Below are 142,231 nucleotides of genomic sequence, written 5' to 3' on the forward strand. Positions count from 1 at the left end.
CACCACAACATTCACAGTGAAATCAGCTCAAAGAAAAGATGACAAATATGTAGTAACTGTGTCAAGTAGTCTGTGGCATTGCAATTTAGTGTGTCCGTCATCTCAGGTGACAAATAGCAACTAAACCTTTTATTTTCAAGCACAATTGTGGCACTGAAGCCCTTTCTTTGCTGCATTCCAGTAAATGTGCAGCTCTGGAGCTTTTCTGTTGTTAACAGAGGAAATATTCAGAATTTACATTTTGTTTTCATTGCAGAAACCAGAAATGTACATGAAATGCTGCTGGCAAGAAAGAAATACTGAGCACAAGTTTAAAAGTCACTGCACTGTTTAACAGTCAAACTGACTGTGTAAACAACTAAAAGACCGCTGCTGCAGTATTAGTCCGTATAAATGGTTTCGATTAGCCAGAAGGTTTTCTGTATAATTGGTGTTAAAGTGGATTTAACATGTTATGAGGTCGGCTTTCTGGCCGGAGTCCTTCAATGCCACTACAAAATGGCACATTTTCAGCCTCCTGAACAAAGAGAGGCGGCTCAGATTCCCATCTCCTGCACACACCTATCTACTATAATCTTCTGTTCTTATTTTGTTATGACATATATAACATTTTGAGCGGCACAGAGACAGGCTTGATGGAATACACAGATCTGGGACTAGGAGCTCTCCTTCATCTCCTGGATATTGCAAGCTTTCATTTGATGAGAATCTGGTGATAAGATTTACTGATTATACAGAGCTTAATGAATCTGCTTCCCTCACTGTCTTAGTCAGATAAGCTATTTCCACATAGTTAAAGTAAACTTCACAAACACAAGTCCAAAAGAGAAAAGAAATGAGAGTATTTCTGGAGATATTATTACACATCGCCCTCCCCTCCATACTGCAGTTTGATATTTCCATGTTGGAGGGAGCAGACGTAGCTGTAACCAGCTGAGACAAATTACTTATACTTCTTCCATTATGGATGTACATTATTTACATAAAAAGATCAACGTCCTTGCAAAAATACAAGTATTTCAGTCAAAAAGTGTTCCTTTTCAAGAAGCAAGTATAAATCTGTACAGACTCCTCAGAGGGATTAGGCAGCACAGTGTGAACTGGTCCATCCATGCATGGGTAGCAAAACACTCGAGACCATTCATTGTGACCGTGGTTTCATAGCTTGCTGGAAGTAACTGCCAAAGAAGATGTATTGCTTTCGAGTCGGTCATAGACTCTCAACATTAAAACACATGGGGCGCTTCATCAGAGAGCTTGATGTCTGTGTGCGATGGCAGGTAGCCTGGCAAGGGAGAAGAAAGAAAAGAGACAGAGGAGGAATTTTATGTTGCTATTTGCATAAGGGTGTATTTTTTTTATTTATTTACATTTTTTTTTTTGCAAACAAACACATTTATCTTGGACGGGTCGATTGTTTAGCTACGGGTGGAGGTAAATCAGCTGGAACTTCATAGATATTCCTTGATGAAAATGCTTTCACCACTCTGCGACTTTCCTGGTGCACTAATTATTTTATTGGGTCAAATAATTCACCTCGACAATCTCATCACTTTAGCTCTCACTTGATTGTGCCTCACTTACTTGTGCATACTAATACCTCGCTGTGGAAAACCCTGGCTGGCAAACACATAAAAAAAAATACAGCGTATGATAATCATGCTGCTAATATACGGTGAAGAGCAGCTCAAGTCATGTTTCAGCTCTCTGTCAGTGAGCGTCAAGCTTGTGAACACTGTTTCTAATATGTAGGAACATTTGTCACGGTAAATGCTTGTTTTGGGAATAAAAACAATGCTGCTGATAGTTTCTGCTCTCAGATTCCTTCTGCACAATTTAAACTGAGAAAATATTTTATGAATTGTATGAAAAAATGTCAGTTATGACACTATGACAGTGACTCTCTTCTCACTGCCACGTTACTGTTTATAATTCAGTGTCAAACTAAACATTTAACTCATCTAATGTGGCAAAGAAAGATAGAAAATGATATCTAACATCATCTCAACTTGCAAATTAAACAAAATGTCTATGAAAAGACAAAACAGCTACCGCTATGAGCAATAATTTACTGAATGTGAAAGGTTATTTTTCTCCTCTCAGAGTGTATTTTTCCTGCCAACTTTGAGTACAAGTTCTGCTTCTCAAATGAGGCTATCATTACCTCTAGGGGTGTTTAAAAGTACTGCAGGGTGAATGGGGGAGGGAATTTAAAAAAAATACCAGTCTTGTCTAACTCCTCTAAATAATTAAACTATGATACAATCAATAAAAATGTAAATATGTTTCATGAGCAGCATTTATATCATACATTGCTTGTTTTAATGCAAATGTCAACTACAATAAACTGGAACTCCTGGAAAACCTCCCAGGAAATGAGCGCAATCAACACAAATGTCCAGTGAAAGTTGTTTAAAAGATTCAACACAAACCCGAGAGCAGCAGATACCGCAATCTGATGGAAATGTTTAAATGAACAAAAGTGTGTTTCAGTACAAGGGTTGATAGCGCAAAACTGCGTAGAACAGCTCTGTGGTGTGACCAAAAGGCTGTAGTATCCTGCTGAATTCTTTTTTTTGGAGTGGATCACTTGGATTATCAGACAAGACTTACAAATTGAACTTTTTTTGTCATTTCAGTTTGCGTCATGAATTAAAATCTATTTACTGTCATTAGGTCAAATAAGGAAAATACACTGATCAGCCAAAACATTACGACCACCTGCCTAACATTGTGTAAGTCCCCTCTTTAAACATTCCTGACATATCGAGGCATGGACTCCACTTCATCTCTGTCGTCGTGCTTTTGTAATGGTGAATGATAGTTAGTAAGATGTGCTGGAATAAAGATGTTAGCAGTAGATCCTTTAAGTCCTGTAAGTGGCAAAGTGACGGGGCCCAAGAGACTCTTTGCATCAATGAGTATTGGCTGTTCATAATGGTTCATTGCCTATTCTTCCTTCTCTTTTGTTACAAGCTGATGACTGCAGGCCAGAAAGACCACACACATTTTGGAGAGACTGACTGAGTCGTTTGGTCAAATTGCTGCCTGTCAAATACTCATGGGGATCAATGTTTCCGTCTCTGAAACACAATCTTGACTTGCTGATATATATATGGTTCTCCTACTAACAGGTGGCACACTGAAAAGATGAACATTATTCATTTCACCTGTCATGATGTTTTGGCTGATCGATCTGTCAAACAACGTATCTTCCAGAAACAATTTACAAAATGCACACGTTGTTTGTGTTTTGTGTGTGACTGCTTCTGAATTACTATTACAAAGTGCGACATTTTGATCAAACTTAAATTACCATTTATCTGCTTTAAAAGTGACCCCTTCATTGTGTGTAGTAATTACAATCTTACTATGAACGAATACCACAGAGGTGTGTTATAGGAGGTCATGTCAAACAATGTAGGAACAGAAAACACAAACCTGAATAAACCCTGAAGCTCTAAACAAAGCATATAGACACATCCGTACCTCTGCTGTTTGAGTCCAACTGTACATCCACATGATCCAGCGAGGTCAGCTTGTCTCCCTCAGGGTTTGGGACGGCAATGGAGGTCACCGTGGGGATGACCTCTTGTTCCTTGTCGGGTTGCTCCGCGGTGTATGTGTTCATTCCCGGGATCTTCCTGCAGGTCATGCAAAGCGGGGAGAAAAGTAAAAAAAAAAAAAAAAAAAAAAGGAGCAAGTTAATGGAAAACCTGCCATCAGGTCTGTTACACTAATGCTTTCACTAAGCATAAATGTGTCCCACACTATTTTTAACTGTTAAGGATGGGAGAGGATTGCTTGAAAGCTGGAAACTGGGGCATTTTTTGCATTCCACCGGGCATTGCTCTCTCACTTTCATATTGTTCACCTCAGTTTTCAATCAATTTTTCATCCCCTCAGATGCATCCCCAATTCTGCTCAAAACTAACATCTTGCATTTCTAATTTCAGATCCCCCCCTTGTGACTTCCTACTGCAGCTGGTGCTGTGACATTTGAGGGAGTTTTCAGAACTCAAAGCTGATTTCTTAATGCAGTAATTACAATCCAGAAAGTTAAGTAATGTTTTACTTTAGAATGATTAAAATTCCATACTTGAGGACAGGGAAACTGGTCCCCCGGTTGTGATTGGCACGGGATTACCTGCAGCAGAGGATGCTATTTACTGTATGTCCCTCACTGTATAATATATGTTGTCTCAGGACTTATCTCTTCAACCTTTGCTGCCATTCTGCAGAGTATGCCTCACCTTGGATGGCTGTGTTTAGCATTTCCGAAAGGTCAACCCTCACATTGTCAGATAGATGAATATTGATAACTGCAGGACTCTGACACCCATTCAGCACTCTAAGAGAATTGATTAGACTGTCATTCCCTGTAATATTCTCCAGATTGAGACAGAGGGGAAATTGTCGTATTCCTCAAGCTATTATTGTGTCGCTGCTGTCCATAACTCTGAATATGAGGAGACTGGATGGTGGAAAGTTCCTGAGCGGAAGATATCTTTTTTTTCCAGAAATTTTCATAGATATTTCAAAGATTATTTTTCCTTTGACTGTGCCATGTGGTGCTCAGAGTGCTGTACCTTTTAAATTTATATATTACAAAGACAGCCAGGCCCATCAGCACGACTGACACCAGCATGATGACTGCAGTGCCACTGTGGGTGCTGTCACTGCTGTCCACAAGGGGAGCTGTGAAGGAGAGACATCACAACAATGTGTCCATGTGTACGGTACTTCAAAACAGACTTGTAACAAATATATTGAAAAAATATTTAAACTTGTGAATCGGGAACCTAAAATCCCAAAAATACTTAGATTACAATGATTGATGCAGCGTTGTTTTACATCTCTACATCAGAAAAAAAACAAAAACAAAACTCCCATAGTCCTGAAATGCACCATTTCCCCCACCACAAAAAAATGTCTCAACCTCTTCAGGTAGGTGGGTGGTAGAGATGCACAAGTCTCACCTGGAGACAGCCGCGTGGCGTAGACGTTCACCTGCACCCCGGGTTTGAGTGTGAACTGGATGAGGTCCTGGTTCAGAGCACTTAGTAGAACCTGAGAAAGCTTTAAAGAGGAGTGACAGAGGAGGGGAGCCTGTTAGCAGCAGCATCTGTACAGCAATATTCCACCGTCATCAATATTTCAGCCACAGTCATTTCATCCAACAGACTAAATTATGAATCAGAATTTTTGCTTCCTTCTAAAGAGGAGCAAATGTTGATATGACACAGAGAGGGAAGCGAAACCTGCTGCAACGAATCCTAAAAGACTTTTTAATGGTGAGGGGAAAACCTGGCAGGTAAAAGGGCGTTCTGCTCATGAGGTGGCAGTGACATTTAAATAAAAATGTTATCCTATTGTGTTTTAATCAGAAAAGAAAATTTCAACACACATATTTTTTGTTTATTGATTTCTACATTTAAAAGTTCAGTGGGGCAACATTATTGGAAATCTAAGTATGTTCTAATATCTTAAAATTGCTGTTTTAATTTTTCCCTTCCCCGAAGAGCCTGAAGTCCCCCTGCTTTTCACACCTTGATGAAGAAGTCATTTAACAAGAGACCAAAAAGCCTTCCCAGTGCCCATTTGAGTCCTTAGCCATGCCTCACTAATTCCATCTCGCTCTTTCTAAAATCTTTCCACTGGTTAAAATTAGACTGCTCTACACAGTATGAATAATTACTTTTTGTTCTAGTGGCATATCAGGGTCAGTAAATCTATTACACATTTTAATAAGCTGCTCCACACATACACTCAACACATGCACATGTGTATGTGTGGGCGCACGCTCACATAATGCCTCCACGCTGCAAGTCATTCACTGGAGATGAGAACAGTGAACTGAAGATTTATTACCCTATTGTCTCCGAGGTTCTGCCAGGTAATCAGACAGGCTTTAGATAAATACATCTCTTTAATTCCCAATCCAGGCCGCCTGCCCCAGTTTGTCTCCTTTCTCGATGGTGCCAATTATATGATGCATCAATGTAATTAAATACCTATTAACTCCATTCAAGACTGACTGTGAGCCAGCAAAATTATGTTTACTTGTGATACATTGTGGTCCCCTCCACGATGATAAATAATTGAGCTGCTCCGGCCTGTGCTTCAAAAACTGCTCTGCTTTATGCTTTTGTTTACCTATTTGACGGCTCTGTGATAAAAGATGCATTTCCACAAATCTTATTTTGCAGAAAGACAATAATAACTTAAAATGATGGTGTTATCATTGTCCAAAGCTTTATGCAGGGGACTTATTTAGGATTTCAGTGAGTCTAATAACACGTTGCTGTGATGCATGGTGTTGTTGCAGAGCTCTGATGGGCGCACAGCTTTCAGAGCTTTTACATGGGGAGACATTGCCATCTAGTGCTGACTTGTTATATTACTCTTTTGGCGGTATTCAAAAAAGTGCACTTGTGGGATAGGATGAAATATTCATCACTCTTGTCATAAAGGCACAAACGTCTCATCTGTGAAACAATGAAAGCAATCAGAGACAAAAATGTTTTTTCCTAATGAAAAACACAAATCATGGGTTTAATTTTGTGTGATTAAAAGACAATAAACGCACAAATACAGCTCTTTCAATAAGAGCGCTGGTATATTCAGCAATTTAGTGACGACATTAACAAAGTGTAGAGTTGGTATTAAAAATATTGAGCAACATAAAAGGCGATAGGGTTGATGCGACTGTCAAACTAATAGCAAAGAAACATTTTCTTTTGTTCTCTCTGTTTTCACTTAATGGACCACACCAGACTCTGAGCGTGTTTTAGCCCAATTACCACCCCAAAATGTACAGCGCTCATTACTGCTGACCTTTTCCAAAGCACATCACCGTGTTTTGTTTTTCCTCCTCACCATGCAGCCAGTGGCATCCACTCATTCCACTGTGATATGAAAACACAATTACACAGACTTTAAACTTGTCTGACTTTGGTAATCCATCACCATGAGCATCATGTCCGCATTTATTTTTCTCAAAGTTAACCTTATTATTGCGCGGCCATTGAACGCTGACACTCTGAATCAAGATGCATTGAAAGCGGCATCATTATGCAACGTTAATGTAACTCTGACAGAAAGAACTGCGGACGTTACGGCTCATTGTGATGTATCGAGCCACCAGAACAAGTTTCAAAGCCTCTTATGTTGTTTTTACTTTCTGACTGAAATGAATGGAAATAGCTCAATAAAATTTTTTTTTTTTTTTTTTTAATTGATTGAAATGTTAAAAGATGCAGCCTGTGCAGTTGTGTTGTGAATTTCGCCCACAGTCCAAAAACATTCATTTGACTCTAAATGGTGACTTTAAATTGCAAATGTGTGTGGCTGTCTCTCTCTGTATTTGTTCTGTTGTGGTCGGCCTTCACCCACAGCTGGGACCAGTGGCCTTTGACCCCGAGTTGGATAAATCAGGACAGAAGATGGATGGATGTTTGAAATAGCAGAAGAGGAGTGAAGAAATGGAAAGTAAACAGTGAAACCACTTGAGAGAATGAAACATTGGGCCATTCGGTCTTTTGAGTACAGCGAAATAGCTTTTGTATGAAAACTAAATTACTGAAATTATTTTCTCAATAATAATAAACACAAATTAGTTTCAGTCAATTTAAAATGACAGCGAAGAAGCTACGTTATTGTAGACTTATCTTGGAGAATGTGCATGGGTTTGGAAAGCAATTGCCAGACATTGAGATGACCTCAGTAAACCCAGAGTGACATTTTAGTTTATTGTTGTGCATTTTAGTGGGTGTTATTTTGTTGTAATGGGTGTTATGAATGCTGAATCAAAGATTTGTCCATCTATTTACACTGATTTATCCAACACATGCCGTTACACACGCTCACAGTCACACTCAGGTGATTTAAGAGTCTTTAATGCATTTTTTTAAGCTGTGGGAGGAAACCGGAGTAAAAGTGGAAAACTTCTCTCAAGCACAGGGAGGCCGTGCAAATCCTCCCGGCAAGTCCCAGCCAGGCTCTAACCAGGGACATCTCACTGTGAGGCGACAATAATAACCATTGCACCACTGTGTAGCCCTTTGTTTTACTCACAAAAGCATATTGAAGCAAAGTTGCAGAAACACAATTAAAAGTTTTCAAAGAAAAGATCAGAAGACATCACACACGGTAATGTTTTGGGTTTTCTTCTCTTCCTCTCGCTCTCTCTCTCAGAACAAAAAACTATCAAACTAACAATACATCTATTGAAGTACAGGCTAAAGAGGCTCCGAGTTAAGTGTGCAGACTATGGTTGATATTTATCCAAATACATCTCCTAAATAAATAAAGGGGGGGAAAAAACTGGGTCAAGTTACAGTATTCAGATCTAAGAGTGGAAGAATGGAAATCTAGTAGTGTTTCATAAACTTGTGAATTCTGCTCTAAATTAAGAGTGCACATACAAAAGGGTCCTTTTGTTGAGTGAAACATCATGAAATGGGTTTTCTTTTCAATACAACAATAGACCTGAAACCTGGCTGAGTGGTATTCTTCGGGGAGGCTCTCTCCAGGGACACTCTCTTAACTTGTGCAGCAAACCACATTGCACTGAACATCTGCCAGAGGCCATTAGAGTGATTTGACGAGACCGTACCTGATCGAGGTGCGCCCACTTCTCATCCATGGCTCTGTCTCTGGACCTCCTCTCGGGCACAATGAAAACCTCTGCTGTGGTTGGTAAGCCTGGGAGCACCGTGACCAGGAGCTGATCCTCGCTGATTCCTGTGACCTTTAATAATGACAACAAAGCCTCATTAAAAAGCATCTTTCTTTATTTTATTAAACTGACAATTCTTCAGGTGATTTTTGTCACTTCAGGCCTTATGATCCACAGAAGAGGATCACCCGTATTAAAAGGTAAGTACTCAACACTTCCTACTTCATATATCATTTGCCTAAGTACCAGTCACTGTCAGGATATAATATGGGTGAAGTGAAACATGCAAGTTCAATTTGACAGTCTTTGGTAAAGGCCAGGGCTTTTAGTGCATTTATGCCATAACCAGAGGTCTGCTGTCAGTTTCCGGGTGTAAAGTGGGGTAATATCTGACAAGACAGAAGGTCAAAGTGGATGTTTGATACTGAGGGCTACTGTAGGATATATATAGAGCTCAGTATCCAGGTCTTTTACATAACCTGCTGGGGTTTTTTTTTTTTCTTTCTTTTTTTTTTACATTCCCACAGTGTCTGAAAGGGAAAGCCAGACATATTTAATTACCATTACATCAATTTTACTTGAGAATTTGATGTTTTCTCACTAGTATTTTGCACTTTAAAAGAGCAAATGGCAACAGCCATAGCTTTGCCCTCACTGTCCTTTTAACTGTTTTGACGTGTTCAGTGGGAAGCCTGTACCATTAATAATGATTTCAAGAGATGTCGGTGTCAGCATGAAGAGGTTAACAGCTAATTACATGGCAAATGTTGGTTAAAGATGCCACAAGAAGCAGAGTGAAACCCTCGATGAGGCCACATGCGTACATTACAGATGCGGGAAAAGCAAGACGAGAAATGTCATTTCCTCCAGCCTGACTAGAATATTTACATCTGCTGCTAAATGCAATATCTAAAGAACACTTTGTAAGGTGCGGATGCACACAGCTGCAGACTCTACCTGAACCATGCAGCGCTTCACAACTCTGCCGATGTCCTCCCTCCACTCAGACACCCCCGGGTTCAGATCGTCCAAATTAGAAGAAAAGGACAAAACATGTGACCGGAAATAATCTGAAAGCCAAGCAGAGATGTCCTGTTTATCTTCAAGAGACAGAATGTCACTGTACAACAATGCACATCATGTACTTTACACGACCTTTACCCTGACTGTGAGGCCATCTGCACTGAGTCAATACTGGATTTTCATCAGAAAACTCTGGCAAGCTGAAGTTCTCGTAGAGAAGCTGAGATGTATTCCTGTGTGAAAGTTCACTTCCTTCGGCACTTTCTGCCTCTGACCTTCAAACTTCATCCTTAAAATTTGTTTTATGATTTATTTGCTTACATCATTGCCTACTACTAAATCCTCAACTTTGTTTATCAGGGACAACAAGACGAGACAGTTAGCGTTCCCATGATAAAACCTATTGATCATGCACCACTGACAGAAAGAAAATGAACTGCTGCTCACTGGAGACCTGCTATGCTTCCTCATCAGCCACAGAGAGCAGCCACAGGATTTCACAAAGTGACATTTTTATTCCAATGTGGTTTTTTGGAACATTCGTAAAGTATTTTTTTTTCAAAAGTAGCAACCGAAATATGAATGTTGATCTCCCGCCCTGGCGTCTCTGTGTATGAGAACAGTTTCCAGTTTTATGATCCCCACCTGGATTGATTTTGTCAGGTTGTGTAGTCTTGTTATTAGAGACGAGAGATTTGTTTTTTTTTTTTTGTGGAAAGCCTTTTGGTTGAAGATTGAATTCCTTAGTCATCTCAGCGATATGAAGGACTCGGGTATGTACTAGTTGTACTCGCAGCAGGAGGTGTCTGTGTGCAGCTTCAATTCAAGGTTGGAACAATTTATTGAATATAAATGGTAAAAATCTTATTCTTCTTTAGAAGAGAACACAGGCAACATATCAATTGTTTACAATAGGACAATTTATCAAAGAAAAGACGCAACAAAACGGAATATTGGTGAAGGTAGAGGATACAGAATTTTTATTTACAAGTTTTGATAAGTTCCTTAAAGGACTCAAATGCCATGGCGTCTTTTTACTGACGTGTATGTGTTGTACAAAGTGCTGAAATATGATAGAAATGTAAGAGTTTAGCTGAAGACAATAGTACTGTTGCCTAAAGCACAGACGTGGCATTATTTAGACAAAAAATATTTAGATTTTATTGGCAGTGTTGGGTAAAGATGCCGTCACATGACTGGATATAAAAAAAAAAAGAAAATCAAAGTTGCAGAAACACAATCGAAAGTTTCCAAAGAAAAGATGAGACCTGACCCAACTTTATCAACATGCAATGCCATGTGTATGGGAAAACGTGTTACTTTAAACGTCTGTAGGTTGTGTTTATATTTGCATAGAATATTATTTGCATCTTATTTGGGAAAGTTAACCAACTTAATAAAGAAAAAAGGTTGAATAACTCTCGGTGGCAATGTAAGTTCATATCTACCTGCCGTTTTCCAAACTTTTGACAACATGACTTCAGTTGCAGTTCATATTAAAAAACCTTCCGTGTTTTGTTTTGGGTTTTTTTTTAATCTAATGTCATTTTTGATCAGTATTAAAGAAGTCCCATATTAAAAGCCTGTAAAAATTAGTGTGGAGGTCACTGGAAAAAAAAGTAATTAGGATGTTTATTGATTTACACGAATTGAATAACTTTTATTTTTAGCAGATTGTTGGGTGTGTAAATAAACATTAACATGTACCATAAACTGCCATCTTTATCTGGTCCTGATGGACAGTGTTTCCAACTGAAGCCTGAACTGTGACGGAGTGGCTTCCTTCTTTTGAGAAGGTGAAGGACATCGTTCCATCGAGAGTCACAACGGGCTGAAATCCAGAGAGGAACACGAGGGTTTCAAACCGTCCACTGTTTGCACAGTCCACGATGTGAGAGTCAAAGTTACCTCTGTTTTGTTATCAAACCACCAGTAATATGTAACCGTTCCCACATTACTGGGACGCAGGATTGTTGTGAGGTTCACCGCTTTGTTCTTGACAACCACAGACGGAGCTGAAAGCTGCACCTGCTCAAGTTGACCTTTGAGAGAAAACATAAAATACAAAAAAAAAAATCACACCTTTTGTGAAAATGTGGGGGGGGGGGAATCACTTCGAAATTCAGCAAAACCCACGTAGTTAATGATATTTGGCCTCAAGATTGACTGCTTGGAGACCAATGATAGACGGTGTGAAAGCTGATTGCACTTGTCTGCGGATGTTTTGATGCTTTTTGCACCCTGGGAAATGTCACCATTACAATCTATTATAATGAGTTGAATTCGAGCTGACCACTGATGCTCTTTTCTGTCAATGAGCAGACAACAAACAGCTGTCTTTTCCACCCGCGCAGACTGAATGGCCTCTCAAAGTTTTGGATGGAGATTCTGAATGGAGACTTGTATTAATGAGCCAATTTGAAGCTGCGGAAAGTCATGAGCCTGTTTGCTCAAGTGTTTGGTATCTGATTCTTTCCTCCTAAAGGCTCGGAAGTTGAATGGTGTTGACCTTTTTGAAGGCTGTTGGAGTTTGTGGTCGGCAGTGAAGCTCATATAAAATATCAACCAGCATAAACAACTGCTACAACATGGTAAACATCAACGAAATCAGACAAATGTCGCAATATTTCCAGTAGTTTTTTTGTTTGTTTTTCTACTCACAGGAGACGTGTAGGTAGAGCGTGACCTTATCGAAGCCCAGACTGTTGCTCGCTGTGGCAGAAACTTGGTAGATGCCGACTTTATCGTACGTGTGCTTGACCCCGCCGTCGATGGAGCTGATGTTACCATAAGATATGGCCGTCCCGTCACCAAAGTCTACTGTTATGCTTGTCGTGGAGCCAAGACCCTTCACACAGAAAACGAAACGCTGTCACTCACGGCGTAACCTCGGCTGTTTGTCAGCGCCCTGGCTGACGTACATCCATTGCATTTTTCTGAACATCTACACGACCGAGGTCATGTTGTAAATCATGTCACTGCACATTTATTTGATACGCCGGTGCTTTAGCCTCTGTGCCACAATCCTGACTGCACGTCCCGACACTGCATGCTAAATAAAAAAGAGCAAGGCCCGAAAGCATCACATGAGGTGCAGTTCAGTGTCTCTGTTTAAGTGAAGTCAGCACCTCTTCCAGAAAGACCAAGAAGGTGACATTCCTCCCGAGAGTTGCGACTAGTGTTCCCTCGTTGGTGAAGAGCTGGAGGCCCCTGGGGGCCTGAGTGGGGCATTTCTGCCGCCTGGGGCTGTACTTCAACAGAGTCCCCTCCGTGCAATTGTTTGACGAAGCCTTACGATATCTGGAATTCATTACAGAAAAGGCACAAATGAGCACTGCATGAGTGGAAAAGCACATACATACATTACGACACACTGCACACAAGGGATTCCGGCGATAAGAGATATGCAACAGCGGTTCTCAAATATTGTTGTCTGTGGTTTCTTCAGCTCTGTCAGATTAGCTCATTAATGACATCGACCTGCAGTCAAATAAAATCATTTGAAGTTGCTATTATCGCACTTTGTCAAGCTGTGTCAGTCACGGTTTTCATTATTATGCCGGCTAAATGATCGGTAGTAATAAATACACATAAGATTAGCATAACGCCAATAACCATGCTTGACTTCTGATTTAATTTTAGAAACTTGATTCAAATGGAATAATACGACTTTAACCTATTGTTGGATTGTGTTTCCAATGTGTTTATGTCAGTTGATTTTTAAAATGGGAACCAGAGTCAGATAGAGGACCAAAATGAAAAATTATATTAATAAATAAGAATGACATTTAAAATATGATTGGAGGCCCAAATCACAATTAGAATGAGAATCAAACTTACAATAACAATCTGAATAAGCACTTTGAATTAATTTGGCATAATCCTGGTTGATTGTAACTGTGAGGCGAGAGTTAAACAGCACATCACATGTACATCTGCAGTTCTCGCTAGCAGTGTTTCAAAGCAAAAACAGTTTGCTGAGGTTGTTGGTTTAAGTAAAAAAAAATTGTATACATTTTTTTTATTTTGCTTTTTGTGATTATGATTAACCAGGAAATAGATCATATAGAAATACAATCAAAGGCAGTACGGCTCCATTCGATCAGCCAAATATGTTGACTTACAGAAAATGAATGTACAGTGGATGAAAACAAAATCTACTGCAGTCCACTTTTACAATATGTATAGTATGAATATTGATAATGCAATGATGAAAGTTTTGTGATATGTTGTGGTATGATAACATGAGAAACAACTGATCCACACCCTTGCAGAAATGATCATACTGGCAAAAAAAAGCAAACTTGTTTTTTTTTTGTTTTTTTGTCATGCTTCACAAAACATAAGAGCTGATTAGTCGGTTCTGAAATGAATCATTTTTAATCCGACAATTTCTTTGGAGTAAATGTGCTTCACTCACAGTAATACTGACAGCAATAATGAACACGACAGTATTTCTGTCTTGACTTTGTCTTTAAAAATGCATGTGTTTAATGCATTTTCTCTCCCTCCCTGGAATAGAAAAGGAATCAGGCGTACCCAGTGGTGTTCAGGAAGCTGTCCCCGGTGATGCAGTCTCGGGATGTAGCTGACGGAACAAACCAGAAAGCTGGAGTGCAGCTCCCATCAAGCTGCCTCTCAAACCCATAGTCACTGTTTCAGTCAGAAATTTAAAAAAAAAGACACAGTGGGGAGTGATCAGGATTAGTTTTCATTCATTCAAAATCACAAATGGAGATACTCATCTCCAATCAAACGCACGTCTACTACTGAGTGAAGTGTTCTCACAACAGAGTATTGAGGTCTTAAGTGTTGAATTTCAGAAGCACAAAAAACATTGCGTGTTTACACAAGCTATTATTATACCTCGGCAAAGTCAGTTGTAGCTGTCAGATTTCTTTTTATCGCGATCAGAGAGAGAAAATGTCAAGAGCCAAGAAGTCTTCAAGTACCAAAGTAGTGTTAAGCTTGCATTTCAGTAGTCAGGGCTATTCAATCAGCGGCGGCGAGATAAGACAGGATAAAAGCACGTCTGAGACAGAGGGATGTGAAGGTATTAAAGTGACACTTGTTAAACACATTAGAGAAGCCTGTACAAGAGTAAGAGAAGACAATTAGTGTTCATATTCTAAATCTGGAGGCAAGTAAATAAAGTGGGATGTTGTTTGCTTTCACAGATTTAATTGTCAGGATCCAGCTCAAACATTTTCTGCGGTAATCAGTCAGAGACGATGTGAAGTGACCATAAGATCATGACACTTTTCTGAGTTGTTGATGTCACTGATTTCAGTTTTGGCTCATTAAAAAAATCAAATTCACACACATAACCACAAAGAAGGGAAAACATTCAAATTCTTGAAATATCTATAACAACCTTGAAATTATTTTTAAACCAAGTTGCATCTTAACTCCACAAATACAACCCAGAAATAAGAAGAATAATAACAAGTTGTGAATCATGAAATATACCATCATGAAATAGTTGTTCTGCCTTAGGTTTGCTTCAAAGACTTTGCCTCTAGAGATTGATAAAGTGTTGTGCGTTGGATGTAATCAAGTGAAAGTGAGTGCAGCTGCAGAGAAGGGAACTCACCACTCAAAATCTGCCTCTGTGCACGGGCAGGAATCTGACATGTGGGAAATATACTGATCTCTGGCCTTGACACATCGAGCGTTTGCTTTCAGTTTTTGAAAGATTCTTCTCATTCCCATGATGCACACTTCTCCCTGTGATGAATAATGCATCATAAACATTTCTGCAACTCTGTTTCCCTTCTTATTTTTTTTTTTTTAACTTTTTATTGTACCGTATTGCTAAATCAAAGGAATTCTCTTGAGCCTAATGAGCAACACATTTTTTTGTAAGTCATCAACAGTCAAGTAGTGCAAAATCCGCTTAACCTCATTATGTAACTGCCACGTCAGATAATCTTCAGATGTGCACCGGTGTTGAAAGATGGATCGAAAGTCGATCTTGACGAGCTGCCACTCGGATCGATGGCTGAAGTGACCAAATACTCTGCATAGGCCAGAAAGAAAAGAAAAAAAAAAGAAAAAGTGAAACTCTCATAACCATGAGAAAGAAATTAATTTCCTACATCTTGGGCTCATGGAAACCACTTTATTTTTATATACACTCAAGTTAGTTTTTATCAAGATATTGAACCGTACAATTATCCAGCACAGCAATTAACAGCTGGAAAACATGGAATGTATTCATGGTTTCCTCATATCTTACGTCACGATGAGGGTGTCCTCTCCAGGCTCCCCAAGCACCCCATCAACAAAGAGCGGAGAGGAGGTGAAGCTATATTTGTCCCAGTTTCTGCCCTCATCAAAACTCAGCCTGAGGGAGAGAACAATGGTTGGATCACAGACAGACCAGCCACAAATAGAGCCGAACTCGGTAAGAAAAAGCCTCGGCAGGAAAGCAATCTCGCTCCCTGTTTTGAAGATTGAACGTGGCCTCTACGTATAAAGATGTGGTGCATCCTTGGAGAGCCTTACCAAATGTGTCTAATTGGCAGAGGTGTGTGTCGGATGGCCACCAGAGATCCTCCTTGATTCAGGAAAAACACACTGTACTCTTCCTGAAAAACCTGCAGAAAGAATCAGCTTCACTTTATCAAACCACTGGGAAAAAAATAAATAAAATATAGTCTCACAAGGCAAAATGCCAATGCCAACATATGGATTATACATGCTCAGTCCGACACAATAAACAAGCCCAAAGCCACAATTCCTCTTTATAGATTCTCAGAGGTGTGAATAAAGTAAAACATCAATCCAGTTTTACTCTTTTAGTTATTTTTTAGGAGTCTTAAGCCAATAGCAAAAATCTACATATTATTTTTGTATTATTAGTTTTTTGTTCATTTGTTTGATTTTTAAGATCAGGGATGCACAAGGTTGGCTGTACCTTCTACATTTCATTGTAAATGTGACTACACCAATAACAACTGAAATGCGAGATATGAAAAGTTGGATCTGAAACCTCAGACTCTCTCTCCCTCTCTCTCTCTCTCTCCCTCTCTCTCTCTCTCTCTCTCTGTAGTCAGATGAATCTTGGCTAAAGTATTATTTTCTTTTCTTACTTCAGTCCTGTATTGTATTGACTGGAGGTTCAAGGCAAACTCATTCACTATTTGGTTGAAAGGATTTGAAGAATGAATGATTATTGTGGCCGCAGTAACGCTTCTGCTGCAGTGATGTGAGCAGTGTACCGGCACCACTGTCAAAAAGTGAGCACCATTTGCGTACTGTACCTCTCTCCAGGTGTTTCCAGCATCCGACGTGATGAAGACACTGATATTGGTCGAGGTGAGCTCAGGTCCAACCACACCTGACAACAAAAATGACGGGGTGTAAATTCAGTGCAGCGGTTTTGATGTGAAATGTAGAGAAAAGACAGAACTCATTCCACGCTGTTAATTGTTGTTAGATGAGAAAGAGACCAGATCAGACCACGAGTGCAGAGGGGATATGATCAAAGAACCGCGACGGGTCCAGGAGTAAACAACACCATGGCTGTTCAAAATTGAAGTGCAAATCAAATAATCTCCTCACCTGATGCTATTATAATTCCTGGAGCCGAATCTTTGCTGATGATGTTACCGGAGGTGTAAGGACTCTCTGACACATGCAGGTGGAGATGCAGCGAACAGTATGGCTGCGAAAACACAAAGGGGATTAATCTGCCGAAGTCAAAACATGAGAATAAAACCTGTGATATCGATCAGACTCAAGTGAAAGTGTACACCAACATGATACCTGCACTCATTAACTGGTGCAGAAAGTTTTCTATCATTCCTCATGAAACAGTTCTGGCAGGCTGAGCTTCACTCATTAGTCAATGGAAATAAAATTGGCAACTATTCAGATGTGCAATAAACTCATCATTTGTTTATCACATCCGACAGTAAACTGAATATAACTAAGCGCTGTGCTGTAGAAATCAAAATAATAACAAAAAGAGAAAATAGAAACTGCAATTAGCCTTAGTGCAGCTGTATCAAATTAATTAACTCTAACATGTTCCCTTTTTTTCACACATTCAACACAACACAATGTGTATTTTTTTTTTTTTTTTTTTTTATTAATAAAATTATTACAGCTTTTTGAATTAATGTGTAGGAGTGTTAAAGACCACCAGCTCCACATTTAAAACAGCAGGAAGGACCTGCTGTGGAGATTGCATCTTCTCAGTGTATCTGCAGGAGATTAAAAGGCAGTTCGGATGATGGGATACGTATGTGGGACCCCTTTTCTGACTCATAAAATAGATGAAGTGTCCATATATATTTCATTTACGGCTACTTATCTCCTCCATATAGGATTGTTGTCTGGGTCTGCCACTTTTGTTTGTGCTCATAATTACTTCTACAAGGTCTTTCAGGATGTGGGTTTTTTTTTTTTGTTCTAAAGGGCGATGCGAAGCTCTCTGCTGTTGATTACCAGTTATATAACTGTATTTATCAGAATAGCACAAATGTACAATAAATATGATACAGGTTGTAATCTATCCACGGTGTGCAGTCATGATAGTTGGATCTTGTGTTCAACCTCACAGTTATTAAAGCGACATCACAAGGAGACCAGGTGAAGCAGATTAAGTGAATAAAATTCGAAATGAGTATGTCTGACAAGCTTCACTATTAGAGCTGAATCAACATTTTTGTCTTAAGCTAAGTTCAAGAGTCGTTTGCTGTCAGACTCTCTGATGAACTTCACTGCATCACTGGACGCTTGCGACTTAGACATTTTTGATATAAAAGTGGATGGAATTACGATATATAAACACACCATTAACTATCAGTACCAATCATTCATTGAATGAGTGAGGTGTTGCCAAACTGGAGAGAAAGTAATCTCATGCATTATGAAGGTCAGTGCAGCTGCAGATATTTTCAAATCTATTGTGCTACTTCACAGATTTAGTCGCAGTGTCTGACCACAGTGTGTTTCAGCGCCGTCTTTTTGAGCTCATATGATGGAAATCCAAATACACAGATCCATCTCTCGTCAGTGGCCCACTTACTTGTTCACAATAGACCTTGTTTCCCTGGAGATCGGTTGATGGAGCCTGAAGGAGACGCCAGTCTCTCCCCTTGTTGTATGTGATATAAGTTTTCACTTGGTTCTCCACAACTTTATTTGACAGGAACACCCCTTTAATCCCAGCAACCTGCGAACATGAGAGAGGGAGAGCGGCGGGGGGAGAAATAACAAAAAAGAGAGGAGAGAGAGAGAGAGAGAGAGAGAGAGAGAGAGAGAGAGAGAGAGAGAGAGAGAGAGAGAGAGAGAGAGAGAGAGAGAGAGAGAGAGAGAGAGAGAGAGAGAGAGAGAGAGAGAGAGAGAGAGAGAGAGAGGGAAAAAATAACCGTAAATTATTCAAACTTAAGTAAAGCTGAAGGCCTAGTTCGGAAAAGGAAGAGATGTCTGAAAGAGATACTCTTTTTGACATGGAGCACTATTTTGGACCATCTGTAGGACTGCAGAATGAAAACAACATATGGCACAGCCCTGAGTCATTCCTTCTTTGTATTTTATGTGCATGGAGATACAGAATCTCGCATGCAACTTATCTTTTGTTTTGTTTTTTTGTTCCATTTCAACGAATCTTTGTCAAAGGAGGAGGAGGCGACAGTTTCTTTCACCGGTCACTGCAGATGAAGGATTTTGGGGTTAAATCGTGTGTGGAGGTTGGTGTAACCACTGTAGACAGTCTGTAACACTGTGATGCTTTTACTGCTGGCTGGAGATGACAATAATTGAGAGTGATGCGTGCATGTGCAATCACTGCAACCTCAAAGATAAGCCTGCACATATGAGGACACATGTTCAGGGCACAAGTTAAAGTTGCTATTTTGCCTGCCCGGGGACTATGAGCTTTTCCTTTTCTTTTTTTGTTTCTTTTTTTTTCTTAATGTGTGCTTGGATGGAGCATTATCCAAACACTGAACCAGCCAAATGCTTTTCTGCGCACCAATAATGTCACATGAAACAGAAGATAATAAAAGCAGCCATAAAGTGGATGTGAAAGAGACACTCAGATGCGGCGGAATAAATGCAATGTACCAACATCTGTTCCATTATGGTGAGGACATCCAAGACATCTGAGTACAGGGTGAGCTTAAAAAAAAAAAAAAAAAAAACAAGAGAGAGAGAAGAAAATCAAGAGTAACTCCAAGGAAAGTTTTGAGCTGTCTGTTGGTACTTTACTTGTCAGAGTCTCTTTTATTGTTAAAGAAAGCTCACAAACCAGGAATTTAAATTTGCATGGTGCTCTGAGATAAACTTTGTGAATGGGGGCTCTTTGTTTGCACGCACTCCCTCCATGTTACCTTCAGTGTCCTCAAACAGAGGGAGGACATGCAGACAAAAGAAGGTGAAAGTGCTATTTAACAAGTGAAATAGGCAAATTAATTGCTAAAGCTGTGAGTTGTTTTAATTCTGCATCACAACTGAACGTAAGCCTTGTTTTATTTACTGGTAAAGTGATCATTTTAGTTATTTAACTAATAAAGAAAAATGCCCAAACCACAAATGGACCTCGACGAAATTAGTTGTCTGGAGCTGTTTTCTAATTAAATGTTGGAATAAACAATTAACTCGTGAGGAGAGAATAGTAGAATATTTACTGGTGAAGTGATCATTTTAGTTATTTAACTAATAAAGAAAAATGCCCAAACCACAAACGGACCTCGACGAAATGTGTTGTCTGGAGCCGTTTTCTAATTAAATGTTGGAATAAACAATTAACAAGTGAGGAGAGAATAGTAGAATAAATCTATCTTGATAATAACAAAGCAAAAACCCCAGAAAAAAATTATACCTTCTCTTCACTTCAGTGAAGCAGTAAAGGCAATTCAAGACTTTGGATTACTGGTCTGATAAAGTCAGGCATCACCTTGGCCTACAGGATATTATTATTTCTTCGTAGTTGTAATCATAATCCTCCAAAAATTCGCAGTCACTATAATAAAAATGAAAATCATGTTTAAAACAAATTACTCCCTCGAGTATGAATAAACATCCTTATGTACCATTCCCACATTATATAATATGTTGAAAAGTATCATAGAGACTAATACCATAAATATTTCAGCTTCTAAATTGGTTACACATATTATTAGATTTCTGTGAAAACCAAATTCCATCCTATTGAGTATTATTGTCCTACTATATAATGTATTATTTACACACTGACTCTAAACATAACTTATTAAAAGCACTGGGCATATGTTTGAAATCTTGCACCATGTGTACATGTACAATGCTTTTCTTTAGCAGAGTCTATAGTTTATTTATAATATCTTCAAGTTAAAGTCATCAAAACCGACAAAAAGGAAAGCTCCTTTGCAAGAGAAAGTGAGCAAACACACTAGCAGCAACCCCTATTTTACATAACTTGACAATTAAAACATGCGGTATAAGGATTTCAGCAATGCACACTTCTAAGTGTTATTACATGTATGACATCTTATGTCAAATATAATCAGTATATGAGGATATCACTCCAGAAAAACACATGATGTGCAGTAAGATATTAATAGAGATCATTATACAGACGAGAAGCTGTGTGTGAACATCCGTTGGTCTGATTGCAAATAATCTTGAACATTTGACTTTAAGGTGCATCATCTATTGAGTTGAACTTGTATTACGTAAAATGTTTCAGCGCTCTCTCCCCATAGCAAGAAGATCCCTGGTTCCAGTTTGGATTGGGCTTCGGAGTTCTTTTTTTTCTGCATTTATAGATTTACTTACACAGTCCAGAATCATGTATTTACTGGTAACAATAAATTTCCTCCTGCCCATTTTACCAAGATCGCATCAACATTCCATATCTGGCAGGCCGCGTTTCAGTATTACTGCATGTGTTTTTGACATTTTTGATGTTACAAATATTTGACACGCTGCTGAATTGTGTCTGCAGGTCATTGTGATGGCCGGTAAATGCATGTGAAGCTCCTTTTTCAATTTCCCAGATATAAATGGTCTCTGAGTTATGGTAATGAGGAGTACGCGTGTCAAATCCTGTCAGCAGGGATATCACAGGAGTTGAAGGGTTAAGTAGGAAGAAGACATGCAAGCGGATGAAAGCGGTGTTCAGACCCACCTCGTAGAGGTCTATCATGATGTTGCCCTCTGGACCTCCGCTGCTCATGACATCGGCTTGTATCAGCGTGAAGAAGAGCCCTCTGGACTCGGACATGTACAGGTTGTAGGAGTCGTTCTGGTTCCAGTCCTGAATCGCTGCCACCACCTGGTTATCGTCTGTGCTGATAATCTGCAAGTCCTTTATACATACAATTCATGAGTGGATACGTCCATTTGCATTCCACCATTTCCCGGACAACATAATTTTGAGAGCTCGTGTGAAAGACCACAACAAAGAAGTGTGAATCCTCTGAGTGGTGTGCACATGGAATCGACACAGAAAAGCGCTATTTGTCAGTGCATTCAGGAACTGCGGCAATTAGACCTCAGGCATTTTGGGCTATGCTCTAAAAATGAACACAGGCTCTATTTTATTGTGCTAAAATCTATGACCAGATTGAAGTGTAGTGGGCGATATGTGTCCTTCTCCGGGAACTTTTCACTGTGTGCACGGCTGGATGGATGGAGAGACAGATTTATAAGAGCAGCGCTGTGGGCACTCACTTCCTCCTGTTGTTCCGAAGCGCCCTCTCAAAGCACGAAGCTGCCCCGCTGTGCTTACAGTGAATGAAAATCATTGCAGATTTGCACCAATGCAAATTGACTTTTCTGCCTGAAAAAGTTTGTTTGGTGTTGAGGGGGAACACTGACTGTGCAACTCCAGAATCTCATTTTTTTTGTTTTTTTGGGGGGGGAAATAAATGTCTGCTGATGCTGATGAGAGGGCAACTGAAGAAAACTATGAGTGGGTCTTAAATAAACAAACATCTCAGGATAAGATTATGCAGGACTGAGTCAGTTGTAAGGCGAATAAAAATTGTGGGGAAAACCACTAAATGGATTATTCAAAAAAACACTATGACTTGTACTCAGAGTGAAAAATCAACTCGCATAATGTCTTGGTGAGACCATAAAAACAGTTAACTGGGAAAAAAAAAAAGATAATTTCACTGCTAATCAGCTCTCTAACTGCATGGTTGAGCTTTGTTTGTGGTAATTGATCCTCATCAAAACACTACTCTTCAACTGTCGCTCCACCTTGACAAGAGTTTGTAATACCAATAACAAAATGGCAACGTTATAAAAAGAATTACATGTCTGAAACAAGAAGTTCATCGGTGATGATGGTTCGCAATGACTGGGTGTCAGAGAAAACTGAGGCAAGATAAACATATTTTAATACTTTATGTTCATGACACCACAATGATAATGTTTGAGTTGAATGGCAGAAACAAGACAGTAAAGTGAATCTCTGTGGAACTCTGGAAAAAGAGTGTGACTGTGTGGTTTAGTTGTCTGTTCAAATTAAAACAAAACTTTCGGTAACGTAGCACATAAACATAGTGCACAAGATATAACTGTAATCACTGGCAGCATTGTGCGTGTCTCACCTCCAGATCAGCATTTCTATCAAGTTATTCACTCTTTGTATAATAGGATCATGATGAGGTTTTCATAACATGAGATGAAACATGTGGCACTGCTCATTATTCTTGCCTCAGCTCGATGTAACTGAGTCTTTTTAATGATTTATGATACACATTTTATTTGTGTATTGGTTTTATATCTTGACCCTGTATTGAATCCAGGTTGAGGTAAGAAAAAATACATATAGAGTAATATAAGCATACGGCACATAAACTAGACGAATCTTTTGCAAGTTGCATCAAATTGTTGTGGTGACACTCACGATTATTATCAATATTTTCATTATTGTCATTAGAAGTAGTAGTAGTAATAATGATGAGAAAGCCTAAAATTACCCTTAATGGGCAAAGTGGCCATCGGGTTGACTGATGTATTGGCCATATGATTGTGTAGTTTGAGAAGAAATAAACAGTTTTGGTACAGTACAGTTCACTGATCAATACTTTTTGGAGGAAAATATCTTCTTAATAAGAGTGTTATGGGGTTCATTCGACCTGTTTCTCTGCATGCATTTTATCCCACCACGCCCTACTGGTGCTCTTACCTTTGGCAAAGTGTACTTGGGCAGCTTCATTGGGTAGAAAGCGTTTCTTTTATAGGACACATAATGGACGGACTGGCCACCGACTGGCACCTACAAAAGCCACACAGGGAGATTTACTGAGCATGTCACTTCAGGAAAAACATTTATAAACATTACTGCACACAGTATAATCGCTGTAAGCTTGTATGAGAATATTTAGATTGCCATCAAAACTCAAGAGTTTACTACTCATTAGGATGTTTTGCATTATGGCAAAGTGGAGTTGTCGTAATGCACAACACAGTGATTTCGACTTTACCCCATCCTTCCCTGGGATAATGGCCCCTTTTAGTTAATGAAAAACATGACTGTACATTAGGATGCGACTGGATGCATCGGTTTTACAGCTTTTAATTGTATTTTAATGAAGCTGGGCTTCGCAATAAAAACCCACCTGGATGAAAACGTATTCATCCTGAACCACGAGGGAATTAGGGATGATAAATCCGGGGAAAGGCTTGCCCTTGTTTCCATCAGAGCAGTTCTGAAGTTTACAAGTTATGTACTGTGACCCTGTGGGTAAGCAAGAAAAGACAGCTAAAAATACAACAAAGACAGAAACAAACAACCTTCTGGAGTCCACGATCAAGGTTCAGCAAAACGCTCATGGTATTAAGTGAGCAAAATTTTGGAGGCCAAATCCTTATTCCCACTAATAGATAAAGTAGAGAGAGCTGTCCCACTATGTTAGCATCAGCCAAAGGAGGCGGTCTCCCCAGGGATAGGGCATTAACACACAAGGCCTTACGGAAGTGCCCCCCTCTCTCTGCGTCGCGGCCAAAGAAGAGAGCCAAGTCACAGCCCGGCCCTTGAAAAATGAATTAGCTTAATCGTATGAGGAGTCTCCATGCAGCCTCCTCAGATGGGAGCGCAGACAGTCATCTCTCAGCAGTTTTAAGTTCAGTCTTAAACATTGCAGCTCATTTTACTAATCGGATGTCAAAATGTGTCCTCATTTGTAATTTTCACCACGGTGCGTCTCGGCAATGCCAAGGTAACACGATGTCACGACTCACGTCCGTCGGAGACGTTGATCTCCAGGTGAATCATCCCTTGCTCTTTGTCCAAACCCAGTCTGGACCTGCAACATCATGATCAAGCTTCAGAACCAAGGCCATTTAATATGACACTCATCCATCACACAAATCAATGCATGTGACTTAACAACTCATTTCTAGATGCTTTACAAACCAAAAGATCACTGTGTCTCTTTGTTATGGATTTATATTTACATTTTTGACAACAATTTGTTCAGAAAGAAAAGGTTTAACCAGCAGTATTAACTCATAACCACATACGTCTCCTAACTTACACTATTAAACCTAACAGAAATGGCAAAATATTGACAGGATGCAGTTTGACCTGCTTGTTCAATGAAAATGAGAACCGTTTTCTTGCCTAGATGAAGCAGGTTGATGAAATAAAGTAATACAGAGTCATAAGATCTTAAATGTAAAATATAAAAAAAGATAAATATGTCAGAATGCTGAGCAATTAAAAAGTTCAGTCATTCGACATATTGGATATATTTCTTATAAGATAATAAAACCAATTCACATACATTTGCAAACATATAGAGTAGATTTGCACTTCGAAATGTTTCTGAAAAGTATATGACTGTAGGATTACATTTACAGCCTTATTAATATTGTGTGCATGGGGAAAAAAGTTAAAAATTAAATAAATAAAATATTAATTTGCTATGTGACAAAGCAGCATATTTGTTTTTCTGTTATCTCTTTAATTACCGAAAGTGAAGCCTCGGTTTTTATTTAGACAACAAGTCTGACGAGCCAGCTGGGAAGCGCTGATTTAAATTATGACTTTGCATATATCTAAACTAACCCTTCAAATTATTCATTTGGAACATCAGGAGGAGGGATACTTTATCATCGATACCACTGCTGTCTGAGGACGCACTTTGATAAAAAGAAGCTGTGCAAATATGTGAAATAAAAACCCTGTCAAAGTGAAAGTACGAGACTTTAGGAGCATGTTGGTCATTTTCCCGTTCTCAACCATTTTAAATCAGTCTGTTTTGAATTAGTTTCATTAGTATGTTAGATAATCAGATGGCCATATGAAATAACACGTTTTTACTGTTCTCATAGGGGTAATAATACAGCACCCTTTGCTTTAAATCCTTGGCCTAAAAGACGTCTGGCCTGCAAAAGCCGTTACATGCAAGGTGCACTTTGCCATTTCATTCACTTTCACTGGATATTCTTCATGGTAGCTGTTAAGTGCAGAGCGACAAGAGTGACCACTTGTTGTATTAATAGCAGCTGTTGTGACATAAGATGGGTTTCTTCTCATTTTCCATACTGTGTCTGAACTATAATATAAAAAGCTCCCATCCTGCTTCCCTCAGCACTCTGTAATTGCCTCACAGCTCCATCTCTTTTAATGGACTTTCTGTCAAATACTTCATCCAATTCTATCAGTGAACAGCAGCCCTCGCTCTTAAATAAACCCCTGCAGTGTTACACTATGTTCCCCCATAAGTAACACATGCAGCTCCCTCTGCATATAGAGGGTAGCTTAGTTTTGTAAATCAACTTTGTCAATTTCTCTCTTTCTATTTTTTTTTTCTATTTTCCGAAAGTGGAGCAGTGAAGGATGTTATGAAAGTTCATCCTTCAAGGTGAATCTCGACAAAAATAGGTTGTGTTTTATTATTTAACATCAAAATGCAGATATTTATGTCTTTAATTTGTCTTTTTATTGAACCTGTAAACATCAGCTGAACATGTAAGTATGCATTTCTGACTGAAAGGCTGTAAAACACTGAACAGACACCCTGTGATAGAGATGGGGAATCAGTATATTTGGGTGTTTATTTCTTAAGATACGCTACAGTGCATCGCTCAGGGTGCTCAGAGCAAACTGTTTGAGATGTGTTGAGGGGACCATCTGTTGAGGTTTGGTACAAACCTAAATTATAAACACATTTTTCTCTCAGACTACAGTCTTATATGTGAGGCTTCTCTTGAAAGAAGTGATATGGGTGACATAGGTGTGTTTTACAGCTTGCTATAGAGAAGAATATAAGCTCCAGGTCTTTGTGAGCACTTATTTCTGAGGAGACCTTCTGGGAAAGTCGAATCAAGAAGCTGTTTTCAAAGTGAAACCTACAAATTGTAACCCCTCTTAGTGTGGGCAGGGCTGGTGTGAATGTGTTTAGCAGCGTCGGGAGACGGATGAGTCGACCCGTCGACCTCTACAGTGAGATTCTGTCCGGTAGCTGTATTAAGAGCAAAACAGATAAAAAACTGACTGACTCAATCAAGTTGACCAAGCATCATCATAATGTGCTCAGAATAGAAACGTGGACATGCCAAGGAGCGAGACTGAGGTGAAAATTCTGCAAACTTGCATTCTTACAGCAGGGGTGTGAAGGAAGGGGAGAAAGGGCTTCACTTGTTAACATAAAAGCGCAAAATAAATGATAGGAGAAATTATAATGTCTATACTGCCATGTGCTATATATTTAAATTCTATAAGAATTCATTGAGGAAAGTATCTTTTGTATTCTCAAAATTTGTCACCAGGCTAGAAGACACTTAGTAAAATCCTCACTTTTCTTACAATAAAACCAATACATTCTATGTGTGTCTATAGCATATTTGGTCTTTCTGATCTGATATAAAACTGCTATGATAAAAACTGTTAGTCAGTCAGTACCTCTGCCTCCCTCAAGGTGGCCGTGCTGAGCAAACATGGTTCATACTTGTTCTGCGGTTTCTTTTCTTCTGCATTTAAAGCAAATGCATTCCTTCATTGCTTTTCAGTTTGTCCAAAATCACTCCATCAAAGATGATTGAATGGGTTATTATTCAATGTATTAATAACCCTATGATATATCCTATAATTATTAAATTATGTGTTTTTGAAGCTATAGGACACTATGGATTACCACAGCAGGACTGTGATGGCACATTAAATACATTAAGGCGCAGGAGAAATTTTCTTTGCTCAAATATGTTCATCACTTATGTGCAAAAATGTAATTCTGATATGAGATATGAACCACAATCGGTAACCAACGTGCTTACAACTGAATCATAAATTTGGGCTCTTATGTTAATAACGAAAAACATGTCACTGTCAGCATGTTGCAAAGTGTAAACGCTGTTAAAAAGTGTCAGACATTTGAAGCATTTTGGTCAGTTTCACTTTGAAAATGCTAAATTCAATTCAACTTTCAATTTAAATATGTGGCAGAGGACCACCAGCCTTCCAAATGGTCTCTGATTTGCCTAAAACTTATTTATTAAGAAAATGAGGCCGGATTACTTTATTTGTAGAGTTATGTTGCCCACTGTGTTAATATTTTGAGTGTTTCGTAACTAACTACAAACACACCCACACAGCGAATCCATAAAATCTCTGTGTAGGCTTGAGGATATGCAAATGTTTGTAGATAACTGCAAAAGAAAGAACCATTAGTCCAAAGTTTACCTCCCAACAAAAAAAGCACATCAGCAAGTTCGATATTGCTTCTCAACTTCCATGGGAAGAACGTGTCATACATCCTTTTTCCCTTTGAGGATAAAAGTATCAGCCTCATTAAACAAGATAGTAAACTGCATTTTTCATCGCTTTCTCTAAAACCCACTGAGTCATTTCCTGAATGTTTTTAACTTACCGTCGCAGTGTTACGACGTTGTACACCTAAAGCTAATCCTCGAAAACACGCGTTTTCACTCAAGCCCTTGAATATTCTGTAGTTGTGTGTTTTCATGAGACTTCACAGCCAAGAAATATAAAACTATTATATATTTAACATTCATCACTGCCACAACCGCAGAAGCAGCTCCCATAAGATAATAGCACTAAAACAGTCTGCAACATCTCTGTCCCTTCCTCACTTCTCACTCAGAGACGTACACATCAGGTATCAACCAAAACGAATGCAAAGCTGAAGGGTTATGATTAGATGTGATTTGATTAGATGTGATTTGACTGCGGTATCCCAACACCACGCCAACTATTTTTTTTTTTTTTGTGAGGAGGCATTCAACGAATCAAATATTAATCAGTGTGTGTGAGCCAGACACTTAGTACATTATGTAAATAAAAAGAGAAAAGAAAACATGCATTATTTATCCAAACTCAAGCTGCATTCCTGAAAACAATGTTTTAAATGGGATGGGTGAGATTCACTCCTTCATTTGCCTTTGCTGGGATCAAAATGAAACCTTTTTTTTTTATATTGTCTTTGTGTTCTAAAAGTTGGTGCAGTGATCAGCAGTGAACTTGTCAAAACGAGTCAAACAGACATTAAAAGACTAAGAAAAGAATATATGTCTCAACAAAACCCTGAGCACTTATATACTATTTACAATATAACACCAGAATTATTCAGAATTATTCACCAAAGCACGTATAGCTCCTAAAAAGGTCTTAATTACATCCAGTGTTCTTTTTGACGTGTCCCAGACTCATAATTTAATTAATTGCATCACATGTGGCTGTTCAAGTATGAATATTCAGCAATTCAATCCTTTTTTTTCTCCTTCTTACATTATAGGCTATAAAACAGCCATTTACTAAAATGTAGGATTTTTGAATGGAACTCTAATGATGATCAAGTTAGTAAGCCCAGTTAGGTTCTTTATTCATGTGATCTGCATATAAAACAAGTCTGCACCTCAAATTAATGCATGGCTCAACATGATCAGCTGGGACGACTCATATTTGTTACCTACCGGTAAATAGAAATGCAGACAGTTGTGCAAAAAAAAAATACATACATATAATAAAATACATATTCTGAAATGTACACTTCGAATTTTTATTTCATTATCATAGATTGCCTTTTTAAAAGAATTGTTAACCCTTTGCTGGCTGTGGTGGTGATGTTATTCTAATTATATACACATGCAAGTGTACTATAAGTATTTTGGGGAAAATCCTGGCTTTTCTATTTCCATATTTAATTGATAAAATAAGTCAAATTGATATTTTAGTTTAACAATCTGTACATCCAACAGACTGCAACTGGTCGGCTGTATGTCAGTAAATAAGTTTGTATAAGAGTGTGTTGTATGTATATTGTCTCTATCGCTCATGTTCTGCTACTTGTTGAATCACAATTTGGCCCTCAGGCATAATAAAGTTCACATGGTGCAGTTGTGTATTTGTCAGTGTGGAAAGCGCAGCTTAAACATTAATAATCCTGAAGCGTCGTGATTCAACTTGCATCAGAACAAAAATAGTTACAGGATATCTTGGTATTGAATGAATATTGATGTAGCTCAACAAATGTTCTACCTCTGCATCTTCAGAATTGATAACTGTTACCATCAATGATTTGATTCTTTCACTTTAACTCTGATTGATCTGAAACGACGATGAACCAGTTTTAAGAAACTAAGCAGTGGAAAGTACAGACATTTGAGTTCATATGTAGGAAGCAAAAGTAAAAAGTCAAGTGAAATAAAAATATATGAAAATTCTAAGTAAATACAGTGAATAAAGTACAATGTGGTCTCATTGCATGTTCTCAAAGTTCTCCTGAGACTCTTAATGTTGGAATACTAAACGGGTTCAAATCAGATTAAATTTTTTTTCTAACTTTGCTGTGAGTTTCCGCCTGATCCTTTCCTATATGTGGAACAGTTCTTAGAGGAAAATGTACAGTTTAATCAACATATTTAGTCTGCGTGTCACAACATATGAACCAATTTCCACACAGAAACTTAAACAGTTTGCAAACGACTGATGGTTGGTCTCACCAGTAGAATCTGTTGGGGACAACGTTGTCATGTACAAGCTGCCATTTCCTCCCGAACTCAACAGAGACGTAGAGCTGGAAAAGGGGAACATATTAATCAACAGATATGAGTTGCGGAACAGTATAAATTAAAAATTTTCAAAACATGTTTTTTTTTTTCAAAATTTATGTCAACTTGTATTAACAAGAAGCTGTCAAATGTGTGTACTTTGTGGCATCCACACTACTGAGCGCGTGCTTTTTGTGAGAATCTTTCTGCGATGGGAATAATCCATCAGTTCCCGTACAAACACAGAGATACTGTGAAGCCAAATAAAGAGAACCCCATTCACATTATTTGTCCTGACACCTTGAATAACAAGCAAAAGAAAAAGAAAGAAAAAAAAAAGAAAAAGAAAAAGAAGGAAAAACTGGCCTTTATGTAAAAATCAAAGAGCCTTCTTCGTGCACTAACTCATTTAGCTGTCATTGTAATTTTTCTCTATAAAGCCATTTTACTCGTGTTCGAGCACAGCGCCTGTCATCTCGCCTTAATGATCGCGAGCAAAGCATCTAAAGCCCTCGGCTTGACGGGGATAAGCAACATCATTTTGACTCATCTAAGAACTTGCAACTTTTAACAGACATGACAGCCAATCAATAAATGCAAAATGGAACCGGGCACAGATTCATTTAACTCGGGCGGCAGTAAGAGGAAAAATGAAATTTGGCTTTACAAAGATGTACAGAAAGACCTGAAGGCAGGCTTCTTCGGAGCATCTTTATTTTGACCCATTGATGGGTCAAAATAAAGCCCCCCGCTCCATTTATCTCACTTCTCAGACCTTGACTGTTTTTCTCAATGAAAATCAAGTCTTCCAATAGCGGGTTGCGGAGGCCAGGTTTGATGCCTGCGATGTTGAGGAAAACAGACAGCAGGGTTCTCACACGGTGTAATAAAGGCTCTGTGTTTGTTTGTTTGTATGTGTGTGTGTGTGTGTGCATGCGTGTGAAATGTGCATTGTCTGTGCGTGTCTTCCGTGTTAACTCTCCCATGTGCCCCCCCCCCCACGACACATCCATTCAAAGCCATCTATAGCTTGACTCTATGACTTTTTACCCAGGGCTCAGGTCATCAGCTTATATTTTTGCATCACTGGACGAAGAGGTTGTGAAGACCGTGTCCTGAAACCATTCAAATGCACACCCTGGATGATGACAGCAAACTATATATTGCAATTCTTCAGTTTTTCTGTGACCCAACACCGTCCAGTGCTGCTTCTATCCTACATTTTCTGTTTTTATTCCACCTAATTCATGCCGGCTGACAGTTACATGTTACCTTTTGGTCATGGCTATAAGCCAGGATCCAGTCCTCCTGCTCGGGGTGAAAAAGCAGGCTGAGGATATCAAAGGCTAAGCTGTGTTTCTGATAGGACGCTCCCTCGTCAAGGCTAATGAGCAGGCTGCTCTCCACCTCCGGGTCGGTCAGTAACATGATCTGAGACGAGACGGGAAAAGCAGACAGAGGAATCAGCAGCCCACCTTGACAGCATCCATGCTGCAGGGCTTAAGCGTGCACCGCTCGGAACAGACACACAGCGCAGGCCCGTGCAGGGCTGCAATGTGGGGGGAAACTATAATAACTCTGCCAAACTGAGATGATAAATATCAGATTTATGCAACAAATTCAAGATTTCCCGTGAACCATATGTTGAAACTCACCTTCATTTTATTGTTGGGGCTCACGTACAGGTAGCTCAGGATGGTTTTTGTCCCAACTTCCTCATTAAGTTTTTCATACGTGGTCCCATAATCAGTTGACCTAAAATTCAATTATAGGATAAATGAAACAGGTTTTTAGTGGAGAGTAAAGGAGAGCAAAGCTACACCTACTAGTTAAAATGCTGATGGTATCATTAAGCATATCAGGCAAGCAGAAAATTGCAACAGCAGAAGTCATGAAGTAATTTGCTAGATGAATGGAGATTTTTTTAATTATCGAAATAAACAAGAATATCCTGTGTGATATGCATGGCCACAACATTAGATATTATCATACAGACACTCACCAGACTAATGTTTTCATATTATAGAAATCAAATAGAGGCCTAGAGGAGATTTTCCCCGACACGCTGGATGACGACAAGTCTTCAAAACTTTTTTTTAAAAACATGCACACACCAAAATATGGATTTTATTTCATTCTTTGTTCTTTGCTTGGATGTCTTTCTTTCTTCCCAGAATAGTGGTCTCAGTTACTTGGCGACATAAAAAAATTAATAAAAGCACCATAAAACACGGATTTTGCACACACTTTTCAGAGTGTGTGTAAAAAGCATGCTGCCAGTTATTTTATTTTCTTTATCTTATTCTTGTGCGTGGATGACATTGGCTCCACTATGTCATCACTTTGTGAATTTTTAGAGATGCTAGAATACCAAAAATGATAATGAATTGCAAAAATTTAACAAATCTAACACCATTATCCCTGCAAACATCCTTTTCTTTTGTAGTAACTGTGCAAAAACCAATATATAAACAATATATAATAATGGGGGCTTTCTTTTCTCTACAAATCAGTGTTACACTTGTGATGACGGTCACAATATACAAAAATAAAAGAATTTAATATAAAGCATGGCCTTTGTGCCAATATCATGTTTTTATTCTGCTGCATACAGTAGTGCCAAAAAAAGAAAGGAAATGGGAAATGTCAACTTGGTGATTCAATGTGGATTGTTTTTACAGATTCTTCAAAAACAGCATTGCAGAGTGTCATTAATTAATTATAATGCTTTGAAAAGCAACAACAGCTTGTTCTGTTGTATCTTTTATAGGGCTCGGGCTTACCTCCATAAGGAACTCTCCGTAACTCTTCCTGAGTTGAAGTCGTAGTATTTTGTCAACATGAGAATCACCTGCAACACAGATCAAACAGATTACTGGCTTTCAGGCGGTGCAACATCAAAAGCGAACAGCGGCAATAAAGTGTCACGTAGCAAAGTCGCTCATGTACACGTCCATTAAGCTCCCTGACAGACAGTGCTTTATTAAACCCCCTGAAAGTGTGAAGACACATCACCTCGCTGGCCTATTTGTAGAGAGAAGCCACGTGCATATTCTCTGGGGATAATCCGATATGTGGCGTGATGGCTTCTGAGACCCGGTGGACTACCAGCAAACGCTGTGACTAAATGAATAAATAAGTCAACGCCATAATTTATTCGAGGCATACAAAGGCAGGCCTCATAAATATCTCGGACATCTTTTTGGTAGAAGACCATAAAATGTGACAAAGTCATACGTGGTTTACAGTCCACAGGCCTTCACTTGCATGAAAAGCTGTAGATTTCAAGATGTCAGGTAAATTACTATCAATATATAGCTCGCAGCGGACATTTCAATCTGCCTCTTTTCCACAGAAATACGTGACTCTAAATCAAAAGCAGCTTGTTTGTATTTGCATGTCATTTCTCATGCATGAAGTGCTGTTTACCAGCTTTTAGCCAGTAATTTCTTTAAACCTTTAATTGCTAAATAGCATAAGGAAATGTGAGTATATATACTTTAGATTAAATGAATGCGAATACACAAAAAGTCATTCACACGAAGGTGTTTATCGCATATTTGTTCATCACCATTTTCAGGAATTAATTGCTCCAGAAATGTCCTGTCTGCACCATGCAATCATAAAATCTGCAGATCATATCGCTCTCTGGAGACAACTCTCTGTGCATCTTTCTCTGCCTTTCATAGCGGCCTTCTAAATATAAAGTGTTATGAGTGTTTGGGGTAGCACTCCTGATAATGAGTAAAAACTGCATCATGTAAACAAGAAATTTTAACTCCACCATAAAATCCGATCTCACAGAAGTCTCTTTCTAGGCATGAATCAACAAACAAAAAGTCCATCTTTCTCACCTTTGATGAAAATGGGCCCCCTGTTAAAGATAATTGCTCGAGTGAAACAGAACTGACAAAATTAAAGACTGAAATAAAGAAAAGAAAAGCTGTTATTTGTGAGACACTGCCACCCAACTGCACCTGACTGTGGATGAAAGAAGACTAAAATCATACATCACACTGCTGGTCAGTTTATCAGTTTATGTTCACTAAATAACCAGAAAAGCATGTTTATGGACTGACCAAAACTAAAAGCTCCAACCTGGACCAGAACTGTGTCCATGTCCAAACTAACCAGCAAAGACATTAGACTGCTTTTACAGGAGACATGGCTCACATGTGTTAACTGTGTGCAAAAGCCTTATTCAGACGGGCTGTTGCCTCCCAAGAAGGGCCTTACAAATGGCTGAAAACAAGGAAACTAAACACATCTTAGAATCAGACCGGGAATCTTCTCGCTGTGACTCGACACCGAATATACAGCAGTCAACCGCATCAAATAATTATTTATTTGCAGGAAAACAGCATCACATATTAATTCTAATGTCCTGTTGTGCTTGTGGGTGCATTCAGAAATGTCTGTAGCCGTGCAAGCTGCAAACATTTTTCTTTGTTGTAGTATGGTTGGAAATACATGTACTGTTTAATTCTGTTGTTAAGCCCGTAAATCATGGTCGGAAAAAAAAATTGCTTTTCCAGAGATAAAGGCAGCATCCACCCACAGGTAGACAAAAAGAACTACTTTAACTAAGTTTTGCATTATAAACCAGCAAATATTTGTATAGAGATCATTATCTTCTATATAATTCTACGAATCAATGCAGTGACTAATAGAACTGCTTGGCTTCATACCCTGTCCATGCCTCTCTTATACTTTGTGAATATTAAATAATGCCACACATCCTCTTGCTGTTAATAACGTGCTCATATCCTCTGTGTAGAGAGGCTGACTAAGAAAAATCTGACTCTGCTTCTTCCCTGTGCTGAAAGTATGAAATGCTTTTTATGAGAGCTACTCCAGACGTTATTCACAGAGCTTGTTATAACTTTGGTACCAAGTGTCCAGAAAGGGCTGCAAAGATTTATGGTCTCCTAGTAATATGGCCTTTACACCTTCCAAAAGTCATACCCTCATGGACACTGTCATACACAATAAAACAACCAGCAGCAGTCTGGAAATTAGGAAGAATTACACCCACTCACATCCGCACACCCCCGCCGCTTCTGTATTGCAATTAACTTTATGCGTTTACTTGGAAAGACGCCAGGCTTACAGTGAGATGTACTGTAATGCGTGTCCACCTTATTGCAAGCCAGGAACGTTTCCTGTGTTCTTAGCGATATTGAAAGCGGAAGGTGAAGCTTTATGGTGGCAGTTAACACACCAATATAGCGATTCAATATTCCCTTTGTAGATATTCCTATGTCAAACAGGTGTTTGAAGATCAGCAAGTCACGAGTACCATTAAATTGCTATTTGAAATCACTGCATGAAGGCTCCTCTATTAAGAATTACACCACAGACTGGATGACGGAAATTCTATATTTTAATAATCATTGTATATGTTTTTATGTTTTAGCGCTTCTCTCTCTTTGAGTTATCCAAAAAATAAATAAATAAATAAACTGGTCACATTTGGTGTGAGCTACCAAGCAGTGCGTCACACATGAGACTGCACCAAGGCATTTTAAAATGGGATAACTTGACATCCAAGCGCAAGCAAATTGATTTTTTTCAACTCTAATCCTTTGTAAATCTTAAACCTTGGAAGTAAATGGACTGGGATGAATTTGATCATTATGTAAGAATGAATAGGGGCTTATTGCTGACTTAAAAGGCTTAGGGTGAAGAGATTACTGGTGAGAAAGGAAGGTGTTGTATGAAAAGGCATAGAGGTGGGATAAAACTATGGAGAAAGGTGGAACGGGGGGGTTCTATTATTGAAGGATGAACACCTGAGACAAATGAAATGAGCAACAGAGCACGCATTGCAATTCATTCCCACTCGCAGCTACCCGTTGATCCGGCCTTATCAGCTGTTGGAATTAAGTTGCCTCATCAATAAAACTGTCATCACATTTAGCCACAGCAATTAAACAGATGGATGATTCCATAAAAGCAATTGTTACAAGCGTCACTGACTGGAATATTAACAATAAGGACAAATGTTACACGTCAAAACTTGGACATGTTTGTAAGATTTTTGCTCTTTTCATATAATCTCCCGATCCTCTTTGAACCTGTACAAAATAAACACATTGACAACTGTGTTATACAGGGCACAGCACATTATGGTACTCTTGTAAATTCAGTAATCACATTGCAAGTACTGATCCACTATAACTGTTGTGTATCGTACAGCATTTGGCTGCATGATGATCAGAAAACCATCCTTTTCTGCACACTTGAACAATAATCGCCCAAGTCTATGTGGAAAAACTTGAAAAAACAAGTGTCCACCTGTTAAGCTAGAAAAAAGAACAGATTTGCAGAGATGGGACAAACATGTGATGGTGAATTTCAAACTCTGAAGCCAACTGTGTCTCATACTTATCACAACATGTTTCCATTTGCTGCTTCTCGAGCTGCTTTTTTTTTTTTTTTTATCAGCTTGTGTTGTTGCTGTGAATTTTTATTTTTTTTAATACAGATTATCCTTGACCAAACGTGCAATTAGAATTCCCTATTGTGTGCAACCCACAAGCCAAATAAAAAAAATATTTTTGGTTTCTTTTGGGATGGAAGGAGATGCTGATATCAGCTACAGTATATTTGACAACAATTGTAAATATGCTGCAGATACCTGAAATCTTCAAAATGCATGCTAATTTGCATACATGCAATTATTAGCCATAATTCTCATATATACAAAACTTGGCCCCGTGTTGTAAGAGCGAGTTTCTGTTACTTTATTAGTCATAAAATGTGCCATTCCTTTCCTGCCGGTGTGCTCAATTATTCTAAAAACAAAAGCAGAGACAATTGTATTGCAGATTACATAACATATTGAGGTATTTTAGAAGTCTGACAAAAACAGAGTTCATAAAGTCATGCGGCACATTAAGCACGGCTGCAGCTGGAGTGCAGCTCCCAGGTTGTTATCAAGGTTTGGCAGAGTCTCGCAGAACCTTGGGGAGAGCCTCAAAACAACTCGCTCAACAAAAGTTGGCAAATGAGACAAACTCGCCGTTTAAGGGAAGAATGGAGGTGTATCAGAGGTTAACCCCAACTTCAGTATTGGGTTCCATAGATAGATAGATAGATAGATAGATAGATAGATAGATAGATAGATAGATAGATAGATAGATAGATGGCGCCTCGTGATGCTAAAGTAACATAGATATTAATTTACACAAGCAGTAATTAAGTGAAGAAGTAATGTCAGACTGTTTGAAGTCATAATTAATGTGTGACATATAATATATTTTTTTATTTTGGACAATGACCTCCTGCTGTGCACCAATGGTGTCTCTGGTTCAAATCGAGGATGGCCTCTGAGGCCCTTCTGTGAGGAGTTTGCATGATCTTTCCGTGCGTACGTGGGTTTTCTCCCAACACCCTGGCTTCCTCCCACAGTCATATACAGTATGTGGGCCTAATTGGTGTGTGTGGTTGTTTCTTCGTGGACCGGCGACCTTTGTCCGGGGATGTGGCGTGTTATTATATTATACACTAAAACTATATTGGGAATGGGGAGATAGTAAGATGAGACATCGTGAGGCATTAGAACTTTATGTAGTAGTCGGTGACATTAAATGTCATTACAGAGGCAAACTAATTGGAAGATGGAAAGTGTGAACACCAGCTTACAAGTTATCAACACCACCGAAGTGTTAACAACGTAGCAATGAGTGCCTCTCTACACAACAAACAGACTATAGCCAGCAGATTTAGCGTCCTCCAGGGACATGGATAGCATAAACTTCACTTGATAAAATCGCTACATTAAACAGCATCAGTTAACATCTTTAATAAAGCAAGAATCGTCCTCCTCCATTACTGTGTTTATTATTGCCCTGCGACTCTCTATGCGGCGACAAAAGCCTGCAGCAGGGCCCACAGTCGTACACTTCAATACCACCTGAGTGAGACACACAATGTACAGAGGCTTTTGTGTGTCACATCAATTTATATCACTTCATTAACAAAGGCAAGATTTCCTCGTGGGCCAGATGCTGCGCTGGCGCTGGGTTGTTTGAAGTCAGAACTGTTGGCTCTCCCACAGATAGCAGGTCACTGCAGTCATAAATTATAAAACAACTTCACAATATCACTTCGCACATCATAAACTATTGGTGTCCTGATAAAGCTGGATTATAAACACAAGCAGGAGTTAAACTGCCGTAAATGTGCCGAAGATTTGGGTAAATAAAACATTTTCAGTCCCTGACTCCAAGCCCTTATGTGAGGCATTGTTATGGGTGTGTGCGATTTACTGTCATTCTTGAAGCAATAAAGTTAAGCTCTAATGTGACTGATGACAGCACTTTGTTGCCTTGGCAGACGGTAATTCAACTGATCTGTGAACATCAAATAAACAACGCTTCCATTGGTGCAGGTGCTTCACGGTGAAACTGTCTTCCCAGCAAAACAGCATGCGTCTGACTTTATTGGACCGCTTGTGTTGAGACAACAGCAGTGTGTCGGAGGACACACTTGGTTGATAAGTCATCTGAGACTACTCCCTCCTTCCTCCAGCTTACATTCTCGCATCATTTGCTTTTTCGCCATAAATGAAAGCCCCGGCGAGTTCAGCAGCGATGGCTAAGGCGGCCTGCTGAGCTTGGAAGCTCCAGCATGCATGAGGAGGGGGTCGGATCAATGCCGGCAAGATTAGACAGCAAGTGGGTAGGTTTTCCAGTCCAACCGAAAACTTGTGCCCACTGTGCAAGTTCTTTTCTCCTCAGCAAAAAAAAAAAAAAAAAAAAAAGTCCTTTTAAATGCTTAAATTTTGAAGTGCTGAGCGAGATTCTAAAAGATTAGTCACATGTCTAGGAACTAAAAGCTTCCCAGGCTCTTTAATATAGTACATTTCCTTTGACATAAATAAAATACAAACAGCTGATCAGATAAATATGCCAGGGAAGGATTTCTCTAACCCATATGCCTTATTAGTCTCACCAACTGTGTTTGACACCTGCTCTTTGCCAGAATGCATCACTATAAATTACAAACGCACAACTTGAGTGAGTGAATCAAAGTTATGGTTTTGAATGTAAGGCTTTTCCTGCAGCAGCCAGATGGTATAATTCATGTGAACGAGTGATGCAGGTGGCCTCTGTAAAATGAAAGTGTTGTGAGGCACAAAATGAGGCACAACCTGAGCAATGAGCAACAACAAAAAAAAACAACACACACACACACACACACACACACACACACACACACACACACACACACACACACACACACACACACACACACACACACACACACACACACAGCAACAACAAACCAGGCTAGCGTTTTTGATTCATCATTGGAAGGAAGAGGATCGCCAAGCTGCTGAGAACTGAAAACACATTTCAAAAGAGATATTTAACTTTTTTTTTATGCAAGAGTGAGAAAAATGTTTTTAAAAAATGGGCAAACAGTGCAGAAAACTTGAACAGCACCTGTATGCACTAGTAGGGTGATCAAACGTCCACTTTTACCTGGACATGTACACATTTCTGTCCGGCCTGGGTTATCTGGGATGGGGCGTATACAGCCATGAAAGTGTCCATGTTTTAATGTTTTTCAAGGGACTAATAAGTATGTATTTAAATTGAATGGAGCGTCATGTGGAATTGTATGGTTCTTTGTTGTACATGATACAATCAATCTCCGAAATGTAACCTTGAGGCCAGCTTGGCTACACTCACAAACAAAGGGAGAAGACATTTGAGTGCTGCTTTCCTCAGTGACTGGAGCAAAACTTCCCATTTACAATGCCAGGTGCAACGAACGGGTCCAGAACTGGCACATATGTGTCATTGTCTCACCGGAATTTGAAAAGAGAGATATTATTCTATTGTAGTATTTTGATTTTCTCACTAGAAGAGACATTTCCCCTATCATTATTCAATTACTTAACTATTTAAGCAATTTTGTGTACTATTGATTGTGGGAGAATAATTTAGACATAATAATGTTGAGCAACACCAATTTGAAACTGTGTCTCGGTTATAGAGATATATGACTTGATCATATAATTGAACTTTCTATCCATACTGAAGGCATTCTTTCTATGTTATTCAACTATATGGCACCTCTGAGTGACCTTCAAATATCAATTAAGTGTCTCGAGGCCAGGTCAAGTGTCCTCACAATATGGTCACAATTTATACAAGGCAAGACACGACAAATGTGACATAATGGTATAATGGTGCAAACGGAGCCCTGCAGTTACTGATTCACTGTCAATAAATCAAAGGGAGCAAGAGATGATGCAAGAAAATTAGAAGGTTATGGAACAACAGGCAGCGTAGATTGTAGTGAAAGTATTTGTGTTCTATGTAAAACAGAAAACTGTGCTTCAAACCTTATGAATGTCGTTGCTTTTGTACCTCTATGCGCCCATTGCATTGGAATGGGTTCATCGATGATGCCTAACATGGCAGCAGTGTCGGTTGCAAGTTGTCTTTGAGGCTGTTAAATACCTCGAGGTAACACACAATAATGCTTGTAAGCTTCAACCATTCATGTTGCTTCTAACTTCAACACTGATCCCAAAGACTCCTGGTGGTTTTACAATACTTCTCTGTATCTGAGAGCTTCCAGGAGACGGACAGATATACGTAAGGCTCTGAGAGGGTCTGTATGCATGTTTAACAAAGAGCAATAATTGGCCTTAACACCACTTTCACCATAGTCGATTGGTCACCAGAAATGTGGGAATACCAGTGATAGAAAGCCCAAAAATGTGGGCATCAACGCTGCGTGGGCTTAGAAGAAGGGCACAGCTCCTTCTTGTAGGAATCATCAGTTCTTCATAGTGTCCTGATAGAAGCTGTTAAGTCAGGTGGATTCATGACTGCATTCATCAGACGTGCACGAAAAAAAAAAAAAAAGCTATGGTCATATTTTTTTGACATTAATTGTCAGGACGTGATTTTATTTAAACAATACAAGTGCAAATTAACAAAGAGAGCGTTTGGTTAACAGCTGCAACTCCAATTACTCTGAAGCTTTAGCAGCTGTTCATGAAACGACAGTGAGTCACAGTGAAAAAAGGCGGAGCACACAGTGCAAACATAAGCTGGATTCAGAGAAAAACAAAGAAACTCAAAGCGCCTGTGTGATCAAACAAACAAGGAAAAAAAATTGGAAAGGGGTGCGATCTTATTATACACTGATCCTGGCAAATTAACTTTATTCTGGTCTGGAATAAAAAATCTTTACCTGATTTGGAGTTTCTGTTCTGTTATGCACTCAGTGGAGAAGAAAGGAAACCCAGGAGGCGAACACAGCTTGCTGATAAAAAACACACTCAGCAGGATTTCAAGGCGTCAGAGAACCTCGCCACAGGAAGGCTTGGTGGCTTGGCAGAGCTGAACCCCGCCTGCCAGTAGTTGCTGTGCAGTGATAAGCTTAAAAAACCCTGTCCCTCTGTTTATTCGTGCAGCACAGGAAACGCCACAGTCACAAATCTAACTCTTTGTCTTATGTTGTGTTCGATTGAGTGTTGCAATCCTGACGATTATGTATTTCATGAATTTATTTATGTGCGTGATTTCCATTCCCTGAAACAGTGCTGCAGCATCCTCCTCCGGCCCTCCGCAGCCTGTCCATCACAGCCGCCCCGGAGAGAAGGGGAGCCGGTGGAGGTCCGTTCCGAAAGCATCAACTTGTCTGAGCAAATCAACCTGTTTTATGAGGCAAACTACTGTTGTCCAGAACAGGGCTGTTCGTGGTGCAAGGCTGAAGAAGTATGGTCAAGGTGCCGGAGCCTGGTGTGATAAAATGGTCGAAAGATGCTGAGGACTGAATTGAATTCCGCTATCGACCATATTAAGTCTCCTTTGCGCTCCCCTATGGAGAAGCAGGAACAAAAGGTTGTTTTAAATGCCAAGACAACCCCATCATCAGCCAAACTAGGCAATGCTGTTATCGGGGTAAAGAAAACGCAATTTCTGTGGTAATAATGTCCAACTGTGTTCTCCTCACAGCGGGGCGAGGTATATTGACAAGTTGATGTACTGAGACAGTCAATATTTTAAACCATTAAAAAAAAATTATCAATTCATCTTGATATGTATCAGGATTAATTATATAATCTGTCAAAGAAATAATAGCTAATACTAATATTGTTGCTGCCAACGTTATTTATAAAATTTTATTTAATTTATAAACCCTGCACATTGTTGGTTAGCTTTCTGCAACAACAACAAACAAAAGGCCAAACACAGCCGAGGTGGAATCTGATTGTTTCAAGCTCATCCAGAGTGGCGATGCACAGAGGGTACCAAGAGATTAAATTATAGAAACCTCCAAAAAAAGACAAAAAGACCGCAATTGATGTCTCTTTTTATTTTTGGCCAACTACAGGAAGATCTACAGGACAGTATATTGAGATCAGCTCTGTTGTGCAGTTTATAAAGGGCCAAAAGACAAGAACCTGAACTAAAGATAGCAGATTCCAGGATGTTTAGGCTTTTACTGGCAGTAGATTAAGAAGGAGTATAATCACTATTCAAAAAAATAAATAAAGAAATCTGCTATCATATACTGCATTCATTTACCATTTTTACAGAAAACTGCTTAAACTTAATTCGGAAGCAGAAGTCATATCCTTGCTGTTCAAATAACGTTTAGAAAGGAGTTTTATTTACTTTTTATAGATGAAGTAATGAATGATATCGCTGAGGAAAAATTATAATTGTGGCAGCACACACTCAGATTACAGAGAAGCCAGTGGCCTTTTACAGAAAACTGTTACATTAACTTCACAAGCATTTCTACCAGCATGATTTCAACAGGAACATAATTTTAAGCAAAATTACTCTTTTCCTTTTATATTTCACTGTGCACTGGAGTGAAGGCATTACAAGTGAAAATAACAAAAATTAAATGAAAACGAATCAATAAAATGCTTCAATTTATCATTACTAATAAAGCAATAAAGGATCAAATATTTCACATTGCAATCATCAATCCATATTTTGAGGATTATATTTTGTCCCCTTCTTGTGTTAAGAGTCAAAGAAGACGATAAATGCCACCCCTGTGTTTCTCTTTTATGTGTGACTTATTTAGTTTTCCCCCAACGCACACCTGTGTCCCTCTTCTTTTTCCAGCAGTTTTTTTTTTCATTTCAGGCTCCTTTAACCTGCATATTTAATCATGTTCTGCATTTAGTATTTTTTTCATTTTCATGCGCCATGCATTGCATTTTAACAGTTTGTGTTGAGTTGGGTAAGATGTATGCTTATATATAACAGTATTCCCTCTATGACCGCTGATTGATTATCTATCTATCTATCTATCTATCTATCTATCTATCTATCTATCTATCTATCTATCTATCTATCTATCTATCTATCTATCTATCTATCAAGATAGACACTTTCCGACTGCAAGCCACAGCGCATCCTCCATACAGTACTTTCAGTTATATTTTCGGCTATATGAGTAGACGTCAGGGGAGTCAACACAAATGACAAAACTCATAATGAGAAAGATTTATATATTTTTTTCTTCATCCTGAAATACTCCTGGGCTCCATCTGCTCATTAATAGATCATTTACTTGTTTGCCTTGGACTAATGACACTGGTGCACACAGACTGAAACATCCCTGGTTAATTACAGCATTAACAACTTCACATTTATCTCTGCAGCACTAAATCCAGTCTTTTATGGATGTTTTGTCAATCTGGAATGGTTTAAGTACAGAAGCCTCCTGCATGGTATCGCTGTTAAAAACGGCTGGGCTATAAATTTGACAGCTCGGTTGTGTAGTGGTCTGCAATGTTGCCAGACAACAACAAAAAAAGTCTGCTTTTGGGTAGACGGCCTGTGTGTGGAGTTTTATTGTTTCGCTTGTTTCGCTATAGTTTTACCTCTGGTACTCTGGCTTCCCTTCCAGAGACATACGAGTGAGGCTCATGTCTCGATTGAAATTCATGTTGGGCCAAGGCTGCTTAAAGTTTGCGTGGGTGATCTTGTTTCTGTTACTATTACTGCAACCGTGCGTTGAACTGGCTACCTATTCTACCAATAGACGGATGGAAAGTAAATGCACTGACAGCTCACTCGTCTCATAGCGCAGCTAAACTGAAATATAAATAATGCAAGCTCAGATGCATTGAAGTGGAACTGGAAGCTGTAACACATTATTTCATCCACTAATGGTTCAGTAGAAGCAAATAGGCATCGAGTAACTGGTGGCTGCATACCTGGCCTGTCCTGAGTTTGCAGATGGATGAAACCAGGCTCTCAGAGCTCAATGAGGCAGACGTGGGGAAGCAATGCACTAAGCTATTACGTGCTAGGTTTATGAAGATGATGAGGCCTTCTACAGAAAGTGAGAAGCTAAAAATACTACAAAACATGGATTGCGAAAGGAGGAGAGGCAGCTCCTCGAGGTTGCTCAAGGCAGAGAAAGGGGTGTTTCCCCATGAGCAGCAAGCCGATGGTAAATCTCAACAAATATTCCAGGCATAGTAGACTTTGAGTACCCACAAGCAGATGATTCAGCTAAAGGCAAAGAGAGATTATGAGAGCCCGTTTGCCAACAAATGCAAAAGCAGAGAGATAAAGTAATTCAGTCTAAATACACTAACGACTGAGAACAAACTGTAGCTCAAGGCCTCTGTAGACAGAGGCTCCCAATAGAGGGTAGATCCTCAAAGTACAAAACAAGCTTTATTCATGGGTTTAGGTACAAATAAGCACAAGGGACTGGTGTGATCCAAAAACCAGGCAAGGAAGCAAAGGCCAAAAAAAACCAAAGAAGTCAACACTGGGAACAGAGCTGGAATACAAATGTCCACAAGGATGAAATGGAGAAAATCTGACAGAGAAAACACTGGGAAGTATATACTGTTGTTTGCCATGTTAACCAATTAGAGAACGGAGGGCAGGTGAGCAGCAGACAGCAGGTGTGGACAGTCAGGGGGGGTTTGGGGGGTAAAAGAAAGTTGTAGTCACAAACAAAACCAGAAATGTAACAGAACATTTTATTTATTTATTTATTTACTTGTTTATTTGTTTATTTATTTATTTATTTATTTATTTATTTATTTATTTATCCTGGGGGGGCGTAGGCCTTCAGTGAGATAGATCTAAATGTCGTCTGGTGCCAAAACAAATTTGCTCTTTGCAAGTGAAGGCTCTGAGATACTTTGCCCGTTGTGAATTTTATTGATTTATTATTGATTTATTGCTGGGGCCACCGGACCGGAGTGGAAAGAAAGAGACCGTAAGTGGATTACACTGACAAGAACAACAAACATTACAGCGACAGCGACAATATCACTTCAAAATAAAAACTAAAAAAGGTCCACAAAAGTCCGTGCGTGTGTGTGTGTTCGAGTGTGTTTGGCACCATTAACCAACATTATCATGAGTACTAATACAACACACTGCATTTAAAACACCTGCTTTGGTGGAAAACTGAGTAGAACAGATGTGCTGAGGATCATACGGGGGCAAAACAACCACAATAGACACTGAACACAATCGAGGACGAGCTGACAGCTCAACCGGGCAAACAGGATGTCAAAATGCTTTCACACCCACGGGGCAGTTCAGACTTTGTAATTCACCTTGCTAGTCTTTGTACCGTGTGACGAAACTAGAACATGCGAAAAAATAACCCAAAATAAAAAATACAAGGGCAACATGCAAACTAGGCCTCCTGCTTTCTCCAAAAATAAAGTTCAACATTTTTTAAAGTAAGCCATTGGTCATTTGAACTGATGCAAATGTGATCGATATCTTGTAATCTCAAAATAGGTAGTGTACTGCACTGAGAAGATTCAAACTGACTTAAACCTGTAAAAACACAGAGGTACGATGTCGTTTTTTGGCTATAAAATGCTTAAAAGTTCAGGTTTGGAAGTGGATAGATGGAGTGATGGGTCATACTTAAAACTCTCTTCTAAAGGAATGCTGTTTATCCAGACAGTGGAAACAAAAACCTTTTTTTTATCCCCAAATATGGAACATGAGCCCAGAAATATTTTTTTTTTAATACAAATCAAGCATTCGAGAAAATACCTAACATGCTTATAATTACTGATTGTGCTATTTGTTTTACGAGCTCAAGGATCCAGTGGACAAGTACCCAGAGTTTCTATATTATTAAAGAGTCCATGTTTATGAAATAACTGAGGTAATAGAGGTGACCTTGGTGAAGCATACAGCATCATTGGAAGCCTGGCGAAGGGTGAACAGGAAGCCAGGACAGCAATGGGATAAAGAGGAATTCAGAGTTGAAGACTGACTTGCATTCAACAAGAGACCGCATTCAGAATCAAAAAGCTCAGGTTCGTCCAAATCCAGAAGCAGAGATTTCCACATCATCTCCATCATCTGCAGATGAGAGGTAGTGCAAGCAGTGTAGAAGAGACCAGTGCTTTTACTCAACTTATCTTCAATCAGTTCATTATAGTATAATAAAACACCCTGAATCGTGTTCAAAAACAGCTGACGCAGAGGTGGCCATACTGGAGTTAAAGCTTAAATCGTATTGATCCATGAGCAGTTTATGTCCAGAAATGTTTGTGACCATGAAAGACTCATCATGGTATGTTTGTGGCTGTCTCCTGGATTTCGCAGTAGCTTCCTGTTACCCACCATAAGAACCATGAGCTTCCTCGGGATCACAACTGTTCCACAAAGACTAAGCAAACCATATGCGCACACAGAGCACGGTTCTTATTGAAGTTATGGCTCCACTATGAAAGGTTCCACATATTCTAACTCTGATGGCTGCAATGATTTTTGTTTTGTCTTCTTCTGTCATGCAATATTTCCTTTCAACTGACACCAACATGTTTGGAAAAAAAACGAATTCTGAGAACTGTGAATGTTACGTGCCATCAGCAGTTGGGTAGTATTAGTGTAATGACTCTCTGATACTACAGAGGCAAATACTCTAACTATTCTCTCATTTCATCATGAATATGTGTAGTTTCTAACTGATAAAAGCCCATAAATACACCAACTGCACATTTAAAGTCCGAAGTTGTATAAGCATTGGCATTTCCTGATTTAAAACATGTTCAATGCTGGCAGCTCTTTAAGGCCAATGTGTCTTTGGATGAAATTTGATTGAAATGCTCCATTAGACATGCAGGTTTCTTACAACAGGTAAATCATTCAAGGCCGTGATGGCATGAATGCTACGCCAGAAGTACTTTCAAAGTTTGGATGGAGCAAACACTGATTAAATAGAGGGAAAAAAATGTGTATACTCAAATGAAGTCCTTGAAGTGCACCAATTAAGTGCTGTGGCTGAGTCGTGGGGAATCCAGTGAGGAGACAGCTGGAACTGAAATGTTGAATTTAACAGACAACAGCCATGTGAATCACTGTGGCAGCTGCTTGTGGACTGAGTAGCCTTTCAAAATCTTCCTTGTATTCGAGCTGATTGAAAAGCTGAAACATCTCAGCAGCTTAGTTTTCAGACTGTTATAATGGGAAGAGTGATAAAAGGAAAAAGGCAGATCCGACAACCAGGTTTTTAGCTGCAAAATAAATCCTGTAATTAGACAGGAAACATAAATATCAAGGCAAGGCGATAACAAGCTCAGACAGGGTGTCTCACAAGCCGTACAAATTGGCTGATGTCCTGTAGACCTGATGCTAAATCAGTTATCACGTTTCATAAGTTGCTAACAGAAACAACAAACATCTAAACTTTTGAAGCTTGCCTAAAAATGTTGTTGTGCATGTGACAAACTCCACACGTGAGGGCAACGGTGAGAAGTGTCAGAACAGTCTCCCACACAAACGAGCCTCAAGCCAGAGGAGACATTTCACGTGCAACAACGTATGAACACTGCAGGAATTTTTCAGCCGCGATGCTCTTTTACTTTCTTTGTATTTGTAGGCCAATGTGTCTGCAGTCTGTCTCTTTCTTATCATCCAGTGTTTAAGATAAGGGCGTGTATTGATGTGGAACCGACTGCAAAATGTCTTCTTTTTTTCATGAAAGCTGGATAAAAACCTTACAAGTAGGGGAGATTTGGACTAAAAAAGAAAAGTTCGGGATTCGATTCAATTTGGAATATCTTTTTTCCCAATGCACTTAAAAATTACTGTAGATGTCAGACATATTGTCAAAAGTGATTGTCCTCAGAGTTAAAATGCATATACACAATCCCAAAATAAAAAGTAAATGAGGCGCTGTCGTTCAACAAATTCAAGCTTTAACCAGGTTAAAGCAAAAGTCTAACAGCAACTACGGAAACCCACAAGGAATGGTAGAACGGAATGCGAAAAATCCCTCCAAAAAATGGGAAGGAAAAAAACTAGAATTTGCAAAATAAATATATTTTTTAGCTCGAAATTCGATTAATAGATTAAATAAATTTTTTGCCCAGCCCTACTTACAAATGAACTGTAATCGTTATAAAGTTAAACAGTGATGTTTAATTGGACTAAGGAACATTAGTTAATTCTAAAATTGCACTGCTACTTTAAACAGATTTATTAAAAGTACACCAGATGGACAATCTGTGAGTTTTCTGGTTGACCACCTGGCCTGCTCTTGTATGGAGAAAGAGAGGGTGTGGTGAGTTTAAAAAGTGGGTACACACACATTACGACAGAATTAAACACAAAATACATTGGTCCACTTCACTTCAATCTTTAAAATTAAACTTTTAACACTCAGCAATACCTTGTATTTTTCACATACTTCTCGAATCGAAACATTTACTTGGTTTTTATCCACACAAGGACAACACGTCCCCATAACATGAGTGTGAGAATAGATTTTGACTCCTGCAATAGGAATGAACTCACCCCAGCAAACACACACATATAGCCACATTGTGAGACGGTGGGGTGACAGTCTGTGCAGCATGGAAGATTTCCCAAAGCACATAGTATTTCATGTACCTGTGAAAACTGTTCTGCTATGAGCGATGCTATGCTCATGATAATGATTTGAATCAAAGTCTTTGTATTGAATTTATTCTTCCATGTTTGCCAATACATGTCATGATAAAGAAAAATGTAAGACTTATTTAGAGTTAGATGACTATTAAAAGGCTAGTTGGTCATAAGTACATGGAGCTATAAAAGAAGAGCCAGGGGCAGTTGATTTCTCTTTTGCTCCCAAATATAATGCTTAACCTAAACTGAAATCCTGCTTGTTATAGCTTCGTAAACTCTCAGCAAGAATCCAAATAAGTCTCATTGACCAAAAGCTGAACTGTTACTTTATAGACGTGAATAGTTTTAAAAGTATGGCTTGCCCAAAATCCTCGTTTTATTTTCTTTTGGAGCCTTTATTGCTCTTCACTTATGTGTCAAAGAAATATACAATTTCTTGAGATAAAAGGAGCTCGCCTTGGCTCTGTGCTCTATCAGTGTGCATGCAGCCCTTAGATAATGTATTCAAAATGTGGATTTCCACAGTTATGCTGATGACACAGAATTATACATATCCGTGCTGCCAAATGATACAAACTCTCTCCAATCCGAAATGTACTTTCCCTATATATAACTTTCTAATATTCAATGAAAGACAAATAAGCTAGAAATACATTTGTTTCGCCCAGGGCCAAAAGAGATATTCAAAAATCTTGAATCTGTGCGTCTCCAGATCAAACTGAGGTATTATAAGACAGTGTGTAGGGCTTTGATCATCGTATTAAATTTCACCTAGTAATCATTATTCTTTCATCTCTGAAGTGTAGCCATGTCAAAAACTAAATTCTTGCAACATCTTCAGCAGAGGACGCAGGGATACATTTCACTGGCCTGACTAAAAAGTCTGTCAGAGGATTACAGATGAATTGAATTCTGCTGCAGACTCTTGACCAAAGCCAGACAAAGAGCACACTGAGTGACTATGGTCTTAGTTGGACTTGACATGACTCCACATAGCTTTTACAATTGATTGCAATGTCTCGCTGCTGGAATATAAAGACCTAAATGGCTTGGGACTGGCTTACATTGAGACTCTCTGTTGTTTTAACTGCTTTCACGCTCACTCATACTCTCCACTGTGGGTTGTTTGAAGTTCAAAACCATATAAGACATTAGAAAATTGGATCCTCCCAAACTGCAGAGTGGCGCTCCCCTTGGATATGAGGGAGACAACCACAGTGGGCATTATTAAGGTGCATATCTATTTCTCTTGGCTTCTCTGTTCCAGCTTCACTTGTGAGCATTATCTGCCGCATGGGCTTATTATATATGTAGCACTTTACTATATAACATTGTTGCACATTGTCATTGTATAAAATTGCTTTTTGCAATTTTACTACTAATTGAATGTTTTATGAAACACTTCAATTGAATTAAGTCTATAGTGAGCCTATACATTCATTTAGATTTTGTGATTAATGCCACTCTTATTATTATTTTTTTATTATTATCATCATTATTATTATGAATAATAATTATTAATGATGCTGCGTTATATAATCAGGCTTTGAGCAAGGTGGATAGGCTAAAAGCTCTGGTTGCAAAATTCCATGTGATTATTGAGCAAATTTACGAACAGGATTTACCCACAGCCAAAAAAACACAAACCAGCAAAGAGAAGAAAAGAAGAAAAAAAAGACACCTGCAGAATGCTAATCCGTGCGTGTCAATTAGTACATTAATGAGGGGGGGGGGGGGGGGGGGGGGGCACAAAAGAACAAGAAGATGGTCTCATTCTGGTCAAGCAAATACAAAATTTACATTATCTGCTGTTTCCCCTCAGAATGCATCCATACCTGCCAAGTCAGCTTATCAATAAACAATAGCATGTGAAGAGAGAGAGAGGGAGAGAGAGAGAGAGAGAGAGAGAGAGAGAGAGAGAGAGAGAGAGAGAGAGAGAGAGAGAGAGAGAGAGAGAGAGAGCGAGAGAGAGAGAAGGGGGGGTTGGGGGGGGGGGGGGTCTGACGCATGGCATGAGAAACAAACGAGATTGAATCCCTCAAACTCTGCAAGCCCCCAGCAGTGTCAGATTCAATCTCTATCACGCTCTCCGCGGTCAAAACTGCATCTTCAAATGTCTGAAAGTGTCACGCAACATCTGTGAGTGAGCGCTGACCACACTGCGTCAAAGGAGGTCCGTGCGTAAATGTGGAGCACTCAAAGTATAGCCTACTTACGCTGCTGTTTTGTCCGGACCAGTGCACCATCGCCTGGTTGTGAGCAGTGTCACTGGCGAGCGCAAATGTGGAACTTGTGAGCAGGAACTCCTCCGGGTCCGGAGCCGAGGCGTCCTCCGCGCCCTCGACTCGGAATTCGGACCAAGTCTCTGCGCTCCTCGCGCCGCGTGACCGTCCCCACGAAGTGCGCACATCCTCGTCCTCCGACACGTTCAAATCGCTGTTTTCAACCTGAAAGCTTTCACTGTTGTCCTCCCTTGTGCTATTCTCGGTCAAGTTAGAGGAAGAAGGTTCAGCAGTGTGAGGGATCACTTTGCAAAGTTTGCGGAGATCGTTCGACGCGTCCTTCTGCAGACAACTTGTGTTATTTTCTCCCGACTGCGGCTGCACTTTGGACGAACTTTCTTTGTGCTTTTCGTCCCCCTGGTCTGCGGGCGAACCTTCGGTAAATCCAACAAATTCTGGCTCGCCAAAACTGGTCTCGTCCAGCGCGGAGAGTTCCCGTGGAAAAGCTCCGATGAGCGGCAGATGGCAGGACGGAATGCACCTCACCTCCGCTTGCGTTCCGCCCAGGATGGAAGTTATGGTGAGGAACCAAATCCACTCGGAGAAAATGATCAAAATGCAGTGGCCGAGGCGCGTCTCCATTCTACGTTGATTCCGGTCTTCAGGCGCGTTAGAAACATATCATTTTGAGTCTGTCATCACCTGGTGAAGTGGAGCCCGTGAATGCGCTGTGGGGAGGTGCAGCAGCAGTGCGCGGACAAGTCTTCCCAAGTACTGATGCAAACGATGCATCAGAGGAGGAGCTGGAGGCTGAATCCTGCTGGAGAGGGGAGCGGGCCCGTATCACCGCATCCTCATCTCAACCTGAATAGAAAAAAAACAAAAAAAAAACATGGCATGGGCGGATACTCTTAATTAAGTTATCTCCCCGCAAAGTGCACCTCTTTTTCTATTGCTCTCTGTTTTGTTTTGTTTTGTTTTTCAAAAGTGTGCCCGGTACTGTGTAACTATCAAATGTGTGATATCACATAAGCAATTACGCACAAAATTAAAACAACCCTGAGTGGTCTTCTGGCGGTGGTGGTCCCAGGTGGGAAAATCTAGAAACATGAATGAGTCTAGTCCTTGAGTCTGGGAGCTGAAACGTTACTGACAGTGGCTTTTATGGAAGATACAATGAGGCTTTGCATTTTCCATTAGCACAGGTCTGAGTAATCAATTAACAAGATTGCCTGTGTTCATTGTCAATTATACCATGCAGGTAATGACTGTGTTGGGGCCTGCCTGCAAAATGGGCTGGAAATCGTTTCATTTAGGCTGCACTCCTGTATTTTTCCATTAAAGGCAGCTGAATCGAGCAAATGCATATTACCCCAAATCTTATTCTCTGTTTTCTATGGCCTCGTTTCAGGTTAACAGAGGCTTGTTATATGACAGGAAATAATGAGGGGGATTCAAAGCAGTAGTGGGTAAGCAATCATTCTCACTACAGACCTTCTCTGATCTGTGCTGCTGTGTGTAAGTAAAGAGGAGCATGCAGGTGCCATGGCAATAATCTGGAACCTGCTACGTCTGTGCAATGCAGACCTCCCATACATATGTTGTTACATTTCTCTATATAATTCAGTTTTTGTTTCACTATAGGTTAATGGTAGACCATTAGAAGGACTAAAATATGTCCAAACTCTGTGATTAGATTCTATTTCTGGGCAACATTTAGTCAATAGGATGAGGATGCTGTTGACTGGTGACTGATGCCGAAGAGACTCCTTATATTGAGCTGTGTTCTCCCCATCGCTCTGAGCTGCGACGTGATCCTGTTCCACATACGGGTCAACTGCACAGAGACGTCTTTCATTGCCAGCCATTAGTGATGCAGTGAGCAGGAGCTGTCTCAATCTGTTTCAGTTAGCCCCCACCAGACAAGGGGAAACCAGTCTATAATGCAGATTGATGGCTGACTGAGAATTTCAATCATGGAGAACACTGGCTAAAAAGCTCAGGTCTGCACTGTAACGCAAATCCGACCGTGGCCAAGTACAATGCAGAGTATCCCTTCAACAAAGTAACGCCTGTGTGTGTGTGTGTGTGTGTGTGTGTGTGTGTGTGTGTGTGTGTGTGTGTGTGTGTGTGTGTGTGTGTGTGTGTGTGTGTGTGTGTGTGTGTGTGTGTGAGTGAGAGAGAGAGAGAGAGAGAGAGAGTGAGAGAGAGAGAGAGAGAGAGAGAGAGAGAGAGAGAGAGAGAGAGAGAGAGAGCGAGAGAATAAATCCGAACATCATATTAACTCTTCACAATAATATTTTGTTTGCTTTCCTCTGAATTCAAACATTGTTCAATCTTGATGAGACACGTCAGGACGGATCACGTACAACACTCGCACCAACAATCATGAGCAACAGTAAATGGTAAATGGATTTCACTTATATAGTGCTTTTCCAGCACATGAGCAGTGCGCAAAGCACATTACATTGTTAATCACATTCACTCATTCACAGACATACACACGCACACATCCACGCAGTAATAGATGTGGCTGCCATGCAAAGTGTCTAGTATAATGTCTGATCGTTGTAACCTTGAAATGCACAATTCTAGCCACTTCAAAAAGGCGGTTAATTTGCATTGTTGACCACAACAACACCACCAGTGATTAGAAATCCCAGGATGTTCCCTTGCTGTACAAAGCCTAGTCAGTTGTTTGACTTGGACAACTCAGATTCACACAGGACAAAAATGAAATGCCAGGTCCCAGAAGGGTATTACGTTTTTTTACACAGCTGTGCATCCTTTTAACTTACTGCAATTTATTTTTTTCAGGATCAATTTGCAATGACAGCTGAGTCATATTAAGTTTCTTCATTTCCGATGCTTTCCGTGTTTAATTGTGAACCATTTTTGCAGATCCCACCTGGTTTGGTTTTACTCATATTTCTCTGATGGATCATTTCAGAAGAAGAAAAAAGCCACTAATTACCAACATTATTAATTTATCTGCTTATCATCTTCTCAGATCACCAACTACTTGGTTAAATTAGAAAACAGTATAAAGTCGAATTGGCAACACCACAGGGACTTAGGTGACATTTTGATATTACTATAAATATTGTAAAATAGTCCCACATCCCACAGATAATATTTTCAAGGCGATATAAATGGAAAGCACACACTTCTGGAAAGATGAAATCAAAGTTCCTGAAAAAAGACTGAAAGTTAAACAAATGTCAACATTTTCTGTTGGCTGACAAGTCAGCGAATAATTGAAGCTAAAAGGAGGCTTTGCTTGCTTTTTTTTATTTCATAAAGTAGATTATTCTTTGAAACCACTGTGGAAAAACAAACGTGTAATCATCACTCTGCGTGTAATAAGTTAATATCTTTCAATAACCTGAAGCGAGGCTTTTGAAATCACACTTTAAATTCACAAGAGATAAAGCATAAAAGGGATTCGAGAAAGTGTGTATTGAATTTGAACTTGGATGCGATGTTGATGTTTGACCTCTCACAAAATGTGAAATTGGCTTTTCAAGGTGGCAGATTTCAGAATTGATGCGATAAAGCACATTTACCAGCATGGCAGCTTAAATGTTTATGTTTCACATTGATCGTAGTGGAAATCTCAATAATTGATCTCCCCTCTTTACTAATTGTTAGATAATGGAAGGTATAGACTTGGCAGCAACACAGGGACTAAGACCTTCTCAAGCTACTGTTTTTTTTACTAAAATCCTACATGTGTAACATTTACATTAATTTAAAAACAGGCAGACGATTGTCCTCTTGAAAATCTGGGACCGAAGACAACTTGAAATATGACGGCGAAGATTTCTGTTTGGCTGATAAACTACAAACAGATCACTGAAGCAGAAGATGAAGATTTACTTCTGTTTTTATTGATAATCCTCAGTGGGAGGATGATCTTGTGTGAATGTCACTGTGTGAAAATAAGTAATTATTTTCCAACAAACTAAACAAAGGGTTTGGAAATCAATCCATGCGGGGAAAGGCACATAAAAGTGGTTAAGGTGCACATTTAATAATAGACATTACTGGATGATTCCGATTCAACAAGTGACAGACACCAGGATGGGTGACAAACAGCCCATTTACATGTATATGTGCATCATTTTGTCTCACCTTTGATTACAGAACACCGATAATTGTACAAATCTTGCTTGTTTTTTCTTTTCCTCATTAGAGTTATTAAAAATGAAAGCATGAAGCTAATAATTACTGACATAATTGATCTGCCTGCCATCCTCTCTGATTACTAACAAATTGGTGCAATAAGAAAACAGTGGAAAACAGTCAAGGTCTGCCTGGAGGGAGTAAGGTGACGTTTTCAAATTACCGGCCTTTCTAAAAGAAATCAAAATCCCACAGATGGAACAAAGACAATAATATAAATGGGGGGGGGAGCCTGATAATTGTCAATTTTGAAAAGACGAAATCAAAGACTGCTTGAAAAATGACAAACAATCTAAAAAAAACATTATATGCTGACTGACAAGTGGTCGGCACATCATCCGAGCTGAAGATGAAAGTTGACTCCTGTTTTTATTGATAATGTAGATTCTTCTCTGAATGCACAGGGGGAGGCTGAACTCCTGTGAATGTCATTCACAGCGGAATAAGTAATTATTTTTCACTAAACTGAATGGAGGCTTTTGAAAACACACTTCAAAATAGATCTATGCATAGAAAAAGAACAGAGAAGCCGACTTGATGTGGAATAGCACAAAACCTGAGAAAGTCCAACCTCCTAAAAGGAGCTTTTTGACTTCTCGCAGTCTTCAAATTTGAATTTACAAGGTGACAGACAGACAGACTTATTACAGCAAATTCATGTGTTCAACATCACATCTCATCTCTGCAATGGATCATTTGTGTAAACTCTGCTCAGTTTTTGCTTTGCTCTTTATATTTATATGATGGATATCAAAAGAAGAAAGGATAGACGTAATAATAATTACTATCAGTGAAAAGCAGGCTTGGTTTTGCCGGCAGGGACGAAGGTGACTTTTTCAAATTTCTGTCTTTATCTAAAAAAAAAAAGTAGTGCCAAATCTTAGAGGTGTAACATTTGTAGCAATAAAAGTGGAATACAAGGGTGGGAAATGTCACTTTTTTGACAAGACTCAAATGACAAACAATGAATTGAATATCAACACTTTCTGTTGACTGACAGGTAGTCAACATAGCATTTAAGTAAAAGGTGAATGTTTACTTCTGATTTTATTGATGTTAAAGATTTCCTCTTTTATTCCAATGCGTGGGGACAAACGTTTGTAAATGTCACTCAGACTGAAAATAATTTGAAGCTATAGAAATCACCTAACGCATGGGGAGAAAAAAAAAGGGGGGGGGGCATAAATGCAGAGTTTTCGTGTAAAGGTCTCAAAGCTGAGAAGAATCAGGATCCTTTTGACTTCTCACAGACTTTAAATTTCACTTTGCAAGGTGATAGATTGCAGGACTGATGTGGTATAGCACATTTATGTGTGCAACATGGCATCTGAGTGGAATCATTGTCTTTCGACAGACAAGATTGCTGCTTTGCCGCCTGTCACACTGACTGAATACAAACGGCGTTATGCTCCCCGAGCTCCTACTTCTATGATGGGAACTTGTGAGCAGGCAGTGTGAAAACACAAAGGAGCCAGGCGACAGCTATCTATGTTGTTGGATTATTCTGTGCTTTTAATTAAAGAGAATTCATGGGAAGAAGAAAAGAGCACTGTTAAGACCATCTCTGAAATTAGTCTTTTCCATTTGAATGTCTGGTTCACTTTCACAACTGTTCTTATTAGTCTGGTCTTCATAACAGCAAAAAAAAAAAAAAAAAGAAGAAGAAGAAGAAAGAAAAGGAAGTTAGGACATTGGTTATGCACTGTTTTGTCTCACCCTTCTGCTCCAACTAAAGTGCCAACATCTGCCTTCCCTGCTGAAGATAGGCGGCAATATGCATCTAGGACAAAAGCTGCAACAGAAAAGGGATTTCTAGGATACGAAAACTGCAATCCCTCATTTTCTTCCTCATATCAGGAAGTGGGTAACTCCAGTGCAGATGCGTTACACAACCACTCGTGTTAAAGGTAACAACAGAACAGCTCAATTTAATGATGTACACCTGAGACATCCACTTCAATTAATGCTGAACACACCTCTGGGGCACCAGAAGCACAAAATAAAAATAAAAAAAATCACTTTTTCAAATAAAGATTTCAATTAAATTATTGAGGGATACGGTGAAATGCAATATAGGCACCGGGTTAAATGTTCTGACCTTGGTGAAATGTTGCGAGCTCTTTCCATTCGATACCACAAAGCTTCTTTCAAATACGTGATGTGCTGTGAGACGTCTGCTGTGAGTGAAGTGGTGCTGCCACACTTCTTCCAGTGTGAGATGTTACAAACAGACATGTACAGAGGGGTTAATAAATAAGTAATAGAAATAAACCATCTGTCGGCTGCAATAACAGCGGATTTCAGCTCATTTTCTGTTTATCCGAGTTTATGATTGGCAGCTTTAATTCTCCAGCCTCAGAAATAAATGCACAAGAGGTCTCGTTGAGAAAACATTGTTTATCAAGCACAGATTTAGTAATCATGAATGAAAGTACCTCCTCGCCATTAGGTCCATCTTCATTCTTCTCAATATTGTGTTTAACCTTCAGTGAGCACAGTTTGCCTCGGTGTATTTTGGGACAACAACAGCCTAATATTATCACAAAACTCCATTAATCCACATCTAAAAGAGCTCATTCTTCACACAGTTGAAAGAAATGCCCAGAAAGTAATATTTTGAGCTATAGGGCATGCGTTTATCCTCATTTGTCTCCTGCCAGAAAGTCAACCGCGTTGCTATTAGATGACCTTAGTTCAACTCTAATTTAGTGGGCTTGATCTTTGCATATTAATTGCCAGAACTGAACGCAGATTTAAAGAAATTAGAGCATAGCTTTGGGTGCCAGGGATCAACATTTTCAGTGCGAGCAATTATGAAAAATCATGTGTTTCAGAGAGATTTCTCATAAGTGGTTTCATTTAATTCCACATTATCCTAAAATACACCTTCAACATAAGCACTAAAACCTTCATGCATTGTTTAGCATTTTGTTACGGGGATATATTTTGAAAACATTTCACATTGTGTAACAAAAATAAAACACCTTAGACCTCATTTATCAGCAAATATCAAGTTTAATAATCACTTATTCTCGAGGAAGTGAAACAGGTGGACAGTCGCTTCTGCATCGAAGGTTTTCACTTTTGCTGCATCCGTTTGATATTTAGATTGAAAATATGTTTACATCCATGTCTGCTTACATAAACAATCAACTCACTCGCTGCCACTTCGAACTATTTTCAGCTAAACTGTGCAAGTGAAAGACATTTACTTAACCATATTGCATGTTTGATATATGTTCAAAATGTGCAAAGTAGGAAACAGTCGAAACACTCAATTAAAGTAGCTGAACCTCTGATCTGTACTTCAGAAATGTGCTTCAGTGAACACTTTGAACCATGATGGCTTCATAACCTGAAGTGTCTGTATGAGTGATGATATTTGATGATGTCTGCATGGCGCTCTCTCTTCATCTGAATCTAACAATGGTGAATAGAGAACAGTCAAATCACACATGATTGAATAGTCGTATATAACACTGAGACACCCTGTATACAATTTTTGCCAATTGAAAAATCATGATAATGCGTACTCTGCCTTATTATTCTCCTGTTTTGTTCTCAACTGTTGCTTTTCTTTAATGTCGTTCACTTGTTCACAGTCGATTTATGAATTTAACTTAAAGTCGTGAAGAAAAAGATCCACGAAGCTATGCTTGAACATGCTGTATGTGCTGAGTGATTGATACAAGTGCTTGAAACAATGTGTCCATTCATATATCTAGGACAAGAAAAAAATCAACAATCTCAAAGGAGACATAAGATCAGACAGAGACACCATGAGAGATCTGATAATGGATACAGAAAAGAAGGAAGAGATGAGAGCGCACAGACTGAAGGAATGAAACACAGAAAGTTGGTGATGTGACATTTTGACATAATGTGTTGGAAGTGAAGACAGGAAAGAAGCTCATGCATTAAAGCAGGTCTCTCGGAAGTCCAAACCTACAGCAGCTTAACTATGAAAGGGTGACATGATCCAACTGTGAGCTTTATTAAATAGGAAAGTTTGAAGCCTGATCTTAAAAGTAAAGACCATTTTAATCTTCTTAAATGAAACTGGGAGCCGGTTACAAATGTTATTTAAGAATAAAGTCCACAAACAAATGTTGTGGTGATCCAGCTGTAGAATTGCCGCTCAACACTTTAACAGCAGCATTTATGCTAAAGTCCTTTTTGAAAAGCAGAACAACAGATCCAATCATACGCGACACTATTGTTTTCAGACTTAATCAATCACATGCATTAATGAATTAACATAAACTCCTCCCAGTGTTTTGGACTATCTGGAATACCAACTCAATATTTGTCTTGTGTGGTCCTTTGTGTGTCCAGCTATTAGATCAGCTTTCATGCAATGTTAAGTTTGTGCCTGTTTTTACATGTGCAAACATTTAGTAAATCAAGCACATTGTTAATATGACACATCCTGTCTAATTTAATCTGAAGTGGGCCATATTTATATAATTATAGCAGAAATCACAAAAACTACTGCAAATGTCTCCCTTTGTTTGGTGTGAAGAAATATAAGTGTATCATTAATAAACAAACTCCACATTATACCATGATCTTGTTATAAAACTTGAAAAAATGTTGAACCAATCAATTATACCACATTTGTTAGTAATGACTTGAGGCTTTTCTTTTCTTTCTTTTTTTTTTTTTTTTTGGCAACCCAAAATTGATGGAAGTCTTGAACTCCTCTGTTTCTCTTCAGGGTAACGTTATGGCTAAAGAAAAAGCCACATGACTTCTGCAGGCTTCAGTATGTTTTCACAAATTCCTTGTCACAGCATGGATTTGATGCTGATGCTACAACCAATAAGGCAGCTTGTTCTCACTGAAGCACGGCAGTTGATTTCTGAGCACAAGTCTCAGTGGTGTGTTGTGTTATGTCGGCTACTCACACTAAAAAGTGTGATCCCACCAAATAATTTAGAAAGTGTAGTTACTTGTACCACTGCAAAAATGCAGATTATAAGACAAGTTTCCATAAGCTTCTATAAGTTCTTTCTATTGAAATGCATAGATAATATTTGCATGTTCTCTTTACTACCTAACACATTTTCTTACATCTAAATAGAAAATAACTATATTAAAACATTAAGTAAAAAACTATTTTGTGAGCACTTAATAAAAAATTAGCTGCTTTTATTTTTAAATATTTCACTTCTGAAGTTGTCAATTTCACTGCGTTACGTCCCAAACTTAGTACAAGAGGACATGCATGTTTTCTCTAAAAATCTAAGTATTTCTTCACATGCGCCACCACCGTTTTAAGAAGTGTTTGTACTGATAGCTTCTGCCGCATCAGTGTGCAGCTTTTTACAAATATGATTTATAAGTGGTGCTCTGGATAAAAGCGAGGTGGAATTGATTTGCAGGGAAGAAGCCTTGAGACTTGAGGAAAAGTTAATTCTAAGATAACAAACTCACAGATGAGGGCTTTGTGTTTTGTTCTTTATAAAAATGGATACCCTGGGAAATGACGGCCAGATGATTCATCCCGTTATTAGATTAATAGATTTGATTCATGATGGATGGATTCAGGTGGTTGGAGGAAGCAGCAGAGCAGAAAAAGTAAAATAAACTTGAACCTGTAGTTGAGTACACGCTGGCAGTAAACATTAATATCTGAGAGAAATATTGAGAAGTTGGCACAGCGGGGCTGAAGTTCTCCTGAAGGAGTTTGTAATTAAAACTTTTAGAAATCCTTCCTGTCCACTTAAACGCCGCGTGGTAGTGACAGAAGTCTGAGCACCCTGCTGAATAATCTTTGCCTAAAGCATCTTTTTATTTTCTTTTACCTTCTCACTAACTGGATGGATCCTTAAAGCCATTTGCAACTGGATGCTGGACTCGAAAGTAATACATTTACAGATGAATATTTAACAAAAAGACAACCAGGATAAACATTTAGAAACCACTCCTGCAGTATATTTAAAAGATATGCATGATATACTTGATCTGCCTTCACTAGCTGGTTAAATCTTCGTTACAGTTACAGTTTTTTTCATACCCTTTATTAGCCTCAAGCTGCAGAGACACAAACATGACGCATAGCCATGTAATTATCAAATTATAGATGTGCCCATTCATACTGTTTCCTCAATTTGCAATAGTGCTCTGCGGCACTATTGATTACCGAATAATGGTTAGAACTACTGCTGTAAAAATCCGCTTGACATTATCACAGGAAACGTGCACACAGTGAAGCCAGACCACTTGATTTGACGTTTACTTGCACTTACAGGAATAGTAGCGTAGTGGGAAACACTGACATCAAGTCCTCCAAATTACTGTAAACAATAAAATAGATTGATGTCCATGCCGGTGACCTCCACAACAGCAGCCAAGTGTCCTGCCCACTTGATGCCCATATTGGCAGAACAAAATCATCAGTCAGTCCCTTCTTAGGAACAAATAACCAATCTGACTGGGATCAGAGTTGTACTTGTTACACGCTCGCTGTTCTACAAATATTCGATAACATTTGAACTAATACCCACTACAAGAACAAGCTTAATTCCTTTTGCTGCTCCATACACCCCCAGCGTTGTTACACAATACAGAAGATTGACAGCGTGGGCCTACAACAAATGTTTTCAAGTGAAAACGCAAAACTTAGATTGCCTTCTTGTGCTTTTGTTTACATGATGACGCTGGTCAGAGCCACTGAAAACGCAACTTTTTCGGAAAGCCTCCCGATATGGAGCCGTTGAAAAATACTCTGACTCGTTGCCATGTAAACGGGAGAACTATTTGGAGAACAGCTGCTACTGCTGTGCACCATGGCCCGAGTGAATAGTTTTTCTGTGCATGTAGATGGACAAAAAGAAAAATGGTAGCCTTCATAGTGTCATGACTCTCAGTCCAAATTCTCCTGGGACTTGGTAGTTTAATAGTTGAGAGTCACTGGAATGCTCACTGTAATAGCAATCCAATGTCAGATTTGTTTAGCTCTTTTTTTTTTACAATTTTTTGAGCAAAACAGTAGTGTTTGCTGATACGAAATGAAATAATATTCTCATGTACTGTAACTCTGCAGTCTGACTGCTTGCCATTCTTCACAATATAGAATTGTTCCATCGAGCGAGGCATACCTGTCACTTGGTAGCAGCAACTTAGGTGACAAATACTGTTGTCATGTCTCACTTAGCGAGGCAGGTATCTTCTGGTCCTCTTTTCCCTGATTTAATTAGCCACCAGGAGACACGTAAAAATGAGAAGGTCATTTTTGTTGTTTAGCATACAGATAGAAACTTCAAGACCCATCACTGGCGTCATGTGCTCGCCAATAAGCACTAATGAGGTCATCTCAGCCTTTCCCTTACTCGTCTAAAGGTCGAGGCAAACTTGAAAACACTTAAGTCTGCACAATAATAAGGCAGCCAGGAAGGGCTGGGAACTCCCACACAGCACATCAGTAATTCACAAAGAGAAATATTTCATCCTGTAGAAGACCCCTCTTATTTTCAGGAATGTCATTTTTTGAGTCATATGAAGGAGCTGGAGAGAGATATCCTTCCAGACATCAATTATTAACCAAAGCTTATAACACAACCTCACAGATCAAAACACCAAGCGTGTAAGATACTAGAGGGCATCTCATATATTTAGTGCTGCCAGAGAAACATAAACCTAAAACCGAAAGGTTAGGCGTTTGAAATTTGACGTAAGCTCACGAGCCTTTGTAATTTCCCTGACAGGTACATGATACGACAGAGGAACACTGTAGGGTATGCAAGTCTATCTTTGTACTTCTCCATCACAGGCAGAGGATTTTGCACCACCACAGAATAGGGTTCCTGTGAAAATGAATATTTTATGACATTGCTACCAGGCTATGATTTGTAGCATAAGAGTAGATTTGCATTCCAAACTGCCTGTTGTGCAAAAAATTCATCATTACCAACCTTAGATATGTCAAATGTACCCAGCAGTCCAAAAACATGTTGTATGGGGTTTCCTGTTGTCTCTCCCGAGGTTAAAAACACAAGACAGGTAAAGATATTTACCCTTTGTTAAAAGCTGACAATTCCCTGAATCATTACAGTTATATTTAAGACGGGGAAGGTTAGATTTCAGCTCCTGCACTACTTCAGTCTCCAGCTACTAGTGATGATCAAACGACAGTTCCCCTCCTTTTGGGTGCTCCCAATAATGATGAGAAGTCTTTGGTATTTGCTATTGCTTTTTTTTTTTTTTTTTTATTGTATATTTTTAGCTGACAAACCCAATCTATTTTTAGTCATTTTAATGCACTGAGTGAACATCGTCTATGCTTCTGGCAGCTTCCCATTGGTCATTGGGCATCTCAGAGTCAAGGTAGTGGTCTTCTGCTTTAACCACTGTTACAAAACAAAGACATTAGAGGTGAAATGAATAATGTAGAGTCATTTCTCTTTAAGATGTCTGGACACTGGCCCTCGAGGGGGGCTGCGTCATTCTCTAAGCTCCTGTAACCTATATTTGTTTGAATCGGTTTTAAAGGCCCGTCGGGGGGTAGAACTTTCCAGAACGACAGACTATTCATCTTTGTCCTTGTGCTGTGATGCAGAAATGTGATACAGCAATACTTACCAACAGAACATGCCTCTGAAGTTGTTCGAAATATATTTTTATATGTGTTTTGGTGCAGTCCCGGATATACAAAGTGCTTTGTAGCTGAATCTGGGAGAGGCAAAGTCGATGAATTCCTATCTGTTAGAAGTCTAAAGCAAAAATAGCCTCCTTGCCGCTTGCATTCCCAAGCTGGCTCACTCCCTTCCAATGTACCTGTCACTCTCCACCCTGTGACACAAACAAACTGGAACCACCTCAGGTACTGGAGGCTGATTTGCATTTTGTATCAAGTTCCTTGGTCCGGTGCCAGCGCAAGCATAAAAAGTCCTGCTCGCCAGATATGGAGGCCCTGATTGAAACTGTAGGGAGAGTGGAGGCTCTCTCTGTGCGCTCTCTATATAGAGAGCTCATTAGCTGGAGAGACCTGTGTGCATTGTTCCAAGTCTGCAGAGTCAGCGAGGGAGCCACTCATCACTCCACACAATCCAGACTCCCGCACATCTGGTCTGGCAGCTTCAGGGTGACCTGCACACACTCACATAAAAAAAGCTCGGGGCACGCACGCGCGCACACAGACACACACACACACACGCACACACGCACCCGTGCACGTGCAAATGATTGCTGACGAAATAAACACAACTGTACACCATTGAGCAAAGAGCACCCTAATACCAAAATGCATATAATCTCCTGGCTGATTACACGTGCATTGTGTCGACAAAAGCTCTGAGAATGAAGGCATGGAAACTTAAACTGCATGGGTTCTGTCTCTCTCTCTCTCTCTCTCACACACACACACACACAGTCCTGGTATTGCCAGTGATTTACAGGCCATTTTACACTCAGCTGAGGTGGCCACCTCCAACGCTGACCCTGCACTGCAGCTCGGGGAAGCAGGTGCAGTATTTTGCAGCACTTCCAGAAGACTCCCCAGAGTCGAGCACAGAAGGCAACTGTCAATCTCACCTTATGAAGGTTTTAATTTTGCTCTGCTCGTTCATATCACATCGTCCGTTCGTGTTGTTCCCAGTTCCCAACAGTAAAATGAGCTGGTCTGCACTGCAGCACTGGTGTACAAACCTTTCTTTCGTCTCTTTGGCATAAAAGAGTTGTAGCAGGACATCAGCTGCATACAGGTGACTCGTGAATAGCATACTGTATGAATGGAGATAAAATGAAATAAATCTTTTCAAGGCAGAGGGCCTGTCTCTTTTGAAAACATGTCAGTGTGCATTCTATTGACAGACTCGTTTTATGTGACTACGTCATTTTCAAGCCACACTGAGCTCTGAGCGCAGGAAGAAGTTGACTGGAAAAGCAGGACAATGGTGCAGGAGGCCACATATTGACTCGCTGTATCAGTATAAAAGAAATATACTTACTGAACCCACAGCTGCCATTTCGAAAGACTAAATTAATCAATGGAGTTCATTGGAGCGGCTTTCAGATAATGGAACTCACAGAGAGCTGTCATTTAAGATTAAAGCCGCCATTAGAAATCAATATCTTTGAGTCTTTTTGTTTCCGATGCCAGTGGCGAGATGTGATTGTCGCTGCCTCACAGCGTGGCCCAGGATGAGGTCACCTTCATGACTCAGGCACGGTGTGCAAAAACATAATCAACCTCATTTTTGAGCCCCATGAAACTTAAACTTGCCATAATTTAGGGAATAACTTCTTGCTATACGGCATCCTACTAACTTTTCATTGCTCCATTATCAGAGTAAATGATGTAGTGTGTAAGTAACGGCTTTAACAGGAGGACGCAGTCACACCTGTGTCTCCTGCTGCTGACAGGAGAGGACGACCTCTGTGTCCTCAGATAACATACAGTAGCTCTTCTGAGTCAGCTCTGCATCATTGACTCTGTCACCACCAACAGTGAAACAATAAGCAATCTGAAAAGCTCAAAGGCTTATCAGCACTTCAAAGAGGGAGGAAAAAAAAAAGTCTGAGACACTTTATTAAAGGAGGTGGACCTGAGTCTTTACTATCTTGAAGCAGAAATTGAGCCGAGTCTGATGGTCCCTCATTACCACTTTACCGAGGCAGACGTATAACTTTGTTTTTTGCTATTTAAGGTCAGACATCTCCCATTTGTCTGTCTGCTGGAATGTAATAACGGTTTAAAAACAAAAAGTTTGATCATTTACAATGAGCTCATTCTTTTCACTGCTGATTAGAAAACAGATTTCACTCTTTAGTCTCTATGATAAGACTGAAAACAGCTGGCATGTCCAAAGGCAACAAACTCCACCTCAGGGGAGCTCCAACCTTCTATCTTATCTCAAAGTTGCGTAATAGCAATTGATTGTTATGTGACTGTGCTTTGTGTTGATCGTAGGATAAAATGTGTTTGCTTCACTTTGGCTCTGCAGACGTGAGAGCAGACGAGTTAACTTGTGGTAAGAAAATAAGTGTCTTTCGCTTGCATTATTTATTTTCCAAAAATCTTGACGAGAAGAAAAGGCACACTGCTCACTCCCACGTATACTCCTTAAATCAAAGGAATAACTGGCTGACCAAAAGTGTTACCTGGCTGAAAAATTAAGTGATGTTTTTTTCAGTATAGGACACCCATGATGAATTGGTTTTTGGTAAAGAAATTACAATTGAGACGAGGTTGTGAGCTCTGTGAAAAGGCTTTTTTTTTTTTCATCCACACTTGTTGGTACTTCGAGGAAATATCAGCACCGGTCAGGTTTTTCTTTTTCTTTTTTCCATTTCTCCTCTCCGGATAAGCGTTTTTCCGGCTCTGAGCTAAACTGCACAACACTCCAACATGCCTACAATGGGCAAGAATGATTTGCTACCAGTCTACATTATCTAGCAGCCAGCAACAATTTCAGCAGGGTTGCTTAAGTGGCTTGGACAGACACGCTGTAAGGATTAGATCACCTCTGATTCAAACATGCCCTATTAATCATCACAATACTTTACTTCATAGATTCCTGGATTATTAACAAGCCTAATATTATCTTTGTTAGCCACTGACAGTGACTTTACATGTGCTTTAACAACTCTAAATTGTATTCCCTGGCTGTCACAACACGTCTTCAGAAAACTGCTAATTGGGAAGACTCAGAATATTCTCAGTAGCCAAGCAGGAAAAAAAAAAAGAAAGACAAAGAAAGGAAGAAAAAGTGCGAGACTTCGACGTATCAGGCTCGACTGTCACAGCGCAACGTGCTGCTTCTCCTCTGAGATTTGCCTCTGTGAGAAGCACACACAAAGACTTGCAGACTCCTCAGTCAAGTTTTATCGAAGGTGTGAGAGAAGAGAGAGTTGTCAAGGCCATCAGAAATGAATTCAGAAACCTGGTGTAGGTTCACATTAATGCGTGTGAGGAGTCTTGCTGTGACGTCAATCGACTCGCTATTTCTGGATGCATCGGTATTCAGTGTTACCAAGACGAGACTGATCCTTTATTTAACTGCATGACCTCATCGTTATCCATCTTTATTCTCTATACTTTGTTGTGAGAGCGCTGAAATAAGAAACGTCACAAATGAGGTACAAGCATCTCACATGGGAGACTATCAGAGTTCAGTTGCTGCTCAGAACATTTTTGATGTGACAGCATTGGAAATATTGCTCACATCAAAGTCACAACTTTGGGGGAGAAGTTTTCCTAATGATGAATTTCAGAGTTATTATGTTTCAACAAATTTTTGTGGTATAATGATATGATGATCTAAACCTTCAAGAGTGTCTCTCAATAACACGTACATAAGGATCTTGATTTATTTCTCAGTTCAGAGGACTGCAATCTCGTCAGAAATCCAGGCAGAAATCTTCAGAGACCTGTTAGCGCCGCAAGTTTAAAACACAGTCATGTTGCACAGTGTGATTTTTGAAGTAGCCATTTGCTCCTGCAGTGAAACCACCAGTGTTCTTTCAATTCACAGGAAATATGGCCTGTGAGGGAGGTTCAGAAAGTTGGCATGTAATCCTACATTTGCATCAAGCGAGGGACTGAATCTCAAAGAAGAGCCGGTCAGATGTGGTTACTGGGGCATTGCCAACATTTCTGACTTCTATTATGAATGGGGACGGAGTGTCCAGAAGGGGATACCCTCAGAATGCACTATGAAATATCCAACCCCCCCCCCCCCCCTTTTTTTTTTCTTGGTTATGCAGTGAATGTTTTCCAAGTTTTAATGTGAAATGAAATAATTAAAGACAACATGTCTGAACTCTTTCATTCTGAAAGGAGCTGAAACTTTTATGAGCACCATCCAGTTTTTTGAAGCCTGACGTAGGAAGCTGAGCCTTCTCCGTGGCACACTTTTCAAGCTCTATGAATAAAATATTACGTTCACATGGGTGTGCTTAAGCAACAAAAAGAAACACTGTCTGGATTGTTCTACAATGATTTCAAACGGATCTTTTGCAATGGACAAAGGAACTAAAACATTGTTGCTTTCAAAGTGTGTAGCTCTTCTGATGATAAAAGCATCTGTAAATCCCAGAAAGTTCAAGCCTCACCTGGATTTTTAAGTATACAATGATGCCACTGTAAATACTGTCCTGATGTAATGAAATGACTTAAAAGTGACAGTTGTTATGGTTCTGGCTTCAATATTTATCAATTTAAAGTCTTAACTGTGATTTAATTGTTAACTGTGACGCAGTCAGACTTGATTCAGTTGTTTATTATTTTCTGAGCCCGTGGCGATTTGTATAAAATCATATAAAGGTGAGCAAGATGTGAATTCTGCTCACAAATGTTCCAGTCGCAGCAGCTGTCCCACACTGCAAGTTACAATGGATAATAACAAGACTAACGTCATGATAATTCAGTGCTGTCCAGGGATCAAGTTACAAGATCAAGGTGAGTTTGTTTTGACCAAGAGTTATTATGGAAAAACCTGCATCACATTACAACCATATGTCAAAATAAGTGGTCTGTTCAATTAGGTTAATTAAAATTCCTTCTTATCATGCTTATAATTAAAATGTGGCATTCTTTCATGCAGAATGAAGTTGCTATAGAGAGATTTTTAAAATGCTCATCTTTTTTGGTGTGTATTTAATGTGCAGCTTGTGGTATTGTAGTATAAAACTTTAGAAAATGACTTAATGTAATCAACATAATGTAAAGCAAGAAAAGCAATCAAGTCACTTCACAGATGTTCATGCAATATCCTGGCAGAAATTTCTCAACAGCCTCTTCATTAGGTGCGAATGTATAATCCAACGTGTTCCCGTGCAATAAGCTCTGCCATAAATTCCACCATCACAAAGATGACCATATTTGGTGTTGCGTAACCTTGTCAGAGGTCTCAGGTTGAATTCAACCACGTGGGAAATAATAGTTATGGCTGAAGTTGGTGTGAAGGATTTGAATGGACATCAATTTGTGAGCTGTACCTGCAATGCAAGTGTGCATGGGCTATGAGTTCATGCATATGCACAGCTGTTGTCCAGGTCTTTTACAACCTTCACTGCTATAATTGCGATGTAAGCACTTAGCGTCACATTTTCTCTTTTCATCAATCACAACTAACGACCATGTGTGTATTCTCTTGTTCATGTTTTGGATTACTCCTCCTCCCTCTACATAACGTTGCTTGGCTGGTGGAAAATCTGAATTTCAAAATAAACTTGTTGAACTCTATTATTTGTGTTGTGTTCTGCCAGTGAGCCATGACAATTGCAACTATAAATAAGCAGGATGAATTACTTTAAACTTATAAATTCTCAGTTGCTGTTAGTGTTCAAGTATCTGCATAACTCATTAGTCAGGGACCCAGATGTCGCTATAGCTGAATATGATCAGCTTATTTAAGGAAAAGTATGCTTTAAAGTAAACAAACTTGTGTCTTATGTCACTTTATCATAAAAGCCAGGTTGTTTGTTTCCAGTCAGTCACAGTATTGGAAGTAAATACAATTAAGAGTGCTATGAACATTAAAACAAAGATTATTGTTACAAGTAACACTGTGTGTTCTCAACACAGAGAGCCTCACAATTCACTCACAATTGGCACACTGAAGTCCACAGAAATCAGACTACTGATTGCCCACCCTCATATAGCACACATAACAGATGTTACTTAATGTTTACATATTGGCCAGGCAGTTCAATGGGTCGTGTTCTAATCTCAGGAATATTGGTCCCACCTCCACCCAGTTATGTGTCGAGCTGGTAGGCAATGAGTTTTAACTTTGTTTTGTGTGTGTGTGTGTGTGTGTGTGTGTGTGTGCGTGCGTGTGTGCGTGCGTGCGTGCGTGCGTGCGTGCGTGCGTGCGTGTGTGTGTGTGTGTGCGTGTGTGTGTGTGAGGGACACAAAGACTGATTGAAGTGCTGTATGCACTATATACATAAAGTCCATTTTCAATTTAACGGCAATTTATCTATGTTTGTTTTATCCATTTGTCTCTGGTTCTCTGGTTCCAGACATATTTTACATTTAAAACTGTTGGCATATCATTTGTGCTAAATTATGAAGGCAAGCCATAGTGCTGCATGTTTTCATTTTGACAGTCTGATTTTACAATTTAGTTCAAACCACCATTGTGCCAAACTACAACCCCACAGAGTAACTCGCATGGCTGCAGACTCCTAAAGGGAGTGTATATATTCAAGATGCTTGTCAAATGGTGAAATAGCTTCAAAGATCTCTTTTCTTCTCTTTCCTTTGTGTAACTTTCAGAAGCCAACGATCTGGTATTCAGACTCACTTCACACTGTGACTGGTTGGCCAAGCTGAAGTGGAAAAAGGCCACTGCTGTATTTCCACTCTTGATACTGTTTTTTTTCTTCCACTCTTTATGCAAACAACTGAGTTTGACAACCACTATGCTTTCCAGTTGAGACATTCAGTGTAAGTTGTTCTATTCTTTTAACTGATATTCAGAGAGCCGTCTGTCTTATTATAGTAAAGCCTGAAGCAAAAAGCATGAATGTTTATTATCATTTAATCAATATTTCCTAATTGCTTTGTTCTCTCACCACCTGAATATCCTATAACCAGCATGTGAACTTCGTCTGCGGTGCTCTGCTTTGTATGCCCGCTGTTTAGCCTATACAGCATCCTATCAGGCAATGGCCCCCTCACTGGAAAATCCAATGCCTGTGAACATAATCCATCTAAAAAATTTCTGACAAAACATATCAGGCAAAAAGTAGATGCATATGAATGAGATTTTCCTTTTCACCAGACTGTGCTTTGACAGGCTTTTTAGACTGTGAGAAATTGCACATAAGCTAATTACCTCCATGAGGACAAGGAGGTTGTTTTAGATTCTACCAGAATACATGCTGCCATCCGGTTTGAGGGATTTTCTCCACCTTTAACCTATATATGTAGGGTTTGGAGCAGCCCGGTGGATACTATATGTCATTTTTTTTAATGCCACAGAGGGGCAAGGTGGAGACCTGCATCATTAAAAATGAATGTATCAGAGGGGGTAAAAATAAAAATAAAATCAATGCTTGCAACATACAATGGACGTTCAGTGTGGACATGGCAGTGACATCGGGGACATCACAGTCAGCAATGATATGAAGAACTCATTAAAGTGATTGAAGTTGGTCTGCAAAGAAGAACAGTTACAATCCCAGGATGGGGGGGGGGGGGGGGGGGGGGGGGGGGGCTAACATGAATCAGAGTGAAGATACTGAGGTCACAACCTCAATTCTTTCGTTTAGCCATGTTCTTCTTTGATAATGACAATGACGAGCAAGAGCACCTGCTACGGCAGCCACCCCTGGGCTATCTCTCATGGACCAAAAGGACTTTCATTTACACCTATTACATTAATTATGGTGAATTATAGGTGAAGATAGCCTTAAGATTCTGTAAAATCTTTTTTTATAGACCTGTTCTTTTTCTGGAGAGTGCCAAACAAAGGTTGCAGCAGTGGGAGCGGGAACACGGGTAGGATATATATAAGGTTGAATTCTTCTCTGCTGCACTCCTCTCAGGAAAGTCAGAGGAAAGAAAGACAGTTTTACACAGAGATGCTCACAATGCCAATGAAAGCTCAGGCCTCAATAATAGGCTTCAAATTGTTGATGAAATACCATTTATCGTGCTGACCCAAGCTGACCCCAGGTGTTAAGTTTTGAGGTTTTGCAACTTCAGCTTTTACCGGCTGTGGTATTTTAGATCACTGCAGCCCTGCAGAAGAAGACAAGCAGGTGTTAACTGGATTACAGCTCCTTAAATCACATTCCTGCTCTGTGACAGAGAGAGACGTTGAGCCCTTAAAAGATATACCTGAATCCATTTCCAGTCTTTAACATAAGTCAAGTTCATTTGTGTAGCACGTCTCAACAATTTGCTTTAAATAAAACACAGAATGAGATTAGGATAGCATGTAAAAAAAAAAAGAAAAAAGACTTCTAAAATAAAATAAGCTGAAGGCAGCGGCAAACAAAACAGATCTAATTCAAAAGAACTGAGAGTTGAAGTGGAGTGCAAGTTTTCTAGAAGTTTTTCCCAGATGCATAGCTCATGGAAACTAGATGCTGCCTCTGCACACTTTGTTAAGACTCTGGGGAAGCTAAAGCAGATCTGGGAGATCTGGGAGGTCTGGATGGTGCGCAAAATAGCACCGGATCAGAAACGTATTTTGGCCCTAAACCATTCAGTGTCTCACAAAACCAGTGGTGCTATTTTAAAATCAATTGTTTGACACACAGAGAAATGCCAGTGCAAAGATTTGAGAAGTGGAGCTCAGTGTTTCAAGGTCTTGGGAGATTCTTGCAGATGGAGCTGTATGTGTTTCAGTTTTATAAAGAGACCTGTGGCGCTTGTGTGTGTGTGTGTGTGTTGTTGGGGTTTTTTTTAAATGTCCAAAGTAGAGCTGGTAAAAAGGATGGTTTAGAAACATTCCTAAATCAATAGTAAAATGAAAAGCATCGCTACAGAAATTATCTGAACTATCACAAGCTGACAGATATGACAGTCATGTTCGCAGCTCACACAGCATGAAGGAGAATTTAATTAGACATCCAACACTTGTTTTATTAATGTAGTTGTGCTGCTGTTATCCAGGAATAGAATATCACGAACACCATAACATACATTGATACTGCTGATGTTTCCAGGGAGCAAATGTAGCTTCGGGATGATTGAGCTTCAACTAATGCTGCATCCGACAACTCAGTGTGCTCTAATGCTTCCTTTATGTTCTGTGAAAAACATTGCACTCTATACTTACCCACGGTAAAAAAAAAAAAACAACAACCAAAAAAACCAAAAACCTTTATATTCAATTCAATGTGGAACAAGATGTCTCGTACGCTGCAGTTGCTTTATGGATAATGGATGTGTTCAATATTGGGGAGTTCCACACACTGTTTACCAAACCCTTACAACATAAGGGGGGGGGGGGGGGGGGAAATCATTAAGCCAATTTACTTTGTTTCCTCTCAAGTGTGAACTTTGAGATGAATTGTATCAGAGAATACAAACTGTCAGCTGTGGAAGAAGTTAAGTGAGGCTTGAGCTCTTGATGTTCTTATTTTCCGACTGCTGCATTGATGCTCTCAGTCATATCTACCGACAGAAAGTATGACCCCCACCCCCCTTTAGTTGAATTGTTAAAGTTGCATAAGCAACAGAAGTACATTTCAGTCAGACTGAAGGTGATTGCAGAGGACCTGTTAGCACCACCCGTCCTCCAGTGGAGCTTTTGTTTATCCATTAACCACAGAAAGTATCTATCCATCTTCTATACAAGCTTAAAAACCCAAACATCACTGTTAAAGCCAACACAAGAGCAGGATACACCCACCTCAGCTCACAATGCTTAGACGGCTGATAACAAATACAATAAATGCATTATGATCAAAATAAGTAGTCTTTCAGAAGAAGTAGACTTTTGTGCGTTTGGAGCTTTTTTGCAGGACATTTGCACTTTCCATAAATGCCTACATTATAAGGGATTGTTCATCCCACAGTCTAAAGAAATGCAGCATGCTTCTTAAGTGAATTGTTGATGGTGTAGGGTGTGTTCTGTGCGCTCTGACTATTCCGAAAACCTATAGAACCTTCAGTTTGATAAAGCAAGTACGAAGATCATCGTACAGGAGAGGTGGTGTGAGGTGTGTGCATTAGAGAGCATTTCTGGGAAGCCAGGGCTGCCATAAGTGTATAGTGTAGTCATCACATTTAATAACTGTTTTCTGAAACTATTCAGAGCATGAATTTGTCCCGACAAATAAGTAGATATGTGGAACAGGCTGAGGGAAGGTGCTGCATCCACCATGTGTACTGAAGTGTTACACTATTTGGGAGGAAACATTCTTAAATGTTTGTTTTGGCTATGCTTGGTATCATTTATCTCCAGACAATGGTTTCAGATTGGCAGCAATTTGTTTGAATGTGACCCAAAACAATCAGTGGTCTGTTATCAATTTTTCATGTGCTGGTTGAGTCAATAGCATCTCCATTTGCTGTTGTCCCCCCCGATCTGAAGAGGAATCTTCTGGTTTCTTTTACATCAGAAGTGATGACAAGCCCAGAAAACAAACACACTTTTTGGGGAGTGTTATTCAAAGTTTCTTTCACATTTTCATCATTATTTCTATTAAAGCCCATAATAGCCTGATTTTTTAATTAATCATCTTGAATGCAGGAACATATTTTTAAAGATGCACAAGAGTTGTACTTTTTTTTCACTTTGTCATACGAAGTGCATTTATTACATCTATGTACACATGTATTCACATTTTATGCAGAAGATGTTTATGTATGTCCTGGCGAACAGTGAGAAATTTAGAAACCTTCCACTGTCCATGGCTTAAAGGAAAGTTTTCATTTAGGTCTTAAAGTACTTTGTTTATCCATCAATTTTTCATTCGCAGAAAGTAATAAATAATAATTATTTTGGATTTAAACGGTTCAACCAAGATTCTGTAGATTTATATGAAACATCAAATTTTACAAACTATCCATCGTCGATATTGCTTATTCCAACAAAATGTCAAGGGGTGCTGGAGCTGAACCCAGCTATGGATGAAGGCAGTGTAAACCTTGAACATAGAGATAGACATACTGGTACATTCACACACTATGGGGAATTTAGATCCACCAATTAACATGCACATTTTGAGCAGTGTGCAGAAACTAGAGAAAGCCCTCACACAGAAAGACTCCTTATGTGAAGAGTGCTAAACATGACACGATACCCAAAACAAACTCCGGATATCCTTTGGTGAGATCCCATTACTTTTCATCCAACAAAAAAAAAAAGCTTTAATTTGTCCAAAATTAAGATTTATGATAATGTTTTTCTAAAATTCACACTCATGCCTGCCTCATCTGCACACTATGTTCAGGGTTAATAAACCTGCAGAGCATCAACATGCTAATATTCTTATCTTGAGCATATTATCACGAAAGTAGACACTCAGTCTTGATAAATCATAAACAGATTGCCTTGCATTAGGGGGCCTACTTGACACCCAGCAAAGAAAAATGTTGCCATAATCGTGGTTTTATGAAAAAGTACCAGTCAGATGAGGGGCGACAAAGCCCAGCATTAAATTAAGGTTTGATGAGCTATAAATGCGAGCCAGAACTGGATGGTGCTGCTTCAGTAATGTCATTTCTTTTTGCACAGTGAAAATCCAGAAATATTCAATGATAATCACATCAAGGGCCACCCAGGGATCAAGTACGGGAGCCAGTTTGACATTCGCTGCCAGAGCATGTGCGTAGCCGAGTAGACTGAACTCGCTCTTTGAGGATTTTCTGACAGAAAATAACCACGAGACAAATGCATCATTGTCATTGTATCTGCAGGAGCACCTAATCAGAGAAGAATAGATGTGTTTATTCAAATCGTTGAGGTTGAGGGGACTCTATGCTGCAAGCAAGCCCAAGATATTCTCTCATCTATCAGCTGAAGGCTCGTCGAAAAACAATTTTTGATCTCTCAGATCTGAATCCAAATGACCGGGTCTTTTTACGTGAATAACGCAGCATGAAATTTAAGATCACAAATATGTTTGTTCCTTTGAAACAGCCCAGGAAGATCAAACAAATAATTGAGCATGCTGGGGACAATAAAAAAGTAACAAATTATGTTGTCTACGGGAGAAGCTCCTTTACACATCCGGATATTAAACTCCATCTTGACATTGCTTTACATTAGAAAGTTCTTGTATCACTTTTATGGGCAACTTATATGGCATTTCAAAGTATAACGGCTCTCAGAGGAGTGATCATCCACCATCATCGCCTTAGTCATTAAAAGTCAGCGAAAGTAACTTTTAATGACATGTTCCCTTGTTATTCTACTAGAAATAACTTGACTATAATTACGTTTTAAAAGCCAATGGTAGAAACTATCCTCTGACCTAGAAAATCAAGAAAGTTTCTCAGCAAGTGCTAAATATTTATCACAAATCAACTCTTTTCAATTATTTAATTACATACCAAGGTTTCTATCTCCACTTATTTTTTATTATTATTATTATTATTATTATTATTATTATTATTATTATTATTATTATTATTATTATTATTATTATTATTATTAATAAGAAGAAGAAGAAGAAATGGATGTGTTTAATTTTCTGTTTGATTTCTCAATATACATGAATTGATTTACATAACATTACTTAGACAGGTAGGCCATGAGCCAAAGAACAATTGATTACATTTTGGTTGCGCTCCAGGTCTATTACTTTTCCACCATAAGGCAGCTATTGTTTTTAATCCATGACAATGAATTTAAGGCATATAGAAATATGATTCTGAATCCCGAGGTTACATTTGCAGGGTCGAGAAATCTATTTAACTTGGATATATAAATAGGAATTATTGTGTTTGGCCGCAGGAGCTGTTTAGTCTTAAGCCCCTGTTAGACTGTGAGGTCTGATGCCTCTGTGAGTCTGGGCTTCAGCCAGGTTTAGTTGGAGATCCACAATACAAGAAAATGATGATCACACCGGGAGGGGAAAGTAGGTGGGGGAATACACTTTTAATGCTTTTCATTTTAATGAAGTTTGCTTTCCTTTCTTTACCTCTGCCTCATGATTCTTTGCAGAAGTAGTAATTGCCTCACAGAGATTCAGAGACAGTGCAGCTCACCATGAGACGCTGTCTTAGATATCCATCTCTGTCTCTGTTCCTAGGGTAATTAAGGTTTGGAGTCACCTCAGGAGTTATTGTGGCTTCTTAAACTAGCTGCCTATGGCAATCTGCGGCGGAGCGTGGGGGGGTAATCTAAGAATGGGACCCTGTTCGTGGGACTGCACGTGTGCACGCATGGCTGTAAGGCCTCTTATTTAACATGGGGATTTAGAGGCCAGCTCCTGATGTGAAGTGGGTGATAAAATGAAGAGCTTTTCACTGAGTTCAACGACAGGCTAAGTCAGAGTGCTGGAGTTTAGAAAAGTGCCTCATGTCCTCCTGAGTGAACCTGTCTGAGCCCATTGGTATTGTTTGAAATGACTGAGGCATAATTGTTTAAAGAATGGGGCTATTTTTGCCTTTAATATGGCGCTGCAGATGGAAATTACATATACTCAACAACCATTAAGCTACTTGGAGTCTCCCTATGAGCAAGTCCTCAGCCGTTCACATATTAATGAAATAGGTCTGTGTGTTGTCAAGCAAATTACCCCGCATACAAATGTAATGAATATCATTACAAAAGTGAATGAGAGGGAAAAATCTGTCCCGACTTATCATAAAATAAGCAGCAAATAAAAGAGAAAATAAAGATTGAGAATTGTTCCATCAGTTGGGATAATATCAATAAAAAACAAAATCCATCTATAATTGAGAAAGCCTCCCAGTTGGCTCCGCCGCAACCACAACAACACTTAATTGCTTTGTGCCTGAGACAGCTTCTACAAGTACTTGGGAATTTGGTTTGACAGCACCCTGTCCTTCTCCCAACATAAAGTCAAATCCCAGTCGGGGCTTTGCCTTTTGAGATCGGAGCCATTCCTCTCTGCCTCCATAAGTGGTGAGCTAAGAGCAGTCCGGTCAGCCACCGAAGGGAGTCTGCTTAACATTTTCACCCGATCCAAGTGTTTCCATGCAGGGAGCCGCTGATGTTAATGACCAAAGCAAATGTCTTGAGTGACACAAGCGCTACACAGGAATGGCACAGTGCAAAGGCTCTTGCATACAAAGAGTGCAGCCCTGCATCCCCAAGAGAGTGGCTTTGATTTATTTACAAACTGTTGAGCTTTGTGATAAGTAACAGCAGCAGAGTCAAATGCTGGTGGTGCATGCTCGTGTTGATGCCAACATAAAAGAGAAAAAGACAAAACAGAGCTCTCATGTCTCTTCCACTCTCTTTTATCCCAGAGTATCTACTACCATCAGAAGATCATCCTTTCGTTGCTAGAGGTGACGCTTTGCACATACCAGATTTTCAAAAGTGCATGTGATTGATTACATGTCTTGAAGTGACGCTGAGGTTTGATGCCAGTGTTTCTGACGAGTCGCAGTTGGCAGTTCCAGTGCTTTCCTCGGTTCAGTATTTTTTCTGAAATACTTTCTCGTTCTGCTTTTGTTGCATTTTATAGTTACAGCACATTGCTTTACATTTTAGCAGTAGGGAGAAGAAAAAATAAAAACCTCATTGAAACACTAATATTGTAGATTCTTTTCAAAAGAAACTTTCAGACCTACAGCTGAGCAAGGAAAGAATCTCATCCTCTCCACAAAACTCCTTGGAAATGTTGGTTTGTTCTTCGCTGCTCATTAATTTCATTCAAGCATTTTAGGGTGACTGAGGAAGCTCTGATATGAATTTGTCAGATGAATGATAGGTATTTTTTCCGGGTGGGGTGGGGTCTGTCTTTCCCGGCACGTCAACATGCATGACATGTTTCCTCATTTACTGAACGATGTCCTGCTGCAACCCATTTTTGTGATCATGTCACCACTTTTCCCTGTGACCTGAAAAAAGATCTTTCATACGTTGAAGCTCATCCTGAAATTCTTGTGAATCTGACATTCAGGGTTAACAGCTGCTTGCTGGCTCAATTATGCATCAATCTTCTATCACGCGTTATCAAGTGCAGGGTCACGGGGGCTGGTGCACAAACACGCAGTGACAACTACAGGCAATTCAGAGTCATCAATTAACCTCAAAAGCAGTGGGTTTTTTTTAGATTCCACATAGAAATGTCCTCCAGCCCACAATTGAACCAGCAATTACTTCATTGTGATGCAAAAAGTACAAACTGACCCCCCAAAAGACTGTTGGATTCACCCATTCCAATCTTCTTTGATACCACTTTATCCTGTTCAGAGTGACGGTGTGCATGAGCAATCCCAGCTAACTATGAATGAGGGCAGGGTGAATCGTGGGCAGGTCGCCAGTCCATTACAGGGCAAACAAAGAGTGACATCACACACAGTTGCATTCACACCTATGGGCCATTTAGAATCACCAATTAACCTCACATGCAGGTTTTTGGAGGAGGAAACTGGAGTACTGGAAGATAAACATGCATGCACAGTGAGAACATGCAAACTCCACACAGAATGGCCTGTAATTGAACCCACAACATTTGATAATAGGTTGGGTTTTTTTTATGTATATTTCAAACATTGCCAGTTGGGATCAACTCCAGTACCCTTAGCTCAATAAGCACCATAAAGATTGATGACGTTTACAATGCAACCAAATCAAGTTTTACCATTTACTCGCATAAAAGTTCAAATTAGAAACACAAGTGCCTAAAGTAGTCGCCTTCTCTGTCCCAAGCTTGTCACCAATTGATGCTGCTCACTCAGGCCAAAACCGATGTTTTTGTCCATATCTGAAGTACTAACCTCACAGCCAGAAGCAGGCAGCTTTCGAGAGTGACGCTATCTGCCTCCACTGCTTCCAGCTTCTTATTTTCTTGATTTTCCAGACAGCTGGTTGAGCCTGCACAAAACAGAACAAGACAGAGAAATTTCACAAGAGGGTTTGTGACAGGAGGAGACACTGCGGTGTGAGGTGATGTCGTCTCCTGTCATCCTGTCTGCCGAGGCCTCACTAGATGGCAGTGTAGTGTTGGAATAATGTTGGACAAGCATTACCACACACTGCTTCAACTTGTAAACTTTCTCAGGCCTATTTCTCTTTACCTAATTTGTGTGCGTGTGTGTGTGTGTGTGTGTGTGTGTGTGTGTGTGTGTGTGTGTGTGTGTGTGTGTGTGTGTGTGTGTGTGTGTGTGTGTGTGTGTGTGTGTGTGTGTGGTTGGTTTTGTGTGAGGGGAGGGAAGCTACACGAAAAAAAAAATTGCAAACAGTCTATACAGTTACAGTTACAAAGAGGAAATTTCAGAGCCCTATCATATTGATGTCTGTTTTAATAAGTGCTTAAATCAGACTGTGACCTTTGACCCCCCCCTGGTGCTCTTGTCCTGTGGGTGTGGCTCGGTGATTGCAGAAACCTCAGGAAATGAATGTTTTATCAGCCTGTGCAAAGACAACAACAGCAGCAGCAGAGTGGTGGGTGGGAAAATACAGAACGTCTAAATTTAACCCGTCGACTGATGCCAAGGTAAATAAAATCAGCAGCGAACAGTTTCCTGCCGGGTTTCAATTCCATAACAGCTGAGATTTTTAGTGGAGTGATCGCTAACCCTTCATTAACACCATAAATGTTGTTGATGCACATCCCAGAGAAGCTGCATTGCCTCACATGAGCTGCATTTGAAGTTAGATCATAGTGTTTCTTGATGCACTGAAAAGACAATCTGTACCCAGGCCCAACATGTATGATTGTCTGTCTCCCATTTACAGTGTTTGATCCTCCGTCATTGTGACGCCGCGAACACAGAACTCCGTGGCATATAATTACCTTGTGTTTCTCCCATCTCCACGCTCTCTTCTGATGCCTGATGTATTCAGGTGGTGCAGCAAAGAGGGAGAGCAGCACATCCTACTCATTCACTGTAAGAGAGTATGTGGGAGGAGGTGAAAGCAGGCGAGCGTTCAGTGTGCGCCATGCCCTCCTCGAAAGCAGAATTTAGAACATGAGACACACTCAATATGCAGAGGAAAAATATGCTCAGTGGGAGATTGCTGCAGTTTTTCCTCCTTTAATGGCCAGATTTACATGTAGCAAGTCATTTTAAAAAAACTTAATGATGTAAATCACAAGTGTTTTGGGTTTGTTTGGTTTTTTTTTTTTGGGGGGGGGGATTAGTTAGCATAATACATTAGCTGGGGGTGGATCTTAGTTCCTCCTCATATTTTTTTTCTTTTTTTCTCAAAGGCTAGTCCCATCCCACCTAAATGTTCAGTCTCCCAAACCTCCTCTGTGAAGTTTTCCTCCTCTCCTATGAGAATAGGCAGCCGCTGTCACGGAGCAGCCGGGGGAGTTGAGGAGATCAGAGGCAAGGAGCACCAGCTCCCTCTCTTCTGAGAAACCAGATGACCCTCTTCAAAGTGATAATGTAAACAGCTATGTAGCGGCGACAGGAACTGTGGGAGTTTGAAATAAAACGTGAAGAAATCCGCAGCACCAAACGTGTAAAAACCATCCTCCTCTGTAAGTTGTGTTTATTTTACCTTTTTTTCTTCTTCTTCAAAATCCATTTGAGATGGAATTTGCTGTTGAGGTTTTGTGATGGCTGTGGTTTGAAGGTTTTTCAGCATATGAGAGCCATTTTCCTGTAAAATGATAAGAGATAAAACAAACTGTTGTATGTTTTTCGAGGCATTGTTTTCTTGCAAACAAAGAACCACGGCGTGATGTGTTTACTCTCCGAGTTTCACCTGTTTTGTATTAAGACTTGTTTGTGTCTATTCCTACCAAGTTTTCCCAGATTTATCATTGCTGTATGTCTTTATTGCCTCACTGGCCTGTATGCAGCTGCACTGTCAGCTTCCAGCTGCAGAGGCTTCAAACAGCTGCTTTCAATTAATGTCACCCTCCAGGAACATTACTCTGAACAAGCATTTGTTGACTTTAGATGTGGGGCTGGGAGCTGCACGGGATTTCATAATGCGTGCGCCTGGTGATGTGAGTTATAGACAGCCATAAAACGGAAAAGGCAAGTCGTGACCCAAACCCTTTCACCCGTGCAATCGATTACAGTTTATACTCTCACACAAGCTTCCTTTTATGACTTCTACGTGAGATTAAGTTTTATGTTGTCATCAACTCCTTGCTAAATTCACATCATAATAAATTGTGTTCTCTGACTGCGTTTGGGTATTTTTCAGTTTGCGGCGGATGTCAGGTTTTAGTACAAGTCTGGGAACCTTATGACTTAACAAAATTGAAAACTACTGCTTCATGTTTAGTCGTTTTGATGTGAACGTGACAGCGTAAGAGGGCTATTTGAGCCACACCACCACCCCAGTGAAAAATTAAAGCGAACCACATGCTAACCGCTGGATCTCCAGCATGGAGGCCATCCAAACACAACCACGGTGGGATCTACAGCCAAGCTCCTCCACCTAACTAAACAAAGTCTGTTCCTTTATCCACATAACTGCAGTGAATGTGTGTGCCATTACGTTCATATGTGTGTGTTGATGCAGGTCTACACGCCAATGCTGTTCAGGCACCAATCCAAGCCTAACAATGTAAATTGTATCAGGTTCAAAATTTGCTGTGTTGCTGACTCCCACCTTGCTGAGGGGGTGTAGCACGTCCATTTTTAGCAAGTCGTGGAGAGATATATTGTGTGTTACGACATCAAAACAATGGTATTGATTTACGGTAACAATTTTTAAAAGACTGGTACGGGTTCTCCTATCTCTGGAGGATCTTCACGTTCAGGTTTGGTTGAAAGCTCAAGGATAGTTTATCATACAGATCAACTCGAAATCTGCGGTGGGGAAGTTATTGCTTCCTCTCGGGGAAATGCAAGAAATGTATAGTGAAAAAAGGTATTAAACCTCAATCAGTGTTGTGATTAAATTTGATACAAATATCAGATCATTTTCAAACTCTCGCTGTTCTCTACTCATCCAAATGATCCTCACTTTGGCAAAATTATCTGGATTTAGCTTTCCTGTATTGTAAATGTCAAGTCACACAGTGTGAGCACATTTGGCGAGATCCTGAACATTGATTTATATATTTTAAAAATATATCCCATACTGTAGATTGAAGTCAGCCTTGTGAATACAGCATTATAAACTTATTATTCACTTTAATTTAACTTCTGCTTTTGACTGTACCTTGATAATGTCAGGAAATTTTAATTACTGAGGTTTGAGTGAAATTGAACCTTGTTATGTTACTTCTGTGAGTTCGAAAGAGTCTTTCTGTGTTCCTCACTATGCCGAATGTTGGCATGTCTTTGTCCAGCATCTCTGTTACTATTTTGCTGAACTCGTTTGCTGGAGAACCTTGATGAAGTAGCTTTCACATGCAGCTGCCTCCACATAAACTTCACCTTCCCGTCTCTGTTCCTTCACTGCTGGTTCTTCTCGTCGTCGTCAACTATTAAATTGATTTTCTTCCAGAGCTGCTGGTTACTAGATTACAGAGCATCTTCTTCCAACTGATTGATGTAATCTGATCAGTCCTCAGACTGATGCCCACAGCGCCGTCAGCTCAGATAATAAGTCACAGCAACATCAAAATAAGAGTTATGTGAAAAATAACAATAATGACAGTAATGCAAGAGTTGTTTCGCAAAGTGATAACTTGTAAAACTCTTATCATTACTTTGCTGTAACTAGTAAAGTAACTTCACTTTCTTTTCAAGAATTATATGTTGCTTGAATCTTTTCAACACCTTCCTCAGCAGTGTTCAAACAAGCAATCAGAAAATGTTGGTCATTCCATTAAAATATCAGTGTGAGAGACGAGATCAATGCCTTTACTTTCTTTATCTTAAATCAGAGTGTTGAGGAGATCTTAAAACTCACCACTGAACGTCACCGTTTTTATCCGAATCAGTATAATACCCCTGTACATAGCTCAGTCTGTGTCTATTACCTGACCTGCCTCACTACATTTATAGTACATCTTTGTCATCATACCTCATCGCACATTTGCACATTTTAATGTCATTTTTATTCTCATTTGCACTGCGCTCCCTTAAGTACTTCACTTTAGGGCTTCACCTCATTTCACTTCACTACTGCAGAACTGCCTGTAGTCTGCTGCTGCCATTTAATGTTTGTAGTTGTTGTTGCACTACTTACTCTGTGTGCCTTCACTTGCTCCCTGGAGACTAAGAAAGTTTTATGAATTTGGAACTCAGACTCCGGCTGTTATTCGCTCATAGGCATGTGAGAACTTAAAAAAGACCCACCAGGCATTTCTTCCGGTAACTTCTAGTATTTTTTTACCAAGTTATTGATATGAATATTAGAAACACCTCTAAACTACTTCTAAATGGTCTTGTCTAAGGCAGAGTAAAACTAAACATTTCATTTTAAAAGTGTATCTAATGAAATGGCTAGTGGATGTAAATAGAAATATAAACATAAACAGTATCAGTTTGCACCTAGACTTAGGGCTGATTTAGTGCCCCAAGACATGGATACCTGGAAGTGTTGGTTGGTTGGTTAGGGCCAATATTTCAAACATGTCTCCACTTGGAAATTGGTTAGGAAACACTGCAAACCCTCGAGGATGTGTTTTAATTAAGAGGACGGACAATCAGTCACGCAGGGCCAGATAATCAGTGTTTCTTTTTTTAACGATGTGAGAAAGTTCTCTTTAGAACGTTCCCATAAACTGGTCGAGTCCTGGCGCTTCATGCCATGTGCAGATAACACCCTCTTGACTGTAAAAGTGCATGTTATCTGGCACTCATTCACTCCTCTCTGACTAATTTCGCCTCAAACTGTAAAAGCATCAGTTACCATGGCAACCCCGCTTGCGCAAACCTGAGACACTGTTGCCATTCTTTTTTTCTCCCCGCCCTTCACCGAATTAATCATAACCGAATGTTCACAGTCTCAGTTCAGTAAGAGCGAACCTGAATGATGATTTTAACGAGCCGTCTGCGATAAGCATCTCGATTTGCAGCAATTTGAATAACAACAGTTCACACAATTGAGACTACAGTCTTCTCGCTGACAGCTTTAACAGCAGAGGACAGATTCACCAGAAACATTTTTCTTGTTCTTTTTTATTCTGTAACACGTCATCACTTTCAAAGGAGAACCATGTATTGTAACAAGCAAGTTCCATCAAGTCCCATATACTCAAACAATATGACACCTGCAGTCTGATTTGATGTCATCAGGAGGTGATAGACTGTGATACAAGCAGTTAATTTGACGATCTGATAACAATCTATAACTATCAAATTTATTGTTTAGAATTTAATATATCCTCAACAGCTGTGTGAATCCCCATGCCACCCCCCCCCCCCCCCCCAAAAAAAAAAAATCTGGCTATGTTTGTAAGATAATTTTGCATCAGCAGTGCTTTGGCTGCAATAGGGACTCTATATATTATCTCATATTTTGGAGTTTGACTCACACGGGACTGAAATTTCTTTAGAAATTTCGATATTTGTGTTCTGTTTCTCTGTCTCTTCGAAGCCTTTAAACTCAGTAACTAATCAATAAAGTGTGTAAAATGAATATTTAACACCACTAACAAAATTTCACATATGAAAATTTTTAGCATTTGTCAATTCCAGTTTATAAAGTAACATAAAGAAGCAATCTCTACTGATTTTGTGTTTTCTATTTATTTTTCCTTTATTTTCTTAACCTTTTAAAGGGCGAACTTGGCCGAGGAGGAATAAAGCTCCTTTCCTGTGAATGTGAACTGCTAAATATTCAGATTTCAGACTGTTCCAGCCATGTCAACAATCTAACAGTCACAATGGAAGCTGTACTGGCTTTTTAATAAATAAAAAAAAAAGAATAAAGAAAGAAAGAAACTGTAGAGGTTCTTATCTTTTTTTTGGCGCTCACAGGGGCCCCTGCTTGTTGAGCCAATGTGTACAGCACGTCTCAGTGGTATCTTTTCTCCACGTATGAAGGTTGCATTGTTTAGAACAGAACAGAAAAGATTGCTACAGGTCAAAAGGTAACTTCATGCGTCCTACTTTTTTCTCTCTTTTTTTTTCCAATGCAACATCCCCTGCCTATCATGGAGCCAGAGTTTTTTTTTCTTAAGCTCAGCCAAAGTTCAACTACGACTCTGAGTGTTGCTCTTTTCACTGATAAGGATTTTGGTTCTGATTCACCAACTCATTCCTCAACTGGCACAACACCCCAATAGTTTTCTCCTCTTCTCTGAACCTTTGCAATGGGGGAATCAACAATGACTTCTCCTTCTCGCAGGCTGCAGCTTTCCTCCACTTTACAGTTCAAAATGAATTTCTGTTTGCCGTGTCTATTTTGCCTTCTAAACTGCTGTTTGTTTGTTTGTTTTTTCAGTCCTGGCCTCACAGCTATTGATTATATACCTCAATAACTGTTAATAAATAATGAAGAAAATACTGTTAAGTTGTTGAGGCATTATATCTGGAAACCTTTATTGCAGAGAAATGTAATGACCATAAAACAGGTGAATGTGGATCTGAATGTACAACCGCAGGATTATTAGCATCATTCTCTTCAGGTATAGGATCCAATGTATAGATTTTCTTTTTTTTTTAAGATAGTTTTTGTGGGTTTATCCATGACTGTGAATCTTCCATAGTGTTCTATTTTTTGCCATGCATTGCTCTTTTGGAAATCAGTGAATATATCCTGAGAGCATTTGTACGTCTGCATTCTGAGCTTTTATTTCTGATAAGATGAGGGCGGATTTCTATATTTTCACCATCAATTTCCTTCAGCAGTGATCTGTCCATTTGGTCAGTGCTTGAAGATAGACTGCCCTCGCTGAAAAGTTCAAATAGTCAGCAGGAATGCGGGGGCTGCAGGGTGGGAGGAGGCCGGGCCCAGACGTTTAGCCAAAGCTTGCATGTGGTTTCGATGGGAACTCTGCCAGAAACAGGGAGGCAGGGGTTTCGGGCTGTGTGTGTGCGTGTGTGTGCGTGTGTGTGTGTGTGTGTGTGTGTGTGTGTGTGTGTGTGTGTGTGTGTGTGTGTGTGTGTGTGTGTGTGTGTGTGTGTGTTGGGGGTGGGGTGGGTGCTCAGGAGTGAGAAAGTTCTGCTTTTCATTACATCAGCCCATATGTCTACATATCTGCTCCACCTCCCAGACTCCGCTCGGTTTCCTGGAATTGTTATGTCAGTTAGTGATCCTGTCTTTTTTCACTCTTTCTCCCCAAATCTACATTCTGTTGTGGGTGTGACTCATTTTTTTTGGGGTGGGGTGGGGGTGGGGGTTCTCTCTTGCTGCATTAATTTCATATGGAGTGCATTTGAATATTGCTACAAAGCTCTCTGGAGAGGCTGACCGGTAAGGCAGAAAATAGTGGAGGGGTGGGAGGAAGAGGAGGATATTTCTTTTTCTTTTTTTCATAAATAAATCCACACAACTTGACGTTCACTTTAATCTTGAGCCTTCCTGTTTAAGAGAAGTGAGACAATTTAATTTACTTGAACAAACTCAGCATGCAAGTTGTTTTTCTGAGAGCCGAGCATGAGGCCGTATTAGCCAGTGATATTATGTAAACACTGTTATTAGATTCATACCGATGCAGCACAGTCTTCAGGAGACATTCAATGATGGTCAATTCGCCTTTGAAAGGTGAAAAATTGTAAACAGAGGTGCTGATACTTGTGCAAAAAAAGAAAGAGAAGACATTTTGGTTTAGCTTTTTTCACTTGAATGAAATTTTAAAAAGGATAACCTCTGAAATTCTCAAAATTCTATATATAACATGCCATATGTCTCTGACTCCACTCCACTGATGTTTGCTTTCAGTCTTTCTACCCATCAATCCACCCATCTGTCATGTACAAGGGTTTTTAGAAATCTATGAAGCATTCTTCTTATTTCTTATTTTAGAGGAATATATGGGTTTTAAAACTCATATTTTTCCATTAAGTCAAATATTTTATTACTAAATGTGACCTAAAGACAGATTACAATCATTTCATAAGCTCGAGTATCAAACTACAAGTGAAACAGAGCCAACGATGGAGGGATTTTAAAAAAAAAATGTATAAAAGCTCATTTAACGTGTATAAACCCACAGCAGGCGTCTCACACTCACCAATGAACCCAGGATTCACAAGACAGTGACAAAGTATGGTAACACATCTGTGATGTGAGCGTTGTCTATTCATGTTTATGTCTGGTGTGAACATAATACACCGATAGATAATCGTAATAAAGTTAATAATAGTATTCATGCATTGACAAAAAAGTTAACAGAATATTGAAACATCAGGAAAAAGTGCAGACACTGGAAAACTATTAAAATATGTGGATTTGTATTTCCGGTCAATGATGAAAAGTGGGATGTACACTGGTACTCCCTTTATGAGTGGGTTTCCTCCAGGTAGTGTTTTCCTCCCACAGTCCAAAAACACGAATCTGAGGCTAGATTACTCTAGTGCATGTGCGCGTGCCTGTCTTGTTTGCCTTGCATGGTTTGGCGACCTGCCCAGGTTGTGCCATGGTTGGATGAATCAGTATAAAAGTTGGATCTGTGATGATTTAAAAAAAGAAAAAAAAAAAGAAAAAAAAAGTGAGAAAGCAGCGGATAAATAATTCATTGCAAATCTGAATTAGATGTGTGTATGTTTGGCACATGGAAAACTTTGCCTATTAATGTGGGGATAATTATGAGGTAAGTCAAATAAGCAGAAATAGTAGTTCTTTCCTCTTTGAGGCAGACATCTGTGATCCATCGCTTCCTGTATTATGGAAAACCTTTTCTTTTTTTTATTACGGAAATCACTTGTTCAAGCTTTTGAAGCTTTCTGTTCTAGTGTGACTGGGCCCCATGGCTTTGATGGAAACCTCTGCAGAGCTGCAGTGGGAACACAGGAGTCTGGCTTATTTATGAAACGAGGTGGCAGGAGTTAATGAAGTCGCGCAACCCAGACACGGAGGGAGGGGAAAGAAGTTTCTCTCAACGATATGACGAACAGCAGAAACTTGAGGGAAACTCCAGCTCTTGGTGGTCTTCGGTGGGATTCTTTTGTCCCGCTGAACGCAGAAGGCCCAGTGGGTGGATAAGTGAAGTCACATGGTTACTTTTCCTTTTTCCCACACAAACACACCCACACCCTCCTCCTCCTCCATGCGTGCAGCCTCTCTTCTCTCTCTTCAACTCTCTACTACCCGCAGCGGGCAGTCCGCTCCGCTCTGTCTGGATACTGTAGCCGCACCAAGTTGCGCGTTTTTTTAAATTCTTTTTCTCTTCTTCTTTTTGTCCTTTCTCCGTGCGTAATGCACCCAAATCGGAAATAACACCCGCGGTTTTTTTTTTTTGTTCCATCTCCGTGGAAGTAAATCGAGATCCCGCCGCTGGGAGCAAGTTAGGAGTACTTTCTTTCAGGTAATTTCCAACTTACAGTAACACTCGTGTGCGCGCTTCGTTTCCCTCGTTTTTGCGCGCCCCCCATACCCCCCCCCCCCCCCTCCCCCCCTCGTAAAACGCGTTCCCATGCAGGATTAGTTTGTTTTGAATCGTGCACATAGTTTAAAGCTGCAATCGGTGTTTCGAGAGTGGTCGGATAACAGGTTGCGAGGAGTGTGTTTTTCAGTTTGGTGGAGCGTTTCACTTACAGGCCTTGCAACGCATCTCTCTCCTCCTTCGCACACATCCAGGTAAACCCCGCTGCTCCAATCGGTGGAAAACCGAATTCCACATCATTTACAGGAGGCCCACCTTTGTTTACTGTTGACCCAGCTTTGTAACTTCATGCTGCACAACAGGGGGCAGGGAAGTGTTGCTTGCTTTCAGCTCACACCCCACGAGTTGCTCCCCCATCTGTGAAGGCAAAAGAAAATTACAGTGAACTTTGGGGTCCAAACCCGTTTAATTCAGCATCAAATGTTGTCTGAAGTTTGTGGGAGTTCCAGATCTATTGCTGCTTTACGCAACTCTAATATAACACTTATTATTATTATAAGTGTCAATCGTAAATTGTTACTCGAAAGAAGAATATTTATATACTTTAAGCATCCAGATTCACGATCACGTGTCATTTATTCAATCAAATCTCATGGAAAGTGGTGTAAAATGTATTAAAAACACTCACGTCACCATTTCTAGTTTCTCTAAAAGGGCCTGGGTTCCCTATCTGTATCCTCTTCATAGTATGCTACTGTTCTGAAATACAATGTGTTATTTACAGACGATACTCTAAATATGATGGGTGTATGTTTAAAGATGCATCACTGGCAGCAGCTTTTGGTGCACAATGCATGTCTATAAACCATTATTTTCACTTTAAATACATCAATCAAGTGCATTAAACTAGGAATATATGTTTTGTAAAGCTACAAAAAAGACCTTCCTCAATAATTAATTGTGTATTTTTCTGCCGTCTGGGTCTTCCATGTGTATATATACATATATTTATCTAATTATCTACTTATATATACATAGTCTATTCTCTTGTGTGCCACGCTCCTAACTATCTGAAATGACCAAATTTCCCCATGTGGGATTAATAAAGTCTGATACAATCTAATAACCTATTATTATTAGTCCTATATTCTAATATAGCATGTGATTTCCCTTTGTTAGTTTTGAAGAAACCTAAAGACTTAAATTAAATTACATTCTAACGTCAATTCTAATGTCAGTATAAAAAGAATCTTGTGTAATTTACCATTGATGTCACAGCAGCTGTGACTAACTTATTTTTTGCATATTAACAGCTCTGTACTTGCAAATCTGCATCAATCACATGACAATGCTCGCCTCTCTATTGTCTCCTATCACTGTAATTACATGAGTCACCACTGCACCCATGCACTCTCTCTTCAGCTAAAACAATATCGGTTGCCTTGACAGCTCGAATGTGAAACTGCAATGTTTTGTTGTCTCTCTCTCTCTCTCTCTCTCTCTCTCTCTCTCTCTCTCTGTCTCTCTCTCCACCCCCCAGAGGACGAGTGGGTGGCCTGGCGGCGAGGAAATGAGCTTGGTGGACGTGAGGCAAACGGCGGGGTCCCTGACCCTGTCCTTGTCCAACAACGGCTCCAAAGAGCGCTACTTCGACCGCGTGGACGAGAGCGACCCCGAGTACCTCCGGAGCAGGAACATGTCGCCCGACCTGAGACAGGACTTCAACATGATGGAGCAGAAGAAGAGGGTGACCCATATCCTACAGAGTCCAGTATGTAGCCTGCAGCCCCGTATAAGTGCCTCCTACACACAAGCTTTCACGACGTATGAGTAATAAACGTTGCTTTGAAGGCCACAGGGACAAACTGCATATTCACCCAACACTGACTCAAACACAAATGTTTTTTGGGGTTTTTTTCTCGTACAAAGGCCGCTTCATATGCTGTGCTTTACTTAGATATCTGTTTGGCTCTGAAAACTTTTGCCACCGTTTTCACTTATCAACATTTGCTGAGGTGATAAACTGCAGCTGCACATGCAGTGAAATGTTATAGTCGGAGATAAAGCTCCAAATCCTTTTGTATGTGTGTAATTTTCGCTGTTGGTTTTTCTTACATTACAGATAAAAACATAGTAATAAATCACTGAGACATTCAGCTTGACATTTTATACAGAAAGTGTTTGAAAACAGGAAAGACTAATTTTATTCTTCAGGCTTCTCAGATGTGAATATTTGCTGGTTTTCTCTCTTCTTGTACAATATTTGCCTACATAGCAGTTTTTTTTTGTGCAGATAGCTGGACCAAACATGATTGTAGACCTGCCAGTAATGCTTCAGATCTACAACCTGCGTTAGTCTGCATATATACACATTATTAAACTGAATGCTACACACAAAAACCTTCCAAGAGTTCTCTGAAAATATTAGTCTCAGATGATGATGTTTGCTTTGACATCAGAGCAATAGGAAAGATAATAGAAACATTAGATGTATTAACGGAAATTAAATCAGTGTAATATAAATCGAATGGATTATAAAAAGCCCAGCGCAATCTGGTTGGAAGAAGCACCAGGAGGTGCAACAAACACATGCCAGCGAAGTGCATAGGAATAAGACGAGCCCACACTGATCTGCGATTGCATAACGGACCCAACAAGTGAAACTCATCTCATCACCATGGGAACTGTGGTCAGATGGAGCAGAATGCCAGCGCTCAGCTGCAGCTCACTGGGAAATAGTTCTGATTCACAGTCGACTCTCGGAAATTGATGGTCAGGTTTAGCGCCATCGCCCCCTGCTTCTAATGAAGCGCCTTTTCACCGACACACAAAGGGCTTCTTAACAACTCTTTCATGATTTGTGTGTCGTTCTAATAAAGAACACAAACTGTGCTGCCCAGAACATACTCGGGAGGTGTTTGACTCATTGTGCGTACGCGTTGCTAAGTTAAAGAAGCTCTGTGGTCGTGTTTTTCTCCTCTCCTCATCTCTTTCTCTGAGAGAAAGCTTTATATTTATTTGCAGGTGTTCAAAGACGAGTTGGAAGGACTGATTCAGGACCAGATGACTAAGGGCAACACCCCCACAGGCCTGCTGGCACTGAGGCAGATTGCTGACCTGGTCATGGCCAGCACCTTGGGGGGGGGCGGCCCCCTGACTTCGCCCATCAGTGAGTGTTTGTGTGTGTGTGTGTGTGTGTGTGTGTGTGTGTGTGTGTGTGTGTGTGTGTGTGTGTGTGTGTGTGTGTGTGTGTGTGTGTGTGTGTGTGTGTGTGTGTGTGTGCTGTGAATGTACCCATCCATCTTCCTCGGGGCCTGATTGTCATTCAGTGTGTAACCCCTGTCCGTGTGCATTATGCAGGCTGAATATCTTCATTGTCAGAGGTTGAATTCTCAGACTCTTGTGACACTCAACAACCCTGAAACAGCAGAAAACAGCAGGAAGTTGTTGACAGCAAAAAAAAAATTTTCTGTCATTCTTTTCTCTCCATAAGCCCTCATGACTGCTCTTAGTAATGAATCATAGCAGTGTGCAGTGCTAATCACATTAGCCAGACTCGACTGTCTCGTGTTTTAAGAGGGTCACAGTACACCCTGGACGTCTTTCGCTGAAATAATAACAATCAAAACTGATTGGAAGATGGTACAGTAAAAACATCCTAAAGGCTGATTCAGTCCTGCTCTTTAAATAAAGCTTAAGTGGCCATAAAAGATCCGGTCATGTGTCATTAAATCCCCATATATGGCATTAAAGTCACAGGGTACTCTTGAGTTTCAGGATGGGAATTCTGAGAAGGGCCTTTTTATATCTTCAGCTGTGGACAATCCAAGATATTTGACTCTGCGGACAGACTGTGCAAACAACCCATGTAAACATTCTGGTAAAAGTTGAGGATGCGAGGCGGCCGAGTGATGACGTTGTGTCCTGCGGCAGGCTTCGGGATGGTGTCTCCAGTCAACGACTTGTTCGGCATCGAGTCTCCCTCTTTCGCCAAAGGCGAGAAGCAGAGTCGCTGCAGGCTGGCCAGCCTCTACAGGCTGGTTGACCTCTTCAGCTGGGCTCGTTTTACAAGCTCCTACATTACCGTGAGTACAACTTCACACTCACGCCACAGTGCACACCTGATTAGGTATGCAGTGCCAGGTTTTTGTTCCTACTCATGGGCTGCATACTCTCTGGCTATACCTCCTTGTGTTTTATGAAGTTTATATTATTTAGGTTTGAGAAATGTAAGGTTTGCGACTATGAACAGGTTCCCATCAGCAAGAATCCACAAGAAAATATTTTATGAAGACCTGAGATGTCAGGATCTGAGGATCGGATTTTCCCCAAAAGCAAAAGCCTCAAAAGACTTACATCAACATGCACACCACTAGTTGATTTTTTTTTTTTTTTGACTGAAAAAGATGCCATCCTCTATGATTCCCCTTGATTTGGAGAAATGAGTCTCCATTTCCCTTAATTCTCTTGACTTTCTGACCCTGACAAGAGTAAATTTGCAGAACTGTGCATTTCACTGTTGCCTTGCTCCATTAAGCATGACTATTGTGTCCTTTTCGTCTCAGGTGCGCGTGAGTAAAGAGCAGGACCACATTCTGATCTGTCCACGAGGACTCTCATTCGCTGAGGTGACGGCAGGGAATTTGGTAAGCAAACTGACCGCATGTATTTGAAATGATCTACTAAATTCTATTGCTGCCGTTACACGTCTTCTTAAGGAACAGGAACGTAAAATGCTCTGTGAATTCAGCAAGGCATTTTCAAGCCCTGCTATTTGCAAAGTAATTGCCAGGCACATATAAATGACCAGGTAAGGTTGTCAGTTTCACCTGATGGAAATACTGTTCAGCAGAGCTGAAACCGTTATCACGGCAGGTTTTATGGCATGTTTGTTGGGCTTCCAAAACACACCACGTATGTGTAGTAAATACAACGTGAACATAATTTAGTCTAAAGGCCAACTCCACGGGGTATGGTTTATTGGTTTAGTCACGTCGCTTGTAATTATCTTTCATTTTTTTTCCTGAAGTGACAACAAATCCTCTTTTGCGCCTCGACACGCGCAACCTTATATGGAGATCAGTCTCAACAGCTTCGCCACCTGTGTTTCTTTGTCGTGCAGGTAAAAGTGAACATCATCGGTGAAGTGGTGGATTCCGGCTCTACCGATCTTGATATTGACCATTTCGGATTCGCCGCTCATTCGGCCATCTACTCAATGCGCCCCGATGTGAGATGCATCATCCACATACACACCCCAGCTACAGCTTCGGTAAGTAATCGCCAGCAGAATATCAAACGAGCCTTATTTTTAATAAGGCCTCAAAAGTTGCAGCATGTAAAATGCTTATTTTGCACCAGAGGAAGAGGCAGGATTTAAAGCAGTCCTCCTGCACGCCTTGTTGTTTTAAATGCAGACACCTCGTAATGCATGTCTGCCGTGTTCTTTGAAGTCCGGCTATAAAATGCAGAACACGTGATGAACATCACAGTGTTAAGTTTTATTTGTGCCCAACGGCACAACATGTGCCTCCATTTAGATGTCGGTGTGAGACAAGTGTGCGTTTGCTTTTATCCGGTGCTAACAGGTGTCCTCCATGAAGTGTGGAGTCCTGCCCATTTCCCAGGAGGCTTTGCTTCTCGGAGATGTGGGCTGCTTTGGTTTCCATGGCAGCCTGGATAATAAAGAGGAGAAGGTGGAATTTCAGAAAGCTCTGGGCCCGACTGCCAAGGTACTGTCAAACCCGGGCTCTTCATTACTGTAGTGGCGTCCACATGGGACGCAGCACGCTCTTTATTTTAATTTACTAACCGTTAGTTTTTAACGCTTCAACTCAAAAATTAAGTCTGTATGTAGGAAAGAGAGCCATGGAAAGTGATGGCACATATACGGTGTACACTGTGTTTATGTGCTAAAAAATATATGACTATCATACTTAAAGCATAAATTTAAAATTCCAGGAGGTAATTATGTTTGCACACAGCATGAAAAACAAACAGTGTGTGAGTTTTTCCAAGACAAAAGGCTACGAGAACAATTTTTGAACTGTTCAGCCGTGTCGATGTTCATTGAATCACTCTGACATTGCCAGAGTTGTTGGAGAAAACCCAACGCTCCACTATTCTGAATGAAGTATGAGTTACACTGACTATCAATGCATCACAAACAGTTTTATCACATCTCATTTTGTGCATAAAATGAAATAAATAAACTGCAATCATACGATGTGTACAATAATGTAATAACCTTTGCCATTTTCAATGTAATAAAGCCCATAATGTAATAACTTTCCAATAGTGTAATTAAGATATTTGAACCATTATTGTAATGAAAATATAACAAAAATTTAATAACGTAAGCCAATAATGTTATAATACCTGAATAAAACTGCATTTCTTGGAAGTAAAAAAAATGTGTAACAGGTTTTGTGCTGTATGAATATCAAATCCGGGCATAGTGGATTTTACAGTCTTATCCATTCATTATCTCTCGTTCTCTCAATTGTGGTTGTAAAATGTCTTTTACTAACTTGATTACATCAAAAAATGATGGAAATTATTACACTATTTACAGGTAGTACATTATTGGTTGTTTCAGGGTGTTGGTGAGTTTTGACATGGGACTGTAGTTGTTGATGAATTCAAAGTTAAAGTGACAATAGGAATTATGTGTTTTGCAATTGAAGCAAATCAAACAGACTTTCTGATTATCTCGTGAATTGATTACATTACACTTATCCTGCTTTTACATGTTTGTGAGCGCGTGTGTGTGCAGAAGTGAAACATTTTAGTGAATCAGAGATCAGAAGCGTCTCCAGCCTTTGTCAGAGGCAAACTAAAAGGGGCTGTTCTAGCTGAATGGTTGGGAGCCAAGTGTTAAGATAATACACTGCTTGAATTTTAAGGGGGAAAAACATCAGTCTCATGTTTCACAGTGAGAGAGCTTTATAAACAACCGTTATCAGCGTGTTGTACCAAAGAAAGTCTGAGAAAATCTTGTGACAGTGTTGGAAAATTCAGATGGACATTTCACTGCTGCTGCCATTTTCTAGACTTTAAGCCACAAACTGATAAAATAATAATAACCTTTTCCCCGTGTGAGTCAAACAGCAATATCATAATACTTGGAAAATATTTATCATTCTTTTCTTCCAGCCCTTCTATCATATTAATATCTGATACTCTCTATTTTCCAATAAATCGTAGGACATTATAATAATGAAAATATAGGACTTTACCGAGTCTTTTCCAATCTACTCATTTGACTTCAGTTTGTCACATGATATGTGTGTTCATTGGTTCTGATTTCACAGCCTGCAGTTACCAGAACGGCACATTAACTGATGCACCACAATTTGTTTTATGTTGCGTTTTCGCGTCAAGATGTTCCACGTGTTCAGACATGGGAGAACATTGCTAATTAATGCGTGCATGAATGTAATTAATGCACATTAGCGTGCCTGGATATGTTAATTAGAATTACCGAAATGGGGTGTGTTTAGTGTGTAGTGGTGGTTATGGTGAGCCATCTGGTAGCTCAAGTGCTTTCTGTGTTTTTCAGGTGATGATCCTGCGGAATCATGGGCTGCTGGCTTTGGGGGAAACTGTAGAAGAAGCATTTCACTACGTCTACCATGCACAGCAAGCCTGTGAAATCCAGGTACAGCTGCTTGTATTTCTTGCTTTTTCCTCCCTACGTGTTGTAATAAAGTGTAATTATGACACTCGGGTTGAAGCCATTTGCTCGATTGAGTGTGGCCTTGACACGATGATGTCTGTTTTAAGTTTGCTGCATTTGCACAAGGGTTTTTTTTTTTGTTTTTTTTTTCTCGTCCATTTACCAATGAATCAAACTCCTTAACTGGAGCCTGAGTTGTAAGTACATCTGGTATTATGCATATATCAATGAAGAAGCGAACGGGTGCTTGAACTCACTGTTCAGTCAGGTGCAGTGTGTCTAGTATTCTCCCGTCACTTTGTGCTATGGAGAAAAAATAGGATAATATGTAGGATAATAATAGAATTACATTATGCTGATCATCTTTACATGGGTACCAACAACCAATTAAAATGCAGCAGACACTAGTTAGCAGAGGTATCAAGGTAAAATGGTGGATCGTGTTCATATTCTTCTTTTTTTTTTCAATAATATGTCGTCCCACCGCACAGCTTCAATGGATCAGTGCTATTTTAGTAGCGGAGGAGGCACCTCAAATAATAGTGCAGAGCCATAATGTTATGGCCGATATAATAATAAGCAATGTGATTAAAATACTGCTCTGTCTTTGAAGAGATTGTATTCACAGCGTTCTTGGCACAAGTCAGGCTTTTGAATTTCACTGAATTCGCGAGGGAAGCTGCAGCTTTGCACGGAATGATAATTTTCCTCGTATTTATTTTTATTTAGGTTAACGCCATGAGGTGTTCCGGTGGCACGGAAAGCCTCGTGCTCCTGGACAGGGAGAGGCTGAAACCCCTGACCCAGGGAGTGGCCTCTGCCGGGGTGGTGATAGACAACGAGGTCAAGTGGAAAGTGGGCGAAGCCGAGTTCGAGTCCCTGATGAGGATGCTGGACAACCTGGTGAGTGAACCCCCGACCTTCGTCGCCCCCCCCCCCCCCCCCCCCATCATCCTCTGGGCTTCCTGTCCTTGGCACTTCCTCGGGAAGTGTCTGATTAGAGAACACAATGAGATTAGATGTGCTTTTATTTTAGTTAATCTAATCTCAGAGTGACGTGTGTGATTCAAACATGATGTTTTGTGGTAGCTGTCAAAGTTGGAAGTTTCTAACCGGCTGGCCGCCACTCTGGCTGCTCCCTCGTGTGTGTCTGTAACGGTCCCTGAGCACCCTGCTCCTCTAACCACACCGATAATGACCAAGCCCGTGACATGTGCTGTGGATACGGGAGATGTCAGGCTGTCTGTTTCGGTGTGCTCATCGCTAACAAGTGTGGCTGCAGCTGCGTTTGCTCTCTGTGATCACGGCGCTCCCACCCTCTCAATCATGGCTTCCAGATGGCGCGGCATGCTCTGGGCAGCTACATCCACACCGACCACAGAGTCACTTAGTGCAGGCACTCCACTGTGCTCAATTTGGGGAGATACGATTTGGCATTTCCTCCAAGACGGTTGAGCGTGCCACGGGGTCCAAATGTCAGGACGGTCGCTACAACTGGACGTCTGACCTTCCGCGACCGAACGTGGAATTGCACTAAGCTGTGGCGATGTCGGAAACAATCCCAAAATGGAGACAACAAGAGGTTCTGGCTGCACTAAAGGGCATCACTAAGGATGAGGAGTTTATAAAAAGACCCTGTATACATTTAAAAGCAACACAAAGTACACAAAGGAAAAGTTACTGTTTAACCCTCCCGTTACGTTCACCTGCGAGAAACAGCAAAAGAAGTTCGCAGGTCAGATTCATCCAACACATCGTTACCCATCCAGAAATTAAAAGGAAATTTTCCAACATATATTGAGTCAGTAAGTACAAATCTGGAACTCACTTGGCAAGTAACTTTGTTATTGTATGCGTGTTTTTCAGGTATCTACATTATTTGAATATTTAGTATTGCAACAACTTTTTACTTTAATTCTCTGCATTTAAACACAGATATCTGTACTTTCTACTCCTCACATTCTCAAAGCTATTTCGTAGTTATAACCTCCACAAAGATGATTCTGGGTTGCGGTGAAAGAATCAGTGCAGTTGATGGTGACAGTCACTGATAATGAAGCTGCCGATGGTGAATTTAAGAGTGATCAAGTTACATAAATAGTTGTATAATGCCTGCAGACCTTCTAAAATAATGGTAATAAATTAAATATACAGCGTTTCTTTTAATGAAGTGCAGCCAAGTTACCGCCTCGTTTGTATTTTTATTTAATAAAATATTTTAGTTCTGAAAGTTCTGTGATATACAAGTGTATTGCCTGGTTTGATTCATGGTTAGGTTTGTATGTTCTCCTTGTGCATGCTGGGGTTTTGTTTGGGTACAAACATTTCCTCCTACAGTCTAAAAGCATACATTTGCAGTTAATTGATGACTCTACAAATTGCCGAGGGGTGTGTGAATGTGTGATTATCTCTCTCTTTGATCGACTGGAAACCTGTGCAGTGTCTGAGCTGCCTTCACTCTTCACATTGGATGGATGGATGGATGGAAGTGCAATCTTAATCACTTATAATGAACCTGGTTAATGTTACACGCTGACCAACATACGGTCAAAAACAACAGTTATAACGTTTGTGCGCTTTTGTTTACACTTATTTGCATATAAAGCCTCCATCTCGTCAGACAATGCTGGAAACACCATAAAGAAGGGCAGGCCATGTATATTCATTAAGTAAAAATAAGAAGAGACCTTTTTTTTAATACATCTCAGAACCAGCACTTTGTTAAATTTAGTAAAGATGCTAAATCAGTAATTTTAGCAAAGTCTCTGTAGCTTCACTACTTATAAAGTGAGTATTTTTGCCTCCACCAGTCCAATATGTAAAAATAATCATGTTCAGTGGGCAAATGAAATATACTGCATAATGTAATGTAATTGTAATAATATAACACTATGTTATCTGCATTTATGAATGCAACCAGCCATCATGTGAACATGAGGGTAGCTCATGTCCCCGGGTAGCGTGTGAATGTATAGAAGTTCTCGGTTCATACATATATTTGCTGTTTTTCCCCGCATCTAAAAACTACTTTAAATTCCAGTGAAAAGTGAAAAAGAGTGTCAGCTTGTTCCCACTGTGGCGATCAAAGCCCAACACAAGGATTTTCCTTTGTGGCTAACTTGTCATATTGCTGTGTGAAAACATCACTTTTTTTTTTTTTCTTGCTTTATTTTAGCTTCATACAGCCGACTTCAGACTACCCTTTGCACATATTGCAAGTAGTACTTTTCTCATCGTCTCTCTGGGTCTTTGATGTATTGTTAACAACACTACACACTCCTTCAGACTCCAGTTTTTATCTTTTCCCTCTGTAACTGGGCACATCTACAAGAATGCTGTTTGTATATACTGCAAGGTTTAAATATTTAAAGCATTATGTGAGTGGAATCTGGGTGGCCTCTGAATCGCTTTAATTTCTTTTACAGTTGTTTAGTTGTATTTATTTTTTTTGTTTTTTGTTATTTGATTCATTGTATGAACACTGAAAAAAAAATAATAAGAGGCTACAAAGAAGCTGAAAAACACAGTGGAGTTTGTCCAGCTGGAATAATGTTTCCTCTGTGTTTGATCTGGCAGGGATACAGGACGGGTTACTCTTACAGGTACCCCATTGTCCGTGAAAAACCCCGCTCAAAGAACGACGTGGAAATCCCGGCCACGGTGTCAGCGGTGCCACAAGACGACTGCGAGATGGGTCTGCGCAGCCCTTTCAAGTTCATGGTGCAGAAGCAACAGCGAGAAAGGACCCGTTGGCTCAACTCACCCAACAGCTACTTGAGGGTCAACGTTCCCGAGCAGTCGCCCAGCGGGGACGTCAGCCCCCGGAGCAAAACCATGGTGCGTAAACTGTTGAGAGGACAGTGAAGGATCTGATCCTTTCTGCTTTTTTTCTTTTCAAGCAAACTGATCTAAGTTTGCCCTCTTGTGGCAAGGCTAATAAATACACGTTAATGTTGAATTTGTGACTATCTTCTTTCAGTGGATGAAGTCCTCAGAACCGGGCAACAATGTCGGCACCCCGATAAAGATTGAGGATCCAAACCAGTTTGTACCACTCAACACTAATCCCACTGAGGTGCTGGACAAGAGGAATCGGGTCAGTAGAAAAACAACACTTGGGGGGGGGTCCAGTGGCACATTCTGCTGTATATGTGACAAATATAGGATTCTCCTTAACTGTCATACAAAATAAGTCAACAAAATAATCTTAAAGAAACAATCTTAAAGTCTGCAATATATCACAGCATGAGTATGTTCAGATTAAAAGTTGGCAAAAAAATTACTTTTTCTATTCATCACCAGTATGTTGTTTTGTTTTTTATTATTATTTTTTTGCTAATTGAGTACTTTGCCAAGAAAACGGTACAAACATTTAAGAATACTCCCCTTCTCTACAAGTTAAACATTTGCTAATGTCATTTTAAATGTCCTTAGATAATAAACTGGCTTAATGGTTGATCATTTTTGTTCAGAGGATACATGATGAATAACTTGGATGGAAAGTGTATTTTAGCCACAATTACGCTGGCTATTACGCTGGCGGCTCATATTATATTAGCACTTGATTTATGAAGAGCCGTTTTCAACCTAAAACCACACATGAAGTCTGAAATGATCCCAGATCAAAGGATTTTACTTTCGCTGCTCATGTACAAAAGTATTTGGATGATGGTTATAAATGCTGGTGTGTGTCAGTGTGGGTTCATTTGAGTGTGGAAGCACATTTATTATCTTAATGTTTATTTGCTTCTTGTTTGTCACTTTTTTATCGTCTGAGATATTTGAGGAAAGTTCTTGCCTTTGCACGACGGGAAATTGATTTTGTTGAATCCATTTCTTCCAGATAAAAGAACAACACAGAGGTGATCTGATGACTGCAGGACCAAAGTCTCAACTACTTGCAGGCATTGTTGTGGACACCAAACCGGGACCTGTAAGTACAGAAGCAGTGGAAAAAACAACAACTTCCTTCTCAGGCCAAGACCATAATGCAATAATGGCATATAACTTGTAATCGTTATATTACATAATGTGTATCTGCGCTCTGCTACCATCGCTTGCTGTATATTACAAAGTTCATACACTGGAAACGGCAAAAAACAAGCAGGGAGAGTCCACTTAAAAAGTATTTCTCAGCTTATAAACGCACTTTTCACTCCGTTTGATTAACGTTCCGTTGAAGTCTGAACGAAGCATGGACCAAAGAGCTGTGAGCAGAGCATTGTGTTGCATTTAGTTTAGCGTACAGCGTTGTTTTGGATGTTTTCACAGAATAAGTGTGACAACAGCTGTCCAGGATGCATTTTGGTTTAATCCACTAAATCTGGTCTTATCGCAACCCGAGCGTGAACTCGTCTCGCTTTTCAACTTTGGTCCCATCCAGGAAAACTGTAAACGCCAAACTAAGTGACATCCCAATTTTAGTTTCTATTATTCGAGCTTGGAAACAAGTGAAGTATCCTCCAGCAAAGACAAAAGGCAAACTCAAATCAGTGAGGATGTGTCTTGTATTTATTTTTCAATGTCAAACTTTACCGAGGGGAGAAACTGCACAAACATTGTGCAAGGCCCTTCAACAATGTACAATACTAATAAATCCCAGAAGTTATCCTGACAAAAACAGAACTATAAAGACACGCAGAGTTCCTAGTAACTTTCACTTCAGACATACACTCATTAGTCAAGTGTGTGCTGAAGGAAATGCTGCGATTTGTTATTACTGTTATGAGAAAACAAACAGTAGTGGTGGGAAGCACCAGCAGTTTGGAAGAAATGGGATTTTTGTTATACAATTGTCCAAAAGAAACAACCCATGAATATGCAACCAGTCGTCTCGTTCTTTTTTCTTTGTTAGAGCAAGTAACACCGTGTTACCATCGTAATGTTTTATGCTCTTCCTTCTGTCAGGCTTTCATCATTGAGGATGAGGAGCAGACCCGCTCTCTTCCTCCAAACCCTTTTAATGAACTCTCTGAGAAGGATCTGGAGGAATACAAGAACATGGTGGAAAAGAAGCAGCAAGGTCAAGAAGGTATTCATCTCTGTCCTTCATACATTACTCAAACTATGTCGAGGACTTGTTGAAGAGAGACGGAGAGTGCATCATTAGCTTTGAGTCTCCGCAGTTAATTAGTCTTGCCGGAGGTCCTGGTTTTTCGCCTGGAGTTGAATGAACAGAAACAAGAAGTTTCCTGCCCAGAAAAAAATAAAAAATGTCATAACTATTTGACGGAGTGCAACAAAGTACAGACAATTGAGATTCACCCAGAGTGACTGCAGTGATCTCCTGACCTTTTCTCCAGTGTCACAGGAAGGTCGCCTGTGAAATATCTCAGCAGCATTAGAGAGCTCCTTCATGGGAGACATTTTGACTCTTTTCAGTAGGGGGGGGGGCTTGATGGCTCAGTTCCCTCGAATGCCGCAGGGAGTGATGTATTTTTGTGCTTCAGCCCAGAAGTTAACATCACCTTGTTCTTTTTTGACGAAAAGCCAAAGGGATCCTTCCAAAAACAACCTTACTGATGATCAAAAGTTTGGGAAAACTTGCAGTTTTTGCTCAGCAAGATCATGTTTGAACACAGTTTTAGTTGTTTTATTTTCACACTGAGATACATTTGCTCAAAGTAATAAAAAAAACAACAACAGAGAAGATGGTTGAAAAGTATACCATGAAATAGTTTTCAGAAGTGAGAAAACATGAGAATGTTAAAGTAAATGTGTTTGCAAGTGAGGCAATGTTCACAACCACCGCTTCTAAAACATGCAGAGGCTTCAAAACTTAAAGATTATCTTCTTTATGTTGTGGACTAGAATAAAAAACATGCTAAGCCTGAGTTAAACACATAGGAGTGTTCAAACATTTCACAAATATTGATGTAATTCTGTAAAGATTATTCCGAAGTATCCGGTACGTCAGGATGTCGATTGAGTGAATTAATTATTCAATTTAGAAAACAGTCAAGAAGCCTCTATTGTTTTGTTTGTTTCTGATGTAGCTTAAATTAGCGTCACCAGATGCCTAAATGTGTTGTTTGTGGTGAGGCGCTGAGTGACAAACATTTTTAATTAATAGGAGAGTTACACATCTATATTTAGTGCGCCTTTCCCCAACTTGGTTCGTAGGCTGTCATCATTAAATGTCATTTTTAATTTTTAATTCAATGCTGTGTTCTTTATTAGGAGCTCATAAATGTTATGTTTGGATCCTGGAACTTACCAAATTTAAAACAAATATAGAATCAAATGTTTTCTGAATCACCCACCACCTGTCTTCCAAGTTGTTATAAAACTCAGAATTGCAAATTGTTTTCTGAGTTGCCCAAAAAAAAGTGAAACAACAGTGGTCCCGTGATTATAGTGCCACATGATATTTTTATTTATGATCAGAAAATCTCTCCTGGACATTTTGGTTTAATATGAGACTATTTTAAAATGACTGATTAAAAAGGAATCTTACTTTATGATGTGAAATATATACAGTACATGGTGTTTTTAACATAGAAAAGTAAAATACAACAAAACAAATTGGTGAAACACAAGAGCAAAAAAGCCGAACTTTTTTCTGGGTTTTGGGAATAGCTCCTGTTGCGCTTCCGTAAAGAGAGAAAAGTGTCTGCAGTGAAAAAGCTTAGTTGGATGGATTCCAATTTAATTTAATTTAGATATTAATTTCCCACTCCGAATTAATCTCAACCGTATTAACAGAGACCAAACACCGTCACAGTTTGTTCTTCTAATAAACCTCGCCCAAACGAACATCCCGGCTCTGATGAATGACCGACCTCTCCGACTTTAATCTTGTTAAAGACGACGAAGATGCCACTGATGCAGATGAGATGACGACATTTGACGGCTCCACTATCTCCCTCTCCCTGTCTCCCATGATGACACCAGATAAGCAAGGTAATTCCATTGCAGAATGATATTTCAGTTTCCTGAAAAGGAGGCGAAATGCCTCACATTAGGTGCATAGTTTAACTCATTATTGTAGCTTTGTCTTTGTGGCTGCCCCCCCCCTCTTCACTGACATGCTTTAATCTGCTGACAGACACAATACCCAACGGGAAGGACCACTTGGCAGAGACGGAGGAGGAGGATCTCAGCGTCGAGGTATCGAAGCTGAGCGTGAGCACTTCGGAAACGGTAGAAATCTCCATAACGACTCAGGAGAAGTCGGGGGAGGCTCACACCCCAGAGAGCCAAAGCAAGTCCCCCAAGAAAAAGAAGAAGAAGTTCCGCACACCTTCGTTCTTGAAGAAGAGCAAGAAAAAGAAGGAGGACAAAGAGAAGACTGAAGCCTGAGCGTGGTTTCCCTGGATGCGAAGAGCATTTCTGCGAGGAATATATGTGAATTGCCTTCTTAATTTCCAGGTTTTTTTGAAGGGAAGTGAAGAGAAACAACTGAAAATGTTTTGGTCTGGAGGTCTCACAGAGAAGTGTTGTTTTCCTGCAGGTCGCCCTCATCCACAACTATTATTCAATGTGAAAGTTTGAAGACGCTGGCTGTAAAATGAAATCAGTTAACGATTGAATGCACAACTTGCATTTCGAGGCTATTTACCCATATTTGTAATGGGGCTTCACAGGACACAAACTTCTTGACATTTGGGAAAACACACACACACATTTGGACCTGTTCCATGATGGTTGATTTCTAGTTTCTTTTTTTTTTTTTTTTGCACAAGTTCATTGTTGAATGTACACTGACAGCTACACAAACTGTTTTAACCTTTTAACACACATACCAGTGGTGTGATAGTGGATGAAGAATGTCAAGACTATACAATATTTATCCTTATAAGAAGTACGATTTGTATGTAGTCATAATGATAGTTATACAACTTGTAATAATATATGTTACTTTATATTACAAGTATTATACTATAGTGTTTGACGGTTACTTATATGAGTTATTCATCTTGACATATTTACATACTAACTCTTAAACTAAACATACTGTGATTTAGAGAACAGTAATAAGTCATTTCCCATTTATTTGGTAATTTTCTCGTGGTTGTTGCTTTATTGTAATCGTGTCAAGGAATTGACTGGTTGAGAGCGAGCGCTCGGCAAAGGACCCTGCACAATGTGTACGACAGACTTCCGTAGAATTGAGAGGAAATCACTCATTTGCATGTTGACAATGAAAGAGTCAAACTGAGGAGAAAGTTGACTGAGATGGATGTTTTGATGAAGTATAAAGGCAATATACTGGAGGAGGCTTTTCCTCCCGCTCACTGAGTTTTATATAAACCGGTGGGTTTTTTTTCCCCCAAGTGTGAGCAGGCGATTGCCTTATGCCAGCATGATTTTTGCCTTTTTTTTTTATTTGAGAGAAGAAATTACTTTCAAATATTTTTATTAAAAGACGCAGTGAAATAAAATTTATTGTAAGTGTAATGGAGATTAACAGAATTTATTTGAGTACAAACGCAGTCTTAACAGGAGTGACAATTAGAGACTATATATAAGACTTTTATAGATATCTCAAATTAAACATCTAATTATCAGAGTTAGAATAGAATTAGAACAGTATTAGCTTTTTCTTGCCTATGAATCCCAACAATCATTCATGCGCACGTCACATAATTGCTGAAATATAATAAAATGTGAAAGACAAGTTTTATTTTTTTCGTACATTGATCGAGAGCAGTGTGAGAGTTGGGGGGGGGGGGGGGGCACGTGTTTCAAGCTCAGTGAGAAAGGGCTTCATTGTCTCACTGTTTGAAAATCCCTGATAGAAACTGTATAAGACGAACCTATATTTACATCCCAGGCAATAATGTGAATATGTTGTTTGAACCCAAAGGGAGTGAAACTTTTGCCTTTGTAGATAGTTTTGTTTGTGTGTGGTTCTTTTGTTGCCTTAAACCAAATATTAAACATAGAGATGTGACAGTACAATCTTAAAACTTAACACTTTTTTGTTTTAAATTTTTTTTTTTTTTTTACAAACTTTAATTAATATCCCTATTTACCAAACATGAACTGTGCTAAGTGTTTACAAATTGTATTACGTGTGTAACTTGTGTACGTAGTGCTTGTATTTCTACTATTGTTTACATTGCTATGTGTTAGGTTGTTTTTTGTGTTTTTTTCTCCCCCATGGTCCTTTACATTGCAGTCACCTTGCCTGAGAATCAGTTCTTTGAAGCTGTTTTTCTCCTGATGTAATAAAAAAAGGATGTATTTCCACAACTGTTGCTGCTTTTGGTCATTAGAAGGAAGATGTTTGATGTATCTTCTTTTTTTCCCCCCACCATTAGCAAGTTTTAATTGTTGGATACTATTGCTTTAATTCACGGGCTACATTTCCCCTCTGGTGTGTTATGAAACGGAAACTAAGGAGAGAGTAACACTTCATGTATGGAATAAAGCCTTAACGAAAACTTCTCATGTGGCCTTCGGTTCCTATAAGTGCAGCAGCCTCCCCCCCAAAAACAAAGCACCCTGTTCAGTGATAACCGAGCGTGTGAAGCTGTATAATCAGTCTTCAGCCATGATATGAATGGCTGTTGTCATGGTAATCCACTAAAGAGGGGGCTGTGGAGACAAAGAGGGGATTTCGTGTCTCCAACAGGTGTTGATGTTGGGGGAGTGATAGAATCTGTACCTACACCACCCCCAACGCACACACCTTTTCTGTGGTCGGCCATATGGAGAGGAAGACAAAGGAAGAATTCCTTGCATTAAAATGGATGTTAAAATAGTCAAATTAATTCAAAAAAGGTGACATTTACTACCCTGAACTAGCACATAAGTCTTTTGTTAGCACTTAAAGAAAAGAAAAAAATAACTCAAGGGAATTTGTTCCTACTTGTCATTGGGAGCATAAAAAGAGCAATCACGCCGTAACTCAACCTGTTCCTGATTGCTTTCGCAGCTATCTAAACAGAGCAGGCGACGCCGAGCTCATCTGCACTCCGTACGTGGAGAATCTCTCGCAACATGTGGAAGACAAAGCTCAGCACATCCTGGCTGGTACTAAAGGGAGGAAGGAGCAGGTGACACACGTCTGGCGTGCCGGAGTGTCCTGCTGCGACCTCGGGGCCAAAGTTCACTTCATTGTTTCATAACAACAGGAGACCACTGCTGCACAATGCTCCGCCTGAGACCTTCTGACACCAGACCACCAGCACGTGCAAAGGTTCTACATACATAGATAGATAGATAGATAGATAGATAGATAGATAGATAGATAGATAGATAGATAGATAGATAGATAGATAGATAGATAGATAGATAGATAGATAGATAGATAGATAGATAGATAGATAGATAGATAGATAGATAGATAGATAGATAGATAGATAGATAGGATCGATCACATTGTCTTGTAAATGCACATTCATACACGCTCTCCGTGTGACTTTGCCTCCTCTGTGACAGCCGAGCCACTGGTGTAATCCTCAGGCTTTTCAGATTACTCCAGTTGGGGTCACATTCTACACCAACCTACAGCGGGTCAGCTTTCCACACAGTCGCCATCAGCGTGCAGCAAAGCACAGTAAAGTCAGTCAGTCAGTCAGTCTGCACATGACCGGACCTCACGGCACAGTTGACTCTAATTTGACTGAAGTGCTGTTAGTTTGCACCCCACTGAATCCTCAGTGCACCGTTGTCCACAATGGGGTAAAGCTAAACAAGGTTCTTCTCACAAAAGATGCCTGCTCAAAAACACAGAACACTCGTATATTAGAATAAACTTTAATATACAAGTCTCTGCCTCGTACATGATGGCTGTCTGCGTGCCAGGCCTCACCAGGCGGCTGAAATAGACTCCATGGGAGGGTGTACTCTCTCACAGGCGTCCGTTACAGGCCTGGCCACATCTGCAGCGGGCCAGCCATCTGCACCCATTGTCTCAGAGGCACAACGCAGCCCTGCATGCATGGCTGGCCTCGTAAAGACAGTCCCTTTCCCCTCTGTTCTCCCCCCCGTCCCTCACAAGAGTGTGGGTGTGTCTCAAAAGAGACAGTAGAAATGGATCATCAAGCAAGAAGAAGATTACATTTCAAGGTTAGTTTTTTTTTTTGGTATATATAAAACTGGAGGTTATTAAAATGATTTCAATATTTCTTTATTTTTTGTTTTACTATTGTGGAAATTGCGTAGTTCACTTAACTAAAACACCCCCATAGGAATAGTGTGAGCCCATTCTAAAATCCAGCACAATTTCACAAGTTTATTAATGTGTCTTTATGTGATTTTGGAGCAGGAACAACACACCCAGAGGGTTTTGGATTACAATAAGAAGATGGAATTTAGGGAAAACAATGGCATTATCACATGCAAATAACAATAAACAGCACATGAAAGCAAATGACTCAATCGGATTTACACCCATGGGATCCCCATAAACACCCCTGAAATCGGGCCAGGAAAGTGTCAACAGATCACCAAAAATCATCACTTGATGGATAAATTATGATACACAGCATATTTATTCACATCACGTCTCACCCTGATACTATATTTTCTGTTTTTTCGTGACAATGATCTGATGAAAATATAGGGAGGATGATGAAGAGGTGTCCCAATGTAAAGAGATGTTAATTACAGTCCATAAATGAAAGTGTGGGGAATAATGTGGCCTTCAAACATTAAAGTATTACCATGGAGGCGCCTTTAGCAACACAAAAGCTCAGGTGATTACATATTTATAACTCAGGCCAACCCTGGCAGCTGTCCCTGCTATCCAGGTTGAACTATTGATTAGACTGCTTTCAGTCTGCAACCATGCGATATTTCTGCTTTTTTGCGCGCTTGTCACTTTTATTGTCTGTATATATATTTGGAGATGACACGTGGAAAAAAAATGTGAAGATTTGTCACTATTATTATGTGGATGTCAAACGAAATAAAGAAGCTCTATATTTTTATAAAAGCATTTCTGAATGTCACCAGACAAAAGTGTGTTATTTGTTTAGGCACCCGCAGTCTTGATAATGAGGTTTTATCATTGCACGGCTGACAATGAATGCAATGTGCATGCGTTAGTGGGAGGGATTATCCACCAAGTAGGGCAAGTGGCTGAGGCTAAGGACTGCAATTCCATCCAGCCCAGTTCATTTCAGTCATCCGCTCAGTGCACAGACGGGACAAGGGGAGCAATTTCAGCGCTGCGTATTTGCCAAAGCCCCAATCTGAGATAACTGAATACGGGGGGAGGAGGAAAAAAAGAGAGAGACAGGGAGAAAACAAACGCTCAAAGTTATAAAAAAAAAAAATGGTCAAGTACATGCGGCAGCACAGCGAGCTGAAACCCGAAGAGGTCCTGTCGGAGTCTGATGCATCCATGGACCAGCAGGATTTCGGAGAGATGTCCGACTATTCTCTCAGCGACGTTTTATACTCCAAATGTTCCGCAATGGACCAAATCGGCACTTTCATGAAGAACGTGCAAGTGCTGCTCGACGCGGCCAATTACATTGAGAATGTCGAGAAGAACCACGGAAGTAAGTAACGCGGGGGCAGGAGGGGATGCGGACGCGTAATGCGCCGAGCAGACAACAATAGAGGCGACAAAAGACGCGCAGCGGACAGACGAACCGGCCCCGACACAAGCCAGCCAGGCTTCACCTGCTCCTGGAAGAACAAAAAAAAACTAAACTAAACTAAACTATCGTCTGGTCCACCGAACACTTGCAAAGCTATTCACATTCAGGAAGAAGTCGAAAAATAGCTTTAATCCGTAGGCCAGGAAGCAAATGCACGACCAGAGACGGATTTTAATGCTTGCAGCTATTTGTTCCCAATAAAACTGTTCTTTTTGCAGACATTGCGACAGCTCAGGCTGGAAATATACACGACATAATATATCATTGTTTGAATGAGGTTTAACGTATGCACATTTTAGCTTCATACATATACACGTTTGTGATTTATTTAGATTCCCAGTTTGTGTTTGATACTATCCAAGTAGTTAGCCTTATAAAAAAGAAGATCTCATCCTTTTAAGAGATATACTATCTTCGGAAGCCCTTTACAAATCCAGACTGAACTAAGATTTTAAACCATCGTGAGACTGGTTTTCCGGCAGCTGCAGCTTCCTTGTATGTGTTGTTCACATGGTTTCCACATGGAACAAATCACCGCGTTCTCATTGGTCGACACACATGTTCCCAACGCTCGTGTCACGGCGGTCAGCCAATCAGCCGCGGGTTTGAGTGTGACGTAGTATGTTACTGGGAAGAAGTGTTCATGGGAAATGTAGGCTTCGTCCCTAAAAGATGAAGCGGTGCAGAAATGGGGACATCAGTTTCATAAAATAGTTACTCGCGATACACTCACGAGCTTGATTCCATTAAATCTGACCTATAATTACTAAGACTAGTTTTTTTGTAAGCACGTGAAATACGTAATTGCACCCGAAATGTCAATGACAGTTGTAAATGCTAACATTCATTATAATGTATTCCCGAAGGGCTGTGTGCATATTAAACTTCAATGCTGTGAAAATCTATCAGCCACAAATAAAGATGCAATTCAGGCCAAACTGGGTCACATGCATCAGACAAATCCTATCTGTGATTTTTTATTTTTTTTTGGCTTGCACCACACTTGTGAAAACGGTTCTATGTATCTAATCCTCTTTATCGCCTTTTCATCATCAGAATGTGAACATGGCTATGCCTCATCATACCCTGCAACTCAGATTGCACATCAACAGAAACAGCGCAAATTGAAGAATAGGAAACTGGACAATATCCACAATAGGTAAGTCGATGACTTAAAACAAAATCTTAAATCTTCTACAATGCAATCGTTAATCATTTAAATGCTGCAGCATTAACTCATATGCCAACTAGATTTAGTTTGTACGGATTGTATAATAGCTTGCATTTGCATTGCTGAGAAGTGCAACAGAGTTGTTTACATATTTATAATTTCAACAGATCGGCACACAATGAACTGGAAAAGAATAGGTGAGTGAAACTCCTCTGAAGAGGTCATCTGTGTGCATGTTTATGGCTAAAACAGACAGCAGTGAAAGGTGGTGACAACACCCAGGAAGAAGAGATGAAGACAGTGAAATGTTGTGGTTAAGCCCATCCGATTTTGGAAATCCCACTTAAACTAGACGCACAGACCTTCAAATCAGCTTTTAATCAGGTGAACGCTTAACAAGGGTAATCTGTATTAGACAAATAAATACATAAAACAAGAGGGAAAACTGGAATTTAGAAATGCATGCATTTACAGGGAAGCAGTGTGCATTTGCAAGGCAAATAAAAGAGAGGTGTAATGCAGCCTCAGTAGCAGCTCAGATCCTGGAGGACATGCAGACAATTTCCCCAGTCAGCAAACGGGAACCGTCTGTTTCCAGACAACAGGGCTCCTTCCTGAGAGATTCTCAGTCTCAAATCTAACTGCAGCTTGCATATGTTGCTCCAGGATGAGGCTGCCTCTGCTTGAAGCAGGAAATAAATGTCAGAACACGTTCGTCCCAAAATTAAACATTCAGCCATGTGTGCAGGAATCTTTCTTTCGGTGTTGACGGAGGAGAAAAAGGGCAATCTGTAAGACTCATTCTGGACCACAAAATGGTAGCCATTACAGACAGAAATGGTGACATCATGACTTGACCTACATTTTACTCCGCTATTTGAAGAGATAGTGAGTGTCCTCTGCCAGTTTCTGCATTCATACAGACTGCAGGCTTCGCTGAATCAGAAACACAATATCTGGCTGACCTCAGCAGCTTTTGAAAATGGGCCACGCTGATCCATATGTTGTAAAGGAGTTGCATGGCAGAGTTAATGAGCAAAACGGATACCTTGACAGTCACGTGGTTCATTACGCACAAATTGACGAATGGTGTCATGAACAGGCTCAGTGAAGTCATTAATTCACTTTTACAAACCAAATCCAATTCGATTAGGAGGTCATATAATTCTCTGTGAGGATCAGTGTCGTGGAAGCAGGCTCAAATATTAAAATTCATTAAAAAAACAATATTGTGGTATAATGCACACTATTCCATGCACGCTGTTCTCGAAGGTGATTCAAGCTCTGTGATTCGGTCTCCACCCGCAGGCGAGCACATCTCCGCCTCTGTTTGGAGAGGTTGAAGTCTCTCATCCCTCTGGGACCAGACTGCAGTCGGCACACCACACTGGGACTGCTCAACAAGGCCAAAGCACATATCAAGGTGTGGTAGTCTAACTCAGTAGTACTGTACTCTCAAGGGGTAAGAAAGCTAATGTCAGCCCATTCCCAGAACTTTCACATCCTTGTGCTGGCGGTGTTGCGTCTGTGGTTTGAACACTGGAGATTTGGGAAAGCAACACTTTAATCGTTATGTCATTCACAATGAGCCTGTTGTTTATGGAACATGTCTTGACTTGTCAGAATATAACAGTCACAGGGAATGCAACAGCGTGTTGTAGTGTCCCAGTTTGCAACTACTTCAAACTTATTTTAGTTAAAAATAAGCTTGTTCTTAAAAATGTCTATCGTTTTCTCGGGCTGCACAATGAATCCCAGGTCTACGATTCTGGCTGCACAACATGCTCAATGTCCCTTCTGCAGCAGCTTGCAGTTAACAGCTGACAGCGTGGCCGAGGCAGAACACTATCTCCTTGCACTTCAGCACATTTCTTCTCAATGATTCGACCGTCAGCTCATACTCTTGTTGGAGCGTTGTTACGTTAAGCTCCAGCATCAGGAGGGGACCATTTATGAATGGATTTACTTAAAAATATGACTTTCTAATGGATACACATTGAATAATTCATTGATTGTTAAAATGATCCAAAGTAAATGTGACGAAACAGTCAACTTCGGAGCACGGTGAAAAGCTTTGTCATTCACAGTAATGTTTCGGCAAATCAAAGATGAGAGAGGGATCCACAGCGCTTCTCACTGGAAAGGTTCGGGAAAACAAAGATTTGGGAGTACGGGCCAACACCATGTAGGCCTTACAGGCCATTGGACTGACTCTGTATAAAGTCTTCCAGGACGTTGACTCAGATCTTTAAAACCACGGTTGCTTCTAACTGTTTTCTTTCCCATTGATCGAATTTCCCTGAAGCTTCCAGCGTGGCTTTGCTTTGCAGGACCTTGAGCCTGAGTGCGTCTTTGATTAACGTCTTTAACTCTGTTGGGCAGAGAGAGAACAGTACACCGACCACTGGTTTTTAAAAGCACCAGATCAGCCCGTTTTATTAACTCTGCTGGGCTCAATGGATTGCTCAGTGGACATGAACTACATGAGCCTGAAAGGCAGAAAGGACGCTGGTTACACGCCTACGGGATCAATTTTCTTTTCTTTTTTAACATATTTGATTTGGTGTAGCCCTTCTGTTGAGGATCTCGCAGTGGGCAATAGCACAGGGACAAATGAAGGCTGCATTATGAAAGCAGCTCTGGCAACAGCCTGTGGGAATTTATCACTTAGGGGATAATGGGTAAAGTATTTCTGATATCAGCTGTTGACTTTGTGTTTCTTTTGTCAGGAGTCTATGCAATGTGGCTTATTAATGCTGCTCTATTGTATCTATAGTAGAGTAAAGGACTAGAGGGAGCATGAGGCTCTTGGCTGTAGGGATGTAAAGAAAAACAATGGTATATGTATTCTAATTTAACTAATACAAAGCTAACTGTATTATGAAATACTCGTTAAGTTGAGATATCCAAAATCCGTATTCATGTCACAAATGTCATCTCTATTTATTGGTGTTAATATATGCAGACGTGAACGTGCCATTGCAGCCACCCACCCGCGTTGTTTTAGAGAGTAGATCTTGCTCGACAACCGTTTTTGTGCATGTCAGCGGGATTTATTACTGTGTAGATTCAGATGCGTGTAAACACTTTACAAATGTATCTGACACTCGGGTGTGACAGCCGGCGTGAAGTAGTCCGGACTTTGGTTTGCTCAGCCAGATGTCTTTGGGTGAGCAGATTCACGCATCTTATTTCACGTAATAGAAGGAATAATGGGATGACAATGAAAACTCAAGGTAAATGTTCAACAGAAATAAGATGAGATGTAATAATTCCACTTGCGTTACAAATCAGAAGTCGCGCGTGTCTCTTTTCTCAGAAACTTGAAGAGACGGACCGGAGGAGTCAGCACCAGCTGGAGACCCTCGAGCGGGAACAGCGGCACCTGCAGAGGCAGCTGGCTCAGCTGCAGTCTCACGGCGAGTGGGAGAGGGTTCGCACCGACAGCCTGGGCTCTCGCATGGACTCGGATCGCTCGGAGTCGGACAGAGGTCGGTGTCCGCGCCGCAGCTTCAGCCGTATATATTAGCCGTCTAACCTGATTCTGGAGATTCATTTGTTGTTTTTTGTCGCGTTTCCCGCAGAGGAAATTGAAGTGGACGTGGAAAGCACCGAGTTCTCCCATGGAGAGATGGACAGTGTAAGCACCAGTGGCGCAAGCGACCTGGACGACCACAGCAGCCGGCAGAGCAGCGCCAGTGACGAGGGCTACTCCACTTGTAGTCTAAAACTGGCCTTCTCTGCTTAAAGCACCAGCCTATATTCATACTTCAGCTGCAGTCTTTCAAAGGCTTTCACCCTTTCAAAGTACCAGCGTACAGCTCAAATCTCCCGTACGGTTTAGACTTCAGAAAAAAAAAAAAAAAAGAGAGAAAAAAAACCAGCATCAGTCCCACATTTTCCTGACAAAGACAAACCCAAGAACCAGCCTTATGTTCAACTCGCTCTGAAGGTTTAAAATCGTCTCTGAATGGGCTCCTCTCAACACTTCTCTCACCTAAATCCAATAGCTTGAAAGTCCCTTTACTACTTACCAACTTGAACAAACCACACCTGCACACAATATTGATCCTCAAGAGCATCCATGACGACGCGAGTGTCAAAACACTGAAAGCGAGAGGCTTCCTTTAGTCAAGTTGATCCTCTGAAACCAGCAAAACACACACAAAAAAATAGACATAAAAAAAAAAACCACCAGCTCGAGGCTCACCTTTGGAAACGTTTGCTCCATCTGCCTTGTAAAACATTGTCCCTTGTTCTTTGGATAGATATGTCCACACAGCACTTCTGGCAAGGGCTACAATGTCTGCATTCCAAACCGTTGATCACGCTCGTATAAAACCTCTGCTTTAAGACCCACGACTATCATCAAACCACGTGGCGTCTCTATCTCTCTCTCTTGAATACAAACCAGTGGTGTAATCCACTCTTATTATTTATTTTGCATATTATAGTATTTATTTTTGGTATATTTAAATGTACTGTAGCTAGGTCATGCTTGAATGGTAACGATCCTGTTTATTTTTTTTTTCCTATTTCTATATGTTTATCAAGTTTACGCCATGGAAACTCCACTGAAGCATTGCTTTGGGTTTAGCGCATTTCTCAGCGGTGCTTCGTTGAAAACAATGCTCTCACACTGTGTGCAACTTCAATTCATTTAGACTGGAATAAGCTATGTCGCACTTGTCCCAAGCACAAAGCTGAAGCAATAAATACATCTAGTTTCTTTTTCTACGCGTTTTAACGTCGGCTGGGTTTCAGCACATTATTCTGTCCGTCCCGAAATCAAACCTACAGATTAGTTCCCCACGTGTTCCGGTAGTTGAACCAGCTACTAATAATCAGCATTAAACATGATTGTAATTGATTTTAAATGCTATGGTGCATGTGTATTGAATGTAGCCTTTCTAATCATGTTGTAATGTGCTTTGGATTGACAAGTCCTTTAAAAAAAAAAAAAAAAAAATGTCTGTAGCATGAACAGAAACACTACAGAAGACTAATTTTGGTTTGTATATCAGGTGTTTAATACTGTATTTTTTTTTTTTTGTATAGTAGCAGAAAGTGTACAAGTTCAAACCCTTGAAATTTGGAGACCTTTCATTCATTGGTGTTTTCGTGTTTTCAGCTCAAAGAATTGCACTGCTGTGACCTGTTTGAATCCAAGAAACCAAATAAGACATTTTCAATAAGATAATTTATTTGCATCCTTCCGGTCCCAGTCCTAAGTAGATCACCACCAAATTGTGTCTTAAATGGGTATATGAGTCTTGCACAATGTTCCTTGTTACAGGTCTTTTATCCCTCTCCTGCCCAAAGTGTTTGGGAAAAGCTATAAAATGCACTATGAAAAAGACTTTTGTTAAGAAAGTATGTTGAAGCACACCCCAGAATGTTTCTTCTTGTGCTGAATCAGCCATCCAAGGTGACTTTACTGCAAAACGTGTGCTGCTGGTCCCCTGCTAATACTTTGTTACAATTCCTGATAACTATTCCTGAAATGTTAATAAAACTCTAAACACTGAATTCTGTTGTCGTCTTTCGGTACAATCGAGTCTTGACTACCGCGTTACCCGACAGAACATAAATATTACGAACAGGAAATGACATACAGCCAGTGTCCCAAACATCTGCAAACTAAAACATGTAAAACAGTCAAAAGAAAAAAGGAAAAAGGTTTGAGCACATGTATTTGGCTGCTCATGAGGCATTTACAAATAGAAATTCAAGAGCGACAATGTAAATATGTCATAATGACAAAATGAGGTGGAAGCAAATCTTTAAAAACTGAAAACAATGTTTATTTCTTGGCTATGAATATATACAGAAAAAAAAGTTAAACTCTGTCATATGAATGAACACAGATATCCTTGAAGTGTGTCACGCTTTAAAATCCATCTTTGTATAGACAGATACACCAGATCTGGGGGCGGGGGGGGGGGGGCGCGGGGGGGTCAGGTTTACACAGATTTAAATGATATTTGGCCTCAGTTTAATCTGGGTACAAACAGCAAATTCTACCACTTTATGAAATCACCATAACAGGTGATTGTGTTCCCAAAAAAAATCCTTATATGTGGATCTTTTTTTGAAATTTTTTTATGTTGTCATACCTGCTTCATATATAACAAAACTACAACAAGATTTCAAACACTGCTGTGCAAGCAATTACTTTCAAAGCGTTCTTTACTTGAGAAAAATTAAATTCTGTATAAACACAACAAAGAGCACCGATACGACTAGTATACAGTGAATCACTATGTACAGAGTGAGAGAAGTCATTGGGGCATTAGATGTCTGACGTTGTATTTGGACGTGTCGTTGTACTGTGTCATAGGTTTGTCAGCAATACCGCATGTTCCCACTCCCACCTTCCCGTTTACACTCTCTGGGGATGCAAATATGCTTCTCTTCACCTAAAAAGAGCAAAACCATCACGATTAACTTGATATATGTACAACATTTCACTGGATTATGATGACTCGTGGTTTTCGAAAAACAAGAAGGCTTTACCTGTCCTTTTTTGTTCTTTGAGTAAGCTTTGTTGTTAAACTGTTGCCACTTTGACTTCTGCTCTTCCCTCTCTTGCTCCAACTCCTTCATCCTCGCTACTTTCTTCTGGGCCTTCTTCTTCTTATACTCTCTCTGCTCAGCTATTTGCTCTTTCCTGAGGAAAGAAACAGGGAAACCTTCGATCTTTAACCACCGAGTACACACAACCAAATATTTAACTCAACATGCATCAGTCATGTACATGAAACAATGTAACCTAATTCACTCAAGCTGTCAGTATTATGGGATTTGATTTGAGAAGAGCGGTTGGGGTGTCAATAAGTTTCCAGGATTTTAAAGTACTCAAAATAAATGGAATAAATTGACAGTCAATCTTAATGGGTGATCTAATGTATTATCGGTGCGAGAGAGTAGATGGATGCGTTTCTCCGTGCCAAGTGCATTTTAAAACCACATTTTCGGACTGCGATAGATACTTTTTTGTCCTCATCTGAACATTTGATTTGAACTCCACAAAGACAGACTCATCATCTAAATGGACCAAAACATACATCATAAAAGTTAAAAATAAAACAAACACAACAATAAATAATTATAAATCCTACATGACTCACTTTTAAAACTCACACTTTTTGGGAAAATATTTAAAATACTAACCGATGAAACCAGAAACTTTGTTTAACAAAAAAGAAATCTGATTCACCTTCCATCTGTGATGACATTTCTACACATTTCAGGTCATAAAGAGACTGCAGCTCAAAATCCTGAATGTTGTTATGACAAACTTGGATATCTGTCATGTTTTATTTAAATAAACACCCCTACAGGAGTCCATTCGGATAATGTTTGCCATTTATACATATATATATATATATATATACACAAAAAAGAGAGACTGCTGCTGATCCTTTTCTGAACTGTAACTACAATAAAAAGGATGAAAATTAAGTGTTGACTGAGTAACCTATTTGTTCACCCCTGGAACCATTTATATATTAAAAAAAAAGACGTAGAAAATGGCTTAAGTTAGTGCTGTTTTAGCCAAACTATAAAATGCAAGTGTGACAGCTAATATTGGATTTCACATCAAAACATTTTTAACTACTTTTTTTTTTTAAGTAAATGTAAAGTATGTGTAGACATTGAGAGTTGCAGGAAGCTGTTGTACATACTTTGATTTCCGTTTGGCGCTTCCATCATCGAGACATTGCCCCTCCTCGATCTCCTTGAGCTTCTGAAGAGGGATCACTTCAGCATTCCCATATCCGCTGAAGGTGACGGCTGCTGTGCCATTTTCTCGGTCTATCTCCTCAATTTCAGCCTCATACACCCTGTCAAGAAATCACGTCTGTAAGCAGGTGAGTATGAGCCAGAGACTCAAGCTCCATTAAAAAAAGTCTGATAAATCAGTCAGTTATATATCGATACACAATACTGTTGACAATACATTAGTAAAATCTGTTTTTACATCCAAAATATTAATGAATTAACTTTTACTTCGCACAAGCATGAAATTAAAAACAAATTGTCAATATAGCCATGTAGGAAACTCCATGTCCAACATGCAAGAAAAAATTATTTTACAACAACAAACTTGCTAGTGCACTATTTATTAAAAAGAGGCCTGCATGCAGTCACATGTAAAGGAGGTTGGTTACACTCACTGTCCATCCTGACTCCACAGAGCAAGACACCTGTCCCCTACGCTCCAGCCAACCTTCTGGGGTACTGGCTCTGGGCCAGTAGTGGTGGTAGAAGCACTCTCAGCGGGCTGAGAGCTCAGGAGATCTTTTGTCAAATCGATGACTTCCTGCAAAAGAAACAATCAAAAGACGTATTATTTATGGTAAAAGGTGGTTATGGTAAAGACCTTGATGGGCTCTTTTAAAAACGACATCATGTTAGGATGTTTCCAATCTAAAAACGAAGGTTGTAAAATGAAGATAAAGATTTAAAAAAACAATCTACATTATCATAAATTGAAATGTCATTGCCGATTAATAACTTATTCACGCAGCAGGTCAACCAAAAATGTATATAAAAGTAAATTGGAATTTTTAAATTTGACATTTCCAACAAAACGAATCAACAAGTGTTATTTATATTACATTTACACACATTTAATATTTGTACAGTAGTACAAGTTAGGGTTCAGGTATAATAGGCACGGTCGATAATTTAACTTCCACAGAAAAAAATGACAAAATGTTAGCGTTATGATGGTTCTCCAAATGGACACCAACCTGTAAGTCTTTCTGTAGTTTAAGAAGGTCTTCATTATCTTGGTCAGTAGATAAAGCTACTTCCACCTGCTGCAGTTGGGCTTTGTAGCTGTTCAACTGTTTCATCAAATCCTCCGACATCTGAAATCAACAGGGACATCACAAGTCAACACAGCTAACCACGTTAGCATACGGTGAAACATTCTAGAAGTAGCCGTCTATCTTTAACAATCACCCGCACAGATGATAAAAGCAGCCTGCATCAAATAATCAACTATTTAAATGTGGACTGAACTAAATGTGACACATGTTGGAAACAACAAACACAAAGATCACGCTAGCAGGAGGCTAGCGTTAGCATCGCTCGGCCGTATCGTCGACGATTCAACAAATGGCGCCGAACGCTCGCTAAGGTGAAGTTCTCCAAAACTCTAGGATAGTGTAAAAGCTCACCTCAGTATAAATATTGTTCCTCGATCAATACTGTAGGCATTAAAGTCTCAATGGGATATTTTTAATTCCCAAAATTAACCTCCGGTGCGCTCTTGTTTCTCTTGTTCCAGACGGAAGCTCGAGGAAGGAAATCTCGCGATAACAAGGCAGACCGGTCACATGACCGCTCGGCGGCGCCTCTGGCGGCCAACTGTATCACCTACAGTCTGCGGTGTGATACCAACCTGTCTATGAACATGTACTACTACATCAATGACATTAAGGACTCAGATCCTTTAGGTAACACGCAAAAAGGTAGAAGTGCCCATATTACATGCAGAAACATCCAGTTAATTATTGTGTCTGCCCCACTGGCAAAGCGCAAAGATTGCTATACTCGGCAGCCATTTAATTATATGCTTGTGCCTGCCTCTTTTGTTTTAATGTTATTTTATGCTGTACAACTAGTCCAACATCTTTGGGACCATGGACACAAAAAGCACATCTAAACCTGCTGAACGTTCTGAAATAGATTGCAAAGATTCATGTTGTAGATTCAGCTAACCATTTCCAAATAAATCGCAAAAAAATGAAAAATATCCCATACAAAGTGGACTGGAAAGGGACCTCGTGGAGGAGATTAGAGGACGCAATGCAACTCTATTTACCGTCCTTTAAACGGGGATGAATTAAGTCTAATACACTCCTATACTTGCTCTTGTGAAACAAGTGCATTGTAATGACTTGTACTTGGTCTCAGCGAGCAGTGAGGGGCAAGGACACAACATTTCCTCTGGAATTTTCTAGTTCAATGTTATCATCATGCTGCCAATGTACAACCCAAATTCCAGACAAGCCGAGGCCGAATAAACAATAAACAAAAGCAGTTCTTATGCATGAAAATGTTGCCAAATCTTCTCTCCCAATGCCAAACAGCTTTTCTATGTTGTCACCTGACACTGAAATTCAAGACAATGACAGTCAGATGTATTGGTACCGCTCAATGCAGACATATACATATATATATACATATACATATATCATAAATACAGACATGGCTAAAGGGCAGGGCAAACTTTATTATCCTCTCAGTACAATTTGTGGCACATTCTCACAAAAGTTAGATTCCTCAGTTTCCTCGAAAAGAGCATGTGGTGGTTCCTGGTTGGCATTGTTACAAAGTGCATTGACATGGTGCTCAAAGGACAGTTTTTTGTGGATGGTGGTGCCGAGATATTATAATTTTGGTTCTTCCACTACGACCTGGCTATTTAAGATTAGAGGAGTGAGAATAGCAACTTCCTAAAAATCTACCCACATTTCTTATGTGTGGAGATAGGAGTACTTAATGCAATCGAAATGCAACAGAAAGATGTTTCAGTCAGAACTAATGTATTGTTTGGTTGATATATAGAAATACACACATCTTTAGTGTTCCTGAGCTGATAACTAAATCACATGCTAATCATAGGCTTTAAGAGTTCCAGTAATCTGTATTATTTGCTCTGTGTGTATAAGAAATGTTCTTTTGTTTAGATTTTGAGATGAAGAGATTATAGAAACCGTATTAAAAAATATAATTCTTGAATAACCCATGATGGAAGGTGGCTGGCATGCCAGTGACTATAAACTAGTCATAAAGTAAAAATAGGATTCAGCAACAATGTAAAGCAATGGGAAACACTGGACTGCTTCAGAGGAAATATGTTTCCAAGCTTATGCCTCTGAGGCATCCTGTCACAGGCGTCACATTAGAGTATCCAACATTGTAACACACACAGGGCTTATAAATAAACTGAACCTTGCACTTGTTTTCAATTCAAGGTTTCACAATAAAATGAAACCTGCTTCTCTCAGTTTTTTTTCACTTTGACTTTTTTTACCTTGTCATTGAAAAAAACAACAACATTTCCCTCAATTGCAACCACTGGAATTCTTTTGTCCTCTTGTGCTGTTAGTGACTAATGCTGTAATTTCATTTTCTCTGTCAATTTGGACAGGGTTTTATTTCCCGTCAAGATATGTTATACTTTTAAGATATATCTGAACAATATGTATTAAAAAAACATAACAATAGTTCATGATATAAAACTGTGAAACCACGTTGAGTGTTCGGCTATTTTGCTGTAATTTACCAAAGAGGAGATATTGCTTCTATAAATCAACAATAATATCAATGTCATAATCAGCCAATGGTTTCAGTGAGGGGCGCGGCAGCAGATGTATTTTAAATCTCCAGCGGTAGACAAACCCGCCCATTCCTGTTCTCACTCGAGTGGAGCCCGCATCACAGATTCTCAGCGTCAGATCAAGCCCATATAAAAGACACACTCCTTCAGTAGCAACAGATGAAAAGACCTGCCTGAGCCAGCATCGTCTGCAATATAAGCCTGTTTTATGAAATGTCTTCCAAGGGATTTATCTGCAAGATTTTACTCTCAAAGGTTGGTGGATGAACCATTTTTCTGAAAGAAGTTATCTCTTATTGATTCTCTCTGATGTATGAAATTGGGGATAAATCAAAGTTCCTTTTTAGTTCAGATGCTACTTTTTGTCTTCTTAATATAAGCAGACATTTTCTTTGCTGGCCTCTATTTCCTCACAGACAAAAAAAAACCCAGAATGAGAGACTATTATCCTCTGATGTTGCATTTTTGAACGGATGGATTTAAGACTGCTTGTAAACACAGCTCGCAAACCTTCTGACAGAGCACCGTTCCGACTGTGAGACTGACAACGCAGCTCGTCCTGATGGGTTGTCTCAACTTCACCAGCGGAAATGAGACTTTACCCGGCAGGCACCCTTACACTGTGCAGACCTCTGTGCCTCTGACAGTCCTGGTGGGTATCCTCATCTTGCTAACTGTTTTTGGCAATGTCATGGTCGTAATCGCTGTAATCACATGCCGAGCCCTGAGAGCACCTCAGAATTTGTTCCTCGTCTCTCTGGCATGTGCAGACATCCTGGTGGCCACCCTAGTGATGCCGTTCTCCTTAGCGAATGAACTGATGGGCTTTTGGTACTTCGGTAAAGTGTGGTGTGAAATCTACCTGGCTCTGGACGTGCTCTTCTGCACCTCGTCCATCGTTCACCTGTGTGCTATCAGCTTGGACAGATACTGGTCTGTCACACAGGCGATCAAGTACAACCTGAGGAGGACTCCACGGAGGATCAAAGGCACACTCTGCTTGGTCTGGGTGCTGGCAGCCATCATCTCATTCCCGCCGCTTATCACGATGAAAAAGGACGAGGGTAAAGAGGACCACCCCAAATGTGAGATTAACGAGGAGAAGTGGTACATCATATTCTCCAGCACCGCCTCCTTTTTCGCACCCTGTGTCATTATGATCATGGTGTACGTCCGGATCTACCAGATTGCCAAGAAACGAACAAGAACTCCTCCAGGAGGAAGGCAAAGAGAAAGCGGTGGCTCTGAAGATATTAAGTTCGGGATGGATGCTCAAGGGGCCAAGGACAAGGAGGAGAAAGAGGAGGACAATGGAGGGGACAACGGACTCCATGTGGAGGACGATCCCTCCTCGTCAGACGAGAACGAAAGCATCCTGTGTTCCCTAAAGAAGAAGAAAGATATGAGAACGGTCAAAGTGACCCAGGTGAAACCTGGTGAAACCTCTCCGAAGCCGGAGAGCCAGTCTGCGGTGAGAGTGAGCAGGTGGAGAGGACGCCAGTACAGAGAGAGGCGCTTCACTTTTGTTCTGGCTGTTGTTATGGGTGTGTTTGTCCTTTGCTGGTTCCCCTTTTTCTTCACATACACTCTCACGGCTGTGTGTGACATCTGTTGCGTCCCAGAGACACTCTTCAAAATGTTCTTCTGGTTCGGTTACTGCAACAGCTCACTGAACCCGGTTATATACACCATATTCAATAACGACTTCAGGAAGTCTTTCAAAAAGATCCTTTGTAAAAGGGACAGAGGAGAGTTCCATTTTTGGTGAGGTTACTATGATTGTAAATATTGTAATAAAAGGGTCATTAAAGATCTGAAAGAATTATTTATAGAACATGTGAAAGAAGAAACTATGTGATTTAACAGTGTATATATGTGATTGGTACTTTGCACGTACACCCTGGGAGACACATTTTCTATCCATCTGTGTTGGTTTTGTGACCGTGTTTAAACCAGTCAGTGAGTTACAAGACATGTTGTCTGCCTCTATCTGTACTTTAAAGTCTTTATCATTATAAATGTCTCGATCTGGCAGAAAGCTACCGGTACTCCATTATAATTAGCAGAACTTGGGAACATTTTAATTGAATTGATGGTAATATAACACAGACATCTGGCTCAAATTACTCCTTTTAAACTCATCTTAGTTGTGGAATATGCTACAATACTATAAATCCACTGAAATGCCAATAGTTTGTGAATAACCCGGGACAGTAATTACATTATGACTGGAATTGTAGCAATGCGCTAACAGCAGTGATTATTTCTCAAAGAAATGGAATGGCAATACGAGGAAATCAAACTCTTTTTCTGTTTGTTATTATCATTTAAATTGGACAGAATCTGAAAACCAGACAGTTGTGAAATCTTAAATGCTTTTGAGAAACTTTTTCTTCGAGCAGTAAAAAAAAGAAAAAATCTACTCGAGCCAAGAGCACAAAAATAAATTGTCTTTAATCCGTCATCTATCTGATTCTTTTATAACAAGCATGAGAATGAGACAATCATACAAAAAGAAAATTAGGCTTTGGAGGTAGGGATGGCACAGTAATATTTAGCATGGTTTATCATGAATTATGGGTCCTATCAGGATATTATTAAATCCTCCCCTGAAGTCAAACAGAAGTCGAGTAGTGACAGAAGGACGGGGTGGCTGCTGCAGATTACACCAAGCGGTTGATATCCACACACGTTTATCAATTTTGTGTATTCCCACACACTGTCTGTTATCAGGATCCCTTGTTTCTTCTCCTTTTTCACTTTTCAGCACTAACAACTTTCCTTATATCAGCATTTCTTTGCAAATATAATTTCAGGCCATCATCAGTGTGTAAACCAGGAATAAAGCAAATTTCCCCATCCATAATTGTTTTAACTGTGCAAACATTTTCAAGAGCCACCTCTCATATGTACAGTAGAAAGGAGAGTGATTTCCCATGCTCTCTGGGACTCTGATGTTTTGAGATTCCTGTGGTACACATGTTTGGGTTCAACCATGTCTCAGAGTCTTAAAATACAACGTCTATTACTTACCACAAATGGCAAACCATAGACCTGACTATTGCTGATAAGGTTCCCACGGACAATCTGACAAGAGAAAAGGAGAAAAATCTTATTTGAGGCTTTGTGGTCCCAAAATCTATTTTTGCAAGGCTGTGTGATCATTATGAGGCTTTGTCAGGTTTCCGGAGTTCCAAAGACAGGACCAAAAATTTCTACTTGTGGAAATACTGAGCAATTAACAGTTAATATTTAGTATTATAAAATGCCCTAAAAAAATGCTTCTACCTGGTCCTGATTCACTGTGTGTCTGGAGAATAAACTGCAGTGATTGCGTTTCAATGCATCCTTATTGATAATGACAATATTCCTGGAGTCGTTTGCCATGCAAGAGCAGCTGGATGCATAAATCGCATACTCACCAAGAAAAGACAAATTAAATGCCAAAATGCCTATTATAATACTTACTCAAAAAGATTTATGAAATGGTGGAAATCCTATAGAAAAAAAGCCTGAACTTGGCAACATCTTCCAATTGATTCTTTAAACGTTACAGCCCAAAATACTGACATATTGAATTAATCAAGTCTTTGGAGATGTTTCAACAACTGAAATGCCTCATCCGACATCAAACTGCATTGTGGTTGGCTACAAACTATAAATGCTCAGTTTCACTGCCACTGTAATCTACGCAGAAGTACCCACAAGTCCACTTTCATTGTTGACTAAGACAATGATTTATTCCCTCTCTGAAGGCCACAAAGCATCATGATTTATGGGTGTGATACTACAGCTTATAAAACTCTTCTTTATTAGCTGTGCCTGGCAGAAGTTCCCACAACTGTCCCATAATGCTCAAGTCAGTGTTCTTCATTTCACTCTCATCCCAACTATTACAACCCAATAAGAGCTGTTAAAGCTGCGAGGCATGTGTCTGAGAGTGGCAGCTTAAAGACCGACAGGAACAGACAGTATCCCAGACAAACAGAGTCAGACAGAGGCAACAAGACTACTCTAACAAGTTTAAATCATAGCTAGTGATGAATAGAGTGTTTTTAATTGAATGCCGGGCCATTCATTATGGACTGAGCACGATGAATCATCCACGCTGGAACATATAATACTTCCTCCCTCTTGAATGGAAACGGATGCAGGATAATCAAATTTGACTGTGATGGATGTGAGCAGAAGGAGGATCCGTTTTAATTCAGCTCATAATCTCTGCTACTTTTTCCTACTCTCATGACTCACAATTGCGGCTGCTTTATTTTAATGTATTTCATGTGGCGTGTTAGTGTAGTGTAGTGATAAAGGCATGTGGCATTTGGTAACATTTCAACCGCCACAGCGCATGGACCTTATGGAATGGAGTACATTTTCGAATTAATAGAAGTTGACATTTAGGGACCGAAAGTATCAAATTGAAGACAAATATTCCAAAACCTCATGGTTTTACGTGCTGATTTGTATCGCAACTTCAATCTGACAATCCAGCATAAAGTGAGAATAATAATGTTTCTCGCAGGACCCCAAGATATAGAGGAAATGCTGTCTGCAGCTTTAACACCTTAATTCTTACCTTTGTTTTGTTTGCAGAAGAATCTATCCACCAATACATCATCAGTACTGATTTATCTATCTTAGTGTTGCGGGGGGGGGGGGGGGGGGGGGGGGGGGACCTATTCCAACTCACAATGGACGAAGGCAAAGTACGCTCAGAGCAAACACAAAGAGACCAACAACCACTAATATAAAGAAAAAAAATGTCATTAGCGTAAACAGGAGTGTGTTTCACACAATGTCTCCCAAGTAAACAAAATTAAACAATGTGTTTTCTTTTGTAATGACACTTTTATTTATTCAAAGACCTTAACTCAGTCATTCATTTTTATTTTTTATTTTATTGGAAAGTTTTTGCTACCTTCCTGTCTGCCTTGTTCGTTCAATTGTATGACTCAGTTTCCTTGAATGGTGCTCCTCTGGTACAATGTTAAGTTTTCTTGCTTTGTGGGTTTTGCTTTAATGTTTGACTATATGTCACTGATTGTTTCCAATAATTTTATGGGGAAACACTGAGAACAGTTTATTTTCACAGATCTGTGTATACTTGTATATTATCAACATGGTAAAATTACCCATTGATCTAAACCAAAAAAAAAAAAAGATAACTATGATTGACCTTCTTGCTCATGTGTGAGATAGAAAAGAGAGAAGAGGGAATATGTGGAAAATGTTTTGGAATAATCCATCATGAAAACTCCCAAGTACTCCTTCATTTGTAAATTGATGTCTTTAAAAACACAAATGAAAACAGTCCAAACATTAAAACAACACAATAATTATCAACATCTACAGCTATCTTTTCACTCTTTGGCCAATCCTCATTTCCATGTCTGACAAACCTGCTCTGGATCTATCTTTCTTCTTTAGCCATCTTGTCCCTTCTACACTAAAGACTGTCCACACAAACACCAAACTGAAAAGTATACTATTGATGTACGTTATCAGCTATTTGGCAGATTGCCAACATCTATGGCACGCCTCCACACAGATATAACAAAGTTTACAGTGACATCTCAATAGGTTGTAATCGGGTATGCAAAGTTGATCCATGTTTGCAGTCATTATGAGGAGCGTTTATGCTACAAACAAGAAAACAAGACTGATTGTCATTATGGAATCATGACTCACAACAATTGAATATTTGAAGCAAAAACATGACATCATTACACCCTGTAAACATGAGTGAAATTAGGATCTGAGGTTATTACAATGCAAACGCCGCTAGACCGTGTTAGAAACAGTTTGAGGCAATAGCCTGCATTATTAATAAAATGTAATCACGAAAGAGCCATTTTGAGCGGGAGTGAAGCACAGTGTAATAATATACTCTAGCTTGAATATTTCATCAAATGTTGCTGTTCATTTGAGCTTTCAGTTGTATTTCCCGTGGCGCTGATTTCACGTGCGTCACACAGTGTTTGAAGTATTTTTGAAGCATGGGAAATATTGGTGAAGGAGATCAGCATTGAATTAAATACCAATAGTTGCAACTAAAGGGAGGTACTGTAATCTTACAGCTAGAAGACCTGGCATTGAATTATAACTGCATGGAGTTTGCATGTTCTACCCTGACATGTATACTCTTATCAAAATACATTTTTGAAAATGACTACGAAAGACAATAAGACAGCTAAGCTATGCGGCTTGTGCATCCAGATGTGTGCGTTGAGACAGGTACTTCCACTGAAATGTGGGTGGGAATCAAAGTTTGAAATCAGTTGAACAAAGGCTCTCTGGAGACTTTCTGTTATTTATAAGAAATAACAGCATTTTATTTTTTTTATTAAGTTTTTTATTTCCAAGTTGAGATTTTACATGGCCTCTCTGGGAAAACTCAATGAAAATGATTACATGTAAAACATGTAAAAGAAGATTATGCACAGGTGCACTACTTCTGCATTATCATGGAAGGAGATATTCACATTCCATAATAGACCAGAATAAATAAAGGAGTGAAGACCAAATTTTGGGCTTGTATACTCCTATTCAACACTGCATTTGCCATCTCAAAAATAATGCCGCTGAGTTTTGTTTGTCACCGAAAATGTTGTTTGCTTGTGTGTACACCTGAAGAGTACCATAAAAAGAAGGATTTCTAAGATACTTGATATAAAGAGCTCTGCAAAATAATGCACTGTATTCAATAATCCCTCATTACAATCTCAAAGCCACAAAGCAGCATTTTTATCTTGCTGGCAGTGTCAATGTAAATAGAAATAATGTTGTACGCTATATACCCAATAAAGTGACCAGTGAGGGTAAATGAAACTATACATGAAGAACATGGCACCATATCTTTTTGAGTATTTTACTTTGCTCCGGTGAAATCTTTTCGCATTATTACTATCCTCCTGCTGCATGCTCTTCCTCCAATACATTAGCGATTACTGGTGTGTGAAAACAGCTTGTGGTATGAGTCCCAAGTAGAAGGCTGTGTTCCATGTACTTGCCACTGGCTAACACTGTTCTCTCATCAATGATAGATTCCTCATATCTCTTGGGATTTTGTTTTATTATCGCTTGCTTGGTCTGGCTGATGCAAGACAGAATGTTACTCTCCTCTGCCTCCAAGACAAAAACATTGTGTGGTAATCAATGTGAGATTTCCAGAGGATAATTTCTGCTTCAAATGAATGGCCAAAGGGAGAGACTACCTTTCTCTGTCAAGCCATACCATGTTTTCAGTTTAATTTTAACCCTCACTTTACCTGTTTACATATTTCATCTGATTGTGGTTTATGACATTGTGTTTGGGATGTTTTATGTGTTTTTATTTTCTGCGTTAGTTATTTGCTCATTGCGCCAATGAGCTCATATATGTGAAAAGTGGGATTGTTTTACTGGTAATATGTGTGAAAATATATCTATTTATTGCACGTTATTAATTAGATGTCATGTTTTATACATAGTGTTTGGTTAACCATATAACACACATGGTGAAGGATAATACAGAAAAGGAGAGACAGCACACCAACAAACATTGAATCCATGTTTCCTGTTATTTATTTGGAGAAAACATTGCTGGAATGAGAGCTGGGATGTGGAGTGAAACACAGCATTCATAACACTTATAACAAAATAACAGGCAATATTGCCTCCTTCATAAACCGTGACAGCGCTAGTAACAGACTGTAATATTATCTGAGAGATGACTTGTGATAAAGTCTTGTATTCTGGGGACTTTGAGTGTACGTGTGAATCAACATTATTGACATTTTATTAGAGGATGTTGCAGGAACCTGATACTTTCATGTTCATAACTTAGATGATGAACTGAAATACAGAGAGATGTGAGGATGTTGTAGTACAGCGCTGAATATAATTTCCTGTAGTTATTTGTCAAAATAGTGTTTCTCAAATAAATTTTAGTTCCAATATGATGTTTTCATTTTCTAAGATTTTCCTCCATTCAACATTCATGACTCCAGTGAATAACAATAGCTGTCTATTGATACATGAATCTCAAAATCTATTATTCTAATCTGGGATATAACAGGTGTTCTTGCTTGTACAAGAATCTATTTTTTAACTTTCTATATCTCGTCTGCGTTTCAGAATTTCTATTATCTATCAATTTGTTTCTATGACTGTCCAGATTTATCCATCCATCCATTCACCAGTGTGGGGGTGACACTGTGCATAAAGGGCAGGGCTCATCATCACTCCTTACATGGCTATGACTGACAATTACCCACACATTCAAACCTATATTGCCATTATACAGTAACTTGGAAGACCCAAAGTAAAAACCCACAGAAAAGGACAGAAAGAGCATGTAAAGTTTAATCTGTACAAAGTGTGTTGGAGCTCAGTTTTTCCAACATGAATTTGTCATTTAAAGATAATGCATCAATCAGGAGAAGTGACTGGAAGGTAAAACATGGCTGACGAGAGCAAATGTACAAAGAATTCCAGATGGAGCACTGAATGTTTTGCAGAACAATTGAACAAATATGATCTACAGTTATTAATTTAGAAGTAGCAGAAATAAACAGAAATAACAAATATGGTCACTTGCCCCTATTAAGGGCAAACACCAGATATCCCCACACTAATCAGTCAAAAAGACAACTGGAGAGGTGCAGGCTGTGAACTTTGCATCCCTTTGTCAAGCCTTTCATTCAGTAAATATACAGTAGAGTTCCTCCAGAGCCACAGTTCAGCTGAGGACAGACATTTAAGGACACACACTGCAGCAGTCATTGCACTAAAAAAAGCACACAATGTAAGCCACTGCAAGTGGTCGCTGCAGTCTGTGTGCTGCAGATGCAGGTCAGTGGTGCAGTTCAGGTGATCCAGTGCATGTGAAGGCACTGGACCTAAGGAATCACACTGTCTGAGGTAAATCCCATCCATTATTGTTTGTAGAATGATGAAAATGCAGTAGCATGTCCAATATGGGAATTCTATTCTATTTTGGGGCACTTTCGCGGAAGGGACATGATAATCTGATAGGTTATGACTGCCACCTGCAGATAGGTGCATGGAATTACCATCAAACAGAGTATTAACCCCAAACTGAAAACAAGGACTTGCCAGGGCCGTATTTACTTCTTTAAGTTGTTACGTTTAAATAAAGCAACAACAAACAACAACAAACTTATTACATTTGGCTAATTCATTCATTGAGGTTGGACCAGGCATGCGCGCGCCGTCGCCGGAGTGTACGTGCAGTGCGTGCCCCCCTTTCTCAGCCAATCACGTCGTAGATAAACAAAGCGTTGCGTCATCGTTATTGTGGTGGTCGGAGCTCCAGCCGCTCGCAGAAATTTCGCCTCCATTTCGTTCGAATTGAGACCCCGAAAACGCCGCGAAGCCGCTCGATTGCACGCGGGACGATGTCGCTCCAGAAGGACGGTTCATCCGACGAGAGTTTGCAGGGTAAATACTGACGAGAACAACATCACATCAAACAAATCAACATCTGCACGCTGGTTTCTAGTGGGGAAGCTAGCAGAGGCGGTGTTAGCTGAGGAAAACAAAAGGGAGCTGTAAGGGTCAGTCAGGAATCGTAATCTTGTGTAAGTATGAGTTGTGTATGTGTGTGAGTGTGTGTGTGTGTGTGTGTGTGTGTTTGTTTGTTTGTGTGTGTGTGTGTATGTGTGTGTTTGTTTGTGTGTGTGTGATGAATAAACATGATTTATAAGGGATTTAGTAGAATTGTAATGGAGGCCCTTGCACGAGGTAGGAGATGATATTTACTGTTGCAAAACCAAAGTTGCACTCAAGTCAAGGACAGTGTGTATCTGTTCATTGTTCTTCTTTTCTCAGGCCAGATTGCTGAGTAATTTCCCATCCGGGTTTCATGCGTGTTCTGTGGATCTGCTTTCAGGTTCCTGGGTTGAGCTGCATTTCAGTGGCTCTTCCAAAACCAGCAGTCACCATGGAAGCCAAGAGCAAATCCCCACCACCTCCATCCAGGAGGCCGACCTGGAGAAAATGCTGCTGGACGCACAACACGAGTCTGGCCGAAGCAGCTCCAGGGGAAGCTCCCAGTGCAACAGGTCTGTGAGAAAAGAGGAAGGACTATGGGTGTGTGTGTGTGTTTTCACTCTGCTTGTTGAATAATGCAGACAATGAAGGACTGTCATCTTCTAAGTGTGTTTTATATGTCGTCACAACAGTCCGATGAGAGCACAGACCCCACTTCTTCTGTGGAGAGGCTCAGAAGGCAGCAGCTCGCAGGTAAAGCTGACCGACATCAGAATCTGTTGTCTCCATTATGTAAACAGCACTTCGACATGTCCTGACAGGCCATGCAAACATTCACTGGGACACAGATGTCTGAATCATCATTAACTGTTTCATCCCAGCCCTGTTTTTCCTGCCCTGACAAGTCAAACAGTCCGATCTGATAAGATGTTTTACAGTGTATTGGTTTTTAATCACCCGTGGGAGGTCAGCCGATGCTGACCATTCTTCACTCTCATGTTGTTGTTTTCTAGTCTGATGAAGACTTCCAAGAGAGAAGACGGGAGGTGGAGAACTTAATGAAGAAAAACGCTGACTGGATCTGGGACTGGTCAAGTCGACCTGAGAACAACCCACCAAAGTATGTAGCCACTCAGTAATTTAGTCATTTCTGAACATTCACATGATTATCTATAGGTGGAGATCTTTAAATTTTAAATTCTCCAGCAAGTATAATGATTATAAAGATATTAATCGTAACTTGAATGCAATTTTGTCAATAATGTTACATGAATCTGACTTGTAAATCATTTCCATTACATTTAAACTGATGTCTTTGGGAGCAAAGGTGACGGTGTGACATTAAACCGACTCTCATCGATTTTAATGGATTCAAAAACGATGAAATATTAATGTGTTGCCCCGTAGGGAGTTCCTGCTGAAACACCCGAAGCGTTCGACCACTCTCAGCATCAGGAACACCAGTGTCATGAAGAAGGGGGGCGTGCTGTCTGCCGACTTTCTGAAGCTTTTCCTTCCCTCTTTAATCATTTCCCACATACTCGCTATTGGCTTAGGGTAAGCAAGAACGTTTAATGGTTAATTATAGTCACCACGCAGGATCTTCAAACTTAAAAACACTTTCTTGGAGCTCTCGCTTCAAAGAGCTTTTTAAAACCAGAGCTGCTGTGCATCACTTGCACATGTAAATAAAGTCTTTTAAAGTCCTTTAATGTACAGATGTGCTATTTAGAATTACCATGCAGGAGAACACAGATCTGCTTTGCGCTGTTTGCCATCAGCGCTGATGCAAATGGACCTTCAATTATTAACTTGCATGAATAATTGAGTGGTTGTCTTATTTATTTATTTTTGTTTCAAAGTGACACATTCCAGTTTTGTTTTTCACAGACTGGTCCAATTAATTTACATGTAATAAACTTTGAGTACATTTTGTATAATTGTAAAATATAGGAGGGGATTATTGACACTACAAAACAATTGTTTGTGGTAGTACATGGTTGGATAAACGAACAAGATCAGTGTCTCGCCGGCAGAAAGTCATTTCCGAACACCAAAAGTGATTTGCATGTCAAAGATGTCGAGTGATTTTAGCTTTAATCTAGAAAGGAAGAATAGAGTATTGGGCATTGCATGTTTTGTAAATATGTTGTTCCGTACTATTCCCAGCCACTGTGCTATTTCACAATCCTGTTTCTCTCCCCGCAGGATATATATCGGGAAACGTCTAACCTCCCATAACACCTACTGAGCGGCGATGGTGAAACATTGCAACACCTTGTCGCCGTCACATGACCATCTTGGCATGCCTTAAAATTGGACCCTGGGACGATGAAGGGAGGAGGTGGCCATGTGGCTGGGTTCAGTTAAAGGGAGAGCCCCCACATGGCTCACGGCACTCGCCGAGAGAGTTGTCGATCTGTCATTGCCGTTTCCCCTCTGAAAACAACAGTGACCAATCCGCAGCTCTCTGCTTTGTCGTGGAGATGAACGTTTTGCTGCTTCTTGCTCCTTAAATCTGCACGTTAGGGACCTGATATATGTTATACATTATTGCCTTTTTTTTTCCCCAATTGCAATGATTACATGTTTGTATTTTTAAGATCAGCTGTGAATCAAGAAAAAAACAGATTGGACTGTTTTTTTTATTTAATTTTTTTCTTCCTAATGCATAATTTGCTGTATGTTGAAGTAATTGCTCTGTTGTTTTTGGGGGGAGGGGCACAGAAATGGTCGATTTGTTCATCCAGACACAAATAAACGTTTCAAACATAAGTGATGGGAGTCGAAAACTTATTAGAGGGAACATGGATAAATTTATATATAAAAGCAAAGGGAAAAAAAACATGCAGATGAACACAATTAAAATTTTATTGAACTTTGGTCAAAATAATAAACAAGTGAATACATTGCCACCATGTTAGGAATCAATGGACAAAGACAATGCATTATGTGTTTGTTTTAATGGTATCAGTATGTTTTTTTGTGTGTGTAGTCAACCTTCATTTCTGCATTCACAACTACACAGGTAAGATCCACATTTGCGAAATATGCGGTTTCAAATTTTGAGTGACATCCCTATGAGTAAGGGCACATGTACGAGGCCTGTTTGAACTTCCTACTTGTTACATGATTCGGAGGCACTCTATCACATAAACTTGTATGATGTGCAACTTTCCTCCTCGGGTGTGTTTTCATAGACCGCCACGTATAGCAGCAGTATATGAGGACATAATCTATAAAATAGGATTTACAAATAATGCACATGAGGTTTGTAAAACGTCTGGGGACAAAACTTGTAGCTGTCACTGATAGAAGTAGGTATTAAGGCTGCAGATTCCCTTTGTCCTGGACCCTATCTTGTGCCATTTAGTTTCCAGTCCTGCATCCTGAAAAGACAAAAACATGTTTAAAAACTAAAACTTAATCTCTTGACACAAACACATCATCGGTCGTCGTCTCCCAACAGTGGTTCTCAAACTGGTTGCCCTCAAGTAGTATTTCCTCAACAAGTTTGCTTGAGATCTGCTCAAAAGAAGAAGAAAAAAAAAAAAAAAAAAGACAGTGGTGTGACTGGACATGTTTCCACCCCTCTACAACATAAAAACATGCAAAGCAATAAACATGTTTTAATACATACTTCTAAATTTAAAAACACATCTGTAGTTTTAGTTTCTTTTATTATGTGGATGACAAGGTGTACTTGAGTAGATACAGTCAGTGAAATTATGTCACCGTATTGACTGGGGTAAAATAAGAAAAAGGGATGGGAGAAAAAAAAAAAAAAAAGAAGAAAAAGTCCACTTTCCAAATTCATGGCCTTTTCCACCAGTAGTCTGGCCAGAGTAGATGGCCAATGGGGGAATGTTACAGTTAGGTTTATCGGCCATTGATCCGCACTTCAGAAGGGCCCGCAATCTTTGAAATGATGGTACAACCTTGACAAGACGTCATTTTAAGGAGTTCCAAGAGTTCTGTCGTTAAATTGTGAAATGAAGGCTTAAAATGTCAACACAAACACCAACGTTCAAGAGTTTGACCTCTAGGGAGTGCCATTCCGTCAATTAGACCCGAATTGGACTTTCTGGGTCGGGGGATGGGAGGGGAGGGGGGGTGGGGGGCATGTTGATTGCCCTGGTGCCAAAAGGCAAAAAAACAACCTAAGCTCAGACTCAAAATAAAACAGGCCTATGGATCAACCTCCTGTTGGCGAAGAAAAAAAAAAAGAAAAAGAAAAAAAAAAAAAAAAAAAGTAGACACGTGCTTTCGAATTCTTCACCAGGAGGACAACAAGGCTGTTTCTTCTTATACAGATAGACAAGTAGTAGGCTTAACTACACAGGTACGGTAAAAGCCCTATCCTCTGGAGCCCCAAAATCTTCTAGTTGATTTTGTCCTGGAAAATGTACAAGTTGTTGGTGGCTGCCACAGCGATCACGTTATCTTTGGGGTGCCACGCAGTGTGGAGGATCTTCTTGTTGAAGTCCAGGCTGTCCACGCTGATCTCGTCCTTCTTCCTCTTGCCGCCGGTGGACACTTTGCGCGGCTTCAGCGTGGCCCGTGGTTTGCTGCTCTCCCGAGACGCCTCCAGTGTGATGTCCCGCCGGGTGTTGCGGTCGAACATTCGGAAGAAGTTGTTGTAGGAGCCGGTCATGATGGCACTGACGGAGAGAGGGGGGAATGAATCCATCTGAAGTACCAACCCACTACGGGGCACTCGGGGGGGGGGGGGGGGGGGGGTTAAACGTCGTGGAATGAATCAACGGCGTTGTGTCGTCACGTACCTGTCACTGCCATTCCAGCAGCACTCAAACTTGTCAAAGATGCAGTCGTTCTCATACAAGGAGCAGAGTTTACTGCGAAGGTATTCATGGACCTGAAACAACAAACACAACTTGATTCTTCTGGTAAAACAGCCTTTTCATCATCTTAGGGACATTTGAGCCTCCAATTCTTTAACGAATTAATGACATCTGTTTTTAAATGAATGGCAAACCAACCAATTTTTTTTTATTTTTGAGGGGCTTGGGGAAAAAAAGCATATTATTATTTCTGATTGAATTGAGAAATGATAATCACAGAAGGATAATGATATTTACAATTTTTTTTTCTTAGCCTATCGTTTTGGTAAATAAACAAGCTGTCTGCAACAAATCGCTACACCTCATGCTTTATTCTCTCAATTTTTTTTCTATAATCATGTATCGTTAAATTGCATGGATTTGTATTAAGATGCATTATTTGATGTTGAAATTGGTTTTCAAACGGTTCACTTTTCAAACAATTTTCACAAATTCAACAGTTTTCCAAATCATAAATGTCGCCGCACGCCAACTCGGGTGGTGAAGAGGTTGCCTGGCAACAGCACATCATCATTGTGCGCAGTCAGTCACTGCAGCCCTACAAACTGGCCTGAATGTAGATTTTTGCAATATTTCTCGTAAATTCTTCTATAAGCCACCATGTTGGCCATGAAAGCCCAAGAAGGAAATGAAAAATGAAAAAGAACCAAAGTGAAGAAAAAATAAAAATCAAACGGCATCAGCATCTTCAGATCTGACCAAACAGTAAAACGCCCTTAAAACAATCTTCAGCACAGGTTTCATTGGAAAAGTGTTTTTTTAATAACAATCCAGTTTTTAGTTTGTATGTAATAATACTACGTCATACTTCTTGTAATTTTTTTGAGAATATAAATACATTTGGATCGTCATTTTGAGGGTTGTGAGTAGATTAAATGATTAATAGATGTTAAAGGAAACTTAAAAAAACGCCTTTTGTTTCAAAACCTGAAAGCTGTACTTGTATAAATGAAAACCCTGCAGATCCATCAATACAGGGTTGATGCCAGTTATACATCTTTATTATAGGGAACAAAACTTTTGTACGCACCTGATACGTCTCCACTGGCCTGTTCTCCATGTTGAGGTCCCAAACTTTGACAGAGAGGTAGTCACGTGTCATCATGTAGCGTCCGCTGTGACTGAACTTCACATCTGAGATGGAGGAGATGATCTCAGAGAAAAAGGACCGGCTGCTGGGATCCTCCGGCTCCTCAAAGACTGCAAACAGAAGAAAGAAAACCTCAAAACCCTTCCTACAGTCACACTCAGTCTCATTGGACTGTGACAAATCCAAATGGAACAATCGGTATGTTAAAAAAAGAAGAAGAAAAGAAACAGCAACTGTAAGAATGTTTGAATTGACAGACTGATTACTGGGAGGAAAATAAAACAGGACGACATGAGAAGTACTTACACTTTGAGTGCCTGTCGCAGAGCGCCGCTGCTCGCATGTCACACAGGCGGATGGTGCCTTTGCTACTGCTGTACACAAATACATTGCATTGGTGTGGATGGCACTCAGCAGCTGTAATTACTTCTGTCAGTTCCTCCATGTTGGCGGGCTTTATGTCTACAATATCTGGGAGCACACCGTTAAGGAATCAACAAGCTGGTGTTTCACAACAACGCAGTGCAAAGACAGTGAGCCAAGCGTCGAACAAGCGACTGGAAAAGGATACTAAAACTTCTGTCTGTGATTTCCAAGTGCCATAGATTTATTCTTAGGTCATCTGCAGAGAGGTAAGTTTCATGATCACTATTTACAGAAATGGAATTAATGTGATAGGTGTGCGCATTTGCAAAGATCCTCCGAGGGCTTGCTTCTACCATGAGACCCATTGGCATCAGTACTGGTACCTGAAATAATCCACATGTATGGTTAGAGAAGAGCCCAAAGCACAAGCCTGTTTCAGATGCGTGGAAGATGGAATCAAACGTACCCGTAAAGAGGTGATTCTAAAGGGGTCTCTGAGTCGCCCGTCTTCGTCTTTCAGGTTGTAACCTTCTGCTCGTTTGTCTCTTTCACTTATTTTCCACAATTTGATAGTTTTATCTGACAAGGAGATGTAAGCGGTTCAAGTTGAGTTACACAGTTTCAAAGTCAATGTATTCGTATTCAAAGTGCAGTTTAAGAAACAAACAAAAGCTTACCGTTTGTTGAAAGTAGAAAGTGAGCAGCATTTTGTTGGGGTAGCCATCTTATTTTATTTATCTTTTCCTCGATTTCTAAACTTTTCAAATAGTCGAATTCTGGCTCGTGACTCTGAAAAGTGCTATAGACGTTGTACTCCCCGCGGAGGTGTGGACGATTCTTGGACTAAGGGAAAAAAAAAAAAATTAAATAAGTAACACAGTAAGCAAATTTTGACCCTAGCTCCTACAAGCTGGATGGAAAACTGATAGGAGTCCCTTTTCCAACAGAAGCAGCGCCGAGTGTGGTGATGTATGTCACTACTTTAAGTCTTAAAATGACATGTGAACCTGTATAATTTCAAATTTGTCGTTTCTTTAACATTGTGCCCCCCCCAAAACAAAATACCATTTCTCTCCCTGTACTCTCTGTACAGTAGGAGGTCGGCTGCTGCTGGCTTCCGTGATACTGACCCGACGACCATGCCCAGAATTTACCCTCCACCCAAAACTGCTCAAGGAAGGTGGCTGCCCACCTCTCGGAGGTTTCTTCCTGTAAATCTGCCTTTACACCCCTTCTGAGCCCATGTGTTTGTCTTCATATGGTGTGTGTATGAATCTAAATCGAACAAGCGTGAAGTCCTGACCCTCATGTACAGAGTGTGCTTTGAGATGACGTTGATTTGCTTTGTAAACAAAAATGTCATAAGAATCTTACCTCCTGTTCATGTTGGAATATCACTACTCTGCCTCCTTTGTCTCCAGTTGCAAGTAACTCTCCAGAGTAATTGAACTCAACTGTTGATATTATGTCAGCTGAAAAGACAAAAATAAACAGGGGTGAGTCAGACTGATCGGGCTTCATGAAAAACTTTCCCCAGTTGAGGATTTCAGTGACGACAACATCCAACATCTTATAAAGGACTTGGACGGCAGCTCCCTGTGATATGCATTACTTAATCACCCCTTCCCGTTGTTTGCATGCAGATTCAGTTTGATGATGAATCTACTGATTTATAGCCTGCCAAGTTTTTGGCTGGCCTCACAGTCACTTTCGCACTTTCAATGGGAGGGTGATGGAGAGCAAGGCTGCCGTTCTAAGACCAACGGCAGAACTTTTGAAGAGTTTTAATATTTTTAGATGTAGGCCTTGATGAGCAGTGAAGCGTGACCTATGCACTATGATTGGATGTTGGGTTAATAGGCACTTACACCATGACGTTTATGTAAAATATTATTTTTGAACGTTTGTACACATTTTGAGTTTCATTGCATCCACAGACAAACATATGCATCTTATGAGTTTGTTAAAAATCATAAATAGGGGTACCCGAGGGAGGTTTACAGAGATGGGCATATAGCACAAGCAACAAGGAAGATGATGAGACTAGAGAATGAAGGAAATAAGTGCGGGACTTCCAGCATGCTTCTGGACATGTTGTGGGGTCAATATGGAGAAAAGAAAAAAAAAAAGACATTTTGTCAAAAATAGTTTAGTTGGATAAAAGTCTGTGACAGACACAAATAGGAAACTATGTGTCGTAGGCCGAGGGAAAACCCCTCCATATATAGCAGGATGTGTGTATTTTGGTCGAAGAGCTTAGCTTCCACCAACACAGTGAGTGTAGCAGTGCTATCTGGTCCCCGTGGCAGTGCTCAAACTTCACATAATGGCAGATAAATAAGACGGACAAGACGCGCAATCGCTAATGAAATGAACGTATGAATGACAACAAGCATGATGTCACTCCACAATTTATGGACGCAGCACATTGACGTCACGGACGCGGTCGCTCCCCTTTAATAGCTGCTAGCGAGCTAGCATCCCGCTAGGTCTCGACACACGCTCATTCGCAGGCAAAGGGCGTGTGTGCAGCCGATCCACAAACACACTCGCAACAACCGCGACCCCTGCCCAGAAAGTAAAAAGCCGTGCGTCCACGCGGCGCGACCAGAAAGCACATTCAAGAACAACCGCTGTAGCTAACGTTAGCCACATACCTTCCGCAACATCTTCATCTATCGCTCCTTTCACTTGCGAGAAGCACCACTGGAAATCATTTCCTCCTGCAACTCCTGCGAAAAACAAGCAAAGCGTGACTTGGCGTGTGGCTCGCTTTTGGTGTAACTG

At 39.9% G+C, this 142,231-nt stretch overlaps 7 protein-coding genes across 7 annotated transcripts in view; 4 read left to right on the forward strand and 3 right to left on the reverse strand.

Moving 5' to 3' along the window:
* Window positions 1-1,226: 1,226 nt before the first annotated feature.
* LOC308138057 (VPS10 domain-containing receptor SorCS1-like) lies at window positions 1,227-52,424 on the reverse strand (the record flags this gene model as incomplete). The annotated part of the gene is made up of 27 exons (XM_080506996.1): window positions 51,768-52,424; window positions 33,448-33,515; window positions 32,320-32,419; window positions 31,937-32,095; window positions 30,617-30,690; window positions 24,893-24,957; window positions 24,271-24,389; window positions 23,838-23,927; window positions 21,825-22,004; window positions 18,741-18,887; window positions 17,270-17,372; window positions 16,969-17,045; window positions 16,211-16,302; window positions 15,942-16,049; window positions 15,605-15,722; window positions 15,297-15,430; window positions 14,243-14,356; window positions 12,832-13,003; window positions 12,365-12,551; window positions 11,612-11,745; window positions 11,411-11,534; window positions 9,638-9,750; window positions 8,618-8,752; window positions 4,980-5,079; window positions 4,590-4,698; window positions 3,490-3,644; window positions 1,227-1,285 (listed from the first exon to the last, which is right to left on the reverse strand). The coding sequence occupies exons 1-27, from the start codon at window positions 52,413-52,415 to the stop codon at window positions 1,227-1,229; spliced, it is 3,684 nt and encodes a 1,227-aa protein (XP_080363122.1). The 5' UTR covers window positions 52,416-52,424.
* A 39,001-nt stretch (window positions 52,425-91,425) lies between these two features.
* Window positions 91,426-107,183, forward strand: LOC308138144 (gamma-adducin-like). The gene is made up of 14 exons (XM_080507131.1): window positions 91,426-91,635; window positions 92,889-93,033; window positions 93,798-93,949; window positions 94,430-94,510; window positions 94,987-95,136; window positions 95,453-95,596; window positions 97,426-97,524; window positions 98,272-98,445; window positions 101,119-101,379; window positions 101,522-101,638; window positions 102,386-102,475; window positions 103,450-103,573; window positions 105,349-105,444; window positions 105,590-107,183. The coding sequence occupies exons 1-14, from the start codon at window positions 91,435-91,437 to the stop codon at window positions 105,841-105,843; spliced, it is 2,088 nt and encodes a 695-aa protein (XP_080363257.1). The 5' UTR covers window positions 91,426-91,434; the 3' UTR covers window positions 105,844-107,183.
* Window positions 107,184-110,770: 3,587 nt separating this feature from the next.
* LOC308138183 (max-interacting protein 1-like) lies at window positions 110,771-116,022 on the forward strand (the record flags this gene model as incomplete). The annotated part of the gene is made up of 6 exons (XM_080507195.1): window positions 110,771-110,999; window positions 112,158-112,260; window positions 112,440-112,469; window positions 113,581-113,695; window positions 115,592-115,763; window positions 115,857-116,022. 6 exons carry the CDS (start codon window positions 110,771-110,773, stop codon window positions 116,018-116,020), a joined length of 813 nt encoding a protein of 270 aa, XP_080363321.1. The 3' UTR covers window positions 116,021-116,022.
* Window positions 116,023-118,054: 2,032 nt separating this feature from the next.
* On the reverse strand, window positions 118,055-121,584 carry smndc1 (survival motor neuron domain containing 1). Its single transcript, XM_080507684.1, has 6 exons — window positions 121,464-121,584; window positions 121,032-121,151; window positions 120,453-120,598; window positions 119,961-120,119; window positions 118,789-118,942; window positions 118,055-118,691 (listed from the first exon to the last, which is right to left on the reverse strand). Exons 2-6 carry the CDS (start codon window positions 121,149-121,151, stop codon window positions 118,554-118,556), a joined length of 717 nt encoding a protein of 238 aa, XP_080363810.1. The 5' UTR covers window positions 121,464-121,584; the 3' UTR covers window positions 118,055-118,553.
* Window positions 121,585-124,193: 2,609 nt separating this feature from the next.
* Window positions 124,194-125,399, forward strand: LOC308138364 (alpha-2A adrenergic receptor-like; the record flags this gene model as incomplete). Its single annotated transcript, XM_080507448.1, has 1 exon — window positions 124,194-125,399. The coding sequence occupies one exon, from the start codon at window positions 124,194-124,196 to the stop codon at window positions 125,397-125,399; it is 1,206 nt and encodes a 401-aa protein (XP_080363574.1).
* Window positions 125,400-132,941: 7,542 nt separating this feature from the next.
* LOC308138190 (BCL2/adenovirus E1B 19 kDa protein-interacting protein 3-like) lies at window positions 132,942-135,891 on the forward strand. The gene is made up of 6 exons (XM_080507202.1): window positions 132,942-133,075; window positions 133,527-133,698; window positions 133,819-133,879; window positions 134,140-134,246; window positions 134,534-134,683; window positions 135,335-135,891. The coding sequence occupies exons 1-6, from the start codon at window positions 133,033-133,035 to the stop codon at window positions 135,375-135,377; spliced, it is 576 nt and encodes a 191-aa protein (XP_080363328.1). The 5' UTR covers window positions 132,942-133,032; the 3' UTR covers window positions 135,378-135,891.
* A 144-nt stretch (window positions 135,892-136,035) lies between these two features.
* The window catches only part of LOC308138535 (serine/threonine-protein phosphatase 2A 55 kDa regulatory subunit B delta isoform), a 6,468-nt gene continuing 272 nt past the window's right edge, over window positions 136,036-142,231 (reverse strand). Inside the window, exons 2-10 of the mRNA XM_080507695.1 lie at window positions 142,102-142,176; window positions 140,819-140,916; window positions 140,122-140,287; window positions 139,911-140,023; window positions 139,650-139,827; window positions 139,385-139,549; window positions 139,019-139,188; window positions 137,911-138,002; window positions 136,036-137,787 (exon numbers count right to left, since the gene is read on the reverse strand). Coding sequence (XP_080363821.1) covers window positions 137,508-137,787; window positions 137,911-138,002; window positions 139,019-139,188; window positions 139,385-139,549; window positions 139,650-139,827; window positions 139,911-140,023; window positions 140,122-140,287; window positions 140,819-140,916; window positions 142,102-142,176 — 1,337 coding nt within the window. The 3' untranslated portion in view covers window positions 136,036-137,507. The remainder of the gene's footprint in view (window positions 137,788-137,910; window positions 138,003-139,018; window positions 139,189-139,384; window positions 139,550-139,649; window positions 139,828-139,910; window positions 140,024-140,121; window positions 140,288-140,818; window positions 140,917-142,101; window positions 142,177-142,231) is intronic.

Source organism: Blennius ocellaris (genome assembly GCF_963422515.1).
Source record: "Blennius ocellaris genome assembly, chromosome: 13".
Classification (NCBI taxonomy): domain Eukaryota; kingdom Metazoa; phylum Chordata; class Actinopteri; order Blenniiformes; family Blenniidae; genus Blennius; species Blennius ocellaris.

Coding starts and splice junctions, on each gene's coding strand:
- smndc1 (XM_080507684.1), bottom strand. CDS start 121,151: ATGTCGGAGGATTTGATGAAACAGTTGAACAGCTACAAAGCCCAACTG. Junction 120,599..121,031: donor AACTACAGAAAGACTTACAG/GTTGGTGTCCAT, acceptor TTTCTTTTGCAG/GAAGTCATCGATTTGACAAA. Junction 120,120..120,452: donor CTGTGGAGTCAGGATGGACA/GTGAGTGTAACC, acceptor ATTTCTTGACAG/GGTGTATGAGGCTGAAATTG.
- LOC308138144 (XM_080507131.1), top strand. CDS start 91,435: ATGAGCTTGGTGGACGTGAGGCAAACGGCGGGGTCCCTGACCCTGTCC. Junction 101,639..102,385: donor TGCTGGACAAGAGGAATCGG/GTCAGTAGAAAA, acceptor CATTTCTTCCAG/ATAAAAGAACAACACAGAGG. Junction 105,445..105,589: donor GATGACACCAGATAAGCAAG/GTAATTCCATTG, acceptor ATCTGCTGACAG/ACACAATACCCAACGGGAAG.
- LOC308138190 (XM_080507202.1), top strand. CDS start 133,033: ATGTCGCTCCAGAAGGACGGTTCATCCGACGAGAGTTTGCAGG. Junction 133,699..133,818: donor GGAAGCTCCCAGTGCAACAG/GTCTGTGAGAAA, acceptor TCGTCACAACAG/TCCGATGAGAGCACAGACCC. Junction 133,880..134,139: donor CAGAAGGCAGCAGCTCGCAG/GTAAAGCTGACC, acceptor GTTGTTTTCTAG/TCTGATGAAGACTTCCAAGA.